Genomic DNA, 110,036 nt, shown 5'->3' with positions numbered 1-110,036 from the left:
TTTCTGTAGTGATGGGGGTCTCACTATATGCTCAGCCTCGTCTCGAACTCTTAGGCTCAAGCAATCCTCCTGTCTCAGCCTCCCAAATTGCTGGGATTGCATGTGCATGAGCATAGCAAATAGAATATCTATCTATTTGATAGATATAGTGTTACAGCTTGTTTGGATGCATGGATGCAATTATCAATTACATGTGCACTATAACCAATCCCAAGGATATTTTTGCTCCATAAGTTTCTTAATTAAGAACATTATTTTTAACACATTCTTTCTCTGTTAAAATTAGTGTTCCTATTATCCCTGAAAAAAACCCAAGTCATTTTATATTCAGCGTTAAACTTTGTTACTGAACTTACTGTTATCTTTAGAAAACACACAATTTATACATTTAGAGAAGGAGAGGAGACTTTATTTCTTATAAAAAGTTACAGCCTGCAAAATGGCCATCCCACAGGCTGGAAAACACAGCCTCCAGCCAAGACCAGAGACAGGTAGTACTTGGAAGGAGGAAGGGTTGGGGTAGGAGCTTTATGCTAAAGAGGTTGACAAAGTATCACGCCTGTAATCCCAGCACTTTGGGAGGCCGAGGCAGGCGGATCACAAGGTCAGGAGATCGAGACCATCCTGGCTAACACGGTGAAGCCTCATCTCTACTAAAAATACAAAAAATTAGCAGGGCATGGTGGCGGGCGCCTGTAGTCCCAGCTATACTCGGGAGGCTGAGGCAGGAGAATGGCATGAACCCCGGGGGGCGGAGCCTGCAGTGAGCCGAGATCGCGTCACTGCACTCCAGCCTGGGTGATAGAGCGAGACTCGGTCTCAAAAAAAAAAAAAAAAAAAGAGGTTGGCAAAGTATATGTATTCAACAGGTTACAGGAGGAGCTATGAATATTCATGAAGGTGGTCTTGATGCATGCATATTGAACAAACATGCATATATGACCAATTTTCACTTTGGGGTGGAGACTTAACATTTATTTTATTTTATTTTATTTTATTTTGAGACAGAGTCTTGCTCTGTCACCCAGGCTGGAGTGCAGTGGTGCAATCTCAGCTCACTGCAACCTCCGCCTCCTGGGTTCAAGTGATTCTCCTGCCTCAGCCTCCGAAGTAGCTGGGATTACAGACATCTGTCACCATGCCTGGCTAAGTTTTGTATTTTTAGTAGAAACAGGGTTTCACCATGTTGGCCAGGCTGGTCTTGAACTCCTGACCTCAAGTAATCTGCCCGCCTTGGCCTCCCAAAGTGCTGGGATTACAGGAGTGAGCCACCACGCTGGGCTGAGACTTAACATTTAAATGTATTACAATTAGGTCCTATACACAGAAGATCTTTTCAGGACATGTAAGCATGCAAGTGCACAGCCTCTGTAAACCGGCCAGAACCAGTCCATGGTGGGAGATCTTATCAGGAGAAAGTTGCTAAAATCAGTCTGTTGTCCAATTAAAGATGTAATTACGGCTGGGGGAACAGAGGTTCAGTTAGTCAGGGTCTGTGAGCTAGATGAGTTGTAATTGTTTTAATATTATCTCAAGACCAGTGCTTGTTTAGCTGCTAGAGAAAAAGAAAAACCTTGAGACAGTTAGAGCATAGTCGTATATGCATGTTTGTTCAATATGCATGCGTCAAGACCACCTTCATGAATATTCATAACTCCTCCTGTAAGCTGTTGCGTACATATAACTTTAGCCAACCTCTTTAGCATAAAGCTCCTACCCCAACCCTTCCTCCTTAACCCTTGCCTGGCATGGCCTTAGGTCCTGTTTATAATTTCATATCTTATTGCCACAAAGAGGGTATTGTGTCAGTCTTACAGTTTCTATTTTAACATTAGTGTTGGTTGGTTGTGTCAAAACCATATAAGGGAGAGGGTATAACAAGACGTGTCTGACCTATCATCCCATCATGGCCAGGAACTCAGTTTTAAGGTTTTTCTGGGGTCCTCTTGGCCAAGAAGTGGTCTGTTCATTCGGCAGGGGGCTTAGGATTTTATCTTGTTTATATTACAACAGCGTTTATGATGCTGTCAGATGTCTTCTCTTCAACAGAAATCAGTTCCAAAATTGTTATTTTGATTTCATACATTGGATGAAATAAATGTATCACTATTAATTTAACTTCTATTTGAAGCACCTGAGGACACCGATATAAGGTCGGCATCATTAAACTGTTTGGCTAATGCAGCCAACACCTTAATAGCTACAACTTCACTTTTTGTATGTGCACAAGGAAAGTTGGAATAAAAATTGAGCAAAATGAATTTAGAAGAACAGTCATTTGATCTAGATGAGAATCACGTTGAATAGAGTTATATGTAAACCTGTGGTCCTTAAGCACATTCTTAAAATAACTACTGCCTTATGAGGTAGATGCTGATGCTTCCTCAACAGACCATTGCCTTCTGGGTTTTGTGTGGTCAGTTATATCACTGTGGCCCTCACAGTGGTAAACATCAATAGACATTTTGTGCAAGTTACATGTACATCACCAAATTTAGTACCTGCTTTTTTTTAGAGATGGAGTCTTGCTCTGTTGCCCAGGCTGGAGTGCAGTGGTGCAATCATAGCTTACTGCAGCCTCAAACTCCTGAGTGCAAGCGAAACTCCAGCTTCAACTTCCCAAAGTGCTGGGATTACAGGCATGAGCCACCATGCCCGCCAGTACCTAAATTTTCAGTAAACATGTACTTTCATTTATTTGAGCTCATTACTGCTAAGAAGGTTTATAACAAAATAAAAAAGCATTATCAATCAATACATAGTTGTATATTTACACCATGCGTAAATTATACAACCACTGTTGTGAGAATTTTCAGACTGCTCTCTATATCTTCTGTGGCTGGTATGCTCAGCCTCTATTTCCTATGTCTATACAGGTACACCTTACCTATAATTGCCCACATTTCCCATTGACCCTGCTAACTGGCGACCTGATGGCTTCTTTTCTTTTCTTTTCTTTTTTTAACTTTAAGTTCTGGGATACATGTGCTGAACGTGCAGGTTTGTTACATAGGTATACATGTGCCATGGTGGTTTGTTGCACTTATCAACCCATCATCTAGGTTTTAAGTCCCGCATGCATTAGGTATTTGTCCTAATGCTCTCCCTCCCCTTTCCCCCCAACCCCTCAACAGGCCCCGGTGTGTGATGTTCCCCTCCCTGTGTCCATGTGTTCTCATTGTTCAACTCATACTTATGAGTGAGAACATGCGGTGCTTGGTTTTCTGTTCCTGTGTTAGTTTGCTGAGGATGATGGCTTCCAGCTTCATCCATGTCCCTGCAAAGGACATGATGTTATTCTTGTTTATGGCTGCATAGTATTCCATGGTGTATATGTGCCACATTTTCTTTATCCAGTCTATCATTGATGGGCATTTGGGTTGGTTCCAAGTCTGACCTGATGGCTTCTGAAACACACATGGAACTCACAGGCCAAAGAACCACTGGCCAGTACTCCAAGTGGCAGGCAGCTGAACAGTGTCAGATACTTCCTCCACCACTACATGAGATCTGAGGTTGTTATCAGTCCCTAACTGCTGATGTCTGGGCATATTTCCTTTTATCAATGAGTTCCTCCGCCTGCTTTCCTTGATGGGGAGGTTAGTTATGTTATTTCTGGAAAGGGTAAGGAAAAGAGAGATTATCAGTGGTTGTTTTTCAGATTTAATCAGGTGAGAGCCAAAATGAGAACTCTGTAGAAACTGGAAGTTCAAAGTGGAGATCTACTAAACTCAAACCAAATTATTTTAGTGGAACTATTGAGAGTAATATTTAGTTCAAAAATGAAAAACATGTGAGACAAATGCTAAATTGGATGAGATGTGGGACAATGGATATAAACTGAGACTGTCCCAGGCAAAATGAGAATGTAGAGTCATCCTGGTTATACTACTTCTCACTAGATTATCATTTCTTTTTGTTTGTTTGTTTGTTTGAGAAAAGGTCGTACTCTGTCACTCTGGCTTGAATGCAGTGGTGCAACCACGGCTCACTGCAGCCTCAACTTCCCAGGCTCAAGCCATCCTCTAACCTCAGCCTCCCCAGTAGCCGGGACTATAGATAGGCACATGCTACCATGCCTGGCTAGTTTTTATTTTATTTTTTGTAGAGATGGGGTCTCATTGTATGGTCTCGAAATCCTGGGCCCAAGTGATCCTCCCACCTCGGCTTCCCAAAGTACTGAGATTACAGGTGTGAGCTGCCAGGCCCAGCCTATTATTTCTTAAACTGAGTCCCATTTAATAACTCCACGTGGTCTTAACCAACATCCTAGAATAGTAATATCATGATGATGATGATGTGGATGATGAACTTTTGACCCAGTTGATTACACATCCTCCTTAAAATGTTCTTCCCTCTTTTCGCTTCTGGGGGGGTTTCATCCTTACTCTGATGTTCCTCCTCCTCTACCCAAGTCTAACTGTTAGGAGTGCTTCAAGGCTTGGGTCCCAGGCCTGCCTCCCTTCTCTTCCTGCACTCACTCTTTTCTCTGTGGCAGCTGCTCTTACCGCACATGTACAGTTGTCTGGTACACAGACATTTCATCTCACTTTTCCTACTATCCTGTGTCAAGAGATGGCTGCTAGTCCTCTTCCTTACATGTTGAGATATAGTTGCAATTCACTGTTCGGGACATTCAACGGTTTGCCATGTGTTACTATACTGTTGGTTTGCCCCCGTTGTGGCGGACACAGGGAATATGCCATTCTGATCCCCCTGCAAAAAAGGACTTGCTGCTCAGCTGTGAAGAGTATGCTCAGAATCAGGCCGGGTGCGGTGGCTCATGCCTGTAATCCCAGCACTTTGGGAGGCCGAGGCGGGCGGAACAAAAGGTCAGGAGTTCAAGACCAGCCTGGCCAATATGGTGAACCCGTCTCTACTAAAAATACAAAAACTAGCTGAGTGTGGTAGCATGCGCCTGTAGCCCCAGCTACTCGGGAGGCTGAGGCAGAAGAATCACTTGAACCCAGAAGGTGGAGGTTGCAGTGAGCCAAGATCATGCCACTGCACTCCAGCCTGGGCAACAGAGCAAGACTCCGTCTCGAAAAATGAAAATGAAAAAGAATTAGCTGTCAGCGACTGCAGGGTCTGCCTCCACTTCAGGTCATGAGGTCATGCTCTCTCCAGGGCAGCCTGCGTCCAGTGATAGAGAGAGGGGGATGAAGGCCCAGCCTTATCAGCCCATTGTGGGACACTGATGGCAATAGTCACTCCAGACATTCCTGTGGGGTTGGTCAAGGCTGTGTTGGGCTGGCATCACCGTTGTTGGGATGCATCCTGCCTCCCACCCCTTCCTTTCACAGGTATTGATTTCTAAATACACATCTTTCACTTCAAATTCTACCTCAGCCTATTTTGGCAAAACCCAACCTGTGACACCCCACTTCCTTCCCTTATAGCAACTACCACGGAAGTGCACAAAGTCCAGGGCAACACGTCGGTGCAAGCTTAGATGCCTTCCTGCAGCTCAGTGCCAGCTGAGCCAACTCAGGTCTCCCACACTAGCCTGCACTTGGCAATGACGCTTCTCCCATCCAACCCCGTAGCCACAGGAAAGGCCACATGTGTTGACTTGGGAAATGTGAAGCAGGGAAAACTTCATGATGTAGGCTGCATCTGAGCTGAATGCTTCAAAGTAAGGGAGAGGGAAGGGGGAAGAAAATGAATACCGACTAGCCTTATGTCTCAGGCTCTCTGCTAGGAACTCTACTTGCTTTTGTTCATTAATGCTCTGCTCACAATAATACTATCAGGTAGGTGGTTCGATCACCAATGAGAATAAAAAAAAAATAAGTGCCATTGGTGGTGATTACACCACTGATGATAATGACAAAATAGAAATAAATACCATTGATTACACAGTAGTATGTATCAGGTAGCGTTCTGGGCCTTCACATTCATTATTATCTCATTTAATCATTAAAAGTCCTCCAGGCCTGGGAAACTTTCTATTTTTTTTTTTTTTTTTTTTGAGACGGAGTTTCACTCTTGTTGCCAAGGCTGGAGTGCAATGGTGTGATCTTGGCTCACTGCAACCTCTGCCTCCCAGGTTCAAGTGATTCTCCTGCCTCAGCCTCCTGAGTAGCTGGGATGACAGGCATGCACCACCATGCCTGGCTACTTTGTGTATTATTAGTAGAGACGAGGTTTCACCATGTTGGCCAGGCTGGTCTCGAACTCCTGACCTCAGGTGATCCATCTGCCTCGGCCTCCCAAAGTGCTGAGATTACAGGCATGAGCCACCACACTCAGCTGAAACTTTCAGATTTTAAGGACACTCACCGACCTCCTATTCTCTTACCTTCTAGTAGCAGGGCTGACGGATTTCACTTAGGATCGACTTTTGTGAGAATCATTCTCCCAGTAATTCCACACAAATTTATTATGAGACAGCAGCCCATATTTGAGGCCCACGTAGAGTTGAGGTTCCCCCCAAATTACTCTCCTTCTACTCCTCCCTTGCTGACCCTGATTCACTCAGGAACTCTGTGAGAAAGCCGAGGCTCAGAGAAAGTGAGGAATTCAACTTAGCTCACACAGCTGGTATATGGCAGTTTCCGTTCAGACCGACGTTGGCCTGACCCCTTAGCCAGGGTTCCTGACCCCTGTGCCGGGCTATCTCCTACGGGGCTATGATCACTTGTTTTCTTTCTTTTTTTCTTTTCTTTTTTGAAGAATAGTGGCTTTGTGTTTTCTTCGGTGTCAGGGCAATAGTAAATCAAATATTAACTAAACATCCTCAGGAAAACTTTGCAAGTAAAACCACGTGCCTATATTTACAGAAATTAAAGGCTTTAAAATAAATGGCAGTTAAATTACGAAATTGGGCAATAGATGTGATTTTTTTTCTCTACTCGGTGATGTAGATAAAAGAAACACATTTTGTATTTTTATCAGTTACTTAATCTTAGTTATCATGTATTAATCTTCTGAATGTGCTTCTTTTAAACAACTTTATTGAGGCATCAGTGACATATAATAAACTACATATATTTAAAGTGTACTATTTATTTGTTTTTAGGAAACTTCGCTAGCAGAAATAAAGTGTCCAATTAATTAAATTTTGACAAGTGCACATGTGAAACAATTGTGTTTATGCCAATCAAAGTCATTTATAGCTACAGCGGCACCCACAGACATGCCAACCCAGGACAGGTACTAAGCCTAGTGGCTTTGGTGCAGGTTCATGCTCGCATAAAGGCCACCAGATGAGTAGGTTCGCTGAAGAAAGACTTCAAAGCACCTACTGCCAGCTACTGCCAGCGAAGTCCGAAGCGCCACCTTTAGACATAAAAGGGCAGCACTTCATCGTTCTTTTCGCGCAGAGGCCACAATTAACTGGCAAGGATTGCAAGCTACTCCTGGCGCCAAAGCCAAGAATAGAGCTGTATCCAACTGTAAAAACAAACTGCATTTAAAGCTGAGGCCTCCAGGGGGAGAAAGGTCCTGGAGGAATGCCTAGAAAGCTGCCAAGCCGCCGGAGTCACTAGCTCAAAGTACAATAGTGGCTTTGCTGAACAAGGTCGCCTTGACCGCTGGCAGCGAGTGCGGCCTTTCACAGCTGCAGCCGGCCCCCAAAACGTACCAAACGCAAGAGACACAAAAGGCCAATGTTTCGCCCTGATCGCTGTGTTCCTGGTCCGCAACCCAGACCCACGTGCCTGAAGGCGCGCCAGCCGGGCCCAGTTGCCCCTCCTTCCGCCACCTTCTCAGTGCTCCGCCCAGTAGGGAAACCGAAGGATTGATTAAAACCGACCCTCCTCTTCCCTTTAACAAGACCAAAAGTGGGTGGAGAGGGAAGGGAAGTCTAAACGCGTCTGATTAGTTTCGTTTTTATTAAAATCTTCACGTGATTGCCGTACTCTTGACTCAGCGATTTCTCCAAACGGCCTCCTTGAATTTATTGGTTTGTCATCACCGCCTTCATCTTTTCTTGTACAGTCCTACCTACCAGTTTTGAACATTTAAACGGAATTCCTCCATTCAATACAAAGAACAAATACATTTTAAACCTTTAAAAATGAAGATCAAGATTTGATTTCTAAAAATTCAATTTAGTCAATTCATTTAGCCAAATTCATTTCAAGCCCACAAATGACAAGATATGGGTTTTAAATAACCACTTGACATGAGGCTCCTCCCTCATTTCCCACAGAAGGAACTGCCACACATTTTCTTAAAAGGACCATCAGTTTTTCTCACTCTTCTACCTTGGTTCCCGAGCAGTGGGACCACAGGTATGCACCAACACGTCCAGCTATTTTGTGCATTTTTTTTGTAGAGACGGGGTTTTGCTATGTTTCCCACACTGGTCTTGAACTCCTGGGTTCATGCGATCCTACTGCCTTGGCCTCCCAAAGTGCTGGGATTGCAGGCGTGAGCCACCGCGCCTAGCTACTTAGCAATTTTCATTCCACAACATATTGTAATGAACTGTAGTTACCATGTTGTATAATAGATCTTATAGATTCGTTCTTAAGCAAATGAGTGATTAGATTAAAAACTTGATAAACAGTTGTCCTGGAATTTTTTCTCCCTCAATAGTGACAACTCAATAGTCACCTCAATAGTGACAATTCTGGAAAGTTTTGTGCAAATCAAATTTTAAAAAATCAAACCTGGATTTTGTTTTTAAAGTTTACTTTAATCTTTTTTAAAATTTTATTTTATTTTGTTTCGAGACAGAGTCTCACTCAGTCACCCAGGTTGGAGTGCAGTGGTGCGATCTCGGCTCACTGCAACCTCTGCCTCCTGGGTTCGAGCGATTCTCCTGCCTCAGCCTCCGGAGTAGCTGGGATTACAGGTGCACCACCACACCTGGTTATTTTCAGTAGAGATGGGTTTTCACCATGTTGGCCAGGCTGGTCTCCAACTCCTGACCTCAAATGATCTTCCCCACCTTGGCCTCCAAAGTGCTGGGATTACAGGCATGAGCTACCGGGCCTGGCCATATATTAATCTTTACAATAAAAATAATACACTCCCATTATAGAAAATGTAGACAGACAATTCAAAAGAATAAAAGGAAATTATTTACAATCTTTACACTCAGAAACAATCTGTTAATAATTTGGTGTCTTTCCTTCCAGTATTCTTATTATGGATTTTGTTTGTTTTTCCTTTTTTTAATAGCCCAATATACCAATTTAAGGTATATAATATTATGGATTTTTAAAAATAATTGTAATTATACAATTTTGTTTTCAACTTTCTCCCCCATTACAATATTAGCATTTTCCCATTTTATTAAGAACATAACTTTTAATGACTGTTTACTAGTCCATTGTATGAATTGAACGTTGATCATTTAATCTCAGTTTCTCCATTGTAGGACATATGGGTTCAATTTTTTATTCAATTGAACGAACTATTTAAAATAACTGTCTGGACGCAGTGGCTCACGCCTGTAATCCCAGCACTTTGGGAGGCCGAGGCGGGTGGATCATTTGAGGTCAGGAGTTCAAAATCAGCCTAACCAACATGGTGAAACCCCATCTCTACTAAAAGTACAAAAAAATTAGCCAGGCGTGGTGGCACATGCCTGTAGTCCCAGCTACTCAGGAGGCTGAGGCAGGAGAATCGCTTGAACCTGGGAGGCAGAGGTTGCAGTGAGCTGAGATTGCGCCACTGCACTCCAGCCTGGGTGGCAGATTGAGACTCTGTCTCAGAAAAAACAAAACAAAACAACAACAACAACAACAACAACAACAAAAACATGTAGTAAATTCTTTATATGAAGTGAGGCATCCTTTGAAATGTGAAAAGCTGCTCCCAGATCCAGTCTATTTTTATAAGTTTGAGTTCTCATTTATTGGAATTGGTTTAAGGCAAAAACACACCTGAACTTTTTTTTTCTTTTTTAAGTTTTAGAGTTGTTTGAGGTTTTCCTACACGTTTATGTTGTAAAAATAAAAATCTCAAATTATTGTTCTAAGAATCATTTGTGTTTTTCTGAAGCGTTCCAACATCATATATATTGGTAAGTACCTAGATTTAGTGAAAAGAGTGATTTTACCCCCTTCCTACTTATTCCTCCCCACTGAAGAGAGAAGAGAAACTTGGAAAGAATGGGTGCCAGTAGAATAGCAATTACGGTTGGGGCACCAGGCGTGGGGTGGGGAGGAAAGGGACTGAGTGAGCATCAGGGGAGTTGAGGCAAGTCAAAGGCAGTATACCTGCCTCCAAATGTTTGCAGCCTAGCCAGCCAAAATGAAATCAAATAGGTGTATAATATTTGGAGAGGCAGATTCTAAGTCACAAAATGTCTTATTCTCTTATAGCCCTACTCCAGGATCTGGCCTAGTAATAGGCACCACGAAGACAATAAATTCATTAATTTGACAGCAGTATTTACTGAGTATCTACTATGTACCAGGCACTGTTCTTAGTGCTAAGGGATATATCAGTGAACAGAAAACACACCAATCCCCTCACTTTGTGGCATTAATATTTTAATGGGAGAAGACAGATAGTAAGTGCACGACATTAGTAATTAAATTCTATTTTGTGTTAGAAAGAGATAAGTGCTATGAAAAAATGGACAGGAAAAGGGAGTTTGAAAGTGTGTTGGTGGGGTGACATGGGTGGAAGGGGGGTCTCAGTGTTAAATAGCGTAGTCAGGATAGGCTTCATTGAGAAAGTGACAGTTAAGCAAAGACTTCAAGGAAATGAGAGAGTTACCCATCGGGATACCTGAGAGAAGAAAGTCCCAGGCAGAGCAGCCAGTGTCAAGTCCCCGGAAGTGGGAGTGTACCTGAAGAACAGCCAGAAAGCCAACGTGGATGGAGAGGAGCCAAGCTGATTGATTAAAGGAATAAATGGCTAGACACGTGATCACAAAGCAAAATGTTGGAAGTATGAAAAAAAAATCCTACCTGTACCATACATTAAAGGGATGAGGGCTGGGTGTGGTGGCTCATGCCTGTAATCCCAACAATATTGGAAGGCCGAGGTGGGCAGATCACTTGAAGTCCAGGGCTCGAGACCAGCCTGGCCAACATGGTGAAACCCTATCTCTACTAAAAATATGCAAATTAGCTGGATGTGGTGGCGTGCGCCTGTAAGCCCAGCTACTTAGGAGGCTGAGGCAGGAGAATCGCTTGAAGCCAGGAGGTGGAGGTTGTAGTGAGCCAAGATCGCACCACTGCACTCCAGCCTGGGTGACAGAGTGAAACTCTGTCTCAAAAAATAAATAAATAAATAAAAATAAAAATAAATAAATAAAGGTCTGAGTACTTGAGCAACTGCTGAGTTGGAAGGAAGTTATCGAGTGAAGACAGTTGTAGGTATGCTCCCTGAAACTTGAGTTGTAGAAGGGAGGGGAGGATGCAGAAGGGATATAAAATGGACCCAGGGCCTCAAACTGCCCCAAAATCATTGTCCAGACTTACAGGTTTCTGGAGGCTCTAGGGGAGAATCTGTTTCCTTGCCTTCTCTACTTTATGTAGGCTGCCTAAATTCCTTGTCTCATGGCCCCTTCCTCCAACATCAAAGGGAACAATGGCTGGTTGAGTCTTTCTCACGTGGTATCACTGTGACCTCTGCTTCCATTGTCACATCTCTGTCTTTGACTGACTCTGCTGCCTCCTTCTTTCACTTAGAAGCACTCTTGTGACTACATTGGGCCCACTGGATAACCTTGTATAAGCTCCCTACTTTAAAGTCAGATGATAGCAAACTTAATTCCATCTGACACCCCAATTCCCCATTTTCCTGAGGATTAGGATATGGACCCCTTTGTCAGGGGCACATTGTTCTGCCTATCAGATCAAGTAACTCTGGAATGGGGGTAAGGGGTCTCTCTCCACTAGCTGTTTTGTAATTAACAAAAAGTCAAAGGCTTTCTTCTGAAGTATTTGTGAAAGAAAGTTTGATGGCATTGAATGTGCCTTTCCTTTCATAATATCACTGTTGAATGCCTTTTGTATTTTCTTTTTTTTTTTTTTTTTGAGATGGAGTCTCGCTCTGTCACCCAGGCTGGAGTGCAGTGGCGCCATCTCAGCTCACTGCAAGCTCCGCCTCCCGGGTTCACGCCATTCTCCCGCCTCAGCCTCCCTAGTAGCTGGGACTACAGGCACCCGCCACTACGCCCAGCTAATTTTTTGTATTTTTAGTAGAGACAGGGTTTCACCATAGTAGCCAGGACGGTCTCAACCTCCTGACCTCGTGATCCGCCCACCTTGGCCTCCCAAAGTGCTGGGATTACAGGCATGAGCCACCGCACCCGGCCTTTTTTTCTTTCTTTCTTTTTTTTTTTTTGAGATGGAATTTTGTTCTTGTTGCCCAGGCTGGAGTGCAATGGTGTGAACTTGGCTCACTGCAGCCTCTGCCTCCCGGGTTCAAGTGATTCTCCTGCTTCAGCCTCCTGAGTAGCTGGGATTACAGGTGTGTGCCACCATGCCCGGCTAAGTTTTGTATTTTTAGTAGAGATGGGGTTTCACCATGTTGGCCAGGATAGTTTCGAACTCCTGGCCTCAGGTGATCCTCCCACCTCGACCTCCCAAAGTGCTGGGATTAGAAGCGTGAGCCACTGCGCCCAGCCATGTATTTTAATTTACTGTAAACTTTCTTCTCTAACTACTACTGAGGCACAAGAAATTTCAGAAAGCTGTGGAATTCAAGTTGGTAGAGTGTTTAGAGGCCATCGTATCTAACTTGTCTTCTGATACTGAAACTCATATTTTCTGGACAAATGCTCAATTCAGCTTCTCTTTAAACCACACTTCCGGTGTCTCAGAACGAATAATTATGAGTTACTACTTTTTAAGATTTCATTGTTAAAAACTCTCCCTTCCTACTAAACTGAACCCTGGCTCCTTTTAATGACAAACTATCCTTTTTACTTTGCTCTCCAGAGCTCTAGAAAATATCTTCTTCACTCTACCCTGTGTTCATTGTACAGAGGGCAGAAGGAAGAAGGTTTGAAGAAGAAAGGTTTGAAGACCTACCTTAGCTACCCTGCTAAGACAGATTCTGTTCTCCAGCCTGAGCATGTCCCCATGGGAAGATTTTCCAGAGCCTCCCCAATTCTGGTCTCTCTATCCTGGAGGCTCTCTGGTATGTTAATGTCCTTCTGTAACTGTGGAACCCAGAACTGGATATATAACTCCATGGCAGAGTCCATTAGGATATCATCTCCCTTGACTTGCTTGCTTGAGCTTTCTACCTAAGTGGCCCAAGCTTGTACTTTTCACTTTTTTTTTTTTTTTTGAGACAGAGTCTCACTCTGTTGCCCAGCATGGAGTGCAGTGGCACAGTCCCGGCTCACTGCAACCTCTGCCTCCTGTGTTCAAGCTATTCTCGTGTCTCAGCCACCTGAGTGGCTGGGATTACAGGTGTGCGCCACCACGCCTGGAGAATTTTTGTGTTTTTAATAGAGTTGGGGATTCGCCATATTGGACAGACTGGTCTTGAACTCCTGTCCTTGAGGACTCCCAAAGTGCTGGAGACTGTAAACGTGAGCCACCATGCCCAGCTCACTTTCATTAAAAAAAAAAAAAAAAAGTCACACTGTTGATTCATAATTTGTCAGTAACATAATCCTGCAGATCTTTTTCCCATGAGTTTTTGCTAATATGGTCTCTTCCATCTTGTATTTGTGAGATAGATTTTTTTTTAAAGCTCCTAATACTAGATTTTATGTTTATCCCTGTTCACTTTCATCTCACTGGTTTGGGCCCACTGTTCCTGTTCCAGATAATTAGAAATCTTCATGCATTTGAATCTGAATCGGTGGACTAGCTTGCCCTCCTAAATTTGGATAATTTGCAAAATTTATGCTCACTTGATTTTCATGAAAATGTTTCTGTCATTTAAAATGTATTTTTTTCTTTTCCATACTTATACTCATTTCTAGCACATTGGAAATTAGCATTGTCCTTCAGTTTGAATCATCAGTTTAATCTAAACAAATCTTGTTTTTTTCCTTTCTGTAGGGCAGACAACCATAATTGCTTAAGCAAGTAAAAAATAGATTATAAAATTTTCTAAGTATAAGTGCATTTAGAACAGAGTTTCTCAAAGTGTGGCCCACATACCACATATATCTGTATCACCTGACTGTTTTTCTAAAAATACAGTCCCCTGGGTCCCACCCAGGCCTTTAGACTCTCTGGTAGTGGGGCTCAGAAATCATCATTTTTGTATAAAACACAGGTGATACTTATGGACACCGGAGTTTAAGAACCCTGCCCTAGAACATCAACACAGTGATCTACAGCACTGGGTCTCAACCCTGGCTGTACATTAGAATCATCTGGCGCCCTCTTAAAACTGCTGCCATTCAGGACACACCTTGTATTAATTAAGTCATTAGCTGGGCGTGGTGGTGGGCACCTGTATTCCCAGCTACTCGGGAGGCTGAGGCAGGAGAATCACTTGAACCCGGGAGGTGGAGGTTGCAGTGAGTCAAGATCACGCCATTGCACTCCAGCCTGGGCAACAGAGCGAAATTCCATCTCAAAAATAAAATAAAATAAAATAATTAATTAAGTCAGAATCTCTGGCGGTGAGACCCTGGCATCTGTATGTTTAAAAGCGTTACCCAGGTGATCCTAATGTGCAACTATTATTGAGAAGCACTGATTTATATGTTCCACGGTAGAGATTTGAGGGTTTAATACTACTGAACAATTTGTCAAATCTCATAAACCCTTTCAGCTCAAAACATGTCATCTGTTTACTTTGGACTTTGAATTACATGTCCTAGAGTTAAAAGTTACTTACTGTGAGAAGAGACCAAGGTGCCTCTTGTTTGGCACTCAAAATTCCAAGCAACTGCCACCAATATTCTTCAGACAAAGAAGGTTGAGAGACACTAGCTGTGTGGCACAATGCTAGGCACTGCTGGCAGTACCGGAGGCAAACTACAGTAGTAGAAGGCATGGTTCTCAAGAAACTTAGCCCAGTTGAAGAGGCAAACCTGGGAGAAAACAGAGTGAAAAGTTCCATAAAAGCTTAACGTAATGAAGTACCAAGCTGCAGGACACCTGTTAAATATTAGTTCAGAAGTTCAGCAGAAGAGATCAGTGAGGTCTGCAGTGGTCAGGGGATAATTTGCCGGCAGGTAGGGTTTGAGCTGCTGCTTGAAAACATTTCAGTATTTAAATTGATGGTGGAACAAATGGACAGCTTCCTGGATGAAGAGTACGGTATTAGTTCAGATGACTTCAAATGCAAGTAACAAAATCCCCGAATTATCAGTGACTTAAACTTTTACAGATATTTGCTAGTCCACTTCTCTTAGTCTGCTCAGGCTCCTATAACAAAATACCATAGAATGGGTGGTTTAAACAACAAACACTGATTTCTCACACTCTGGAGGCTGGAAGTCCAAGATCAAAGTGCCAGCACATCTAGTGTCTGGTGAGGGCACTCTTCTTGGTTTGTAGATGGCTGCTTTCTTGGCTTTATCCTCACATGTTGAAAAGAAAGAGGGCTATGGTCTCTTCCTCTTCTTATAAGGACACTAATCCCATCATGGGAGCTCACCCTCAGGAACTTGTCTAAACCTAATTACCTCCCAAATGTCCCACCTCCAAATACCATTACATTGAAGATTAGGACTTCAACATATGAATTTTGGGAAATCACATTCAGTCCACAGCACCACTTCACAAGATACCGGGAGCTGGGCAGTCCCAGAGTTTGTGTAGCAACTCAACAATATCATCAGTAATTTTATCTTTTTGTTTTGACATCCTCATTGCAATGGCAATGTCTCCTCTCATGGTTCCAAGATGGCTGCCACACCATCAAGCACCACATCCTAACTCTAGTAACTTAAGCAAGAGATTGATGGAGCTCTTTTCTATGATCATCTCTTTTTCAGAGAGGAAAAATCTTTCCCAGAAACTCCCTCAGAGTTCTCCTTATGTCTCATTAGCCAGAACTAAGTCACCTAGTCACCCCTATATCCATCACTAGCAAAAATTTGCATGCATGACCGGCTTAAAACAATTATGATTCACCTCTTGGGGAACACACTGTCACCTGTAACATAATCAAGGTTCTGTTACTAAGGAAGGAGGGGGAATAACTGGTAGGCAACAAGCCATGTCTGCCACAGATGTAATGTGAATGAAAACTTATGCAGCAGTAAGGAGGCCAGCCAAATTAGAGCAGAGAATGTGTAATGTGAAAAGATCGGCTCGGTAGGGAGGAACCAGACTGAAGCCCTTAAAAGCCAAGCAGAAGAATCTAGAGTTAATATAATAGGAGAGAGAGGGAGAGAGAGCTATCAAAAGATTTTAAATAGGAGCAGGATGTGGTAAAAGCATTATCTGAGGAAGATCACTGTGACATTGGTGTGTAAATGGATTGGAATCAAGGAGACCAGCTAGATAATAAAGGCCTGGCCTAAGGTGGGAATAGAGTGCTAAGGATGGAGTGAAGAAAAATAATAAAAGGAAAATCAACAGAAGTTGATGTGTGGCTAGTTTGGGGTATGGAGGAGCTGGATTAAAGGTAATGTCAAGATTTCTAATCTGGGTGACTGGGAGAATGGTGGGAACAAAAAAAATTGGGAGGGACACCTGGCTTGGAGAAAAAGAGAAATGCTGAGTTTGGTTTAGGATATATTAAATTGGAGGTGTCAGTGAGCAATCTGAGTCGATGTGTTCAATGGGCAGATAGGCTTTTCAGGGATTAGAAATAGCACTTGGTGCTAGAGACCTTTGCACAATAGTGTCATGGTTAGGAGCAGGGATACTGGGGCTGGACTGCCAGAATTTGAAATCTGGTTTGGCTGCACCATTTACTAGACATGTGACCATGGGCAAGTTACTTAATTTTTCTTTTCTTTTTTTTTGGAGACAGAGTCTCACTCTGTCGCTCAGGCTGGAGTGCAGTGGTACAATCTCAGCTCACTACAGCCTCTACCTCCTGGGTTCAAGCCATTCTCCTGCTTCAGCCTCCCAAGTAGCTGGAATTACAGGCATGCGCTACCCCGTCTGGCTAATTTTTGTACTTTTAGTAGAGACGGGGTTTCACCATGTTGGCCAGACTGGTCTTGAACTCCTAACCTCAGGTGATATACCCGCCTCGGCCTCCCAAAGTGCTGGGATTACGGGTGTGAGCCACCGCGCCCGGCCCCAACTAGTGTTTTAATTTCTAAGAAGCAACTTCCTGCTGTCAGCTATGTCCTATTTCCTCCAAATTGGGGGGAGGGGGAGAGATGTGTGTCATAATTTGTATGTGGAGAGGGAGATCAGATGCACGAAGGGGATGAAGTGACTTTCCTAAGGTCGCATAATAATCTGATGGCTGGCCGGGCGCTGTCCACACCTGTAATCCCACCACTTTGGGAGGCCAAGACAGGCAGATTACCTGAGGTCAGGAGTTCAAGACCAGCCTGGCCAACATGGCAAAACCCTGTCTCTACTAAAAATACAGAAAAAATTAGCCAGGCATGGTGGCACACGCCTGTAATCCCAGCTACTCGGGAGGCTGAGGCAGAAGAATCGCTTGAACCTGGGAGGCAGAGGTTGCAGTGAGCTGAGATCGCGTCGCTGCACTCCAGCCTGGGTGACAAGAGTGAAACTCCATCTCGAAAAATAAAAAATAAATAATAAATAATAATCTGATGGCTGAGTGGGTTCTAAAAATCTAGTTCAGCATCACAACTGCTGGCCAGATGAGCAATGCTTATCTTGTGGCACGTTTCCAGTTTTCAAAACAGTGACATAAGTCTAAATGGTTTATTAAAATTCTCTATCTCAAGTACCCAGGGACCCAAACACTGCGGAAGGCTGCAGGGTCCTCTGCCTAGGAAAACCAGAGACCTTTGTTCACTTGTTTATCTGCTGACCTTCCCTCCACTATTGTCCTGTGACCCTGCCAAATCCCCCTCTGCGAGAAACACCCAAGAATGATCAATAAAAAAAAAAAGAAAATAAAAATAAAGTAAAATAAAATAAAATAAAATAAAATAAAATTCTCTATAAAATAAAGTGGTGTTGTTCTATGATGCAATCCCTATACTAACCACATGGTGATGCTGCAGACAGATCTAGAGATTTGAGGAAAAGGTGTTTAAGAATATTTTTTATGTTTGTAAATTATAGTACAGCTACACAAAGATTATGCAGGCTTTTAAAAGAATGAGGTAAAGCTACAGATTTGTAAGAATAATCTTCAAAATATGCCACTAAGTGAGAAAAGTAAGTCACTAAACAATATCATATTTGTCTATTTTTTTAAAAAAGCATGTAAATATATATGCTGGTACATATATGATTTTTCTCTGCAGTGTAAAAAAAAAAAGACCAATAGCAGTTGTTACTTTGGGCAATGGGACTGGGGTCCAAAAGAGGGGAAATGGTGGCTTTTTGGATAACTTTTTTTTGGGAGGCGGGGCGGTTCAATGATTCTCCTGCCTCAGCCTCCCAAGTAGCTGGGATTACAGACAGGCATGTGCCACCACGCTTGGCTAATTTTTGTATTATTATTTATTATTATTATTATTATTGTATTATTAGTAGAGACGGGGTTGCACCATGTTGGTCAGGCTGGTCTCAAACTCCTGACCTCAGGTGATCTGCCGGACTCAGCCTCCTAAAGTGCTGGGATTACAGGCATAAGCCACCGCACCTGGCTCATAACATTTTAAATGATTTGATTTTTAATAATTTACATTAATTTAAAACTCATTATTACAAAAAAAATCCATTCGTTGTACAACTTTACTGCAGAAATTAATAAAAATCTCTTCTCCTTCATCTTTTGTTTTTGTTTTTGTTTTTTTTTTGAGACGCAGTCTTGCTCTGTCTCCCAGGCTGGAGTGCAATGGCACAATCTCGGCTCACTGCAACCTCTGCCTCCCGGGTTCAAGCAATTCTCCTGCCTCAGCCTCCTGAGTAGCTGGGATTACAGGCACCTGCCACCACGCCAGGCTAATTTTTGTATTTTTTTTTTTTTTTTAGTAGAGACAGGGTTTCGCCATGTTGGCCAGGCTGGTCTTGAACTCCTGACCTCAGGTGATCCACCCTCCTTGGCCTCCCAAAGTGCTAGGATTACAGGCATAAGCCACCATGCCCAGCCCTCCTTCATCTCTTAACCCCATTCCCCAGAGGACAGAGAGCCCCTGCTGAGAGTTTGAGATCTCATTACTCAGAATGTGGTCTCCAGACCAGCAGCATCAGATCACTAGGGAAGTTGCTAGAAATGCAGATTCTTGTGTCCTATCCCGGAGCTGTTGAACTTCACAGTGGGGCCTAGTAATCTGTGTTTTAATAAGCCCTCCAGTGGTTGTGATGCATAAACCATTTTGTTTTAGCAGATTGGATCAGATCTTTTGGCAGGGGAGGTTGAGAATACTACTGGCCAGGAGAACAAACAACTCAAAATGGCATGTTTCCATTTATCCAGAGAACTCTGGCTGAAGAGTTGGCAGCCCCTTGAGCCCACTGTGACCTCGCTGTGGGGTTGAGCGATGACCATACTGTCATCCAGACAGTAGATATTAAAGGTATTATCCAGAAAAAAGGGACATGCCAGAAGGAGAAAGGAAAAAGAGGGAGGGTAGGAGAAACTAAAAAAAGGATGAGTAGGGAAAGGAAAAATGGGGCAGATAAAAAGATAATGCAAATTTAAAAAGTAAAGATTTTTGGTGGCAAATAGATGACACCAATACCTCAGGGGCACTCATTTATTTATTTTTATTATTTATTATTATTATTTTTTGAGACAGGGTCCCACTTTGTCACCGAGGCTGGAGGGCAGTGGCGCGATCTTGGCTCACTGCAAACTTCGCCTCCCTGGTTCAAGCAATTTTTGAACCTCAGCCTCCCGAGTAGCTGGGTTTAAAGGCATGTGCCACCACACCCAGCTAATTTTTGTACTTTTTGCTAGAGATGGGGTTTCGCCATGTTGGCCAGGCTGGTCTTGAACTCCTGATCTCAAGTGATCCATCCCTCTTGGCCTCCCAAAGTGCTGGGATTACAGGCATGAGCCACCGTGCCCAGCCCATTTATTTAATAACTATTTATTATTCTTCCATTCTAAACTTCTGCACCTTTAAGTTCATTTCCTCTGCTCATCCCCACATTTCATTGTCTATCATTTACCAAATCTGATAGGGTCATCATTTCTTACACCATTCAGTATGTTGACATGTAGGGAAATGTTTGCCAATGATTTCCTGCTCTTTGGCCAAAAAGTCATGCACTCTCAAAGGTGCTGAAAAGAGTCTTAATCTACCTATGATGGTAGGGGACAGTGTGGGGGGACTGCTGAGGAGTTTGTGCACTGGGGTGGTATGAGGTATATTCAGGAGCGCACATAAAAGCACCCTAGATACAGCGGTACCAACAATCAAGTCAACCTTTGTGAAGCTTAGATCGGAGGGGATCTCACAGATTTCCTCAAACACTAACCCCAGTCTCACGTATACATCTGCATCTACCACCGAAAGCCAAGGAAAAGCTCCTTCAATCTGGGGCAGGGTAATGGGAGACTGTATAAGAAAAGGGATCTTTCTCACAGTGTTTTTTGGAGAAAACATTAAACATTTCTGAGTATGGAAGCTCAGTGCAAACAAAGACTTGAGAATTTTTAGCCTATTTATGCTGACAAAATACCCAGCATGTATCTACAACTTTCAAAACATTGTTGTGTCTCACGACGATGCCTGTCCCAGTCAAGGAGCCAGCATTTGTATTTGCCTGAGGAAAAGGTTGTGATGGGGGTGAGGGTGGATTTCGCTTGTAAGGCTGCTCATATTTCACTGTGTTTATTTTTTTAATTTGATGACACCTTCAAGAGATAAAGGGCGACAATTTATTACACCAGATATTTGACAAATTGGGACAGTATTTTATTTTATTTTAATTGTTAGAGACAGGGTCTCACTCATTTGCATAGGCTGGAGTGCAGTGGCGCCATCAAAGAGCACTGCAGCCTCAACCTCCTGGGCTCAAGCGACCCTCCCATCTCAGCCTCCCTGGTATCTGGGACTACAGGTGTGCACCACCATGGCTGGCTATCCTTATATATAAATATATACATATATTTTCAGAGACAGGGTCTTGCTCTGTCACCCAGGCTGGAGTGCAGTGGTGCAAACATGGCTCACTGCAGCCTCCACCTCCTGGACTTGAACAATCCTCTTGCCTCAGCCCCCAAGTAGCTGGGACTACAGGTGCACGCCACCACCCCCAGCTAATTTTTAATTTTTTGTAGAGATGGGGTTTCACCATGTTGGTCAGACTGGTCTCAAACTCCTGAGCTCAGGCAATCTGCCTGCTTTGGCTTCCCAAAGTGTTGGGATTACAGGTTTGAGCCACTGCACCTGGCCAATTTTAAATAAATGAGCATTTACTCACATAGAATCCTTGAATTATAAACCTGATGCCAACTTAGAGATCATCTGAGGCCCACCAATATTGTTTTGGGGAGTTTTGAGAAAAACACCATGCCCAGGCCTGACTTCAGATAAACTGAATCAGAATCTCAAGGGATGGGACCAAGGGGAATTTTCCACTTTTAAAGCTCCACAAGTGATTCCAACATGCAGCCAGGATCAAGAAACAGCTCTAGTCTCATTATTTCATTTTACCAATAAAGATATAGAAGTTCAAACAGATGAAGTGACCTGCCTAAGATCACACTGCCAGTAAGTGGTGTCTCACAACCAACTCCTCTGACTGCTAACCCAATGTTCTTTCCACTATGTTCTTTTTTTGTTTCTTCTTATAGAAAGAGCTTAGGGTTTTACTGAACATTAAAGTTATGCGATTTACAATTGAAAGAGAAGAGCTAGAGTCCAGGAAGTATTGGTGGGGCATCTTCAGAGGGCTCAACTCAGTTGTGGGTTCTCTGAAGACTACTATGCCCAGGACATAGCTCCTGCCAAGTCTCATTGATGGCAGTCAAAAGACATTTTGCTAAAGGCAATGACTAACACTGTATGCAGTGTTCATTAGTCTTGTGTTGGGTCACTTGTTCACAAATTAGTTTCACCTATGGTAGTAAACATTCATTGACAAATGTTCTCACTTTCAGGAATTAATTACATTAAAGCAAACAATAGTGGGGCAGATCGGTGCTTCTTAATATTTGAATTAGGGTAGGGGTTAGGGCAAGGAGTCACAGGTCCCATTGGAGAACTAGTGAAAACTACAAACTTCCCCACAAAAATACACATACATAAATGTTGCATGTAATTTCTGAGGATTCACCGACACCTCTCCCATCCTGTCTAAACTCATACATAAACTCCAGATTAAAATCTCCTGGACTAGATGATTTTGAAGCTCTCTTTCAGTGTTTTTCTCAAAGTGTGGTCCATGGACCACAGAATCAGAATCACTTGGGGTGTTTGTTAAAGAAGTGATTAATAAGACTGCCACAGACCTACTGTTTCAGAATCTCTGGGGAATGAGGTACAGGAATCTGTATGTTAAAAAAAAAAAACCCAAAACCAGATGGTTCTTTTGGAAACTAACACTTGAGAATCAGTGCTTTATTCCAACTCAAGATTTTTAAATGCTTTCATCTGTTGAATATTTTAGGTTTTGTCTGTTCATCTATCAAGTATAGCAAACAGTATGCTTAGTATGAACTCATTACAGAATATTTGTGTGTATGTACATAGGAAAAATATCTGGAAGTATAGATGTGGGTGTGTGTATATATGTGTGTAAATATATATAATAATGTTAATAGTAGGAATACAGATGATCTCTATTTTTCCGCTTTATCCTTCTGTTTTATTTCTCTCATTTTTTTCTTCCTGTGTTTAAAAAAGATGCTTCTTGTTTCTGAGCTCAATTCCCCCACCTGAGAACAGGGTGCTGTAACTAGGTGAATTTCAAGATCATGTCTTGTTCCGATGGTCCGTGACTCCATACTACCCCCTAGGTTCCCTCGTCCATCTCACAGCATGAACTGCATAGGTAACAACAGTGTTTGGAGAATAAGCATGTATTATTTTTGTATGTATTACGTTTGAGATGCCTAGCAACCGTTTTTGTGCCCGCAAAATTTTTCTCTTCTTTGTCAAGGAGCCAAAACGGAAATAGTCTACTATCTACGGCCCTCAAAAGTTCCTCCTCTCTCCTTAGCCTTAGAAAATACCGTCCGCCATAGGCATGGGCAAAGACCTCATGGCTAAAACACCAAAAGCAATCGCAACAAAAGTCAAAATTGACAAATGGGATCTAATTAAAAGAACTTCTGCACAGCAAAAGAAATTAGCATTAGCGTGAACAGGCAACCTGCAGAATGGGAGAAAATTTTTGCAATCTACCCATCTGACAAAGGTCTAATATCCAGAATCTACAAGGACCTTAAACAAATTTACAAGAAAAAAACAACCCCATCAAAAAGTGGGCAAAGGATATGACCAGACACTTCTCAAAAAAAGACATTTATGCAGCAACAAACATGAAAAAAAGCTCATTATCACTGATCATTAGAGAAAGGCAAATCAAAACCACAATGAGATACCATCTCACGCCAGTCAGAATGGTGATTATTAAAAAATCAGGAAACAATAGATGCTGGCGAGGCTGAGGAAAAATAGGAATGCTTTTACACTGTTGGTGGGAGTGTAAATTAGTTCAACTATTGTGGCAGACAGTGTGGCGATTCCTCAAAAATCTAGAACCAGAAATACCATTTGACGCATGCACACGTATGTTTATTGCAGCACTATTTACAATAGCAAAGACTTGGAACCAACCCAAATGCCCATCAATGATAGACTAGATAAAGAAAACGTGGCACATATATGCCATGGAATACTATGCAGCCATAAAAAAATGAGATCATGTCCTTTGCAGGGACATGGATGAAGCTGGAAGCCATCATCCTTAGCAAACTAACACAGGAACAGAAAACAAAACACTGCATGTTCTCACTCATAAGTGGGAGTTGAACAATGAGAACACATGGACACAGGGAGGGGAACAACACACACGGGGGCCTGTCAAGGGGTGGGGGCCAAGGGGAGGGAGAGCATTAGGAGAAATACCTAATGCATGTGGGGCTTAAAACCTAGATGACGGGTTGATAGGTGCAGTAAACCACCATGGCACATGTATACCTATGTAACAAAGCTGCACATTCTGCACATGTATCCCAGAACTTAAAGTAAAATTAAAAAAAAAAAAAAAAAAGAAAGAAAAAGAAAAAGAAAATGCCGTCCGCGCATATCTCTCAGGAGCATAGGAAGGGCTGTGAACCAAAAAGCCAGGGCGTGGTCGCCCCGCCCACCGGCCGCTACATCACCACCCCTCTCGCCGCTTTCAAGCGCGGAGATTGGCTGTAAGCAAGAAAGAGCCCCGCCCCTAGTCTTATGACTCGCACTGAAGCGCCGATTCCTGGCTTTTGCAAGGCTGTGGTCGGTGGTCATCAGTGCTCTTGACCCAGGTCCAGCGAGCCTTTTCCCTGGTGTTGCAGCTGTTGTTGTACCGCCGCCGTCGCCGCCGTCGCCGCCTGCTCTGCGGGGTCATGGTGTGCTTCCGCCTCTTCCCGGTTCCGGGCTCAGGGCTCGTTCTGGTCTGCCTAGTCCTGGGTGAGTTGTCGGGCCCTCCCGATTAGTCTGTCCGCCTGGGCCCGGGGCACCAGTTCAAAGCTACAACCTGAAAGACTGGTCCGAGGGGGAGGGGGTTGAGAGGCTCAGCAGCTAACACTGGGCGGCGGCGGTTGGCCCGGGGAGGCAAGCGGTGACCTAGAGAAGGCCTGACCGACGGATGGCGGGGAAGAAGGGCCCAGGAGAGTAAGAAGGGGCCGGTAACGGGGGGTGGACGCCGAGGGAGTAGGCTGGGAGGAGTGAAGCGTGGAGAGGGTCAGCGTGGAAAGAGTAACTTGGGGAAAACACTGAGGAGTGAGCGTAGGAGGGTGGTACATGCAGATTTTGGGCGCCAGAGACAATTAGGAGAGTCTTGGTTTGCTGAGATCAGGGAAGAGTTTTGAAGATGGTGGAAAAACTATGGGGTGAGATAGGAAATTAAGAGAGAAGACCATGCCTGCCTGGAGTAGCTTGGGAGAAGTGTGTGGGTGGGGGACAGATGGGACAGATAGGACAGTAGAGCCTGAGGGGCAGGGGCAGTGACAGGGTTGGGCATTTTGAAGGTTGGAATTTGAGACTGTGAAGAAAGGATGATTCAAGAGATTAGGAGTGATGCTGGGTTTGAGTTTGGTAGTCATAGTTTTAAGGGCGAAGGAACCTAAGGTAGCTGGGGCAATTTCCAGGAAAGAAAACTTGGACCCAACCTCTGGAGACTAAGGGGTTCAGGGGGAACTTTGATGGGGAGTGCACATCTGACTTGGAGGTATTGAGGATGTCGATTTTCTCCCAGTTTTGCTACTTCCTCCCAGCCAGACGCTGACAAAAAAATCCCCAGACGTTTCAGTTAGGAGGGCCTCCCAGATGTGAGGTTTTGGGGGTGGAGTATTTGAGTTTGGTAGACTACCTCTTTGCCTTCAGAGTTTCTTCTTTTCTTTCTTCCCCATCACACAGCTAGCCTATTACCTCATATTTTGGGGGTGCAGGGAGCAGGTAGACAAACTTGCTAAGGATTGGGTTGTTACCAGGGCCTAAGAATGGCTGGATGGGGCCGGGCGTGGTGGCTCATGCCTGTAATCCCAGCACTTTGGGAGGCCGAGGTGGGTGTATCACCTGAGGTCAGGAATTCAAGACCAGCCTGGCCAACATGGTGAAACCCCGTCTCTACTAAAAATACAAAAATTAGCCGGGCGTCGTGGCACATGCCTGTAATCCCAGCTGCTTGGGCGGCTGAGGCAGGAGAATCGCTTGAACCCAGAAGGCGGAGGTTGCAGTGAGCCAAGATTGCGCCATTGCACTCCAGCCTGGGCGACAAGAGTGAAACTCTGTCTCAAAAAATAAAAATAAATAAATCAATAAATAAATGGCTGGGTGAATGTTCGCTGATTGTGTTGTGCCCTAATAGGCAGTGGGTCGCTAACAACTTTAATGCCTAAAAGTGAACTTTGACTAAAGTGTCTCTTCCTGACTTTGATTCATGCTGTGCTTGTTGCTACCCACCTGCTCTTGCTATTTGTGACTTAATAAAATAACATAAAGAACAGACCCAGATGGGAGTGGGGAAGAAATAGACATATTAGGGGTCTGAGAAAGCAGTGAGAGGTATACATTTTGTAATTCACATTTCAGTAGAATGAAATCAACACCCTGGAATAGTGATTCTCAACCAGGGGACATTTGGCAACATCTGGAGACATTTTTGGTTGTAACAACTGGGGGATTGCTTTTAGCATCTAGTGGGTAGAGGCCAAGGATGCTGCTAAACATCCTAACTAAGCACAGGGCAGCCCCTGACAACAAAGAATCATCTCCCTGAAAATGTCAATGGTGCCAACATTGATAAATCCTGCTCGAAAACCATAGTATTGGAAGGGTTCTTGATTATCTAATTCAGTGACTCTCGAGGACCTTTTCATGCGTCTGTGAAATCAAAACTTCGGAATAAGGTTAAGAAGGTATTTGTCCTTTTCTGCTGGGCACAGTGGCTCACGCCTGTAATCCCAGCACTTTGGGAGGCTGAGGCGGGCGGATCACCTGAGATCAGGAGTTCAAGACCAGCCTGACCAACATGGTGAAACCCAGTCTCTACTAAAAATAGAAAAATTAGCCGGTGTCGTGGCACATGCCTGTAATCCCAGCTACTTGGGAGGCCGAGGCAGGAGAATCGCTTGAACCCAGGAGGCGGAGGTTGCGGTGAGCCAAGATTGCGCCACTGCATTCCAGCCTGGGCAACATGAGCGAAACTCTGTCTCAAAAAAAAAAAAAAAAAAAGAAGTTATTTGTCCTTTGTCCTTTTCACTCTCATCCTCTCACCAGTGTACAGCAGAGTTTTCCAGTGGCTACGTAACATGTGATGACCTCACCACTCTGATGTTCTTATATTTTATTCATTTCTCAGTTTTAATTTCTAATACTGTAAATACCAATACATATGACTCACATAAACCTCTGTGAAGTCCTCAGTGGATAAGAAAGTAAAGGGGTCCTGACACCAAAACTTTGGGAATCCCTGATGTAGTCCAACTGTTCACAGCGCGCAGGAAACTCTTCTGTAGCACTTCTGAAAGGCGGCCTTGAGGCAGGCTTTGCTTGAATACTTAATTGGAAGCCTTAACTGTACCTTGGAGCACTTACTGAGGGCCAACTGACCCTAAGAAAGGATTGTTTACAATGGAAAGTACCTTATCAGTGACTAGAACACATCTGACCAAGGCATCTGTTAATCAGTAGTTCCCTGCCAATTGAATCTGTGCACAAATACAACACTGTTATTGTTTTGGGAAAGTGAAAAAAATAATAGTTGTCCTACTTGTTGGCTTTCATGTCATTAAATTTTTTTTTGTTTTTTAATGAAAGCTTTTTTGTTTTGTTTTTACAAAAGCAATGCTTACTCACTGCAGAAAATAAACATGCAAAAAGAAGCACATAAAAGAACCCATCAGCTCATCTGCTAGTTTGCCATTTATTGATCAGGACTAACTAGATTCTTCCTCTTGGAAAATTTCCAAGATTGATTCCCTCCGCCTCCAAGTTCAGAGCAGGATTTGGAAAAGTAAATATTAATAATGTACCTAGATCTGATTTTTAAGAGGTTCCAGGATGAAATAGAAACCATTTTTCTATACAGCTGCATTTTCTGATGGCTCTTGGTTCAGTGTGGAGCCCAAAGTCCTCCCATATAGCTTTTTCTGTCAAGAATTTAGCAGTTGCTTGGTGGGTTTTGCACAAGTTACTTTTCTATATCAAAATGGATACCAATAATAGGTTTTTGAAAACTTAATAAATATTTGTAAAGTACCTAATATGTAGCTAAATCAATAAATATTTGTAAAGTACCTACTATGTAGCTAGAACTGTGCCTGGGTACTGTACGGAGTGCCAATGAAGGAGGACCTGTCCTAAATTTATAGTCTTATTAGCATTAGTGCTCTAGCTGTGCCAGTTTGACTTTGTAACTTTATAACTCTATCCCAGCTTCACCCATAACCTTTTAAAAACAGCAGCTTTAGAATAAGTACAGAAAAGGATTCTTAGAGGCTATATATTGGTCTTTTTCATAGAGATTAAATTATGCTGGTGTTTATTTGGATGAATTGTAACTGACCAGACAACTTTCCGAAGAGAAGCTATATGATTTAGAGGTGTTATAAAGTGGATAGTGGGTGAAAATCCTTTCTTTATATAATTGCCTAATTATGGTCCTTTTGTGATATCATAGATTTCAGGATTCTTCTGTGGTTATTGATTCTTATAACTAGCTTGACTTCTGTTTTTTGGTTTGTTTGTTTGTTTTTTTAGGGTTCAGAATTTTTTTTTTTTAGGTTTGAGGCTTTTCTGGGTGGGAAAAACCTCACAGAAATATTCTTAGTGTATGTTACTGGTAGGAGCCTCTCCCTTCCACACGTTTACTGAATGCCTATTGTGTCCCAGCCACTATATTAGGTGAAAGGGACAGAGGAATGGATAAGACAGATGAGGTTCCTGCTCTCATGGAGCTTACATTTTAATGGGAGAAGAAAGCTCAACAGATAAATAATATAATGTCAGATAGTGATAAACACTATGAAGAGGCCGGGCATGGTGGCTCACGCCTGTAATCCCAGCACTTTGGGAGGTCAAGGTGGGCAAATCACCTGAGGTCAGGAGTTCGAGACCAGCCTAGCCAACATGGTGAAACCCCATCTCTACTAAAAATACAAGGGCATGGTGGCCAGCACCTGTAGTCCCAGCTACTCGGGAGGCTGAGGCAGGAGAATTGCTTGAATCCAGGAGGTGGAAGTTGCAGTGAGCCGAGATCATGCCACTGTCCTCCAGCCTGGGGGACAAGAGCAAAACTCTGTCTCAAAACAAAACAAAACAAAAACACTATGAAGAAAATTACACAGGTAATGAGAAAGGAGAATGAGTAGATGATAGGAATGGGTGATGGTGGATGATCCTTCTTTATATTATGTGGTCAGAGGGCCTTCCGTTATCGGGTGACATTTGGGCAGAGACCTGGGTGTTGGCAGGAGGCCAGCCATGTGACCATCTGGGGAAATAGGAATAAATCTTATCATTTGCAAAATCTTAGGTTACTAGCCTATTTTCCACGCTTTTTTGTTTCCCCCTAGTTTTAGTCAAGTCTCTCCTATGGTAGCAGTCTCTAAGAGCAGAGACGATCTTATGTACTGTTACTTCCCATTGCCTACCTAGCATAGGGTCTGGTACATGGTTAACCCGTAGTGAATTTTTGTTGAAGATATTCATTGGTGGGCACTAGGGATATGGTGGTAAACTAGACTCATTTAGTCTCCTTTTTCTTCCATGAATTTTAAATGATGTTTTGCAAGAAGTTCTTTTGGATTGAAAACTTCAAGATCAGTGCTAAGCAGTACGGATAATTATACAGTAATTTACTAATGTATAATCCCATATAATAATGCTAGTTTCTTACCTGTACTCCTTCAGATATACCTCCGTAGTCTCGAAGGGGGTAATATGGAGAATTAGGAGTTCCTTGGTGAGGAGAGTTAGGTTTTCACAAAGTTAGGTTTTCTCTGAGAGAAAACAAGCACTAAGATTTTTCTATAGGCTTAACACATTTCATTTAACTGATAACTTTGATTTCGAGGTTCTGCCAAATTATTCTAGTTATAATAGAGATACTGTAAAGGACTGAAAAATTCTGAACCCTAAAAAAAAACAAAAAAAAAACGAAAAACAGAAGTCAAGCTAGAAGATAAGAAAGGACAGGCTTGTTAGTTTGTTAGTCATTGATTATCACATCTGATAGGGTTATAGATATTCAAATATGTCCCAAATACCAGATTAGTTTGTTAGTCATTGATTATCATATCTGATAGGGTTATAGATATTCAAATATGTCCCAAATATCAGATTGTCACATCTGATAGGGTTATAGATACTCAAATATGTCCCAAAAGAACAGCTTTCTTCCCCTATATCTTTGGGTAGATTTTGTCTATAACCAAGCATTATTTCGTAGCACTGGAGCTGATTTAAATGACCCTTGATGCAGGAAGGCTGCTCTTCTTTCTGTAGTGCAAAAGTATTCTGATCATAATTTCTTATTAAAGTGATCAGAGATCCCCTCAGACCCAAAAGTATACTTTATAAGTACTTGTTGGTATCCTGCTGTGCATTGTGAAAGAATTCTGGAGGTGTGCCAAACACTGCTCAACAATAAGCACTTTCCATTAGTTGAGTAGTGTTGAATCTTGTTTCCTTACCCACTCTTTGGCCTTAACAAATTAAGTCATTTTATAGCTTAAAAACATATTTTTATTAACTTTTAATACTCTTTTTCATGTGTTCAACATTCTTACTTTAAAATCATATTGCTTTTCTCCTTTAAGAAACTTACCAAAAGCAAGGGTATAAAGTAACTGAATGCAATGAGTGTACCTATTATTAGGAATTATAAAGGAGAAACAGTTAATCTGACTTAAACTTGTAGGAAAACCATCACTCTGAATAGAAAACAAAGATAAATAGGTACCGTATGCCTCTGTGTCCTGTATTTTAAAAAGACCTTTTGCTCAACATCATTCTAAATTCATGAGTTTGAGGACAAGAGTCCAGAATTTAATATGATGAAAGTAAACATAAAGCTAAAACTTGGGAAGGTTCCCTTTAGGTGCTGTGTTTACTAAAAAGGAGACTTGTAAATTGGTATCTAACTTGTTTGGCAAATTTCTTTTAGCTCTGAAGGGTTTATATGCTTTCAAAGAACCTATTGGAGAAATATGCACTATAATTCTAAACAAGGGTAACTTGCCCAAAGTCTCACAGCTAGGAAGTTGGACTGCCAGATTTGAGTTCTAGCTCTTCCACTCCAGGAATGGGGACTCTTAATCACTTCATTATATAATCAATCCATTGTATCTTGGATCATTGTTTGGTTTCTTTTTATTGGTTTTGTTTTATTGCTAGCATTATGTTCTTCCCCCACCCCTAATTTTGTGTGTTTATGTTTTCAGCTATACTTTGGGTCAAATAGACTTGCAAAAACCTAGCCACTTTTTGCAGTGTCATACACTTGGGGAAGTAAGGTCTGTGTTCTCTGTGAGAGGTTTTTTTTTTTTTTTTTGACAGGGTCTTGTTCCATTCCCCCAGCTGGAGTGCAGTGGAGTGATCTTGGCTCACTGCAACCTCTGCCTCATGGGCTCAAGCGATCCTCCCATGTCAGCCTCCCGAGTAGTTGAGACCACAGGCATGCACCATCACACCCAGCTATTCTTTTGTATTTTTAGTATAGATGGGGTCTTGCCATGTTGCCCAGGCTGGTCTTGAACTCTTGAGCTCAAGTGATCTGCCCCCCTTGGCCTCCCAAAGTGCTAGGATTACTGGTGTGAGCCACTGCCCGGTCAAGGTCTGCATTCTAAAAGAATTTACAAATGACCTTTTTGGAAAACAGGATTGAGAGGATATTTGACTTTGAGAACGGTTGATTTTGAGGCATACCTTTTTCTTTTATTTAGAGAATAAACTCTCAGCTCTAAAATTACACACTCTAGAATATATTCATCTATGGTTTTTTAATGTCATAAAGCCTTTTAAAAATTGGGTATTGTAAAATCAAACACAGCAATAAGGATGGAAATTGCTTGCTAGATACTTTTTAATAAAGTGTAAATATTTCAACTGTAAACTTACCTTTTGGGAAAAGCTCTGTTCCTAGCTTGACATCCATGTCAAAATTTATTGAAGTGAAACCCAACATGGGGTTTGAGGGAATATCCAGAAGACTGATATGTTCAAGATTTGGAAGAGCTAAAGGACTGGCCTCTCTGTAATTAGATTAAGCTATGTTTTGGGTCCCTATTGCAGTGTGTTTTCACCTTGATATAATTAATCAGTATTTATTGAAAATCTAATATGCATTCAGCACTACTTGGAATGATAGGAGATAGAGGAAAAGTAATACACATGGTGTCCCCTACCATGACACTCATGATAGATGACATTCATATAAAAGACACACTGCTAGGGGTTGTGGGATACATCAGATCATCTGATCAAGGGAGCATACTGGAGTTCAAACGAGTGACAGAAATGTTATCTAAAGGGAATCTTGAATCTATCCATATATATCATTCATTCACAGACTTGGTACTTTTTTTATTAGTAACAAATTACTTACTGTATACTATAATTTACCATGGCACACCAGTTTGTTATGAAGTGACAGTTGAAAACTGCTGTGTTGGAGCTTATGACAGTAGGAGGGACAGGATTTACTGCTATAAAATAACTGAATAATTCAGGATAATGTAAAATATACTGAAATGGGATGTGCATTATTACTGCTCCTTGAGGGCTTTTATAGTCAGGGAAAGCTTTGTGGAGAAAATGGCTACTGAAAAAACAGATAGCATATCAGCCCAGGTTCTTAATTGCAAGGAAGAGAAATACAATCTGATTGATTTTAAGCAGAAAAGAATTTATTAAAAAGAACTGGGATATAATGCATACCCTTTGGCCCCACAGTTTCATTCCTAGATATACAGCCAACATACACGCATACATGTGTTTACTAATATGTGCAAGAATGTTTGCAGCAGTGTTTGTAATAGAATCACACTGGAAACTAAATGCCCATTAAAGGTAGCATAGATAAGTAGTTTTTTTGTTTGTTTGTTTTTGTTTTTTTTTGAGACAGAGTTTCATTCTTGTTGCCCAGGCTGGTGGAGTGCATTGGCATGATCTTGGCTCACTGCAACCTCTGCCTCCCGGGTTCAAACGATTCTCCTGTATCAGCCTCCTGAGTAGCTGAGATTACAGGCATGTGCCACCATGCCCAGCTAATTTTTATATTTTCAGTAGAGGTGGGATTTGGCCATGGTGGCCAGGCTGGTCTCGAACTCCTGACCTCAAGTGATCCACCCTCCTTGGCCTCCCAAAGTGCTGGGATTACAGGCGTGAACCACCCCACCTGGCCTGTATTCACCTGATCATAGAAGGTTATACAGCAGTGAGCACAGACTGCAATTATGCATAACATGGGTGAATCTCACAAAACCTAAAATTGAGGAAAGAAAGCAGACACAAAAGAGAGCATAGTGAATGATTTTATTTATATCAAGTTGAAAAATGGATAAAATTAATCTATAGTGTCAGAAATCAGGATAATGGTTACCCTTGGGAAGGGAATAGTAACCCTTGGGAAGGGAAAGGGAAATAAGGAGGGCTTTGGAAGTGTAGTTGACCCTTGAACAACACAAGTTTGAACTGTGTGTGGATCTACTTATACATGAGTTTATTTCACCTCTACCACCCTGAAGACAGCAAGACCAACCCCTCCTCTTCCTCCTCCTCGTTATGATTTTTTTTTTTTGAGACGGAGTCTCTATCTGTTGCCCAGGCTGGAGTGCAGTGGCGCGATCTCAGCTCACTGCAACCTCTACCTCACAGGTTCAAGCGATTCTCCTGCCTCAGCCTCCCAAGTAGCTAGGATTATAGGTGACCACCACCAAGCCCAGCAAATTTTTAGTGGAGATGGGGTTTCACCATGTTGGCCAGGCTGGTCTCGAACTCCTGACCTCAAGTGATCCGTCTGCCTCAGCCTCCCAAAGTGCTGGGATTATAGGTGTGAGCCACCATGCCCAGCCCTCCTTATGATTTTCTTAACATTTTCTTTTCTCTAGCTTTATTTTCAAAACACAGTATGTAACACATATATAACATACAAAATATGTGTGAATCGACTGTTTATGTTGTTGGTAATGCTTCCAGTCAACAGTAGGATATTAGTAGTTAAGTTTTGGGGGAGTCAAAAATAATATGCAGATTTTCAACTGTGCAGTGGGTCAACACCTGTTAATGTTCTGTTTCTTGACACAGGTGGTTTTGGTTTGTGAAATTATTTGAGCTGTAGACTTAATGTTACGTGCACTTTTCCCTTACATCTGTTATACTGTGCCTGTTTCTGTACATATGTTACATATCAAATGTTTATTAAAGGGGTATATTGGGTAACTCAGAATTTCTGGTGCTCCTGGCTATATATACCAAATCCCAGTTCAGGATTCAACAACCCAGATCATGCTGCTGAACTGCACTACCACTGCCAAGTGTGAAATTGAAGCTTGCTCTGCTGGCCTTGTTGCCTGGGAGCTTGATCCTGCTTCTGTTACTCCACACCTGTCTCCCTCCCTGTTCCATTCCTGGCTCCATTTGCAGCCCTCCTTTCAAAGTGTGGGGTGGATACCTTTGTTAGGCAGAGCCTAGCACAAGTGGTCCTCCTTACTGCAAGGGAGTCTGGGAAAGCAAGTATCCAGTGTTTTCAGCTTTTATAGTGGGTGGTGATTTCTGCCAGAAATTGTAACAAGGGGACAAGGGGTGTTTCAGATTTGGGGCAGCCAAAAAGCGAGCAAAATCCATCTTTGAGGTGAGCATTTAGGCCAATAGAAGAAAGTAGATTTCAAGTGTTAGGAACAATAGAAGCCCAGGGTAGAGGTTGAATAGAGTATGGCATTTGAGCCCAGTGGAAACAAGTTTAACTGGATTAAAGGGTGTGCTCTGGGAAAATAGTTTGAGAAAAGTTGAAGGAATAGGATGGGACAAGATTAAAGATTACTTTGAAAGTCAGGCAGAGGAATTTAAATTTCATATGGGAATGTTGGAGCCAGTAAAAGTTTTTGAACAAGAAAGTGTCCTAAAAGGAAATGGTACTTAAGGATTATTAATCTGGCAGCACTTCTAGGGGTATCTAGGCATTTTCTGTCATAATTTAGGTGTGGGGTGATAGATTGGGAGTAGAAATAAAAGACAAAGATTGTATTTAAGAGAAGATTTGAAGGAAAAAAATCAATAGGACTTCTTGAAGAGAAAGAAGTAGAGGCTATTTCTGAAACTGAGCTTGAGTGACTGATCCCACTCTTCATTTAGAGCTAGCAAAGCTGAGGAGGGACCCAGTTTGGAGGAAGCAGAAGAATGAATTTTAGTTTGGGAATTGCTGAGTTTGAGGTGAGAGATATTGAGTAAAAGTGGTCCCTGTGCAGTTAGAGTTGGGGACCAAGAAGTGGAAAGAATTGCACTCAGGCAGAAAGGCTGTGAAGGGAATGGAACAGAGTGTGCCAGAACCCTCAGGGTGTTTCTCAGCTCTTGTTTACGGGCCACCAGGTATACTATCTTGAATTTAATTTTAAGTGATACGTTTGAACCACAACCTCTACCTTTTGTTTCATAAAACGTCAGTTCTCACACCCTAAGACACATTGATGCAAGCTATCGATGCTATTACTATTTTACATGGTCTTCTTCCTGTTATTCTAATATATTTGGAAAGAAAATGATTAATACATGTGAGGCTTTTCTTGGTAATTTTCAATACTTTTGAATGTTTTGAATACAAGGAGAATAATATACTAAAGCTAGAGACCTTAAACAAGACCGAGAAAAGACTGCATATAAAAAGCAAACCTCCAGTTCATTAAAATTGTAAGTTGGAGCTCTTGGCTCCATGGCAGGGAGCCTTGGATCAGTAAGTATAACAGCTCCCTTCCGTATTGTACTTAGAAAAGAATGATCATAAAACCTACTTAGGCCTCACAAGGTCTTTTTGAGCCTTAGCCAATGCATTTAGTCACTGTCAGTAACCACAAGCTTTAGTATAATATTCTGGCTTGCAAAGCAGCCAGGTCTCCAGAGCATGACGATAGGCTCTTCTATACAACTTGAAAGCTGTTGCTGAGGCATACCTTCTTGATATTCCTCTTAGCACTTTTCTCTAGTCTATAGCAAGTCTGTACCTGTAGATGACAGTGGATTGCTCAGATATTATTAAAGAGTATGCAAGTATCTTAACAGGAAACAGCTTACCCTTTGGGTAATGTGTGATACAGTGAAGAAAATCCCTTAAATGGTTGCCCAATATTTATGCTGCTGGCATGTTTGCTGGGATATTTTTTCTCCTCTGAATTAGTATTTTGAGTCCTTGGGCTCTTCAGTTTAATAGATAATGTTTCTATGTTTAAGTGTAGAAGATCCACCATGTTAGCTGAAAAGTTCCAAGGCTTTTCTGTCTCTGTAACATTTCTCTGCCTAAAGAGGTAGCAGGTTGAAAATTTAGGAAATAACTTTGCGTCAAAAAATTCATCAGCCTTTCTAATCAATTCGATTTTAAAGTGAAACAGTGATGAACTTTGCATTTATCAGAATTCATGTTTTTCTCATGGATTTAACAGCCCTTTGCAACTCTGCTTCCTTGGTTACATGATAGAAAGAGTATCTGATCACATCAGAATAAAATCGTTTGGGAAGACATCCGTGTGTCATAGATTATGTAGCTTGCAACAGGATTTAAAGCAAAAAGATGGTAGAATATCGGATCTATCATTATTTTTGCAGTGAATGTTTCACCAGCTGGTTTGAGAGAAGTTTTACACCCCTACCAGGCTTCCTCTTACCTCATTTACCGCAAAAACCACAAGTCCTAACAGGCAAACTGTAATTGCCTAAAACAAAACTAGTAAGGTATAAATGCATGTGGAAATGATTATTTGAAGGCAAAAGGCAAATAAATGTCACCAGTCTGAGCCATGACCTAAGCATCCTAGGTCTAGTAACCATTCTTTTGGTAAGGGATAATGCCAACTTTTTTATCAATAGGATTCTGTTAAAAATACAAAGAAAAACAGTCAGCAGGATACTGTATCTATACACATACATATATGTATATACACATATATGTATATATATGTATGTGTATATATAGATATAAAATACTTTTGTTTCATTTTAGAGCTGGTTGAACTTCAGTGGTGGGTAGAGCTTGTTTTTAATTTATATAATTTTTGTAGTACAATTTTAAAATATTATTTTTTTAAATGAATCCAGGAGCTGTGCGGTCTTATGCATTGGAACTTAATTTGACAGATTCAGAAAATGCCACTTGCCTTTATGCAAAATGGCAGATGAATTTCACAGTACGCTATGAAACTACAAATAAAACTTATGTAAGTATATATTTTAATTTTTCTTTGAGTTTTATAGTAGGAATTTAATTGACTTTATCCTTTAGATACACGTATACAAATGAAATTCCACGTTGACTGACTTAATGCTGAAACTCTGGGATTTTTTTTAAGCATACACACTCAGAAGTTATTCTGTTTAGTGTTAGAATGAATATTTCTTCTGATTCATTGGTTCTTGGGAGTTTTTGTAGGACTTGATTAAGGGCAAATGATCTGAAGACGACTATATGGTGTTCAGGTCTAAGTATTTCTGTAAAGTGTTTAAAATGTACTAGCACCAAAGCTTGCCCTTTTAAAAAGCAGCTTCCCATCTGGGCATGGTGGCTCATGCCTGTGATCCCAGCATTTTGGAAGGCCAAAGCAGGAGGATTGCTTGAACCCAGCCCGGGCAACATGGTGAGACCTCATCTCTACAAAAAAACTTTAAAAATTAGCCAGGCATGGTGGCACACACATGTACCTCCAGCCACTCGCTGGGCCGAGGCTGGAGGATTGCTTGAGCTCAGGAGGTTGAGTCTGCAGTGAGCCATGATTGTGCTACTGCACTCCAGCCTGGGCAACAGAGCGAGACTCTATCTCAAAAAAAAAAAAAATCGCTTACTTAGGTTGGTACAAAAGTAATTGCCATTAAAGGAACAAACCACAATTACTTTTGCACCAACCTAAGTAAGCGATTTTTTTTTTTGGCACAAACTGCAATTACTTTTGCACCAACCTAACACTAAAATCTCCCCCTTTTTGACATCTCCTCTTAATTCCTTTGCCTTCTTATTTTCTTTTTGTTAAGGTCCTCACTACTTACAACCTAATTTTTTAAAAAATCAGTTTAAGAACAGCAGCTCAAGCCAGTTTTCCTTTTCTTTTTAGACATACACGAATTTATCCAGAGGAGTGGTATGTAGCAGAAGAATCAGGGACTGGTTTACACAGCAAACCAGGCAAAGGGCAACCTGGCCATGGAGAATGTATGATTTAGGCTGAAGTGGCATGCCCTACATAAATGCTTGGTGTTCCTTGCTGCCTGTTTGTTTCTCACCCCCAAATTTCTATTTCTTTTAGAAAACTGTAACCATTTCAGACCATGGCACTGTGACATATAATGGAAGCATTTGTGGGGATGATCAGAATGGTCCCAAAATAGCAGTGCAGTTCGGACCTGGCTTTTCCTGGATTGCGAATTTTACCAAGGCAGCATCTACTTATTCAATTGACAGCGTCTCATTTTCCTACAACACTGGTGATAACACAACATTTCCTGATGCTGAAGATAAAGGTAACCTTAAGAATGGATTTGTGTTATGTTCTCTTGCTTTTTATTAATGATAAAAATGTAAACAATTTTAAAATTGTTATGAATGTCTGTCTTCCTAACTAGCATGGAAACTTCATGTCTTTATAACCCTCCCACTGACCCCATGCATGGCACATATGACACCATCCAACATACTGATGATATTTGCTGTCATTGCTTGAGTGACTTACTGTATACCAGGTATTATCCTAGTATACAGTAAGTCACCTTACTATATATATCCTAGTATACATATATATGTGTATATATATACATATATATGTATATCCTAGTATATATGTATATATATATATACACATATATCCTAGTATATATATACACACATATCCTAGTATATATGTATATATATATCCTAGTGTGTGTGTATATATATATATATATATCCTAGTGTGTGTGTGTGTGTATATATATATATATATCTCCTAGTATACAGTAACACACCTAGTGTGTTACCTGCAGCATCTCACTTAATTCTTAACAGCAACCCTGGGAAGTAGATGTTGTTTCATTTTTACAGGTAAAGGAAATGAGGCTTGATAAGATTAAATGACTTTTCCAAACATCACACAGTCTGGTAAGTGGGCGAGCTGGTGTTTGAAGCAGTCTATTGACCTGCAGAATTCATATACTTAACTATTATTGATTTCATTCAGTAGTGTGCATGAAACAAAGGTTTGATGAATGAGAAAATGCTTTACTAATAGCTACTTTATTTTCAAGATCGGGGGTTGGGGGGGGTGTCTCACTATGTTGCCTAGGCTGGTTTTGAACTCCTGGATTCAAGCGATCCTCATGCCTCACAGCCTCCTGAATAGCTGGGACTACAGGCATGCACCACTGTGCCTGGCTACTAATAGCTATTTTAAATGTGTAAAAGTTAAGTAACCTGAGACTAGGAGAAATGCCTCTTGTTCAAATCTTTTTATCATTTAGGTTGGATTTTGATTGAAAAGTAAATGATGATTAGTTAAAGGTGTAGTAGTCCCTCATTACACTCAGGGGGTATCATTCTAAGATCTCCCGTAGATGCCTAAAACTGCAGTTACTACTAAACCCTATACAGGAAATGCTATGTTTTTTTTTTTTTTTTGATCTGATAACTGACATGGCTACTAAGTGACTAACGGATGGATAGTGTAGACAACGTTGATATACTGGACAAAGGGATGATTCATGTTCCTGGTTGTGCAGAGCGGGACAGCAAGAGATTTAATCATGCTACTCAGAATGGCGTACATTTTAAAACCTATGAATTGATTACTTTTGGAATTCTCCATTGAATATTTTCAGAGCTCAATTGACCATGGGTAACTGAAACCAGGGAAAGCAAAAACCGTGGATAAGGGGAGACTAAAGTCAACATTTGCTGTTATTTTAAGACAATTTCAGGTCAAAATGAACTTGGGAAGCATTGGCAATTAGGCCATTCTAGTAATTCCCAGAACTGAAATGCGTGTTAAAATATTTTGAAGATATAGAGTGTAGAGATTTTATTTTATTTTATTATTTTGAGCTGGAGTCTCGCTCTGTCGCCCAGGCTGGAGTGCAGTGGCCTGATCTCGGCTTACTGCAACCTCCGCCTCCCAGGTTCAAGCAATTCTCCTGCCTCAGCCTCCTGAGTAACTGAGATTACAGGTGCGTGCCACCACGCCCGGCTAATCTTTGTATTTTTAGTAGAGACAGGGTTTCTCCATGTTGGCCAGGATGGTCTCGAAATCCTGACCTCACGATCCACCCACCTCAGCCTCCCAAAGTGCTGGGATTACAGGCGTGAGCCACCGCACGTGGTCGAGATTTTAATTTTGTTAGGGATATAATTCTCTTCTTTCTCCCCCTGCCCGTTGAGATTGAGTTAATGTGGTATTTGTAGTAGCTTAGCTCTTTGCAGATAGTGTTTCATTCTGACCCCAGAAACAGGTAGATGGGCTTTAGTTGCCTAGACCTGGGGATTAATAACTCATTTGGACTTAAGGATGTCAAAAGATCCTATTCGAAAGAACCAGAAGTAAATAAGCTCACGTAAAATTTGGGAGGTATTGCAGAATGAGACTTGGAAATCAAATCCTAGTGTTCTTTTTACTAATCTCTTAGTTTGAGAGTATAACTAAAGCAAATGGTTATTGGCTATCTTATCAGTTTATCTTTGTGCCCTGTTTTGCCTTTCAGAGCTAGTATAAGATATGCCCCTCACTTTCAAGTAGCCTAAGAATGAGCTGGGGAGACAAAGCTAAATGCTATTCCCGAGTTACATGGAAAAATTGGAAAACATTGAGCTCAGTCTGATTTTGTTGTTGTTGTTTGCGTTTTTGTTTGAGGGAGTAGAGGGTTCATAAATCTCTTCTGACAGTGTGAGGAAAACTTTAGACTCCCTCTCAAAAAAGAAAAAGTACACAGTAAACTTTGCATATGGAACATAGTCCCTGAACCCATATGTAGATCCCTGTGGTTAAGAGTGCCTGATTTAGGTCGAGAATGGTAGCTCATGCCTGTAATCCCAGCACTTTGGGTGGCCGAGGCAGGCTGATCACTTGAGCCAGGGAGTTCAAGACTAGCCTGGGCAACATATTAAGACTTTGTCTCTACAAAAAAAAAAAAAAAAAAAAAGCCAGGTGTGGTGGCGTGTGCCTGTGGTCCCAGCTACCTGGGTGGCTAGGGTGGAGGATCGCTTGAGCCCAGGAGGTTGAGGCTCCAGTGAGCTGTGATCCCACCACTACACTCAGCCTGGGTGACAGAGAGAGAGAGACCCTGTCTCAAAAAAAAAAGAAAAGAAAAAGAAAAGACTGGCTGATTTAAAAGTGTTCCCGTGTTCCCACAAGTGGTCCTGATTAGGAGGAGTGATAAAGGAAGGCTCAGTGTGTGTTAGAGTAGTGAGAAAGCTTGGTAGAGAAGTAGGACCTGAGCTGAAACTCAGCTAATGGTAGAATTTGAGTAAGCGGAGGATTTTGAGCAGGATGTTTCCAGCAGGGGGAAGCATAGCATATGCGGCAGTAATTGGAGAGCTGCCTGATTAAATCAGGCTGTGTGTGTAGCAGAAGGAAAATAAAGTTGGCTAAATGAAGTGGGCCTAAATTATAGGGGGCCTTGGAAGCCAAGGAAAGACATTTAGCTTGATGGGGCAGGCACTGGGGAATCATTTTAGGTTTTTAAAGCAGGAGAATGATATAACAAAAGCAGAGACAGTAGCTTATAAAGAATATTCTGCAGGATTAGTTGAGAAGTGAGGAGGCTACAAGCAGAGATGCTGGCTTAAGAAGCTGTTATAGTAATCAAGGGCTGATGTAATAAATGCCTGGACTACAGGGGCATCAGTTGTTAGCAGTTATTAGGAGGAGGTGTTTAATCTGACATATTTGGATAGAAAAACTATGGACCCTGAAATGTTAACACTTCTCTCTTTCCCCTTTTATTTAAAACAAAGGGAGGATTACTTTTTAAATTACTACCTTCTATATAATAATATTTGAAACTATTTGGAATGTTAAATGGCTTCCTGAAATGGACTATTAATAATTGTTTTTGATATAGTTCAGTGTTTCAAGAATACTAATTTATGGCTGGGCGCAGTGGCTCACACCTGTAATCCCAGCACTTTGGGAGGCTGAGGCTGGTGGATCATTGGAGGTCAGGAGATTGAGACCAGCCTGGCCAACATGGTGAAACCCTGTCTCTACTAAAAATACAAAAATTAGCCGGGTGGTAGTGGTGCGTGCCTGTAATCCCAGCTACTCAGGAGGCTAAAGCAGGAGAATCGCTTTAACCTGGGAGGCGGAGGTTGCGGTGAGCCAAGATTACGCCACTGCACTCTAGCCTGGGCAACAGAGGGAGACCCTTCCTTACCCACCCCCAACAACAACAAAAAAAACTAATTTAGGCCAGGTGCAGTGACTCAACGCCTGTAATCCCAACACTTTGGAAGGCCAGGCAGATCGCTTGAGCTCAGGAGTGTGAGACTAGCCTGGGCAACATAGCGACATTCTGTCTCAAAAAATAAAAATAAAAAACTACTAATTTATTTTTAGGCATCTGATAACTGAAGTAACATTGAAGCTGCTTTTTTCTTTTTTAAATTTTTTTCGTGATTAAAATATAGAAATGTACTGGCCAGGTGTGGTGGCTCGTGCCTGTAATCCCAGCATTTTGGGAGGCCAAGGCAGGCAGATCACCTGAGGTCAGAAGTTCGAGACCAACATGGTGAAACCCCATCTCTACTAAAAATACGAAAATTAGCTGGGCGTGGTGGCGTGCACCTGTAATTCCAGCTACTTGGGAGGTTGAGGCATGAGAATCGTTTGAACCTAGGAGGTGGAGGTTGCAGTGAGCTCATATCATGCCACTGCACTCCAACCTGGGCAACAGAGCAAGACTCCATCTCAAAAAAAAATTATATATATATAAGTTACGTATATAATAAGGGTTTTTTAAAAGGCTCTACATATACATATATATATATAAAGATTATATATCTATAAAGATTATATATGTATACAGAGAATAATATAGCAGACCCATATGTACCCATTATCCAGAATTAATAAATGCTGTTTTTTTAATGTTTGTGTTACTTTTTTGATTAAAAAGATAAAACGTTGACAATACAGTTGATATTTCCTTTGTCTTCATTCCCCAGACCCATTTTCCTTCTTGCCTGCTAAGAGGCAAACACTTTCACAAATTTGGGGTATAACCTTCCTGTCTTTATGTTTGTCTTTTACTATATAAGTACGTGTTCATAAACAATACATAGTTTAAAAAAAGCTATTCATAGTATAACTCCAATATGCCTGCAAGTTGTTTTTTTGCTGATTTGCTTTTGAAGTCCATCTATATACAGCCAGTCACGTATCTATTCATTTTTGTTAACGGTGAGAAGCAATTCTGGGAAAAATGTTCTAGTTCATTGGTTTTTTGTTTTGTTTTGTTTTTTAATTCCTATGGCCATTAGGGGGTGCCAAGGCAGCATTATATGGCTGCTTGCTACATGATGGAGAGGCACAGAAGGCAGCCTATATTAAGGACCTTGGATACTTTCCTTTCTTGCTACTTCTCCAAAAGAAGCCAAACCACTTGGGTGATCATCGTCTTTTGAAGTTTCACTATACACAGGCTAATAAAAACTATATGAAATGGCTGTAACTTACTGCTTTCATACTCTGAAGATTCCCTGAAATGGAATCATCTTTAAATGTAATCCAGGAAGCGGTTCTATAAGCTCATTGGAGTTAATATAACTTACTTGGGACTAGTAAAACAAAAATAAGGATTTACTATACAAATGTATGATTAATCCATCTCTCTTGCTTCTTTAGTTATAGTCACTAAGTCCTGATGATTCTACCATAGATAAGTGTTTTCAGTTTGGCTTCTTTGCTCTCTTTCTACTGCCCCACACCATCTTAGTTTAGGCAACCCTCCCTTACCCTTCACCTTAACCAGACCATCACCCTCTGGTTTCCCTCTTAAGTGGCTTCCCTGAAAAGTTTTTCCCCCTGCTTATCCCCTACAAATTTGCTATCTTCCTTAAAATAAATTATATATGTGTTATTTTCTGCTTTAAAAACTGAGGCTAGCCCTCGACTGCTAAAAAGAAAAGCCCAAACAGGCCTTAGATCATAGAAGATGCTTCAAAGTATGATCACCTGCAACTTGTCTTTCCTTCTTAACCCCCATTTCTTTTCCTTTTTTCTTTCTTTTTCTTTTTTTCTTGAGACAGAGTTTTGCTCTTGTCATCCAGGCTGTAGTGCAGTGGGCGATCTTGGCTCACTGCAACCTCCGCCTCCCGGGTTCAAGCAATTCTCCTGCCTTAGCCTCCCAAGTAACTGGGATTACAGGCACCTGCCACCATGCCCAGCTAATTATTATCTTTTTAGTAGAGACGAGGTTTCACCATGTTGGTCAGGCTGGTCTCAAACTCCTGACCTCAGGTGATCCACCCACCTCGGCCTCCCAAAGTGCTGGGATTACAGGCATGGGCCACTGTGCCCAGCCCCTAACCCCCATTTCTTCTTCCCCCTTACTCCTTATGTTTTAGCCACAGTGAACTAGTCATGCCCTTAAGCATGCTATATCCTTTGTCACTTTGTGCCTGGGGTAGGGCAGGCAGAGAGAAGAAGAAAGCCTATACAAATATATTTATATTATCACTTTTCTCCTACCTTCTTGGAAATAGCCATTGTTAATCTTGTTTTATAGGAATTCTTACTGTTGATGAACTTTTGGCCATCAGAATTCCATTGAATGACCTTTTTAGATGCAATAGTTTATCAACTTTGGAAAAGAATGATGTTGTCCAACACTACTGGGATGTTCTTGTACAAGCTTTTGTCCAAAATGGCACAGTGAGCACAAATGGTGAGTAAAGTATATATTTCTCTACTTGGATCCTAATTTAAGAGTAGAGTATACCAGGTAGCTTTCATTGAAGTCATTATCTGAAAGCATTTATATATTAAGGTTTATTCATAGCTTCTACTAGGCTATAAAGTTTTTGTAAATAATAGCAATTCTTATTTTTGTGTATCTTACAATTTAAAGTTTTTGATGTACATGTTGTGGAATGGTATTTTAAAAGACACTACCTATACTGTTCTCAGCTGATAAAACCTAATCATTGTTTGAACAGATCCTCAGATAGCTTGATTATCAGCTTTTTTAGCGGTTCCAAGACCAAAGCTTAGAAATCAGATTCATATTCTAATCTTGAATTTTTAAAGTTGATTTTATAATTTTTATATAGCTTTATGGAAAGGTAATAATTTCTCATTCACCAGTTCTGGAAAACTATGAACACTTCCCAAGAAGAGGTTGAAATGCCTATGATTTGCCATAGGGCTAATGCAAATAAATGGTTCATTTGTATTTAAGTCCTTTGATGATTTCTAAGCTTTTTTCTAGTAAACAGTATCCTTCCTTATGGTGATTGTATGTGGGAATAAAGAACCAAAAAATTTAAGACTTAACTCTCTGAATTTCGTATCAGAGGCAGGCAAAGTTCTTTGGGAATAAAAAGATTTAAGGGTCTGAAAAAGACGAGTATGTGGCCATGTGGGAGCAGATAAAGCATAGGGATGTGTCCTGAGTTTGCTGTGTCATAACTCATGTAGATATTCTGTATATGAAGCAGCAGTTTAAGAACCTCTGCCTAATTTAGTTTCAAATATACTAACAAGATATTCTCTTCCCCTAATATAACCCTTTTGGACTTCTATTATGAGAATTTTTTTTGGTTTTCCCTGGCCTTATGAATTAAGAAAATGTCCGCTTTGGTTTCTTTTGTCCCTTTTCGCTTGTTTTAGAGTTCCTGTGTGATAAAGACAAAACTTCAACAGTGGCACCCACCATACACACCACTGTGCCATCTCCTACTACAACACCTACTCCAAAGGAAAAACCAGAAGCTGGAACCTATTCAGTTAATAATGGCAATGATACTTGTCTGCTGGCTACCATGGGGCTGCAGCTGAACATCACTCAGGATAAGGTATAGGTGTCTATCTTTATCAATACATCCTTTTTGCATTTCATTTCAAATATTGCGTATCCTACCTTCAGCCCAAAGGTAGTGTTACTAGAATGATTCCGTTTTCTTTTTGTTTGTTTGTTTGTTTTTTTGAGATGGAGTCACGCTCTGTCCCCCAGGCTGGAGTGCAGTGGTGCGATCTCAGCTCACTGCAAACTCCGCCTCCCGGGTTCACGCCATTCTCCTGCCTCAGCCTCCCGAGTTGCTGGGACTACAGGCGCCTGCCACCATGCCCGGCTAATTTTTTGTATTTTTTTAGTAGAGATAGGGTTTTACCGTGTTAGCCAGGACGGTCTCGATCTCCTGACCTTGTGCTCCGCCCGTCTCGGCCTCCCAAAGTGCTGGGATTACAGGCGTGAGCCACCACACCCAGGTTTTTCTTTCTTTTTTTTCTGAGATGGAGTGTCACACTGTCGCCCAGGCTGGAGTGCAGTGGCATGATCTTGGCTCACTGCAACCTCCGCCTCCAGGGTTTAAGTGATTCTTCTGCCTCAGCCTCCCGAGTAGCTGGGGTTACAGGCGTGCACTGCCATGCACAACTAATTTTTTTGTATTTTTAGTAGAAATGGGTTTTTACCATCTTGGCCAGGCTGGTCTTGAACTCCTGACCTCAAGTGATCCACCCGCCTCAGCCTCTCAAAGTGCTGGAATTACAGGCGTGAGCCACCGCGCCCAGCCTGATTCAGTTTTAAATGGAGATTTCATGTTGGCTTGTTGAGCTTTGATTAGTTAGGAGTTACTATAACCATGATGTGTTAATGTCACTTTCAGGTGTTGTGTTGGCCGGCAGAAAACCTAGCAGTTTAAAGTACTCTTGGGGGTTTAGATTCTATTTGCCATCAGTGGATCAGAGTACAAACAATTGGCCTTTATTTCAGTCAGTTTAAAATATAACTCCTTCACACTTTGATCTGAAATGCACTGTAGGTTGGCGTACAGGAGTGGCACAGCTATCCGTTTCTCCAGCTATTTGATTACTCGGATCGTGTAGACATGCCCGAGTACATGATGGCACTTCTAGTTGCAATGTTCCACTCAGGCTGTAGAGGGATTGCCAAGAAACAAATCCGATTTCCAGGATCTTGTGACTTAAACAAGCGAGGCAGATGGCTCTTGTGCTCCATAAAAATGTGTGTTTTCATTTGGCTCATTACTGTAGAAGCTTCCCTCTTGTTTTTTTTTTTAAGTTGTCTGAGTCATAGCTTGAGGACCCATGCCAACTTTGTTTGAAAGTGAAGACACCATGAATTTTAAGTATCCAGACAAAAGATTTTTTGTTCTACGCTGAAGTTGATTTTGTTTGGTAGAGTGTAAGGCTTTGCTGGCCACTTTTATAGCTAACCTGTACCTTTTCCCTTTCTTCTTCTCCTGAAGGTTGCTTCAGTTATTAACATCAACCCCAATACAACTCACTCCACAGGCAGCTGCCGTTCTCACACTGCTCTACTTAGACTCAATAGCAGCACCATTAAGTATCTAGACTTTGTCTTTGCTGTGGTGAGTAACAGATTTTTTAAAGTTAGGTTCATTCTCTTAGAAACACATCTGAAAGTCTAAATAGTTGCATGGGGGGAGGGGGGTATTTAGCTTTATTTTCCAGTTCTACAGTACTCAATTATAAAGTGTAGTCCATTCATCCCTGTTCATCCCTCAGAGTCTGTGCAATGGTCTGTGGACTGGACTCTTGCATTAATGTTCACCAAGAGTGGCCATTTTACCATTAGAGAGACTCTAGGGTAGAAGCAAGAATTAACTCACATCAAAAAAAAGAAAAAAACGAAACCCACAATTGTCTAATCTATCCATACATAAGTAATTTCCATGATAATTTTTTCTCTGTTATTGGTTAGGTAGTGCTCATGTTTTTCTGTGATACTATTTGAAGCCATTTGGAGGCTATATTATTTGTGATAGTGTCAGTAATAAAAATAGGTAACATCTATTGAGTACTTACTATGTACAAAGCTCTGTGTTAAGTGTGTATATGAATTCATTAAATCAGGACAATTTATAATGGCAGCATTCAGGTTTTTGTTGTTGATCAAGAGCTGAAACCTAAACAGAAGGTTTTGGGTTAAGCATACCTGTTCTACTTCTTGCTAGCATAAATTAATCATCGGGGATCTTTATTTCCACCTTCTCAGAAGCAACTATTATTCCCATAATTTCTGTGAAGGGATGTATGTGTGAACATGTTGTGGCAAATGAGACTGGTGGAATAGAAGATAGCTGTAAGTGAGGGAAAATGTTGAACCACCAACTATTCTCAAACTAAAAATATTGTATAATTAGATAAAAACCAGTTCTGTTTTTAAATCAGATTACTGTGTTTGGGGATGGGGAAATAATCTCAACATCTGATATATAAAAAGTAGGTATGTTGTTATTTCATATGTGATCTTGGTATTTTGAGTCTAAAGCACATTTTTCTCTTTAGAATATATGCCGAGTAATTGAGGATTACATTAGGCACTTGTATTTTGGAAAGGTTTACAAAAATGTTCCTTTTTCCAGCATTCAAATAATTCCTCTGTTAAAGTACCATGTGACCAGTGAATTACTATTGAAAATGTCTAATTGAATTTGTCCTCTCCAGTATGGTAAAAGCAAGCCTCAGGCACATTCTCTTTTAAAGTTACCTAATAGGGGTTATGGTCAATAAGAACAAGGAAAGTAGTATTTTGGGTTTATTCCCTTTCAAGTGATTGAGTTTGATCTTTCTAGCTGTGGTAGACTCCTAAAAGGAACATGATTTCTCTTGACTCTTATACGGCAATGTTTAGTATTTAAGAATTACAATATTTAATTTACCCAGCAGGCTATCTTAAAACGTAATCCAAAATAGTGACATTTTAATCATGCTACAGGCACTCTGAAAAATCAAGAGACACCTGCAATGTCCCCAGAGTTCAGTGGGGCCCATTTTTGCCTTCAACCCTGTCATGATAGATGCTCCTTAGGAGAATTTATAGAATTCGAGTGCGTTATGTGCAGGCTGCTATGGTGGGTTATGGAGAAGAAAGCCAGTATTCTTAAAGTGCCCACAGTTTAGTGGTAATGGGAGAAATCTGCAAATAATTACCATTTTTGTGAAAGGCCTACATGCCATGCCAAGGCTTTTGAACTCGATTCTGTAGGCAGTATAGTACTGTGGAAGGTGTATATGAAATGGGATGAGTGCCAGACCAGAGAATAGTACAAAGTGCTGCAGGAGAATGGAGGAGGGAGAGGTTAATTCCGGCTGGAGGAGAGTCAGGAAGGTTTAATGGCAGAGATGGCATTTGAGCTGGGCCTTCAAGGATGGGTCTGATTTGTATTGGTAGGGAGATAAGGAGAGTAAGTGGGAAAGTGCAGGTTATCCCTGGATAAAGGGCATAATCAAGACCAGCTGGGAGAATGAGGAGTGTTATATGTTTAGTGAAAATGTGGAAAAGTCATTGGGACAAATTGTGGAGTCTTGAATGCAAAGCCAAGATGTAGCCTAAGTCGAGGAGGGATGTGATGAAGGTGTGAAGTCCTCCATTATGCTTCTTCCTGAAATTTCTCTGAAGTCTGTCTCCTAGCTTTTACTCCCCATTGCCTTTGCTCTGGGTCCAGTCCACATTACCTCTTGCCTGGACCATTCAAACAGCTCCTGCCTGATTGCTCCTCTTCCTCACCTTCTCCATTGTTCTACATCAACTTAACCTTCCTAAAGCACATCTCTCCATCAGTGTTTCTCTCTTTCTTTTCTTTCTTTCTTTCTTTTCTTTTTTCTTTTCTTTTCTTTCCTTCCTTCCTTCCTTCCTTCTTTCTTCTTTTCCTTCTTTTCTTTTCTTTCTTTGACAGAGTCTCGCTTTGTCGCCCAGGCTGGAGTGCAGTAGCGAGACCTCAGCTCACTACAACCTCCGCCTCCCAGATTCAAGCGATTCTCCTGCCTCAGCTGCCCAAATAGCTGGAACTACAGGCATGTGCCACCACGCCTGGCTAATTTTTTGTATTTTTAATAGAGACGGGATTTCACCGTGTTAGCCAGGATGGTCTCGATCTCCTGACCTCATGGTCTGCCTGCCTCACAATGTTTCTCTTTTGCCAACAAGGTAACATCTAAAGTCCATGGCTGGGTAGTTCAAGCCTTCTTTTCTCCCATGCAATGCAGCCTGCATTTTCAGCCTTCACTCCCTCTTTATGAACCTTATGTTTCCTTTAGTTCCTTCAGGGTGCTTCCCTCATCCTGTCCTCTGTGCACTTCTTGTGAGGTAGGAGAACATAGTAATAATAATTACATAGACTCCGCAGCCATACTCCCAAAATGGGGATGATAACAGCACCTATTGCATAGGAGTGTTGTACTTACTCAGCGAAGCATCATATGTAAAGTTTTAAGAACAGTGCTGGGCACTTAGTAAGTGCTCAAATGCTAGCATAAAAATTTGAGATTATGCTTATTTTCTAACTACCGTTATTTATACTCTTGCTCTCTCAAATACCCCTTTTCCCACTTGTTTCCTAAGAGAATCCTGCCCGGTTCAAAATGCCCCATCCCTAAGCTGGCATTACTTTTTCTCCTCCCTTATTTGGAAGTGATTTCTCTCCTATTTTCATGACTTCTCACTTTCTTTTTTGTAATATGGTTGTTTATGTGTTTATCTTACCTTCCCTGGCAGATTGCAAACAGGGTGAAGGCAGGATTGAAGTGTGGTTCATTTTGGTAGCTCCTGGAGTACTTGCACTCTGAAATTATTAGAATGACTGGCTGATCAGATGAGTACTTCAGAAAGATAATAGCAGTGAAAAGGAAAGATTAGGACTGGAGGGGCTGAAAGGCAGGGAGCCCACTTAAGAGGCTGCTGTGATCCAGGCTAGAGGTGGTGAGGGCTCAGCAAGTGACAGGAGGAATAAAATTGAGGCCATAAATCTTCAAGTGTCTGAGATCCACATGACTACACCTGTGCTCCAAAAGTTGGAAACAAAATACAGAGGAAAGGGATTTCTGTCAGATTATGAGTTCTCTTTTACTTAGTTGCAGTTTATTCTACCGCATGATTTCTTCTTCTGTGTAATAGTGTTAGATTGCTTTTCTTCTGTGGGTATTAACCGTATCTGTTATCTGTAGACAGTTGTGAAATGTTAATTAACTGGAAGCTCTTTTTCAAACAGAAAAATGAAAACCGATTTTATCTGAAGGAAGTGAACATCAGCATGTATTTGGTTAATGGCTCCGGTAAGCAAAGCACTGGCCTGGGGAAAAAGACTGTGGATTACCCTGAAGGATTAGAAATTACAATGGTCTTATTACCAAATAGTGCCTTATTTAATGAAACAGAAGATGCTATGTAAAAAGTGTACCTTGATCATACCTTAAAATCAGTAACTTAGAACTATGATGTTCTGTCTTTTTCTGTATCCCATTTTTTCAAAGTAGAGTAGATAATAATTAAGGATATGACTGATTTTTAGACTATAGAAACATCTATAGAAAGATAAGGGAACCTAGTTATGGTAAGAATTGCTTTTTGTGGGTTGATCTTGTCCCCCAGGCCTTCACTGAAAAACCCTGAGGACTGTTCCTTTTTTTTTTTTTTTTTTTTTTTGAGACAGGGTCTCGCTCTATGCCCAGGCCAGATTGCAGGGGTGTGACCACAGCTCAATCCCAGGTTCAAGCCAACTACCCACCTCAGCCTCCTAGGTAGCTGGGACTACAGGTGTGCACCATCATGCCCAGCTAATTTTTTTTTGTATTTTTTGTAGAGACAGGGTTTCACCATGTTGCCCAGGCTGGTCTTGATCTCCTGGGCTCACGTGATCTGCCCACCTTGGCTTCCCAAAGTGCTGGAATTACAGGCGTGAGCCACTGTGCCTGGCCAACTTTCCCATTTTTGATGTTGATAGGATAAGAAGTTACTAACCTGTTTCTTTTCTTTGAAGTTTTCAGCATTGCAAATAACAATCTCAGCTACTGGGATGCCCCCCTGGGAAGTTCTTATATGTGCAACAAAGAGCAGACTGTTTCAGTGTCTGGAGCATTTCAGATAAATACCTTTGATCTAAGGGTTCAGCCTTTCAATGTGACACAAGGAAAGTATTCTACAGGTAAGAATCAAGCAAACTTCATTAATAATTTATGTTCTTATGTTGACAGGTGGCTTTTCCTTTGAATCATAGACATTTAAACGTTGAAATAGAGGAATATGAATTCATAGCCTTGACCAAATTGTGCAACTCTATATTTGGCTCATCATTTTGCTCAACCGAGATGTTTTTGTGATCTTAAAATCATTTGCAAAAAAAGTTCTTAAAGCTAAAACTGATAGAAGCTTTAAGTGAGCTTTATTTGAGGTATGGGTTTTAGTTTGTAGGGAAGATGGCACTTGGGAGCAGCAGCTTTGAGCATCTTGCATCTGCTTCCTGAGGCCGTCTTCTCACTGGAAACATTTTCATACCTGAATGAAAGCAGTTTGGTCTGATTTTGTTAAGACAAAAGATAAAGAGCGGTAGCAAAGCCTCAAATATCATGAACTATGTTTTTACCAGCCAAAACGATCTGGAGAGTTTTCAAAGCATGTGCCAGTGTGAATGACGCTTTTTGAAGATCACTCAGGGATAATGGTGGTATTTATTAGATTTTTAATGAAACCTTTTGAAGGGCTCATTATAATGTGTTCATACGAATATGAAAGACATATTTGGCATTACAAGATTAAAATTTGCATGAAGAAAAAAAGCACATAAAATTCCTTAATTGACTTGTCCTTTTAAGCCTATTACCTAAAATTGGGGGTTTGTGGATCACAACTCTGTTGAGCAGAGCTAGCTATTCCAGGCATCCACATCCTTTTCAACCATTAATTCTATGGTTTGGAAGGAAATGTGGAAGCTGTGTTTAAAAGCGAATATACTGTGAGCCATTCGACTACTTTTGCAGTGGTGTTGAATACCTAGTCTGACTTGGTTAGGCCACAATAAATTGGGCTCTCCACCCTACCATTCTTGCGATTAAAGACGTTAGTTACACTTTAAAAATATTTTCAAGAATTCATTTTCCCTTTTGTCTGTTTTGCTTATGTACTTCAATTATTTTGATCCTTTAGTAGCTTTATTTTTGGACTTTTTATCTGGCTCCCCTTCATTATTCCCCTAATTTTAAGTCCAGATTTGTGTTTACAGTTTAAAATCGTTTGCAGTATTAGTATCATCACTTCAAGACTGTTTATCTAGTCACCTGTAATAGAGATGAGCTGTGCTCTTTCTCTTACTTTGAAACTTTGGTTTTTATGTACATAGAATTAAAAATATCACCCAAAGAGATATACAGCATTTAATACTGATATTGAATGTATAATCTATTTGTGGAACTAGGTTCTTGGCTGTGGGTACCTATAAATACAACACATAGGTAATATTTGACTGTATGGGGAAAGAAATAGAATTGCAATAAGGCAGAAGAGTGTTGATTGGATTTTACTGGATCAGACCACTTTCTAGAAGTAGAAAAAAATAGCCCCCTTAGGCTGCCAACCCTGACCAGATAAGAAATGCAGTAAGCACGCTCAAATTAGTAAGAGGTCCCAGTTTTCTTGACTTTGCAGCCACTAAAATTGTATGTACTAAGTCACGATCTGCAAACTTTAAAGTTCCAAACAGTGAGTGTTTTAGGCTTTGGTGCCATATGGTCTCTGTCACAACTATTTGACCCTGCTATTGTAGCACGAAAACAGCAACACATAAACAGATGACTGTGGCTGGGTTCCAATAAAACCTTATTTATGGACACTGGAATTTGAATTTTATATGCTCTCATGTGTCACAAAATATTTTTTTCAACCATTTAAAAATGTAAAGGCCATTTTTAGCTCTTGGACCAGATCTGGCCCATGGGCTACAGCTTGCTGACCCCTGACCCTAAAGACAGAGCCAGCCTGGCTATTCTCATCACATGATACCTTCCTGATCCTGTTTCCACTTTCCCAAAAGACATTCACTCTACCACTGAGAGGCTAATCTGGCTATGTAAAAGTGGGCTAGATTAGCTCCCTTTATTTCTGATAAAGTAATATGCCTATTTTGGAAAGGACTTGGAATATAAACAAACATATATGTGTGTATGTATATGTATATGCACACATATATATCACATATAAAATATATATCATATATATAATGTGTGCATTATATATCATATATAATGTGCATATATTATATATATGCACACATATACAATGTGCATATAATATATGCACATTACAATATGAGCTGTGTTTATAGATGTAAATGAATATACATGTATTCATATATATGAATATCTGCATATATACACATAAACAAATGAAAGGACAAAGAAAGTCTTAGAATTTTAATTCTAGAACAGTTCTCCATTTTCTATAGCTTTATCATAAAAATATACCTGTCTTAGTTACTTGAAGTTGATCTTGTAAGAACATTTCTGACTTTTAAATCAACATCTTTGACTTCGAGACATTCTTTTGTGATTATACTCATTATTTATTACACACTTTTTCTCACCTACAGCCCAAGAGTGTTCGCTGGATGATGACACCATTCTAATCCCAATTATAGTTGGTGCTGGTCTTTCAGGCTTGATTATCGTTATAGTGATTGCTTACGTAATTGGCAGAAGAAAAAGTTATGCTGGATATCAGACTCTGTAACACTAATCAATACGTGATCTCTGTTACAAAAGAAAAAAGCAAGTACAAGTTCCAACATGCAATACTGGTCAACTTAAGGTATATTTAGTTGCAGTCCAGCTCTTTAGAATGGGTGGTATGGGGGATTTCAAACTTAAACAAAAAACTATCAACTACAAATTAGTTGCCTGACTTTGGTTTTTCCAACCAAGGAATTTAAAACTGTTATTTTTACAGCAAAAGATGTGCAAAATCACTGGATTATAAGTTCTATTTTACTGTCTTGAATTAGTATTTCAGTGTTTTCATTTTAGACATTCAGACTAAAAATACACCGTTTAGAAAAAACAATTTTTGAAAAAGAGATTTTTTTTCCCTGCAGGTAGTTGAGTTGGAACAACATGTTCTACCGTGGATTTGTACTTGCTCCTTTTGCTCTTTTTGTGTGTGTGTGTGTGTGTGTGTGTGTGTGTGTGTGTGTGATTTTTGTTTGCAGGTTAACTTAGCTACTTTGGCATTGCTGCATATTTGACCTTTGAGAGATATAATAGTAGATTTGAACAGGGGCTGGTATTATTATGTTCTTAGCAATAAATGCTTTTCTAATGCCTTTTGAATACATTTGTATTTATGTGGCTGTAATGACAAAAGATACAAAAGCTTTTTAAAATTTAGAGTAGGTATTAATCTTATTGTTTAATCTTTTTTTTAAAAAAACTGGATATTTCAATCTTTTAAATTGCAATATATAAGACTATTCCAACTGGGCATTTCAATCCATTTTTTAGGTGCTTTAGAGATAATTGCTTGCCAGTGCCAATTGAGGGCATTAGTACTTTGTGCTCATAAATTGGCCTCTGTATGCAGTACTAAAATTAATGCAGATTTCTCTTTAGCCTTCCAACATTTCTTGTTGATAGTGATGTATTTTATTATTTTCTTTTTCTTAAGAAATGCCAGTGTGTCCTAGAACCTAGATAACGAAGTGCACTTACACTTATAAAATAACTTGCATCTAGGCTGGGCGTGGCGGCTCACGCCTGTAATCCCAGCACTTTGGGAGGCCGAAGTGGGTGGATCACTTGAGGCCAGGAGTTTGAGACCAGCCTGGCCAACATGGTGAAACCCCATCTCTATCAGAAATACAAAAAATTAGCTGGGCGTGGTGGTGGGCGCCTGTAATCCCAGTTACTCGGGAGGCTGAGGCAGGAGAATCACTTGAACCCGGGAGGCAGAGGTTGCGGTGAGCCAAGAGCGCACCATTGCACTCCAGCCTGGGCGACAAAAACGAAACTCCATCTCAAAACAAAACAAAACAAAACAAACAAACAAACAAAACTTGCATCTAACCAAAAAGTCTTGGTTTTATCTTAATCCATTAAAAAGTTGTTCTTTGTTTCCAGCTTGCATTGATTGCTACAACATCACTAATTTGGCTTTCACATTTAAATGGTTCTGTGCTAATCAAAACTTTCGTTGTTATTATTCATTATGGTAGAATCATTTTTAATTCACGTGCTTTGTGTTCAGTTTTGTGGTCTGAGAGATGTACCAATTGTCAAATTACCGTGTACCACCTAATGTTTATAGGAGAAAGCAAAATACATCAGCTTGGTAGTTAACACATCAAATATTTCTTGCTGCTTCTAGGAGAACTTTTTTGGTGTGTGTTGGAATGGCTGAGCAAATATTAAAATTGTTAATATGCAGCCATATATGGAAGGTTCCTGTGGGGTTGTTTTTTCGTGTTTTTTTTTTTTTTGTGGTGGGATTATGTGCCTCCCATTCACTAGAAAATGAGAAAATTGTCTGGGTTCCAAAATATTGACATTGAATGGATCAATACACACACACAGACATATATATATATATGCACACATATATAGGCAGTTGCATGCTAGCATGGGTATTTTTATAACAATATAACTGAGTTATATTGGAATTATAAATATTTTCCGTCACTTAAATTTGTTCTTTGTTTAGCCTGAAAACCTTTATGGCTCAAGATCAGATTCCTGACTAACCCCTCTCTTAGAGCTACAGCGAGCTGCATTACCAGCTTAAAACACTTCTTAGGGATTAAATATAGATGTAATTTTTCAAAATCGTTTTTAATTTAAACTGTGTTTTAGTGTAAAATTGTTAACCTTGTAAGATGGATAATGTGTATAAGAATGTAGGCCTTAACTATTTCACATGAGTCAAAACAAAGCAGCTTTAAAAAAATAATTGGAAGCACAAGTGCATGGCACTGACTGAATGCTGTTAATATTTCTAAAAGTTTCTACATTCAGATTATATGCCTGATTCATAGTAAAATACCTCTAATAAACACTGTTTTATAGAAAACCTGACTTCAGTGAATATTTTTGTATTTTACATGGGCCAGTTTATATACTGCTATTTACACTATTATTTCCTATAGCTACATGTTCTTTGTACCTTTTGTAGTTTTATTTGTATTACTAGATTCATACCTTGATGGTAACGCTCTATCTGGTTTTGGGTGTTTTTCATGTTTTAGCATTTGTATAAAGAAACTGGTCCATGTAAATACTTTCCATGTTTTTTCTTCAAATGTTTAAACCACTAGTTGATGTATGGTATCTTTAGATATTTGCCTGTCTGTTTGCTCAAAATTGCTTCTAAAACAATAAAGATTCTTTTATTTCTTAAGGCAATTTGCTTACCTTTTTTCCCGTTGGTTAAAGTCAAGATTTTGTATACTACATAATGGCAATTTCTTTCAAATGGAAAAACTTTAGAAATGTTTAGAAGTAGAACTGAATTATTTGCAAAATGTTCTGATGTTCTGTCTGTATATTACCATCTGGAAGAATAGTCCCATACATAGGCCTCGATTGATGCTAGGCAGGCTACAGAATAAGATCAACCTGGGAAGCGTTTTATAAAAATAGATTCCAGGCTGCATCCTTAGAGGATTTAACGTAGTAGGTCTAATGAGGAGACAGAGAGAGAGAGAGACAGAGAGAGAGAGAGAGAGTGTGTGTGTGTGTGTGTGTGTGTGTGTGTGTGTGTGTGTGTAAGCTCCCCTGCTGAACCTGATGCATAGTCAGTTAGGGAACCAGTGATCTAGAATATTTATTTCATAATAAAAGCTGCGGAGTATCTCTTTGTACACTTTTCTCAATTCCTAAGTTGAGGTTGATATTCAATATCTCTACATAGTAGCTTTACATTGCAGCCATACATATTGAGCTATTGATCTGAACCAACGTAGGATTGTGTGCAGTCTCTCTCTTACTTAGATCACTCTAAAATACTTGAGCCTTCCAGTTTCCATATACGGATAGTTACCTAGTCACCTTACTATATCACATAAGAAAACTTAGCAATGTAGCTGGTAACTTTTCTCTGAATTACCCAGTTAAGCCATGTGAATGCCAGTTAGTCATCACGGCTGCAAACTCTGCAGTTAACTACCATTGTCTTTGGCCAAGTTGTTTAACTTCTAGTGTCTCAATTTCTTCATCCAGTGGGTGGGGGCTTTAAAATCCTGCTACTCATTTCTTTGAGTGATAATTTGCATTTCAGAGGAATGCATCATAGTATTTCATACATCTTAGTATTTTAGAAGGAATCTGATAAGCTACTTGTTACGTATCAAGAACATACTATAAGTTCAGTGTAAAATGTACCACTTAAGTTTCCTGCAGTTTTTCAGGAGGAATTCTTATAAGACTTGGACATTTTTAAGATGATAGTATTTCATCTGTTTATTTAGGTAGATAATGTTAAATTGTCTTGGGCTCATCTTCCACCCATCTCCTTTTCTTTTACCCTGGTAGCTAACTTTCTGCGTTAATAATCACCATTTCTTGTATTTGAAACTGGTATAGATATTCATGAATGATATTGAGTAGCTTCACGAATCTTTTCAGATGCATGTGATTTACTTAACACAGTTTGATTATAGATATAAAATGTATATAACAAAATATCACCTAAGAATGTGCTTCTTAATGTGGATCCTTCCAAAAAGAAGTTTTGACTCGTTTGTTTGTTTGTTTTGTTTTGTTTGAGATGGAGTCTCGCTCTGTTGCCCAGGCTTGGGTGTGTATAGTGGTGTGATCTCAGCTCACTGCAACCTCCGCCTCCCAGGTTCAAGCAATTCTTATGCCTCAGCCTCCCAAGTAGCTGGGATTACAGACGAGTGCCACCACACCTGGCTACCTTTTTATTTTTTTAGTAGAGATGGGGTTTTGCCATGTTGGCCAGGCTGGTCTCGAATTCCTGACCTCAAGTGATCTGCCTACCTCGACCTCCTGAACTGCTGTTATTATAGGCATGAAACGCTGTGCCTGGCCTCAACTGGTTTTTAAGAGAAGTTTTATTAGTTTTTGTTGTAAATGTATACCTCAGCTTTCCAGTTCTTGTGTTGAAAATTGTGTTTGAAAAATGTCTGAACTGGCAGAAAATTGAAGATTAACAGCATTTTTAATCTACATGAAACTTCTTACTGAAATTTTAGTGGCCATGGAACTTTTTAATCTTTAAAAATCTTTATTGCTTCTGTGGCTATTAAATTCTTCTGCAAATACACTTCTCTTTTCCCCAGAAGCATTTTCAATACAGCGTTAAGTATACATTAGGCAAGTAGATCAGATCAAAATGACTTATAGGATGAGATTTTCTTTTCTTCAGAATGTGATCCCATTAAAGTTACTGTTTTACCAACATTTTTTCCATTAACTAAATAATTTTTAAAGGTTGAATTCATACAATCAATAGTTATTATAAATTAATATTTCACATACTAATTGAGAGCATTTTAAGTAAATGACAGTATCTAGAAAGATCTTTGTATTAGCGGAATTGCCTTTTTGAGCTACTCTGAGAATATTTGTCTTACATGAAAGCCTTATTGGCAGTATTTATGAAAGTCGTTTCAGTACTAGGTCAAATACCCAATTTGGGAAAGAGAGAACTATGAGTCTGTTGCCAGAATAAGAAATTAATCTACTAATGAATTTTTAAAAAACCAAGTTATATTAAACCCACGGCATAATACTTTATGGTACATGTCACCTAATAGTTTATGGGCTGGGTGGTAATTTGGGAAATTGTAGGGGAGGTGCTAACTGGGGATTCTTAACACCATCTATTCACAGGTCACATCTGGCAGCCTCAGCTCTCTGGATTCTTAACAGAACCAAGAAGCAAGTAAAACAAATAATTGAACTGGCAGCCCAAGTCAATGTCAGAAAAGTTTATAAACTCCAGGGTTGCATTTTGTTCCTAGTTATTGCCCCAGAGGCTAGTGGGGGCGGCGGGGAAAGCTTGGCACATTTCTTGAATGCAAGCACAATCAGAATTGCCATGCAGCCTATTTGTCCTATCTTTGATACAATTCTAATAAGCTTAGTTATCTGATTTATCAGTCCCTGGTAGACTGCAAGCTAGGCAGAGAACTAGGGCAACAAGACACAGGAAATGGGAAATAGAAATAGCAGTTAACTTCTTTCCTGCAAGTGTATCCATCTGTAGCATTCCTTCCTCCTCTCCAGTCTCAGAGTAGGTTTTCTTTTCCTGGTTAAACTGAGGCAAACAGTTATGTCATCAAGGCCCATTTATATCTCTTTTCCCATTACTAAGTGACCCCAGATTGTTATGTATTGAGTTCTTAATGTCTTACGCTTTTGGAATTCAATCTCTTAACTTGTAGGAGAACTTGTACCATTCAGCATCTTCTGTCAATTGCTAATGGCTGTTTCCCTCATCCTATTTAAGTTCTTCTAACCTTAAGCTATCCTTTCTTGTCCCTATGTCCCCCTTCTAATTACCTCCCTTTTGTCCTGCCTTAATCATTCTAAACTTCTCAAAATGAGTATTGTATTTGTTACCCTGCCCAAGTTCTTGATGTCCTAACCAATCACTTCCCATTCCCTCTTAAACCTGCAGCAATTTTACTCATATCTCCCACCCTTCATATTGCTAGAGGCAATGGACATGTTTCAAAGCTTTCTACTATTATTTGCTGTCTTTCCACCTTAATTGAAACGTTCCATCCTTAGCTTCTCTGGCGCCATTTTCTATCTGCCCTTTTACATCTTTTTCCTACTCCATTGTCTATCCCACAGGTATTGGTGTTCCCAAGGGTTTTTGTCTCTGATCCTCTTTTTATTCTACTTCCCCTTACTGAGAAATGTTCTTGCCCATGTTTTAACTACCACTTAGGTTCATATAGCCACTTGGTTAGGACATAGTGATTTTTTTTTTTTTTTTGAGATGGGTTCTCGATATGCTGCCCAGGCTGGTCTTGAACTCCTGGGCTCAAACAGTTCTCCCATCTCAGCTTCCCAAGTAGCTAGGACTACAGGCGTAAGCTACCATGCTCAACTAAGGACACAGATATCTTAAACTCACATATCTAAAACTGAGCATCTCTCTCTTCCACGTATCCTTTTTACCACCTGTTCCATATAACTACAAAAAACTGAAATGCATATATTCTTCCTCTTTTATAGAATGGCACCAGCATCTACATAATCAGTCAAGTGTGGAATTGGAAACCATTCTATTATCTCCTCCTCGTACACCCCCTACATCCGTTTGGTCAATTTTGCCTTCTAATTTGATCTCCAGTCTGTGCCTTCTGCTTTTCTTCTGCACTTCATTAATCCAGCTCAGGACAATATTATTGGTTACCTGGACTCTAGTGATAAAGATATGTCCTACCTTACTACCTCCATCTGCCATAACTTCTGAAATGAAATCCTGCTTAATATCCTGCTGCTGAATTTTTTTTTCATCAGGATAAGGCCAGACTACCTAAGAGCATATAGTACCTTTGTGACCTGGGTCCCTGCACACTTTTTCTGCCTTCTATCCAGCCAAAAATACCTTTTGATCCATTGTTCTAGCTCTGCCAACCTGCTTGCGTTTCCCTTGAAGTGCTATGTCTTTTTACTCTCCATATTTTTGTCTGTGCTATTTCTTATACCTGGAATGCCCTTCCCCCATTACTTGCATCATTAATTCCTATTCATTCTTAAAATCTCAGCTCAAGTGTCACCTTTTCAAAGTGTGTCTTATGTAATAAGGCTGAACTTGAGTGTGCCTCTGAAATTTTTCCATGGCACTTTGTGTTGCCTACTCCTACCACAACACATTTTGAAATTATAACCACTGATTTTTCTTGTCTGACTCTAACACTAGACTGAGCATCTTGAGGCAAACAGTTATGTCATCAGGGCCCACTTATATCTCTTATATCTCTTTTCCCATTAGTAAATGATCCCAGATTGTAATGTATTGAGTTCTTATGTCTGCTTTGTATAGTTGTTCATTCAGTGAGTTAATACTTAACAGCAATATTTGAAGCATTGTGCTTCTTCGACATCATAACAGTTTGCCTCTGAAAGCTCACGGCCTGATCATCAAGGCAAGGCTAATTAGATTTGTTCATTATGTTCTGTTTAAGAAATCTGGGAACTATGTGACCATGTTATACATTTTTCATCCAAAATGACTGCATTTTTACTTGGTACTTAAAAGTGTATTATTTGGTTATTTGGAAAATCACTTTTGTGGAACATCTCATTTGCTGATAATGAAATGCCAATGACTTGTTACCTTGGTATAAAAAACCAAAATATGCGTGTTAGGAAGTGCTGTCATTTTACTCAAAATACACAGATTTGAAAGTTTGTCACTGTTTCTGTTCTCAATTGTCCTTTCTCCACATCTAGCTCAAGACTGCAGTGCAGATGACGACAACTTCCTTGTGCCCATAGCGGTGGGAGCTGCCTTGGCAGGAGTACTTATTCTAGTGTTGCTGGCTTATTTTATTGGTCTCAAGCACCATCATGCTGGATATGAGCAATTTTAGAATCTGCAACCTGATTGATTATATAAAAATACATGCAAATAACAAGATTTTCTTACCTCTCAGTTGTTGAAACACTTTGCTTCTTAAAATTGATATGTTGAAACTTTAATTCTTTTATCAATCCCAGCATTTTGAGATCAGTCTTTATTAATAAAACCTGTTCTCTTTAATCAGCTTAAAATCCAAAGTGTCATATTTACTGGTCCTGGAGACAAACTTGTTCAAAAGAACATCAACGTGCAATGTTTTAAGGTCTATCTTAAGAAGCCCTGGCCAAATTTTGATCCTAACCTTGAAGTATGCCTTGAACTTATTAACATGGCCATTATAAGAATAAAATATGTAGTTGTGTCTTAATGGAATTAATAAATGTCATTTCACTACTGGTGTTCTGTTTCAATGTATAAGGACTATAGTGATTTAAACTCATCAATGTGCCTTTGCATAAAGTTCATTAAATAAATATTGATGTGGTATAAATGCCCATCAGATATGCTTAAACTTGGTTTTCAGTTGAATGAAGTAGAGAATGTCCTCAGGACCATCAGCATTTTAAAGGTTATGTGACTTTTGCTGATTTCTCTGAGTTCAAGTTAAGCATGAAGTTAGTACCTCAAGCCTGTGATTTTTCCCTAGGGATGATACAGACCCAAGAGGCTACAACAGAACTTAAACTGGCTTCGTAATTAGAGTTTTTAAGATAATTGTTTGTTTTTCAGCAATATAGACTGAAAAGATCCAAGCATATTTAGCCACTTGCTTTTTTGTTTCTTGTTTTGTTCTTCTTTGGATGCCTGATTAGTATTGAAAGATAGAAATATTCTATGAACTAATTAGGACAGATTGTGTTGTGTTTCTCTACCTCATCTTGTTGATCTCTGGAGCATTAAAATCTATTTAGTGTTGTCATCAGTGTGGTACTTATGAAATGTAAGCTAACAGCAATCTCAGAAGGGAGGCAGTGAAGCATAGCAACTAGGCTCTTGTTTCTTCAAGATGGCCCCTGTGGGGCAGTGCATAGATGGGGGTGTAAAGAGAAGCTGTTGGCATTAAAATGAGCTAGATAATCAGCCCTTGTTGAAGCATATTCCATGGTATAAGAGTAGCACAGACATGAAACATAGATAAAGAAGGAAGGCTTAATAGACTAGAAGACTTCCACATTGAAGTATTATTAACCCATTGTATGTATATAGGGGCATGATCAGAGTCTCTATAACTTCCTGATTAACAATACAGTGTATCTTGTTACCCAGCTGTCAGTCTTTGAGAGCTTTCAGTAAAATATAGTAAATTCTTTCAGCATAGGCTAATGTGTGGTTACTGAGATGAGTGTTGTGTACTCAGAACCGTAGCAACATTTTTATGAATGGTAAAAGTACAAGAGGAGGAAAAGTTAAAATTAGAAGAAAAGTACAAGTTATTGCTTAATCATAAATCACACCAGATAACACATTTTGTTAATTTCATTAGCTATTACTGGAAAGGACCTTAACGATTATTTACAGAAAGGGGAGTGAAATTCATTGAGGTTCCATATCAAGTGGGCAACAAAACTATTACTAGCATTTTGATAAAAATTGCCCCTAATGAAATCTAGTCACTCAACAGTAAAACAACAGCTGGTTTACACTTGAAATTATGAGATCAGAATTGGGCACTTTGGGCTTCCGTACTATGTTTTGCTTAAGTTTTTTTTTTAATACTAATATGGGCTTTTTCAGTAGTAATATACCAAAACACTTCTATTTTAATCTCTGTTTGCTACTTCAAAACCTAATCCTCCTCAGATGGGATCATGAGCATAAGAGGAAAAGAGAAGAGAATGAATACTTGTTGACCTCTTGATGTGTATCAGATGCTTTAGAAATGTAATTGTATTTAATCCTCAAATACCTTATAGGTATTATTATCCCCTTCTTACAGATGAGGAAAGTGAGGCCCAGTTTAAATAACTTGCCCAAGGTCCTTTGGCTAGTACTGGAAGGAGTCAAGATTTAAACACAGTTCTGTCTGAATCCAGAACTCAAAATCTACATTGCACATGTTGCTTTCCTGGTGGTTCGGTGGAATGGACTGCAACGCATTAGATACTGCTGTTATTCTTCCAGGCCACCGCTCAGCTAAAAATAATTGTGTGTGTGTGTATATATATATATATGTACACACACACACATATATATACACACACACATATATATACACATATACATATATATACACATATATATACACACACATATATATGTATATATATACTACATTCTTGATCCTAAGTCTTTTTTAACTTAAATTTTATTACTTATACAGAATTCTTATTTATACTTTAATTATAGGTGTGACGAAGAGAAAGAGAGTAGGGAAATACACAGGCAGTGGTTTTAAGTGTAGATGATGGCTCCTTAACCCAGTGTCATTAGATAATCAAACCTAAAGTCTTCCCATATTAGGCAAGCGCAATTCTCTATTTTGGACCCTTCCCATTCTTCCCTTACCTTCTGCTTTTCGTACTGAGGAATTTCGTGTGATTTTAGATAAAGTGATAATGAGATATTGAGCAAATAAGAAAATAGAGGTAATGCTATAAAAAACTAAGCTATGTACACTTTCAAAATGCATGTTTCTTGCATGCTTTTTACTACTTAATTGCATTCTTTGCTAATTTCCTTTCCTTGCTGTCTGTTCTTTTCTAACAGCTGAAGAATGTTCTGCTGACTCTGACCTCAACTTTCTTATTCCTGTTGCAGTGGGTGTGGCCTTGGGCTTCCTTATAATTGTTGTCTTTATCTCTTATATGATTGGAAGAAGGAAAAGTCGTACTGGTTATCAGTCTGTGTAATCAGTTAAATCTAGTGTTTGTTTGTTTTTTTCAATTAGAAGTTACGTTTCCATTGGCTAAAAGCCAGGACATGCTGTGCAATAGATTGTTTAAGATATGCAGACTAACTTCAGTGAGTTCCTAGCTAACTTGGGCATGAGTACACTTATTTAAGACAAAATATATTAGGACCAATTTTTTTCTGTTTTTTTTCTTCCTTTGTTAAAGTATAATTAAAAGAAAAATTGTGGCTTAGAATTTTTTAAGTAAATAATGATTTTAAGCCCCTGGATCCAATTATGAAAGCATTTTTGCTGATGTGTAATTTTATATGTTACAGTTACTTATATTTTACTACTTTGATGTTATTTGCAAAATCAAAGGTGTTAAAGAATTTAACTTGCTTCAGGAAATAAATTCAAGAACATAGTGGATTCATTTTCATTGGTGGCAGACACGAAATTTGGTTCATGATAAGACTTCCTTTCCCCACCTCCTGATCAGCATTATTTAAATCTGTATTTTTCTGTTAGTTAAGAAAGAAATGGCTTCATGATATTGTATTTAATAGCAAAAGTTTGGCTGTCTTCTTCATTACTGTTAATAGCTACTATATTTTAACAAGGAGATTTCTTTTTTTGTTGTTGTTGTTCTAGAGTTTGGAATATACTGATTATCTCAGACTTGACATTTATACTGAAGGATGAAGTAAGACCTCCAGCTTTTTTTAAAAAAGGTGTTGATTTGGAACACCTGTATGGGTTATGGTTTATTAAGGTTATGGTTTAGAAAGTTTTTTTCCCTCAGAGCCTTAACTTGTTAAGAAGGTTCATTTATCCTGCACTGAAAACAAAAACTCTATATACTTTGTTTGTGTGCCTCCTGCACTCTCCCATTCCCTATGTGAATATGCTCTAGTTGATATTTTTAATATATTGATTTCTTTTTTCTCACAGCAACAAGTGCTTACTCTAGAGGTTAGTGGGCCCTGATATGTCATCAGTCAGATGCCTGCCTAGCCAAAGCTGGACTAAGATTATTCTGTACATTTGTTGATCTTGATATAGACTTATATCCCTGTAGGGACTGCTAATGGCTCCGGCTTCTGGAGTAAGGTACTGGAGACCACTCATCCCTGTGTCTGCTTGATTGGTTCAGCTGTTGAATTGCCCTTTTATTTGGAAGCAGTGTTGAAGTTGTCTAGGGTTCAAATGGCTGCTTTGTACACCTGTCATTAGTATAAGGCAGATGTTTATTTTATCAAGCTATTTTATCTCTACATTTAACTAAAAACAAAAGTTCCCAAAGATCTGCCTTCACTTCAGAAATTTTTTTTGGATTAAAAAAATTAAGCCTGAACCTTAAATAAAGTGAGTTGGTTATTCATTCCAAGGATTAAGTCCCAATCTACCTCTCAGCACAATGCAGAAGCTCACCACTGTATTGCTGCCATTAACTCATGCCAGAACCCTTTGCCAATAACTGGAATTACAAATTTTTGTTAAAGAAAATTTATCAAGATCTTTCTTTACTGCCTTCTCTATATGTACATCTCAAAAACATGTACATCTCAAAAACTGGAGTAGAAAGTTAGATTGCTCAACTACAACTCCTCTAGAACTCTATAGCTCTGACATACAGATTCACACTCTCCTCTATTTGCTAAGTATGTAAAGAATGTTTTCTTTTAAAATGTTCTCTTTTGAGAACAACTGCTTATTTGTTATAAAAGCATTTGGTTAAAATGATGTCATCATAAAAAACAGTGGCTTTGTTTCAATACATATTTTTGAGATGATTATCTAGAAGCCAGATTAATAAAATCAGCTTGTGACCTTGCTAAGCATATAAACTGGAAATTCAGATACATTCAAAATTATGGGTTCATTTAAAAGTGTTCTACCTTTTGGGTATGAGACTAATATCACTAATTCCTCAATAGTTATCATGGCTCTATCTTAATTAATTAGAAAATATGTGTGTTTAATTCTTTGAGAATTAAAATAGAGAATATTAACAGAGGGTTAAAAACTGCTTCAACTCCAATAAGATAAAGGAAGCTCAAAATCTATGAGCTGAGTGTTCAATTAGCTTTGCCTACTGAGTTCAATTTTATGTCAATACAACAGTGGATCAGACAGTACGACTTTGAACTGGTGAATGTAAACAATTGTTTTTCACCTAAGCTGCTTTGGAAGAACTGATGCTTGCTGCTAACTAAAGTTTTGGATGTATCGATTTAGAGAACCAATTAATACCTGCAAAATAAAGCATACTGTGGTACTTCTGTTTGATCTAGTATGTGTGATTTTAGATTGATGGATTAAAAATTAATAAAGATCATACATTCCATACCACTATGGATAACCTCATTTTTATTCCATATGCTCAGCCTTAAGAGCTTAGACTTAATTGTATAATCTAAGTTTCTTGAATTCTAGTCTCTTGGATTGTCAACAGGAATCATAGGATCTCATAGATCTGCAACTTAACCAAGTCCCGTCATTAGGAAGGCACTAGTACAGAACCTTTAGTACAGACACCTCAAATAGGGGGACCTACTTAGTCATGGAAATTACAAGAAAACATCAAAAACAAAATATGGAAATCTAACAAATGTAAGAACATCATAACAAACGTACTTTCCGCGTATGTCTGTCTGCATTGATGAACTATACTAATTGTTGAAGTTCATTTCATTCTGAGTGAGATATACCTCAGGGATATGGTGGGGCAAGGGGAGGAGCTATCCATTTTGTGAATTTCCTTTAAATTCCTTACAATCTAGTCTAATGCTTAATTTTTATATAATTGGATAAAACAACAACACATACATAAACATACTCCTTTTTACATGAGAGGTATTTTTGGTGGGAGAAGGAATTAGACATTGGCTCCCTCCATAGTTCCAGAATAATAGGGTTTCATTTTCTGAAAGACGTTTAATAGCTTGTAATTAAGTCAAAAAATGGCCTTCATAACTGCCACCTCATGAGGCCTCTGAAAGAAGCACTTTAAGTTGACTGATAATTAGGAAGAGTGGTTCGATATATGTTGCTGTGAGGGTTACAGTGTATCTAAAAAGTCAACTTGGAGGGTCATCTTTTTAACTTCAATGTGTATACTTTTTGAATGCCAGAACTGCCTTTAGAATTCTGATGAAATGTTTTTCCTTTCCTTTGTTTTTACTGTCTGCATGTATTTTGATAGCAGTGTAAGTTTGGGTCCCTTTAATTTCAAGAGGTATGCATAATGAACAGGAGAAATCTTGCCATACAATGCATCTTTAGTAGGAAAAATCCATAATTTTATTGAGCAGTTACAGTGCTGTGCACTTTAAACACCTTATTTCATTTAATACACCAACTCTCTGAGGTTGGGGGTATCATTTCCAGTTTACATATGGGATAACTGAGGCTTGAGTTGGTTACTTAACCAAAGTCACACAGGATTAAGTGGCAAAATGGACATTTGAACCCAGTTCTGTTTGCCCGCCAAAGACCATGCAGTTAACCACTATACATCTGCCTTTTGCAGAAGCAATAGATTTTTTTAAAGCACATGCCTTACATTAAATGGTTACAGAAATCTGACTTCTGTACTCTTCTATCTTGTATGTAGTTGCCTTATAAATATTCTTCAATATTCTTAAAATAACTTGAGTTTTATCCAGCCCACTTGTGGGGCAGATGGATGTTGTGGCAGCATGCCTTTTGGAAGATCAAAACCAAGGCCAGTTTGCACTGTACCTCATCAGTAATATTAAGCCCGAATGTCACTTTTTTCAGGGTAGCCTCATCTAGTTATTCTGATCACATATCATTGTCATTCTGCTCTCAAACTCTTCTGTACCATGAATCATTTTGACTGTGCATTAGTGTGTTTAAGAAACTAAATGGAACTGTCTCTCTTCTCACTTTCCTTAATACCATTCATACCCCTTCCCTTCATCCCTCAGCTTTAAGCGCATTGTAACCATGACACTCAACTATCTTTGCCAGGTGGTTCTGAACCTTATTAATACACAGTTCCTATTCCCAAATCTAAGGCCTTTTGGGAAGGGTTTCAAGAATTTTTTTTTTTTTTTTTTTTTGAGACAGAGTCTCACTGTTGCACAGGCTGGAGTGCAGGGGCGCGATCTTGGCTCACTGCAACCTCTGCCTCCCAGGTTCAAGCTACTCTTCATACCTCAGCCTCCCGAGTAGCTCCCAAGTAGCTGGGATAGCCACCACGCCTGGCTAATTTTTGTATTTTTAGTAGAGACGGGGTTTCACTGTGTTGGCCAGGCTGGCCTCGAACTCCTGACCTCAGGTGATCCACCTGCCTTGGCCTCCCAAAGTGCTGGGATTACAGATGTGAGCCACTGTGTGCATGGCCGATTTCAAGAAATCTTTACCTGCAAAGTTTCCAGCCATAATCTGCGAAAGCCCCATGCCCTTCCCTCCTTATCTACTACTTTCCTGTATTCACTTCAGCCATACTGACCCTTTTGCTACGCCTGGCTAATTTTTGTCTGTTTTTGTATCTTTAGTAGACACAAGGTTTCACCATGTTGGCCAGGCTGGTCTCGAACTCCTGACCTCAAGTGATCTGCCTGCCTCAGCCTCCCAAAGTGCTGGGATTATAGGCGTGAGCAACCACACCCGGCCAATGTTAGCTTTTTATTTATATTAATCTGGACTTCTTTCTAAAGATGACAGATGTCAGCTGTTCAGATAATATCATAGAAAGAGGAAGTGGAGAGAGAGAGTAAGGTGAGATAAAACCTTAAGGAACAGAAATCTACTCAGACTGGGTTAAAAAGAAAAAAAGAGTCCGGGCGCAGTGGCTCACTCCTGTAATCCCAGCACTTTGGCAGGCTGAGGCGGGCAGATCACAAGGTCAGGAGATCAAGACCATCCTGGCTAACAGGGTGAAACCCCGTCTCTACTAAAAATACAAAAAATTAGCCACGTGTGGTGGTGGGCGCCTGTAGTCCCAGCTACCTGGGAGGCTGGGGCAGGAGAATGGCGTGAACCCGGGAGGCAGAGCTTGCAGTGAGCTGAGATCTTGCCACTGCACTCCAGGCTGGGCGACAGAGCGAGATCCGCCTCAAAAAAAAAAAAAAGAAAAGAAAAGAAAAAAAGAATGAATTGTGAAGCTATGGGGTAAGTCTCACAGAATCCAATTGCAAGAAGCACATCTTGGACTCAAAGGAATACAGAATTAGATTATAAAGCTTCAACTGAGAGAATACATGGGTGATGACTACAAGGAAAGTTTAGGGAAAAATGAATAATGAATAATAACGTGCACTGCATTTGCTAAAATGTATTAGAAAGCTAGAATCAGGTGTTAGGTGGGTATAAGAATAGAGCAACAGTTCAAAGGACAAGACACAGTATACACACAAATATATACAGCAGTATGTACGTGTATGTGTATATACATTATGTATATACAGTATGCGTGTGTGTGTGTATATATATATATATATATATTTGGTATTTGATAAGGATGTTGTTTTCAGATGAGTGGGGAAAGAATGGAACGTTTAAAAATGATGCTGAGGGCCAGGCATGGTGGCTCATGCTTGTAATCCCAGCACTTTGGGAGGCCAAGGCAGGTGGATCACTTTAGGCCAGGAGTTTGAGACCAGCCTGGGCAAAATAGCAAGACCCTATCTCCACAAAAAATAAAAAATAAAAAAAAATTAGCTGGCCGTGGTGGCACATGCGTGTATTCCCAGCAACCCAGGAGGCTGAGGTGGCAGGATTGTTTGAGCCCAGGAGTTTGAGGTTGCAGTGAGCCATGATTATGCCACCGCACTCTAGCCTGGGCAACAGAGGGAGACCTTGTCTCAAAAAAATAAATTAGAAAAAATATGATGCTGAGATACTAAGATACTAGGTTAGTTATTTGGGAGAAAATACACTTAGTCGCCTACCTCACAATACCAAAATAAATTCAAGGATAATTAGAGTTAAGTTTTTAAAAAAAAACTATAAAAGATATAGAATCAAATATAATGGCTGTTTATTTTATCTCAAAATAAAGACCTTCCTAAGAATAGAAGAAAAAGAAGAAATGGCAGTGGAAAAAAAGATTTCCATATAAAAACATTTAATATATCTGACCACTAAAATGCTACCAGACACAAATTTACAGGTAAACTACAAACAAAGGAAAGTATTTGCAATCTTAAATATAACAAAGAGTTAAGGTGATATTTTTACTATCAAATAAATACAAACAAGATGAATATTCCCTGAATAAGCTGGAATAAGGACATGAATAGCAAAGTCATGCCAGAAGGATTGCAAATAGATAAGCAACTTGAAAAAAATGTTCCATCTCCCTAGTAAACAAAGAAACGCAGGTTGAGTATCCCATTGAAATGCTTGGGACCAGAAGTGTTTTGGATTTTAGATTTTTTTTTTTTAGATTTTGGAATATTTGCCTTATATTTGCCAGTTGAACATCCCTAATCTGAAAAATCTGAACTGCTCCAACGAGCATTTCCTTTGAGCATCATGGCGGCACTCAAAAAGTTTTGGGTTTTGGAGCGTTTCGGGTTTTGGATTTTTGGATTACAGATGTTCAGCCTGTATAAATTAAAACAAGATATCTTTCAAACTGGCTAAGATATTTTTAGTGATAATATTCACTCTTGGCCATGATACGGAAGACTGCACACTAACGATGTTGGGAGTGAAAATAAAAATTTGGAAACAATCTAAGTACCCAGTAAGATAGAACTAGGTAAGTATATTGTGAAATGTTGACATGACAAAATGTTACAAAGCCATTTAATATCACGACATCAAAAATTAAGAATATGAGACTGTGCTTGTGTCTTACTGTTAAGAGAAAAATGAACGTCGGAAAGAAATATGTGCCATTCTGTTTTGGTAAGTAAATTTCTCTACCCCTATCTCTCTATCTCTCTATATATCTACATCTAACTACTCGTCTACCACCCAAAAAGTGTTTCTCCCTATCCTTATACCTTACCACAGGCTTGGTACAGAGTCCACCACAGGAGGCTCCAGATTGGAGCCATTACTTCTACAGTTGAGGCCACAACAGAATGTGTACTGTGTCCTGTCTTGATATATATGTACGTATATCTGTAAATAGGTGAGTATATATAAAGTAAATACATCAAAGTATAAACAGCAGTCACCTCCAGGTTTTGGGATTATGGATGGTGTGAATTGTTTTTCATAGTTCTTTTTTGATAAATGCAGTCTATTTTGATAATCAGAAGGGTCTCAGGAAAATGATTTCCCAAGAGAGTGGATTTAAATCTCCTTGATTCTTTCCTGTGTGTCTTGGTTTCTAGAGTTGGCGCTCGAAAAGGAATTAGCAGAAGGAGAGGATTGGGGACATGGCTCCTAGGGGTGTTGGCCTGGTTCTTTCTTGCATTCTGCATGTAAGTGAGAGCTGGCCCCGTGAGAGGACAAAGCCTCCGCTTCTACCAGATATCAGGGCACTCTCCTCATTTGAAACATGTTTTTATCAAGAAAAATTCCTTTATTTTACATTGTTCATTAGTCCAGTCACTTAGCCTTGATCACGCGCAGCTCTCACGCCCCCACAGGAATACAGAAGCATACGTATCCATCAATCTATTGTTCTCTTCTGTGATGCCTGACAGGTGCTTCTCCCCATCCCTGCATATTATCTGCAGAGGTTTCCACAGTAAGGGTCTGAGTTGGAGCCACTACTCGCAGCTGAATGAGAGTGGAAGTTTTGATGGCAAGAGCCTTGGTGGGGGTGGGGATAGGGGACATGCCAACCATCACATGCTGTCCATCTCCTGCATCTCTGTCTCTGCAGGTTTTGCCAGGCCAACACCCCTAGGAGCCATGTCCCCAACCCTCCCCTGCCATTTCCTTTCCTAGCACCAATACTATCCATAGCAACGAAGCCTGACACTTTTGGCATGTCAACCCACTTCCCTTTCTACCATACTGTCTCTATGACTCAAATTTCCTCCATTAGTGTCAATTTTATGGGTCAAGGTATTGGCATACCCTATTAACTGCTATTAATTGGTAAGGGTAAAAGGTTAAGGCACTGTGTTATAGTATAAAAAGCATGGAGTTTAGTGCCAGGCAAATTGGAGTTTGAACCCAGGCTTTACCAACTCCCAATTGAATGACTTTGGGTAGGTGACTGAGTTGCTCCGTCTGTAAAATAGAGTAGAATATTCTCCTTGAAGAACTGTTAAAGGGCGGGGGTAGCTATTATACCTATAACTTTACAGAGATGTGATGGTTACCAACAGGATAATGGCCATAAAGTCTCACATAGAAGGCACTCAATTGTATGAGTAGGCAATTGAGAGGCATCCCTTATACTCATTACCCCAGCATCACAAACAGAATCCCGAGAGTAGGGGAAGGCAACCAACACTTTTTGGGGCCTGAAGAAATTCAGAAACTTATTCAAGGTTGCACAGCTAGTGAATAGCAGAGCAGGTATTTGAACCCAGTTCTCTCTGGTGCCAAAGCTCAGGCTCTTCCCACAAACACCTCACTTACTGCCTTTAGCTACATGTCCCCATCCCCGAATGAAGGGAGAATTGACAGCCAATTTTAGTGATTCTGGACAAAGATTCAGGCAGGTTACTGTGAAAAAAGCCCTGATATGTTGGGTAATCACACTGAGCTATATAAAAAGCTATGCACAGACCTTCAGACATTCCAGTGGACATCAGAGTATATTGTGAAGCCCTAAATGAACCAACTATAATGAGAACTAGGGTTATTTGTTCACATTACACTATGGATGAAAACAAAAGTTCTCAAACTTCAGTGTGCATCAGAAACACCTGCTGGGCCCCACTTCCGGAACTTCTGGGGTCAGGAAGTCTGGGTGGGGCCTGATAATTTGCATTTGTAACAAGATCCTGATGCTTCTGGTCCAGAAACCACACATTGAGAACCACATTAAAATGTACTATAACACTTCCAAGTCTCTGTGTCCTATCTTCCAAAAATTCCAAGGAGCTATCAGCACACGAGTATCACAAAACCTTAGCTGCCAATCCAGAAACCCTAGCTTTGGGTTTGATGTCTCTGATGGACCCTTTCCCCTCCAGCACTCCAAAGTAAGTAACCAAGGCTCTCCTGATAATCGTGACTGTCAGGGAAGTGAGAATGCTGGTGGGGCAGGGCCACTTTTGTTCTCTGTCCCCATTCTTGTGCCCATACCAAGCAGGTAGCCAGCCTCCACTTCCCTTCACCTCAGGGAACATTTGTCTTGTGAGCAGACAGGCTACAGCCTGGCTGTTTTCCAGAATCCTAAACACCTTGATAGGATTATGCATAGGAGAGAGGGGACAGTGACTTGGCAGGCAGAAATGCACAAGGGAAGTTTCTGCACATGGGACATCAGGGGACCTCAGGGAGACAGGACTCAGGGAAATGGCTTAGTGGTACACAGGAGGCTGGATCCCAGACATCAGAGCGCCAAGCCTAGGTAGAAGAAGCATCTTCCTCACCTGACCTCTCATGCCCCACCATCCCTGGAGCAGCCTGCCCTGGAGCAGTCCCATCTTCAAGAAACCATGTGGACAGTGAGGGTAGCAGGAACAATCACGATGTACTGAAGACCCCACAGAGGTGCCCCTAATCCTTGGGTAACTGGTCGGAAGAGGAAGGGCCCTCCAGTAATGAATGAGATTGAACTTCAGTGGGATGGAGGGAAGATACAGATTTAAGCTGCCACCTCTGAGCAAACCGCCCTGACATACACACTACACAGAAGACACAGCAGTCAAGGGCACACTCTTTAGTACTAGTTAGGATCAGAAAACCCTTGACAAAGGTTGATCGTGGTGAGCTGGGCGGGATCTCGTGGGGTAACCCGAGGACACCTTTAGCTCAGATTGAGGTAGATCTAACTAACCACCCCTGGCTCCCTTCTTGCCTTGCAGCAGCTGCCTTGGGGAGCAGAGAGCCTGTAGTGAACACACCAAGAGGGAGAGGAGGGGCCCAGAGGCATTCCCAAGAGTGCTCGCCCCAGTCCAGTTCTATTTTTAACCCACTTATTCCTCCCAAGAGATGCACCATCCAGAGCTTGGTGCCCCTGAGGTCTGTCCTTGGAATCCATTTTGTTCTTCATCCACTGTTGACTGGAAAGGGACTTGGGATGGGGGCAGCCCAAGGCTGAGGGCTAGAGTGTGTAACCAACACCCCCTGCCCTCAAGCACTGTCTTTCTTCAAGACAGCCCAGTGGTCTTTCAGTCAGGCTTGTGGGCAACCAAGAAAATGCCTGTCCCGGCGCGGTGGCTCACGCCTGTAATCCCAGCACTTTGGGAGGCCGATGCGGGCAGATCATGAGGTCAGGAGATCGAGACCATCCTGGCTAACACAGTGAAACCCCATCTCTCAACTAAAAACACACAAAAAAATAGCCAGGCGTGGTGGTGGGCACCTGAATTCCCAGCTACTTGGGAGGCTGAGACAGGAGAATGGCGTGAATTCAGGAGGCGGAGCTTGCAGTGAGCCGAGATCTTGCCACTGCACTCCAGCCTGGGCGACAGAGCGAGACTCCATCTCAAAAAAAAAAAAAAAAGAAAAGAAAAAGAAAAGAAAACAAAATGCCTGTCCCTCTCAAGGGAGGAAATCAGTAGGCAATCAGAAAAGCCCTGCCTGCACTTTCCTAATATTTGCCACTGCCCATTCACTTCCATTGGGACTAATGTGATGAGCAGTTCAGTCACTCAAGGCCTTTCATGAAAGTCTCTTTGACACTTCTCCGAGAATTACAAGAATAGATCTTGATGTTATTTCAATTGGGTTTATCCAAAGGGCACACTATGTGCAAGGGTACAGAGACACCCTTGATCTACACTGTATTTCAAATTAGGATTTCTTGGCTGGGCGCGGTGGCTCACGCCTGTAATCCCAGCACTTTGGGAGGCCGAGGCAGGTGGATCACCTGAGGTCAGGAGTTCGAGACCAGCATGGCCAACATGGTGAAGCCCTGTCTCTACTAAAAATACGAAAAATTAGCCAGGCATTGTGGCAGGCGCCTGTAATCCCAGCTACTCAGGAGGCTGAGGCAGGAGAATCGATTGAACCCAGGAGGCAGAGGTTGCAGTGAGCTGAAATTGCTCCATTGCACTCCAGCCTGGGCAACAAGAGCGAAACTCCGTCTCAAAACAAACAAACAAACAAAAACAAAAACAAAAAACAAAAAACCAATTAGGCTCTCTTATCTAACCAAACTCACCCAGTTGGATTATAATGTGTGCACCAGATGACAACATATAATTATAGTTTCTAACACACACTAGGCCATCAATGACTATTTGGTCAATAAATTAGTAAATGAAATTAAACAAACTTGCTATAATCTCTAAAATTTAATGCTATTTTCCCAACTCCCTTTGAACTCAGCTATATCAATCCATTTTCTCCAACAGGATTAAATTCTAACGAAATCTGCTCTCCCTTGTTCCAAAATACATGCAGAACATCTCTTTCCTGATTCTGTTGCATTATTTTCAGCAGCAGCCAGTTGAGGTCTCACTGAGGTGAAGGATGATGAGAGCCAGAAGGGTATTTTGTGAGGTTTCACATGCTGAGAGCCAGATCATCTTCAGCTTCATGCAAGATTCCTGGAGCTTAGAGACACAAAAAACAGGCCCTCACCTATGAATGTTATAAGAATAAATCAAACAAATATGAACACTGCTATAGTTTACAATATGACAATAGCAATCTCAAGGAAAAAGCAGTGTTCTAGAAGATGATGTGTCTTATGTTGTAAAAGCATGGCTATTCCCAGCCAAAAGCCTAGTGTTGAGGAGAGAGGAGGTTAAGGAGAATGGAGAGGGAGAAAAATAGAACGCTCCATAACATCAGCTTCAGGGTGTCGACTAATTAGTAGCAGCCACCCAGAGTCCACCACTTGTAAACTTAAATGCAATTGGGCAAATTTTCCTTTTAAAGATGGACATATTCAATAGAATCTCATCTTTCTTGAAAACAATACTTGGCCAGGAGCAGTGGCTCACGCCTGTAATCCCAGCACTTTGGGAGGCCAAGGCGGGCAGATCACTTGAGCCCAGGACTTCAAGACCAGACTGGGCAACATGGCAAAACCCTGTCTCTAATTTAAAAAGAAAATGCAAAAACTAGCCAGGCATGGTGGTGTGTGCCTGTGGTCCCACCTACCCAGGAGGCTGAGGTGGGAGGATTACCTGAGCCAAAGAGATTGAGACTGTAGTTGGCCATGATCACACCACTGCACTCCAGCCTGGGTGACAGAGTGAGACCCTGTCTCAATAAATAAATAAATAGTAATATGTGCTATCAAGATAATAGAAGTTGATACGAGAGATAGGGATTCTACAGGGAATTGAGATTCTCCCCTGTATATAAGGCATGTAGGGAACGTCTCTTTGAGATGACATTTGAGCTGAGATCTAGAACTCCAATAGCAAAAGTCTTGTGTAGAAAAAGCTTCAAATATCCAAGGAATAGAAAAGATCTCAGCCAGGCACGGCTGGGATTAGGCCTGTAATCCCAGCACTTTAGGAGGCCGAGGCAGGCGGATCATTTGAGCTCAGGAGTTCAAGGTCAGCCTGGGCAACATGGAGAAAAGCCATCTCTACTAAAAATACAAAAAATTAGCTGGGCGTGGTGGCGCACACCTGTGGTCTCAGCTGCTTGGGAGCCTGGGGTGGGAGGAGGATGACTTGAGCCCAGGGAGGTGGGGTTGCAGTGAGCTGAGATCACGCCACTGCACTCCAGCCTGGGTGACAGAGCAGGATGCTGTTTCAAAAAAAAATAAAAAGAAGAGGAGGAAGAAGAAGAAAGAAAGGAAGGGAGGAAGGGGGGAAGAAAGGAAGGAAGGAAGGAAGGAGAGAGAGAGAAAGAAAGAAAAAGAAAGAAAGAAATAAAAAGAAAGAAAGAAAAAGAAAGAAAGAAAGAAGAAAAAGAAAGAAAGAAAGAAAAAGAAAGAAAGAAAAGATCTTAGTGTGACTAGAGCATGATAAGTTTGGAAGAGAGTGGAATGAGATGATGTTGAGAACATACATAAACAAAGATATTATGTTGCATGGCCTCAGAAGCAATAGTAAGAAGATTGAATTTTATTCTAGGTGTGAGTAGGTGACATTGTAGTGTTTTGTTTTGTTTTGTTTTGTTTTTTGTTTTTTGTTTTTTAGTGATAGCGTCATCAGATCTGAAACGTTTTACTCTGAATGTGGCATGGAATAGAGATTATATGGAGATTAAGAATGTAAATAGGGATAATAGTGTGGAAGCTGTTGCAGCTGACAAAGCAAGTAATGATCAAGATTTGGTTTAGTCTAAAGTGGTGTTATTGGAGATGAACACCAACTCCAGTAATATGTGGAATGGTGTTCATCTGGGGAGAGGCTGAGAATATATTTTGAAAGTAAACTTGACAGGCATTATAGATTGTTTGGCTAAGGGGGTGTAAAGATTGAGAAAAAGAAAGGAGATAAGGGTGACCTATAGTTTTTAAGTTTGAGCCAAGTGGGTGAATGGTGGTACCATTTCTGAGATGGAGAAGATTGGGAAAAGAAAAGAAAAAGCAAGAGTACTGTTTATATATTTTTAAATTTTTTAGTTTTAAATTTATTTTTATTTCTATTTTTATTTTTTTAAGACAGGGTCTCACTATTCTGCCCAGGCTGGTCTCAAAGTCCTCGGCTTAAGCAGTCCTCCCACCTCGGCCTTCCAAAGTGCTGATATTATAGGCATTAGCCACCATGTCCAGCCCAAGAGTACTGTTTCAGAGATGTGGTTTGTGATGTCTCTTAGCAACCAGGGTGGGGATATGAAGTAGGCCTTCTGGGAGTTAAAGGTCTGGAACAAAGGGAAGAAATTGTGTTGGAAATACAAATTTGGAAATCTACTGATGGTATTTAACAACCGTGGACCTGAATGAGACCCCCAAGGGAGAAGAGAGTCATATAGAGATGAGTAGAAAACAGTGGACTGAATCCTGGGGCACTCCAAATGTTAGAATCATAGTTACAGTCAGTCATTGAAAGTACAAAGATGATTCCACGTTAATTTGGATTTAACCTTTAAAATCAGATAATTATGGTGGTGTATGTTATTTCAGCCACTGAAAAATATGAAAAACTCCCCAGATAATTTTGTGTAGCTATAATCACACCCAATGAGAAAAGTATATTATCAAAAAGAATGCTATTGGCCCATCTTATTTATAAGTATAGCTGCAAAGAGATGGCACTGACATTTCTATGTTATTTTTGTTTAATATCCAAGAGCAATTCCTTGTGAGATTCTTGCATTATACATAAAGTAGTATAACTTTTGAAGGTATATTATGATAAGTAAAAGATGTACATTATAAGTTAAAGATGTATATTCCACAGCATAGAAAAAGAGGGACAACTCCCAGGTTCATTTTGTGAAGCCAACACAATTTTAACAGCCAAGCAGAAAAATAGTGTATAAAATAATACAGTACAAAATATACTGACACATCTGCAAAAATTCTACATAAAATATCTGTAAAGTTACTGTATCAACCTTCCTGTGGCAGATATTGTTGGTTAATAACCAACAACAAAGCCCACTCTTTTGCTAACACAACCTACACATTGCTCAGTGAGTGGCAAGCCCTGGGTAGCACCTCATGATTGGTTTCAGGCAATGTTATTCTTTGTCAGTGACTGCTTTAGGGGTAGACATGTAACGCTGTGATGGTCAATAAGATACATCAGGAAATTTTCTGGGTGGGTTTCAGGGAAAGATTTTCCTTTGCGATTAGATAGAGGACCAATAAAGTGAAATCCATTCACCATGCGTCCCAATCCTTTATGTTTGTGATGCAAGTATATAAGGGCATGTTGTTTGGAGCTGCAGGAGTTACCTTGAGACCATGAGAAGAGACATAACAGACATATGTTGTGACCATCATGCAGAAACAGGGTGAACCCTCACCCAAATTTGGTTCAGAGGTCAAGACTGATGGTACCACACATGCACTAAGAGGGTACAAAAATGTTTATTACTTACATAATGCAGCTTTCTGGAGAGAGCAGACAAGCCTCACAAGTTGATTCAAAAATTGCTTGAGAGAGCAAAGAAAGGAGACTGGCTTAGAATTTTAATTATGGTTAGGGATGGGGCTCGGGTAAGGGTTTCTGTGTGTGGGCAGGGGCTTGTATGGTTTGAAACACCTGCTGGCACTAAAGGAGAGAGCACTAAGGCTTTCTTATCAACTTGCCTAGATGTGAGGCATAAGGGGAGAGTGAAGGGTGAGGCTTAAAAGCTGTTAGCAGTCAAACATCAGAAAATGGAGTCAGGCTCTTCATTGTAATTTACCCCTGATGTTTGAATGATGACAAAAATATAACATGCTTCATTTAATTGAATTTGAACTTGTTTAAATAAGCCATTTGGGACTCTATAAAGCCTGAAGCCTGTAACCTATAAGGAAGGTGAAAATTTCATTGAATGCCTTGTTTCAGAGCCCAGTGTTGTGTATTCTGAGAAGTGAAATAAGTGCCTTGGTAACTATCAGTAATGTCTGGAACTACAAAGAGCGTAAGGATTGTCCTGATGAAGTTTTGTATTGCTTCAGTATATGTACAGGTATGTGCTACGCTGATTTATATTTCGGATATCTATGAGGCAGTAGATTACCACAGTTCCTTACCTCAAAGAGGTAAAGAGGGTACAGCCTATGGCTCAAAGAGGGACTCCTTGGACAAGAAATTATTATTGCTGCCATTGGCTAGACCAAATAGTGAGACCATTGACAATGGCCCAAAAGTGTGTAAAATGGTGCAGATGGGGCTGATTTTTGCTCATAGAAAACAGCACTAAGATGCCTGACTGAAGTTTGCCAATTATATTGGCCTTGACTCTCATCTTTTATCAGGGATGTCCTGGTAAAGGGATGAAAAACAGTAGCTCCAGTGAATACCAATCACATGTAATGGTAACAATGTCATCTGTAAAGTATACAAACTCCCATTGTCATTCATTTAGTTGATCCTAGAGGGCGCCTCAGGTGGCCAAGAGGTCTTGTAGAAGGGTGACATCCTCTACCACCATGACATCTGGTAAGGAACTGAGTACAAGGGAGGCCACGCCCTCCTGAAGGTGGGATATGCCACGGGGTTTAGGTTTGGTTCCATCCGGGAGTAAGGAGTACTTGGTGGCCATTGCAAGCTTCCAGGGTGCTGCTTCCATGACTCAATACATAGTGGGTATCTAGGTATGGAGGGCCATAGGCTCAAGGCATGTGGGACCTCTATTTCTGGAAAGTCCAGTATGCAGCTAGCAATTGCTGCTCAAATGGCCTACAACACAGGGCTGAGGAGGGCAGTTTTTTTGGCCCATAGGCAACGTATGGACAGCATGGGTGGTCCAGAGACTCCAGGAGGCACGAAAGGAGGTTACTAACACCTATACCATGAAAAGAATCTGATGGAGGGGCATTAACAGGAGGGGCTGTTGTATTGCAATTTGGACAGAATCTAGAACCTTTTGTTGGAGGAGTGCCCGTTCAAGGTGGGCTGATTTGCAAATAACCACATAGATGGGCTTAAGTAAAATTTGTAAGGGAGGAATATGTTGCCTTCTGAACCCAAAAGACCTAAAAGATGTTAGGTTTGTGGCTTATTTTAACACTGCAGGGCCTGAGAGGGTCTACAGCTATTTCTTGACAGTGCCAGGTACAGGGTAGCCCTTGGTTTGCCAAATAATTTTCAGGAATTTACAGATCTGTTGGAGCCTTGTATTGTGTAAGTCAATGGCCCGTCCATTCTTTTGGGCTCCTTTATGAGTAACTTTATGTCCTTAGTGTGTGAAATGAATATCATCAGAAGAGGATATCATGAATATAATGGCATAACTGTGCCCATGAAAAATTTGGAAGCAGATAAAATTGTATCTGCAAAGATTGTGTGTAATGACAAGGCTGTTGAAGTACCCCATGGATATATTGTGTCCCTTAGGACGTGATCGCAAACTGGAGCCGAGAGGGTGTTAAAATAGCATTGAACAGAATATATTAGCCATATCTATTATAGCAAAATATTTATCAGTTTCTGATTAGATGTAGTCAGTAACTTAAATAATTTTGGATATAGGCCCTTAATGGATGAGGCCACAGCACTGAGGTTGCACTAATCTACTGTGAGACATCATTCATTTTTTCCAAGTTTAACAGCAGGCTATTGAAGCCCAGTAATTTAAGAAAAAAAAAAAAGAAAGAAAAAGAAAAAAAAGAAAGAACAGGCTAAATTGGATTGTGATAAGCAGGAGCAGTGGTATTAACAACTCCTTTTCTAAATAAGCCTTGTATAATGTGTTTCAATCCTTGAAGACCCTATTTTATTTTACATTGGACCTTATTAAATATTTTAGTGGTGGTGGGGAGAGATGGAAAAGTCCACGTGGTCCCATTTTAAATCCAATTTGTAAGTGCCAAAAACTTAGTTTTAATTTATTACCCACTGGGTCAGAGCGTCCATGTCCACTATGGGATTTTTAGGGCAATGGCTACTATAATCATGGGGAATTTAAGCAAGGCAATTTTTTTGATAGTTAAAGTGGGGCATAACTCTTTGTCCTCTATTTTTATGTTCAGTAACTCCCTGAACATTATAGGGGGTGTGTTGTTCAAATTTAGAAGGATCCCCAGGTATTACTGTAATTTGAACCCAAGTATTGATTGAGGCCATGAAGGTTTGCCAATTGGTGTGTTTTAGCAGATATTAAAGTTAATCCATAAGCTATGTTGTAGAGGTGCAAAAGAAATTCAGTGCACATTTATCTTTCTGTTTCATAAATTCTTTAAGTAAATTTTGAATTTCCAGTGGGGTGAAATTGTAGACTTCCATTTCAGTATTATGATCCCTCCCTTGTATCCAGATTCCTTCCTTCCTTCGTTCCATCTTCCTGCCTGTCTTTCTGTCTTTTCTTTGTGTGTGTATGTGTATGTGTGTGTGTGTGTGTGTGTGTGTGTGTGTGTGTGTGTGTGATTACTGAATATGCTTTGGGGAGGTTCTCCCAGCAAAGACACTGGCAGCATTTTGCCTCTGACCTAAAGATCTGTGGAATGTTGAACTTGAGAGAGATTATCTGAAATTGGAATGGAACTTATGTTTAAAAGGGAAGCAGAGCCTAAGTTTGGAAAATTTGCAGCCTGATGATGTGATAGAAAAGAAAAACCCATTTTCTGGGGAGAAATTCAAGGTGACTGCAGAAATTTGCATACGTAAAGAGGAGCCAAATGTTAACCACCAAGAAAATGGGAAAAATGTCTCCAGGGCATGACAGAGATCTTTATGGCAACCCCTCCTATCACAGGCCTGGAGGCCTAGGAGGGAAAAATTGCTTTGTGGGCCAGGTTCAGGCACCCCCTTGTCTGTGCACCCTCAGGACATGGTGCCCTGTATCCCAGCCACTTCAGCTCCAGTGGTGGCTAAAAGGGGCCTAGGTACAGCTTAGGCTGTTGTTTTGGAGGGTGCAAGTCCCTATCCTTGATGGCTTCCACTTCGTGTTGGGCCTACAGGTATACAGAAGTCAAGAATTGAGGTTTGGGAACCTCCACCTAGATTTCAGAGGATCTATGGAAATGCCTGGATGTACAAGCAGAAGTTGGCTGCAGGGGTGGAGCCCTCATGGAGAACCTCTGTTAGGGCAACAGAGAAGGAAAATATGGGGTTGGAGCCCCCACACAGAGTCCCCACTGGGGCACTGCCTAGTGGAGCTGTGAGAAGAGGGCCACCATCCTCCAGATTCCAGAATGGTAGATCCACTGATAGCTTGCACACTGTGCCTGGAGAAGCCACAGACACTCAACACCAGCCTATGAAAGCAGCTGGGAGTGAGGCTGTACCCTGCAAAGCTATAGGGGCAGAGCTGCTCAAGACCATGGGAGCCCACCTCTTGCATCAGCATGCCCCGGATGTGAGACATGGAGTCAAAGGGATCATTTTGGAGCTTTAAGATTTAATGACTTCCCCACTGGATTTTGGACTTGCATGGGGCCTGTACCTCCTTTGTTTTGGCCAATGTCTCCCATTTGGAATGGAAGCATTTATCCAATGCCTGTACCTCCACTGTATCTTTGAAGTAACTAACTTGCTTTTGTTTTTATAGGCTCCTAGGTGGAAGGGATTTGCCTTGTCTCAGATGAGACTTTGGACTTGGACTTTTCAGTTAATGGTGAAATGAGTTAAGACTTTGGGGGACTGTTGGGAAGGCATGATTGGTTTTGAAATGTGAGGACATGAGATTTAGCAGGGGCCAGGGGTGGAATGTTATGGTTAGGTTTTGTGTCCCACCCAAATCTCATCTTGAATTGTAATCCCCATAATCCCCATGTATTGAGGGAGAGACTTGGAGGGAGGTGATTGGATCATGGGGGCAGTGTCCTTCATGCTGTTCTCATGATAGTGAGTGAGTTATCATGAGATCTGATGGTTTTATAAGTATCTGACAGTTTCTCTATCACACATTCACTCTCTCTCAACTGCTGCCATGTAAGACATGCCTCTTCCTCTTCTGCCATGATTGCAAGTTTCCTGAGGCCTCCCTAGCCATGTGGAACTGTGAGTCAATTAAACCTCTTTTCTTTAAAAATTACCCAGTCTTGGGCAGTTCTTTATAGCAGTGTGAGAACAGACTAATACAGGTGTGTAGACTCAATGATTAAAATCTTCAAATGGTAACTGCTCTTCAAATACCGACAGCTCTTCCTCCACACCGACAACCTCCCAATGGGCCTGTATATTGCACAAGGTATAATCTTTCCCATGAGCACTCTATAGAATAGTGGCCAATGCTTGGTTGAAACCCATAATAAAACAGTCTTAGGATAAGACTCTTTCCCCTAAGCCTAGCATCAGTCACAGTTGATGCTGGAATCAAGACAGATGATTTATTCTAAGACACACAGACAGGTCTGGGCCAAGACACACAAGCCAGAGTAACTTTAAGGAGGGCCCCAGTCCCATGCTCCTGTTTCTAAATGTCAGTTGATTATTCAAACTTCTGACTTAGGTCAGTTACATCTATAATAGAGGTTCAGTAGGACTTAGCAAATCCAGCACAAAGCAGCACAACTCACAGTGCAAGCTAGCCAGCAGGCAGTACCTTGAAGTGCATGCTTACCACCAGGCAGTGGAGTCAATTAGCAAATCAAAGCAAGAGAAGGCTACCTGGTAGTGGTGGTCATTGTCTCAACCTCCTGCTAACAGTACCAACTATTGACAGAAACCAGATGGATCGCCATCCAAAATTTGGTTTTAATGTCAAGACTAATGATGCCATCAACACATCAAGAGGACATAAAAGGTTTATTACTTACATAATGAGACTTTCTGGGGCAACCAGAGCAGGCATCACAGGATTATCTGTAAGTGGCTTGATAAAGCAAGGAAAGGAGACTGGACTGAGATTTTTATGGTGGTGAGGGAGGAGGCTGAAGTGAATGTTCCTGTGCATGGGATGGGGCCTGCATAGTTTGAATCTATGGCCAGTAAAAAAGGAGAGAGACCCAAGGCTTTCTTATCACCTTGCCAAGATGTGAGGCACGAGAAGAAGAAGGGGAAATGAGCTTTAAAAGCTATCAGAATTTAAGCTTTGAAAAATGGAATCAGACTCTTGATTACAACATGCTTCTGATGACAGTATGGAAAAGTGATAGAACTAGGGTCCTTGATCATGTTATTCAACCTCTAAAATGACCTTGGAACCACCTGCTTCAGACTTCTAGGGCTGCTTAATAATTCAATGTCTTTATGGTTGAGGATACTTTTAGCTAGACTCTGTTACTTGCAGTCAAAAGAACTCTGGATGATACAATGTTGAAGATATAATCAATTACTACCATGTTGAATATATTCAGGGAATACAAAGACAATATAATAAATTCATCAATGTAATTCATAACAAAAATAAATTAAAGGAGAATATCATAGGGTCATATTAATAACATACTTAAAGTGTTTTCATAAAATCCAGTAACTATCCTTAATAAAAACACAAGGTAAAGAGAAGCAGAAAGCACCTACCTAAAAACTCCTTACTAAAACTAACAACAAATATCAATCTAAAGAGTGAAACAATAATGTTTTTAAGATGATCAGAAATTACAGAAGAATGCTATTACAATTATTTCACATATTCTGTGAGTTTCCAATAAATGCAATAAAGGAAGAGAATGATATAGCATAATAACTACTGAAAAAGATACAACTTTTTCTGGTGTGAGTGTATGTCCAGAAAATGCAAGAGACATTAATAAATACCAATACAGTTAATACAAGTGTCAAGATTGCTGGAAACAGGGTAAACATAAAAAAAATTCTCCTATAGTAGGAATAAGTGGGGATGGATAGAAATGGGGGAAATATTTTATTCACCAAAATGGCTTAAATTATAAAATACATTATGTAGTAGGTTTGTAATAGGCAAACTTCTTTAGGTTCAGCTACATTTCTCAGAATTTTCTTTCCTTTAAGTTTGTAATTAGGATGTGTCACAAGAGAGATTATTGTGGGAGAACTGGAGGACGGAAGTGATGCAGTAGCCATTTTGGAGCTCGAATACATTACCTCTTTTCTGCTGGCTCACCACACTGGCACAAGACATTAGCTGGGTTTGGAACTCCTCCACTTTCCTCTGGATCCTCCTTTAGCTTCTCCAATTCCTGGGCCAGGTGTGTGAGTTTGGCTCTGTGACAAAGTGTCTTGGTTTTACAGGATACTCATACCGTTAACGTCAGAGGAAACAAGAACTGATACGGGTTTTAGTCCATCCTTGAGGGTGCCAGCTTGTGCTTGTGGATTCCACCTCACAGTAGTTCTGCTACTCTGATTGAAGCCTGACTGACACATTTGGAAATAAAATTTCACAGAAAAAGGAAGCAGATTTCCACTACTGGCCATGTTGGTATAATATAGACTGAATTTTACTCTCCCACTAGAAAAAAACCTTTGAAAGTGGACAAAAGATACAAAATGGTGGTTTTCCAGTCACTGAGCATTAAGTAACGAAGGACAGTGATCCCTGAAAAATGGGAAAGAAATGAGGTGAGACCCATGTTTACTCAGCATACTGTCTGGAGAGAGTTTCCAGGCCATGGCACAAGGAAGAGGAACTCAGGTGGAGTCTGGAAAACTCCGTGAGTTAAAGAGGAAGGGGGGAGAATCTGGGAGACCAAGGTGGCTAGGGATTGTTAGACAGAATACCAGAAAGGGGAAATATAGATAGAGAGGACTCCAGAAACCTGCAGAGGGTCATTTTGAGTAGTAATGGTCCCCTGAAGAACCGATGGACTCATGGCTCAAGAATGTCAAATAAAAAAAAAAGAAGAACTGATGGACACATGTGAGGAAACTACCTAAGGCTAAGGAATTAACCACACAAAAGAATTGGTACACACAGAGCTGGAAATAGTGCCTGTTCCCTTTAGCCAGGCTAGTAAAACCTCATAATTCATGGAACATTGGGTAGAGTACTAAAAAGGCTCTTGCGTTAATAGTGACGAATAGTTGGATTCAGAGTGAACAGTGCTCTTGATCTCTCTAAAACACCATAAAAGCAAGATCCTAAAGGATCAAACTGTTTCTGTGTATCTAACTGTGTCTGAGAACAAAGCTCAAGAATATTTATAAGAATACAAACGCAACAAATATCTCAAAGTTAAAATTCAACAACATTGAGCATTCAATTAAAAATTACCAAGCTTGCAAAGAAACAGAAAAACATGACCCATCATGAGGCAAAATATCCATCAATCAAAACCAACGCCAAAGTGACACAGATGTTGGAATTAGCAGAAAAGGACATTAAAACAGTTATATCTATATTCCGTATGTTCAAAAAGTTAAGACAGATAATGTATGAAGGCAAAAATAAAGTTTCTAGAGATGAGATAAAATATACTAGATGGGATTAACTGCAAATTGGACATTGCAGAAAAAAATAGTAAACTTGAAAATTTAGCATTAGAAACTCTCCAAAATGGGATATCCAGAAGAAAAAACATCTAAAGAAATGAGCAAAGCATCGGTCAACTGTGAGAAAACTATTTGTTTTCTCAAAAAGCAAATATATATTCCCAAAAGGGGAGTACAGAAAATATTTGAAGAACGAATAGATAAAAATTTTTCCAAATTTTATGAAAACTATAAACGCACAGATCCAAGAAGCTCAATAAATCTCAAACACACAAAAAACTGAATACTACACCAGGGCATATCATGATTAAATTACTCACATGAGTGCCAGAGACAATCTTAAAGCAACCAGAATAAAAAGTATGTTACATAAAAGGATGACAATAGATTTAATATCAGAAATAATGTGAGATGACAGGAGAGCAAATTTTTAAATTATTTAAAGAAAAATAATTTTTAACCTAGAATTTTATACCCAGTGAAAATATCAAGAAAGAAGGTGAAATAAAAACTTATTCAGACATATAAAAACTGAATGCATTATTAGCAGATCCATACTGCAAAAAATGTTAAAGAAATTCCTGCAGGCAGAAGAGAAATGATAGGTGGAAATACAGACTTACATAAAGGAACAAAGAGCACTGGAAATGTTTATGACAAGAATATATATGTATGTATATACATATGTATATATATATCTTCCTTTTAAATAAAGGTTTTCCTATTATTTAAATCTTTAAAAAATATAATTGACTGCTAAAACAATAATAACAATATAGCATAGAGTTGATAATATACGTAAAAGTAAAATGCATGACAATAATAGCTCAAAGGCTAGGAGAGGAGAAACAGAAATTTACTGCTGTTGTAAGGTTCTCATATGCTATAAAATGGTGCAATATCACATTAAGGTAGACTGTGACAACTTAAAAATGTGTACTATAAACTCTAAAGTGACCCTAAAACAACAAAACAAGAGCTAATGCTAATTAACCAACAAAGGCTAAAAAATTTAAATCATAAACAACATGGAATTAATCCAAAATAAGGCAAAAAAAGAAAGAAAGTGAAACAAAGAATAGATGAGATAAACAGAAAACACATAGTAAGATGATAGATTTAAACTAACTAACCATATGAATAACCACATTTAGTATCAATGGTTTTCCCCCAGTTAAGTAAGAGATTATCAGAGAGTAGATTTATGTATGTATTTGTTTATTTTGAGGCAGGGTCTCACGCTCTCACTCAGGCTAGAGTGCAATGGTGCGATCTCATATCACTACAACTTCTGTCTCCTGGGCTCAAGCAATCCTCCCATCTCAGCCTCCTGAGTAGCTGGAACTACAGGTGCATACCACCATGCCTGGCTAATTTTTTAATTTTTTGTAGAGATGAGGGCTCACCATGTTGCCCAGGTTAGTCTGGAACTCCTGGGCTCAAGTGATCTGCCCTCCTCAGCCTCCCAAAGTGCTGGGATTACAGATGGGACCCACCTCACCTGGCCCAGAGAGTACATTTAAAAGCAAGACCTAACTATATGTAGCCTCCAAGAAACACAATTTAAACATAAAGACACAAATAATTTAAAGGTAAAAGGATGGATTTGGCAATGATTTCTTGGATATGAGACCAAAAGAACAGACAATAAAAGAAAAAATAGATAAACTGGGCTATATCAAAATTAAGAACTTCTGTGCACAAACAAACATCATCAGCAGAATGAAAAGACAAAATATTTTTCTATTCAGAATAGAATGAAGCCAGAGATTATATAGTACAAGGAAAATATTGTAAGTTAGAGATTGTCAGGATAAAAAAAAAAGCAAGACCCCTGGTTCTTTCAAGAAATCAGTGAAATTGGTAAATACCTAGCTAAACCCGTTAGGAAAAGAAGAGAAAAGACACAAATTACCAATATAAGGAATGAGAGAAAAGACATCACTACAGATTCGTCCGGGAATTATTAGGATTATAGGGGGATATTATGAACAACTTTATGTCACTAAAAATGATAGTACAGAGCGGGGGTCCCCAGCCTCCAGGCCACAGACTGATACCAGTCCATGGCCTGTTAGGAACCGGACCGCACAGCAGGAGGTGAGTGGTGGGCAAACAAGCATTACCGTCTGAACTCCACCTTCTGTCAGGTCAGTGGTGACATTAGATTCTCATAGGAGTGCGAACCCTGTTGTGAACTGCGCATGTGAGGGATCTAGGTTGCATGCTCCTTATGACAATATAATGCCTGATGATCCGAGGTGGAACGGTTTCATCCTAAAACCATGCCCCTGACCTCATTCCGTGGAAAAATTGTCTCCCACAAAACCGGTCCCTGGTGCCAAAAAGGTTAGGGGCTGCTGATGTAGAGACATACTAAAATAAACTATTTTCTCTAAATGTTTGTCTGCTATGACTTGAATATATGTGTCTCCCCCAAATTCATAGGTTGTTACCTAAGACCCAGTGTAATAGTATTCAGAGGGGGCCTTTCGGAGGTGATTAAGTCATGAGGGGTCTACCCTTAAAACAGGGCTTGAGGGAACTAGCTAGGTGCTTTTGCCCTTCTGCCTCCTGCCATGTGAGGATGCAGCAAGAAGGCCCTCTCCAAACACCAAATGCTGGCACCTTGATCTTGGACTTCCTATCCCTAGCTGTAAGAAATAAATTTCTATTGTTTATAAATTACCCAGTCTGTGGTCTTTTTTAATACCAGCACAAATAGACTAAGACAGTATCTGAACATCATGGTTTGTGTTGCAGTTTGGGTTCCCCAGAAATAGATCCTGAAATGGAGTCTAGGGTACAAAAAGAGGATGAAGAAGGACTGAGCCAATGGAGAAGCCGAAATATGATGTAGGCCAAATGAAACCTTGGCATGCGCAGCAAAGAGCTCTAGAATGAATATTGCTAATCAGAATGGTCCCATGTCAAGCTCACTCAGTTACTAATGGTAGGCTGCCCCAGGAAGAGTGTAACTTGAGCAAAGAGATTCTGCAGCTGAGTCACACCCTGAAGAAGCTGACAGCTATATCCAGTCTGCTGACTGCTCTCTCCAGAGCTGAGCAGTAAGTTCTTCCTAAAGAGGGATCTGGGTACTGTGTCTCTGTTTCTACAACAATACACCACTTTTGCCACTTGGATACATTTCTCTCTATAAAGCTGGGGAGCAGCTTCTAACAGGACTGGAGCTGGCCTTTCCTCCTGAGGGAAAACTCAGAAGAGGGAGGTTAGTGTTACAAACTAAAACCAATACTATAGCAGTTGGTATCGGGTTCACAATCGATTATTACAATCTTCCTCCTTGACTATCCATTCTAAGTTCTTCTCACCCTCAATGTACAGCCTCCACTGCCTCAGTGGCTTAGCTAGTGGTATGACCCTTCCTCCTTGAGGGGCCTGATTCTTCATCATCATGTCCTTCTCAGTTCAGAATTACCATACCTGTTCATATATAGTATTTCCCCTTTCATAACTGGGAAAGGTAGTACCTAGAAATATTCAAGTGGATCATCTGGGTTCTACACACATTTCTGTAGGGAAATAGTTCAACCATGGCACTCTGGCAACGTTGAATGTATTCACATGGGCAACATAGGCAATGTTCAATCTGTCTGACCTAAGTCTTGACAGAACATTCTATGATACCTCCAGGAACATGGCAAGAAAATAGTCTTGTAAGGAGCTATTACAAGGTTATTTCTCATCAGCTTCTCTATCTTGTGGGAGGATGCCATGAATCAGGTTCTCATCTACCTCCCTGGTCCAATGAGGTGTGGCACTATCCACCTTTGTCTCCTTAGTATAAAACTGCAGGCTACAACACTGATTAGCTGCAGTTTAGTATTGGTTCTTCAATGACAGAGTGACCTACAAGTCATGTCACCTGTCAGTTGACTCTTATGGTTCAGTGTTGTCCTGTGGGATTAAGGATGTGGGGAGCTGACATTGTGTTGATTTTGCTTATGCTGTCTATGTAAGTAATAAACTATGTGTATTCATTTGGGCTTGTTACCTAACCAGCCAAATCTGGTAGCAAGAGTAGCAGCCAACCAGCAGCTGCTTCTGCTCAGACACTGCTGGACAGTTCCTCCCTGTTCCCACTGTATAACAGTAGCCCTACCTCCTCCTGATAATCAGGTTTGATTGACCAAGTTAAGATGGTGACTTTTCTTGCCTGCTGGTCCAAATGCCTATGTGGCAGCCACAAGTTGTACTTCAATATGAATCTTGTCTTCTCCATTGGCTGTAGCAGTGGTTCTCAACTTGGGGCAATTTGGCCCCCTGGGAACATTTGGTAGTGTTTGGAGATACTTTCATCACAGTTGGGGAAAATGTACTACTGGCTTCTAGTGGGTAGAAGCGAGGGATGCTGTCATATATTTCATAATGCACAGGACAGCTCCCACTACAAAGAATTATCCAGCCCAAAATGACAAAAGTGACAAAATTGAGATACTTTGAGTTAGAGTGAGCTCTCTTCAGGGCCGGGACCTCTAACCCTGGAAAGTTCTGAATTGCAGGTATGGCAAAAGCAAAGTCCCTGAATGTGTCATTAGAAGTGATGGTAAGTGTGGGTACTCTTGCTTCCACTCCTTTGTTTCTGAACTCATGTATCATTTTTTTTAATATTATAGAGATGGGTGTCTCACTACGTTGCCCAACATGGTCTTGAACTCCTGGCCTCAAATAATCCTCTTGCCTTGGCCTCCTAAAATGCTGGGATTATAGCCATGAGCCACTACACCCAGTCTGAACCCATGTATTCTTACTGAAGACATACACCATATAAAATTATTTGATTCAATGAATATACTGCATTCTGGAGAATAGGACCCTATCCTCACAGAATATTGATTTTGAGTTGGCGCTTCAGCTGTTGTTCAGCAGGAAATTCCACTACTCTGTCAAAATATCAGTTTTCTGGGTGGTATCATACAGTAGAGAACTAGTAGATCTCATCTTCACAGGTCCACTTCTGTATTGTTTTTGCTGAAAATGAATCCCCTGGTCTAATGTGATGTTATATGATATCACACAGCAATTGATGAAATACTCTGTAAGATTTCAGATACCAGTGTTGACTGGGACCCTGTGGTTAAGAAAGGTAAACCCATACCAGGAATATGTGTTCACTGCTGTGAAAACAAACTGCTGGTACATCCAGGATAGAAGTGATCCACTGTAGTCAGCTTGTTACCAAATGGTCAGTTGGACACCTGAAGTGGTGGTGCCATACCAGAGGCTACATGGTGGCAGGTTGCAGATTAGAGGTGGCAGTAGTTAGACCAGTCTTGTTAAGTATGAGTTCATGCTGTTGTTCTCCTGTTTAGTCTCCACATCTGCCACTAAGGCCACCTTGTCCATGTCCAGCATGCCAGCATTGAAGTGGCTGGCTGATGTTAGCTGACCAAGTCATTTTGTATACTTGGTTTTTCAGTGCTTCTTCCATGGTAGACACTCTCCAGTGAGCATTAACATGTGACACAAAGGTCTTCACACTTTGTAACCACTGTCATATGTTGATAGACATTCAAGACTCTGTCTGCAATCTTCTGTTTATGCTCAGAAGCCAATACCTCAAAATAGGGGATGTTGACATGATGAACAAAAGAAGCCTCAAGGTGTCTCTGACTTCTCCCAATCATCTCTCCCAAAGAAGTTGAAGTTCCTTTATCTAAGATCCAGACCCACCAAAAGGAACAATTGTTTTTTCTTCCCCTCCCTTGGGTGGGGGAGGGGAAATGTGAGACCAATAATGTAACCATTCCCAAACAGACCCTTTTACAAGATAATGTACAAATTAGTCTCTTTTCCCTGATCCATTCATTCTCCCTAGTAAGCCCCTCAACAAAATTCTACTTCTCCCCTGTCCCACAATCTGTTTTGCCAGGATGGTATATAAGCTTCTGCACCACACTGGGGGTGGGTAACCACTCCATGATTTTTTTTCTGTGTACATGTTGTGTACGTGTTAAATAAATTCGTATGCCTTTTCTCCAATTAATCTGACTTTTGTGAGTTTATTTTTTAGGTGACACTTCAGAGGGCCAAGACCCTTGGCCCCTACACTTCCAATATTTTCCTTTCATTTAGATCCTTTCAGTGATGTTGTGTACTATTGTCCACAAATCTGTACATTGTCTAACCTTTATAAATGTATTTTACGTGCTTGATAAACTAGAGGAGAGATTGAACATTATAAGTAAAGACATGGAAGATATAAAACAAATCCAAATCAAACTTGTAGAAATGAAAGCTACAATATCTGAGATGAAATATGTACTGTATTAGATGAATGACAGATTAACAATTGCAGAGAAAAAGGTTGGTGAACTTGAAGACACAGCAATAGAAAATATTCAAAATGAAACACAGAAAAAGACTAAAAATAATCCGAGTATCAGTGAGTTGTGAGAGAATTTTAAGCGACCCAATATATGTGTATTTGGAGCCCCTGAAGGAGAGGATGGTGTTGGAGTGGTGGCAGAAAAAAAAAAGTCAAGAAATAATGGCTGAGTTTTTTTTTTCAAACTTAATGAAAACCAAAAGCCTACAGATCCAAGGAGATCAATAAATTCCTAGCACAAGGAACATAAAAATTATGCCAAGTACATCATATCAAGTTGCTTAGAAATAGTGATAAAGAGAAACTCTTAGAAGCAGCAAGGAGGAAAAAAAGTATGTTATATACAAAGGCACAAGGGTAAGATTGACATCAGATTTCTTGAAGGAATCAACTAGAAGAGAGTGAAACAACATCTTTAAAGAAGTGAAAGAAAACACTCTCAATCTAGAATTCTATACTCCTCAAAATATTGTTCAAAAACAAAGACAAAGTAAACTTTACAGGCACATAAAAGCTGAAAGAAACCACCATCAGCAGTTCTGCACCACAAAAAGGACATTCTTCAGACAGAATGAAAATGACACTAGTTGAAAATCTGGATCTACACAAAAGAATAAGTAAAACTGGAAATGGTAACTATGTGATTAGATACATAAGAATTTTGCCTTATAATTTAAATCTCTTTAAAAGATAATTGTTTAAACAAAACTATTAACAATATGTTGTGCGGCTTATAACATATGCATATGTGAAATGTATGATAACATTAGCAGGAAGTTCTCGAGGAGAGACATAGAAGTACTCTATTGTAAGGCTTGTATACAATACGTGAAATAGTATAAATAGCTTGAAGGTAGATTGTGATGTTAAAGACATAAACTATAAACCAGTGGTTGTCAATCAGGGGTGATTTTGACTCCTAGGGAACATTCAGCAATGTCTGAAGACAGTTTTGGTTTCCAAAACTGAAGAGATTATGTGATATTGTGAAATATATGTTTGGTCTTCATCCCAGTTTCCTAGCATACAACTCCTAAAATCCTTGGGATCTTCAAAATGGTGTGTCTTTTTGTATGTTTTATTTTCGTTAAAAATTTTTTCTCACAACCATTCTCCGTAACACTTGTATGCTAATGAGTAGGCTAATGGCTGGTAGCCCCTAGGATGGAAACACTAAGGTAGAATTAAAGGGTTGGGACTTTCAGCCCCACTCCGAGCCTCTAGGGAGGGAAGAGTGCTGAAGGTTGATCACAAATTGCCAGTGATGTCATCAATCATGCCTACTTAATGAAGCTTCCCTAAAAACCCAAAAGGACTGGGTTCAGAGAGCTTCTGGATAGCCGAACACATAGAGGTCCCTGGAAAGAGGCATGCCTGGAGAGGAAGTGGAAGCTCTGTGCCCTTCCCACACTCCTTGCCCTACGTATCTCTTCATCTATATCCTTTAAAATATCTTTTGTAATAGAGCAGTACACGTAAGTAAAGTGTTTCCCTGAGTTCTGTGAACTGCTCAAGAAAATTAATAGAACCCAAGGAGGGGGTTGTGGTAACTTTGATTTATAGCCAGTTGGTCAGAATCACAGATAAAATAATCTGGGTCTTGCGATCAGCATTGTAAGTGGGGCTTAGTCTTGTAGGACTGATTCTTCAACCTGTGTGATCTGATGCTATCGACAGGTAGATACTGTCAGAATTGAATTAATTAGAGGAGGCCCAACTGGTGATGTCTGTTGCAGAATTGATTGCTTGTTTGCTGGTGGGGAGAAATCCCCATATATCTGATAGCAGAAGTGTGCTGTGAACATACAGGAGAAATTGAGTTTGTTTCTTCTTTTTTTCTTTTCTTTTTATTTTTTAGAGAAAGTGTCTTGCTCTGTCACCTAGGTTGGAGTGCAGTGGTGTGATCATAACTCACTGTGACCTCAAATTCCTGGGCTCAAACGATCCTCCCTCCTCAGCCTCCCAAGTAGCTAGGACTACAGGCATGCACCACCTTGCCCAGCTAATTTTAAAATTTTTTGTAGAGACAGAATCTCACTATGTTGCTCGGGCTGGTTGAACTCCTGACCTCAAGTGATCCTCCCAACTCGGACTCCCAAAACGTTGTGATTACACGTGTGAGCCACCATGCCTGGTTGAGTTTGGTTTTTGTTTTACATGGCATACTAGTGACAGCTATTGGATAGAGGCCAGGGATGCTGTTAACTATTCTAAAATGTACAGGAAAGCCAAAACAAAAAATTATGTGGCCCCAAATGCCAATAATTCTGAGATTGAGAAAACCTACTATAAATCCTAAAGCACATTGAGATAGAACTTTTCTTGCAGAAATTGATAAGCAGATCCAAAAATTCACATGGAAATTCAAGGGATGCAGAAAAGCCATCTGTTGAACAAGTGGTTGTTAAAATAATCTTAAAGATTATTTCCTGATTGCAAAACTTACTGCAAAGCTACAGTAATTAAGTGTGGTAACTCAAAATGGCTGTAGATCTAAATGTAAGAACTAAAGCTACAAAACACTTAGAAGAAAACATAAGAGTAAATCTTTTGTGACCTTGAATTAGTAAATGATTTCTTAGGTATGACACCAAAAGCACAAGCAACAAAAGAAAAAAAGATAAATTAGACTTAATCAAAATGTAAAACTTTTGTGCTTCAAAGGATACTATCAAGAAATTTAAAAGACAACCCACAAAACAGTAGAAAAATTTTGCAAATCTTTTATTTGATAAGGGTCCAAAATATATAAATAATTCTAACAAATTAATAATAAAAAGACAAATAATCCAATTTTTAAATGAGCAGAGGATTTAAATAATTTCCCCAAAGAAGATATACAAATGGCCAATGTGCACATGAAAAACTGCTCAATATCATTATTCATTAGGTACATGGAAATCCAATCACAATGAAATGTCACTCCACACCCAGTGGGATGACTATAATTAAAAAAATTGGACAATAACAACAGCTGGCAAGTATGTGGAGAAATTGGAACCCTCATACATTGCTAGTGGAAATGTAAAATGATGCAGGTACTTTGGAACACAGTTTGACAGTTCCTCAAAAAGTTAAAACATAAAGCTGCCGTATGAGAAATTTCTCCTTCTTCCTTCCCACATTTTGTTCTGTCTTAGTCTATTTGTGCTGCAAATAGAATACCACAGATTACCACAGACTGGGTAATTTATTTAAAAAAATACAAATTTAGAGGCCAGGCGCAGTGGCTCCCGCCTGTAATTGCAGCACTTTGGGAGGCCGAAGCGGGCAGATCACCTGGGGTCGAGAGTTCGAGACCACCCTGACCAACATGGAGAAATCCCATCTCTACTAAAAATATAAAATTAGCCGGGCGTGGCAGTGCATGCCTGAAATCCCAGCTACTCAGGAGGCTGAGGCAGGAGAATCGCTTGAACCCGGGAGACAGAGGTTGTGATGAGCTGAGATCATACCATTGCACTCCAGCCTGGGCAACGAGAGTGAAACTCTGTCTCAAAAATAAATAAATAAATAAATAAAATAGAAATTTATTTCTCACAGTTCTGGAGGCTGAGAAATTCAAGATCAAGGCATTGGCATTTGGTCTGATGAGGATTTTCTTGCTGTGTCCTTACATGGCAGAAGGCATGAGAACAAGCTAACCAAATGCTGTGAAGCATCTTTTATGAAGGCCTTAACCCCATTAACAAGGGTGCAGCCCTCATGGCGTAATCACCTTTTAAAGCCCATCTCCATATATATGTATAGTCATCCCCGTTAGCAGTCTCTAATTTGGCCTTTTGTGTCTGGTTCTTTTCACTTACCATAATGTTTTGAGGTTCATCTATACTATAGTATGAATCAGTATTATCTTCCTTTTATGGCTGAATAATACACCATAATTTATCTATCTGTCAGTCGGTGGACATTTCAGTTGTTTCTACTTTTGGTTATTATGAATATTGCTGCTATGAACATTTGTGTACATGCTTTTGTGTGGACATATATTATCAATTACCTTCAATGTATATCTAGGAGTGAAATGGCTGGGTCCTATGGTAACTCTATATTTAACCTTTTGAAGAACTGCCAAACAATTATTTCAAAATGGCTTCACCATTTAAAATTTCCTCCAGTAGTACATTAGGGTTCTAATAACCCACGTTATTGTTCACTTTTAAAAATTACAGCCATCATAGAGGGTGTGAAATGTATCTTTTTTCCAGCTTTACTGAAGCATTACTGACAAAAATTGTATATATTTAGGGTGTACAATTTGATGTTTTGATATACATATATACATTGTGAAATGATTAACACAATTAAGGTAATTAACATATCTATCACCTCACATATTACCTTTGTGTGTGCGTGGTGAGAACATTTGAGATCTACTCTCAGCAAATTTCAAGTATACAATGTATTATTACTAACTATAGTCACCATGCTTTACATTTGGTCTCCAGTGTTCACTCATGTTACAACTGAAGGTTTGTACCCTTTGACCAATATCTGTCCTTTCCCCTCATGCCCTAAACCCTGATAACCACCCTTCTATTCTCTGTAACTATGAGTTCAACTTTTGTTTTCAGATTCTACATATAACTGAGGTCATGCAATATTTGACTTTTTGTGTCTGGTTTAGTTTGCTTAGCATAATGTCCTCAAGGTTCATCTGCATTGTTGCCAATGGCAGGATTTCCCTCTTTTTAAAGGGTGAATAACATTCTATTTTATATATATACATACATATATATGTATATATATATGTATATATATACGTATATATATGTATATATATAGGTATATATGTGTGTATTTATATATGTGTGTATATATATGTGTACATATATGTGTGTGTGTGTATCTATCTATCTATCTATCTATCTATATATATATATATATATATACTGTGTATTCATTCATTTGCCAATGAACACTTAGATTGTTTTTCTATCTTGGCTACTTTGAATAATGCTGCAATGAATATGAAAGTGCAGACATGTCTTTGAGATAGTGATTTTATTTCTTTTGGATATATACCCAGAAGTGGGTTGCTAGACCCTGTGGTAGTTCTATTTTTAATTTTTTGAGGAATCTCTGTACTGTTTTTCATAACGTTTGTACCAATTTACACTCCCTCCCAACAGTGTACAGCAGTGAAAGCGTTTCCTTTTCTCCACATCTTTACCAACATTTGTTATTTTTTGACTTTTTTAATAGAAAAAAAATCTAAAATGCTTATAAAACCACAACAGAATCCACATAACTAAAACAATTTTGAGCAGTAAGAACAAAGCTGCAGGCATCATATATCCTGATTGCAAACTATAGTACCAAACTATAGTAATCAAAATATGGTACTGGCATAAAAGCAGACACACAGACCAATGGAACAGAAGAGAGAGCCCAGAAATAAACCCACACATGTATGGTCATCTAATCAACAAGGTGCCAAAAATATATAATGGAGAAACAATAGTCTCTTTAATAAATGGTGTTGGGAAAACTGGATATGCATATTCAAAAAAATAAAATTGGATTCTTATTTTACACCATTCACAAAAATCAGTTCAAAATGGATCAAAGACATAAACATAAGACCTTATTGTGGTTTTGATTGGCATTTCTCTAAAAAGTAATGATGTTGAGCATCTTTTCATGTGTTTATTGACCATTTGCATATCTTCTCTGAAGAAATATCTATTTGGATTCTTTATACATCTTTAGTTGAGTTATTTGCCTTTTTATTGTTTAAGTGTAAGAGTTCTTTACATATTCTGGATACTAGATCCTTAACAGATATATAATTTGCAAATATTTTCTCTTATTCTGTGGGTTGTATTTTCATTTTCTTGATAGTGTCCTTTAAAGCACAAAGACTTTAATTTTAATAAAGTCCAATTTATCTATTTTTTGTCACTTCTGCTCTTGGTGTTATATTTAAGAAACCATTGTTTAATCGAAGGGCATGAGGGTTTATGTTTTCTTCTAAGAGTTTTATCATTTTTAAATTTTATTTTTATTTTTATAGGGACAAGGTCTCACTCTGTTTCCCAGGCTGGAGTGCAGTCATACAATCTTAGCTCACTGTAACTTTGAACTCCTGGGCTCAAATGATCCTCCTAACTTGGCCTCCCAAAGCACTGGGATTACAGGCATGAGCCAGTACACCCGCTGTCTGTAGTAAAATTTTAAATTGTAAGTCTTTCAGCTTTGTTCTTCCTTTAAAATACTGTTTTGGCTATTCTGTGTCCCTTCTATTTCCATAAGAATTTTTGGATCACCTTGTCAATTTCTGGGAAAAAAAAAGTTAGTTGGAATTTTGAAAGAATTGTATTGAATTTGTAGATCAATTTGGTGAGCACTGTCATTTTAACAATATTAACCTAATCCATGAGCACAATGTCTTTCCCTTTATTTAGTTCTTTAATTTATTTCAATAACAGTAGATTTCAGAGTATAAGTCTTAGACTTCTTTTGTTAATATTTTCCTATTTTATTCTTTTTATACTATTTTATTTATTTGTTTACTTCATAGAGACAAGATCTCACTGTTTTCCTATTTCTTTTTATGTTATTCTTTTATGATATAGAGATGGGTCTTGCTATGTTGCCCAGGCTGGCCTTGACCTCCTGGCCTCAAGCAATTCTCCTGTCTTGGCCTCCCAAAGTGTTAGGATTACAGGCATGAGCCACTGTGCCTAGCCACAAGCTGGATTTCTAATGCAGAATTTAATTACAGAATTTTCTTTGGCAAAGGCAAAGCACAGTAAGTCAAGGAGGCTTCTTTCTCTTTCTCTCTCTCTTCCTACTCCTTCTTTCTTTTGAGCAAATGTGAAAAAAATGCTAGGGTGGTATAAAAAACTGTTTTTTGGAGACCTTCATGTTAAAATTTTGAAAATATTTTAATCTAAAAGTTCAGGTATAATCATAAGTAGTTGTAGAATTTGATAGGACACTGTTTGACAAAATGTAGTGAACACCTATTCTATCTGCCACTTCATATTCATTCACTCCTCTTTGGTCACATCACCTCAATTTTCCTCAGGGGATTACCTTTCCCTGACAGTCAATCCAGGCAGTTTCAGTCGTGTTGATATCACTCTAAGCTCCAGGGGTGGGCATGTGACCGAAGCCTGGCCAATCACAGATGTTTCTTCCAGTGGCCACAGAGATTGGTTCAGGGATTGGCACAGGATCAAATTCAAGCCAGTGAGAGACTCAGAATTTTTATTTTTTTGTAAAGTATTATTCTATTGATACTATTTTACATATTTATGGGGTACATGTAAGTGTTACATGTGTAGAGTGTATTATTATCAACTTGGAGTATCCATCCTCTTGAGTATTTACATTTCTATGTATTGGGAACATTTCATATCCTCTCTTCTGGCTACTGTGAAATATGCAATACATTATTGCTAACTATAGTCACCCTACTCTGCTATCAAATATTAGAAACTTTCTTCTATTTAACGGTACACTCCTTAACCAACCTCTCTTCTTTCCTCCTCTCCCACCCACACACCCTTCCCAGCTTCTGGTATCTATCATTCTAATCTCTATCTCCATGAGATCAAGTTTTTTAGCTCCCACGTGAGGGAGAAAATCCAATACTTGCCTTTTTGTGCCTGGCTTATTTCACTTAACATAATGGCCTCCAGTTCCATCCATGTTGCTGCAAATGACATGATTTCATATTTTATGGCTGAATAGTATTCCATTGTGTGTGTGTGTGTGTGTGTGTGTGTGTGTGTGTGTGACATTTTCTTGATCCATTCATTCTTTGATAAACATTTAGTTTGATTCCATATCTTTGCTATTATGAATAGTGCTAGGATATACATGGGAGTGCAGGTATCCCTTTGATATAACAATTTCTTTTCCTTCGGATGAATACCCAGTAATGGCATTGTTGGATCATATCGTAGGATTATTTTTAGTTTTTTATTTTTTTAAAGAAATCCCTATACTGTTTCTACAGTAGTTGTATTAATTTACATCCCACCAACTGTGTATAAGAGTTCCCTTTTTGAAGATGGCCAAATAGGAACAGCTCCAGTCTACAGCTCCTAGCATGAGCAAGGCAGAAGATGGGTGATTTCTGCATTTCCAACTGAGGTACTGGGTTCATCTCACTGGGGCTTGTCGAACAGTGGGTGCAGGACAGTGGGTGCAACGCACTGAGCATGAGCCAAAGCAGGGAGAGGCATTGCCTCACCCAGGAAGCACAAAGGGTCAGGGAATTCCCTTTCCTAGCCAAGCAAAGCTGTGACAGATGGCGCCTGGACAATAGGGCCACTCCCACCCTAATACTGTGCTTTTCCAATGGCCTTAGCAAAGGGCACACCAGGAGATTATATCCCACGCGTGGCTCAGAGGGTCCCACGCCCATGGAGCCTCGCTCATTGCTAGCACAGCAGTCTGAGATTGAGCTGCAAGGCGGCAGCGAGGCGGGGGAGGGGTGCCCACCATTGCCGAGGCTTGAGTAGGTAAACAAAGCGGCCAGGAAGCTCAAACTGGGTGGAGCCCACCACAGCTCAAGGAGGCCTGCCTGCCTCTGTAGACTCCACCTCTGGGGGCAGGGCATAGCCAAACAAAAGGCAGCAGAAACCTCTGCAGACTTAAACGTCCCTGTCTAACAGCTTTGAAGAGAGTAGTGGTTCTCCCAGCATGGGGTTTGAGATCTGAGAACAGACAGACTGCCTCCTCAAGTGGGTTCCTGACCCCCAAGTAGCCTAATTGGGAGGGACTCCCCAGTAGGGGCACACTGACACCTCACAAGGCTGGGTACCCCTCTGAGATGAAACTTCAGGAGGAATGATCAGGCAGCAACATTTGATGTTCAGCAATATTCACTGTTCTGCAACCTCCGCTGCTGATACCAAGGCAAACAGGGTCTGGAGTGGTCCTCCAGCAAACTGCAAAAGACCTGCAGCTGAGGGTCCTGACTGTTAGAAGGAAAACCAACAAACAGAAAGGACATCCACACCAAAACCCCATCTGTACGTCACCATCATCAAAGACCAAAGGTAGATAAAACCATGAAGATGGGGAAAAAACAGAGCAGAAAAACTGAAAATTCTAAAAATCAGAGCACCTCTCCTCCTCCACAGGAATGCAGCTCCTCACCAGCAATGGAACAAAGCTGGATGGAGAATGACTTTGATGAGTTGAGAGAAGAAGGCTTCAGAAGATCAAACTTCTCCAAGCTAAAGGAGGCAGTTCGAACCCATGGCAAAGAAGTTAAAAACCTTGAAAAAAGATTAGACAAATGGCTAACTAGAATAATCAATGAAAAGAAGTCCTTAAAGGACCTGATGCAGCTGAAAACCATGGCACAAGAACTACGTGACAAATGCACAAGCTTCAGTAGCTGATTCGATCAACTGAAAGAAAGGGTATCAGTGATTAAAGATCAAATGAATGAAATGAAGTGAGAAGAGAAATTTAGAGAAAAAAGAATAAAAAGAAATGAACAAAGCCTCCAAGAAATATGGGACTATGTGAAAAGACCAAATCTACACCTGATTGGTGTACCTGAAAGTGACGGGGAGAATGGAACCAAGTTGGAAAACACTCTGCAGGATATTATCCAGGAGAACTTCCCCAACCTAGCAAGGCAGGCCAACATTCACATTCAGTAAATACAGAGAATGCCACAAAGATACTCCTCAAGAAGAGCAACTCCAAGACACATAATTGTCAGATTCACCAAAGTTGAAATGAAGGAAAAAATGTTAAGGGCAGCCAGAGAGAAAGGTCGGGTTACCCACAAAGGGAAGCCCATCAGACTAACAGCTGATCTCTTGGCAGAAACTCTACAAGCCAGAAGAGAGTGGGGGCCAATATTCAACATTCTTAAAGAAAAGAATTTTCAACCCAGAATTTCATATCCAGCCAAACTAAGCTTCATAAGTGAAGGAGAAATAAAATCCTTTACAGACAAGCAAATGCTGAGAGATTTTGTCACCACCAGGCCTGCCCTAAAAGAGCTCCTGAAGGTAGCACTAAACATGGAAAGGAACAACCGGTACCAGCCACTGCAAAAACATGCCAAATTGTAAAGACCATGGATGCTAGGAAGAAACTGCATCAACTAACGAGCAAAATAACCAGCTAACATCATAATGACAGGATCAAATTCACATATAACAATATTAACCTTAAATGTAAATGGGCTAAATGCTCCAATTAAAAGACACAGACTGGCAAATCGGATAAAGAGTCAAGTAACCCATCAGTGTGCTGTATTCAGGAAACCCATCTCACGTGCAGAGACACACATAGGCTCAAAATAAAGGGATGGAGGAAGATCTACCAAGCAAATGGAAAACAAAAAAAGAAAAGCAGGGGTTGCAATCCTAGTCTCTGATAAAACAGACTTTAAACCAACAAAGATCAAAAGAGACAAAGAAGGCCATTACATAATGGTAAAGGGATCAATTCAACAAGAAGAGCTAACTATCCTAAATATATATGCACCCAATACAGGAGCACCCAGATTCATAAAGCAAGTCCTCAGAGACCTGCAAAGAGACTTAGACTCCCACACAATAATAATGGGAGACTTTAACACCCCACTGTCAACATGAGACAGATCAACGAGACAGAAAGTTAACAGGGATATCCAAGAATTGAACTCAGCTCTGCACCAAGTGGACCTAATAGACATCTACAGAACTCTCCACCCCAAATCAACAGAATATACATTCTTCTCAGCACCACACCACACTTATTCCAAAATTGACCACATAGTTGGAAGTAAAGCACTCCTCAGCAAATGTAAAAGAACAGAAATTATAACAAACTGTCTCTCAGACCACAATGCAATCAAACTAGAACTCAGGATTAAGAAACTCACTCAAAACCACACAACTACATGGAAACTGAACAACCTGCTCCTGAATGACTACTGGGTACATAATGAAATGAAGGCAGAAATAAAGATGTTCTTTGAAACCAATGAGAACAAAGACACAACATACCAGAATCTCTGGGACACATTCAAAGCAGTGTGTAAAGGGAAATTTATAGCACTAAATGCCCACAAGAGAAAGCAGGAAAGATTTAAAATTGACACCCCAACATCACAATTAAAAGAACTAGAGAAGCAAGAGCAAACACATTCAAAAGCTAGCAGAAGGCAAGAAATAACTAAGATCAGAGCAGAACTGAAGGAGATAGAGACACAAAAAACCCTTCAAAAATCAATGAATCCAGGAGCTGGTTTTTTGATAAGATCAACACAATTGATAGACCATTAGCAAGACTAATAAAGAAGAAAAAAGAGAAGAATCAAATAGACGCAATAAAAAATGATATAGGGGATATCATCACCGATCCCACAGAAATACAAACTACCATCAGAGAATACTATAAACAACTCTATGCAAATAAACTAGAAAATCTAGAAGAAATGGATAAATTCCTTGACACATACACCCTCCCAAGACTAAAACAGGAAGAAGTTGAATCTATGAATAGACCAATAACAGGCTCTGAAATTGAGGCAATAATTAATAGCTTACCAACCAAAAAAAGTCCAGGGCCAGATGGATTCAAGGCCGAAATCTACCAGAGGTACAAGGAGGAGCTGGTATCATTCCTTCTGAAACTATTTCAATCCATAGAAAAAGAGAGAATCCTCCCTAACTCATTTGATGAGGCCAGCATCATCCTGATACCAAAGCCTGGCAGAGACACAACAAAAATAGAGAATTTTAGACCAATATCTCTGATGAACATCGATGCAAAAATCCTCAATAAAATACTGGCAAACCAAATCCAGCAGCACATCAAAAAGCTTATCCACCATGATCAAGTGGGCTTCATCCCTGGGATGCAAGGCTGGTTCAACATACGCAAATCAATAAATGTAATCCACCATATAAACAGAACCAAAGACAAAAACCATATGATTATCTCAATAGATGCAGAAAAGGCCTTTGACAAAATTCAACAACCCTTCATGCTAAAAACTCTCAATAAATTAGGTATTGTTGGGAAGTATCTCAAAATAATAAGAGCTATTTATGACAAACCCACAGCCAATATCATACTGAATGGGCAAAAACTGGAAGCATTCCCTTTGAAAACTGGCACAAGACAGGGATGCCCTCTCTCACCACTCCTATTCAACATAGTGTTGGAAGTTCTGGCCAGGGCAATCAGGCAGGAGAGAGAAATAAAGGGTATTCAATTAGGAAATGAGGAAGTCAAATTGTCCCTGTTTGCAGATGACATGATTGCATATCTATAAAACCCCATCGTCTCAGCCCAAAATCTCCTTAAGCTGATAAGCAACTTCAGCAAAGTCTCAGGATACAAAATCAATGTGCAAAAATCACAGGCATTCTTATACACCAATAACAGACAAACAGAGAGCCAAATCATGAGTGAACTCCCATTCACAATTGCTTCAAAGAGAATAAAATACCTAGGAATCCAACTTACAAGGGATGTGAAGGAACTCTTCAAGGAGAACTGCAAACCACTGCTCAACAAAATAAAAGAGGATACAAACAAATGGAAGAACATTCCATGCTCATGGATAGGAAGAATCGATATCATGAAAATGGCCATACTGCCCAAGGTAATTTATAGATTCAATGCCATCCCCATCAAGCTTCCAATGAGTTTCTTCACAGAATTGGAAAAAAATACTTTAAAGTTCATATGGAGCCAAAAAAGAGCCCGCATTGCCAAGTCAATCCTAAGCCCAAAGAACAAAGCTGGAGGCATCACGCTACCTGACTTCAAACTATACTACAAGGCTACAGTAACCAAAACAGCATAGTACTGGTACCAAAACAGACATATAGACCAATGGAACAGAACAGAACCCTCAGAAATAATACCACACGTCTACAACTATCTGATCTTTGACAAACCTGACAAAAGCAAGAAATGGGGAAACAATTCCCTATTTAACAAATGGTGCTGGGAAAACTGGCTTGCCATATGTAGAAAGCTGAAACTGGATCCCTTCCTTACACCTTATACAAAAATTCATTCAAGATGGATTAAAGACTTACATCCTAGACCTAAAACCATAAAAACACTAGAAGAAAACCTAGGCAATACCATTCAGGACATAGGCATGGGCAAGGACTTCATGTCTAAAACACCATAAGCGATGGCAACCAAAGCCAAAATTGACAAATGGGATCTAATTAAACTCAAGAGCTTCTGCACAGCAAAAGAAACTACCGTCAGAGTGAACAGGCAACCTACAGAATGGGAGAAAATTTTTGCAATCTACTCATCTGAGAAAGGGCTAATATCCAGAATCTACAAAGAACTCAAACAAATTTACAAGAAAAAAACAAACAACCCCATCAACAAGTGGGCAAAGGATATGAACAAACCCTTCTCAAAAGAAGACATTTATGCACTCAACAGACACATGAAAAAATGCTCATCATCACTGGCCATCAGAGAAATGCAAATCAAAACCACAATTAAATACTATCTTACACCAGTTAGAATGGCGATCATTAAAAAGTCAGGAAACAGCAGGTGCTGGAGAGGATGTGGAGAAATAGGAACACTTTTACACTGTTGGTGGGACTGTAAACTAGTTCAACCATTGTGGAAGACAGTGTGGCGATTCCTCAGGGATCTAGAACTAGAAATACCATTTGACCCAGCCATCCCATTACTGGGTATATACCCAAAGGATTATAAATCATGCTGCTATAAAGACACATGCACACGTATGTTTATTGTGGCACTATTCACAATAGCAAAGACTTGGAACCAACCCAAATGTCCATCAATGATAGACTGGATTAAGAAAATGTGGCACATATACACCATGGAAAACTATGCAGCCATAAAAAAGGATGAGTTCATGTCTTTGGAGGGACATGGATGAAGCTGGAAACCATCATTCTCAGGAAACTATCGCAAGGACAAAAAAACCAAACACCGCATGTTCTCACTCATAGGTGGGAATTGAACAATGAGAACACTTGGACACAGGAAGAATCTTTTGTTTTTTATTTGAATATTCAGGAAAGAGAAGCTTTCTTTTCAAATGGGCATTAGCCTTTGAGGATGTAGGCCTGGCAAGGCAGGCAGCCACCTTGCCAATCTTGATTTGTGGTAGAAAGCAGAATACAGACGTGGAGAGAGACCGGTTCCTAATCGCATCTTTGAGTTCCTGGACCTGGCTATGCCTGAATGCAAACTACAACTGGACTTTTCAGTTTTTTGATTTGGTAAATTCCCCTTTATCCTTAAGTCAATTTGAATTTTTTTGTTCATTTGTTTGTCACATGCAAGCAAAAGAGTTCTAAATGATATCCCAAAGGGCACCAGATTAGGAAAGTATGAATGAGAAAATTTGAAAAGGGAATGAATACTAAAGAATAGAGAAAAAAATTCTATAATGGAAAAGCCTAATGCCTTTGACCCCACAGCCGCAAAGCAAAGTGTGTATGAAAATAAAATTGCCGCAGTCCCTAGGGTTGGTTCAGTAGATGATTCCAACACTATGCCAGGCTCCAAGGAGTCTGCTCACAGAACCTCCACTCAGTAACTGTGCTAGATATCGCCAGTTTGCCCCTCCAGATGCACTCTCCACCTTTCTCCACCCTGCTTTCTTTTTTTAGGAGTCTGACCTGTATGGGCTGCATCAATCTTTTTGTTTGTTCGTTTTTGTTTTTTTTGTTGTTGTTCCCCCACCCCCGCCGCCAGCTTTTGGTTGGGTTTGGCCAATGAGAAAAATTAAGTTGCAATATTTATTCTCCCTAAAAGATCACCTTGGGCTAGCTTAGTCCTTCAACAAAGTCACCACTCCTCTCAAGGCAGCCAGTTGTACACAACTCATTCCTTCTGAGTTCTAGTAACCATTTCCTGCTCCTATACCTTATGGTCAAGAGATGGTAAGAGTTCAGCTCTTACTAGGCTGGGTTACTGTGTTATTGGTGGTTCCCTATATCTATGCTTCTGTAAGTAATCCCTTTGTAAATAAATCTTCTTCCAATTATCCTTTTTTTGTCAAGTGTGCTATCTATTTCTTGTTGAGTTATGGTCATATAGGGGTCTGCAAGGAAGTACATTTTGCGGAGTGAGTTGTCAGACTGAAAGCTTACTATATTCTGCTTAAAACTTTTGGATCCCGCTGTCAACCCTTCTTCCCTTCTAGATTGCAACTGAAGAACTTTGTGAAGTAGTGTTTCCATTTATTTTTCCTTGCCCTTTGCCTCCATACATCGTATCCACTCTCCTTCCTCCCAACATATGCATATAAATACCCAAACCTCCATTTTCTGCCTGGAGAAAAGCACAGTGTAAATCATACTTCTGTATGGTTTGGTTAAATTACTTTATTATGTATGAATATTTTAAGAGGGAGGCAGTAAAGAAAATGACTCTAATGAAGAATTTAGACAGGGAGAAATATGTTGGGATCAGGGATCTGTTGCCTAGCAGACTTTAGGCTGAGGCAGCTTCCAAGGAAAGAAGGAAAGATTCCGAGGAAAGATTCCTGCTACAGCCTAGCCTCTGAGTTGAATAAAGGATTGGAAATATTTATGTCTTTAATTGCAATTGCCATTACATATTTGCTCTGGGAAACAGTTTGTGGCTAGATGTCCTTAAAGCCATTTAGCCAGACTTTCATCAAACATTTTCAAAGTTTCTCTTCTAATT

At 40.1% G+C, this 110,036-nt stretch overlaps 1 protein-coding gene across 3 annotated transcripts, besides 1 other annotated feature; it reads left to right on the top strand.

The window, feature by feature from the left end:
* Positions 24,122-24,386: a silencer, noted in NCBI's record as "fragment chrX:119603089-119603353 (GRCh37/hg19 assembly coordinates)". NCBI's record gives its function as "represses an EF-1alpha promoter that drives an FKBP-Casp9 reporter gene in an ReSE screen in K562 erythroleukemia cells {active_cell/tissue: K562}" and the evidence as "EXISTENCE:reporter gene assay evidence [ECO:0000049][PMID:32094911]".
* Positions 24,271-67,472, top strand: LAMP2 (lysosomal associated membrane protein 2). Of its 3 annotated transcripts, none has more exons than NM_001122606.1 (9): positions 24,271-24,514; positions 36,851-36,969; positions 38,050-38,263; positions 44,492-44,650; positions 45,595-45,779; positions 47,193-47,315; positions 50,958-51,021; positions 51,726-51,890; positions 64,994-67,472. In NM_001122606.1, the coding sequence occupies exons 1-9, from the start codon at positions 24,451-24,453 to the stop codon at positions 65,134-65,136; spliced, it is 1,236 nt and encodes a 411-aa protein (NP_001116078.1). In that variant the 5' UTR covers positions 24,271-24,450; the 3' UTR covers positions 65,137-67,472. The 3 variants fall into 3 exon arrangements, with proteins under 3 accessions (NP_001116078.1, NP_054701.1, NP_002285.1); NM_013995.2 differs by lacking the exon at positions 64,994-67,472 and adding an exon at positions 54,327-57,126; NM_002294.3 differs by having other exon boundaries at positions 24,324-24,514; positions 62,158-67,472.

The sequence above is a fragment of the Homo sapiens genome, chromosome X (genome assembly GCF_000001405.40).
Source record: "Homo sapiens chromosome X, GRCh38.p14 Primary Assembly".
NCBI lineage: Eukaryota > Metazoa > Chordata > Mammalia > Primates > Hominidae > Homo > Homo sapiens.
The sequence above is the reverse complement of the archived record's forward strand: the minus strand, read 5'-3'. Positions and strand labels throughout refer to the sequence as shown.

Coding starts and splice junctions, on each gene's coding strand:
- LAMP2 (NM_001122606.1), top strand. CDS start 24,451: ATGGTGTGCTTCCGCCTCTTCCCGGTTCCGGGCTCAGGGCTCGTTCTG. Junction 45,780..47,192: donor TGAACATCACTCAGGATAAG/GTATAGGTGTCT, acceptor CTTCTCCTGAAG/GTTGCTTCAGTTATTAACAT. Junction 51,022..51,725: donor GTATTTGGTTAATGGCTCCG/GTAAGCAAAGCA, acceptor TTTTCTTTGAAG/TTTTCAGCATTGCAAATAAC.